General features: G+C 44.0%; 1 protein-coding gene and 1 non-coding gene across 2 annotated transcripts; one reads left to right on the top strand and one right to left on the bottom strand.

Annotated features, from left to right (window-relative positions):
• Positions 1-3,575: 3,575 nt before the first annotated feature.
• LOC123485755 (glycine receptor subunit alpha-3-like) lies at positions 3,576-79,266 on the bottom strand (the record flags this gene model as incomplete). The annotated part of the gene is made up of 5 exons (XM_045216884.1): positions 78,793-79,266; positions 20,824-20,954; positions 17,680-17,747; positions 7,062-7,285; positions 3,576-3,658 (listed from the first exon to the last, which is right to left on the bottom strand). Coding segments are annotated over exons 1-5 (577 nt in total), but the record flags the coding sequence as incomplete, so codon positions are not given.
• On the top strand, positions 59,875-59,927 carry LOC123485756. The gene has a single exon (XR_006659139.1). It is a non-coding gene; the product is annotated as a U7 small nuclear RNA (small nuclear RNA).
• Positions 79,267-123,988: the final 44,722 nt, after the last annotated feature.

The raw sequence follows: 123,988 nt of genomic DNA, 5'->3' as shown, positions 1-123,988 counted from the left end.
TCATATTCACCTTTTCTAAATCCCATAGAAATTCTTCTCAGCCTGGCGCTGAAAGTATTGATTGCCAACCCTATCCCATCCCTTCTCCAGGCATAGGGCTCATGAGGACATAGATTCCTCTTCTTGTCCCATGCTAATATTCCCTCATGTTTGTCAAAACTATCTTGTGATGTGGACAAGAGTATTGTGGCCAGACCCCAGCCCGGAGAAGAGTCAGCGTAGCTTGCTCTGTACTGCCCACCCCCTACCTTCTACTCCCCTCCCACACACAATAGTGTTCTTTACTGTATTCTAAAGTTCCTTTTGGTTTCATATGTTTATGTTTTTTTGTGTGCTACTTTACACAGTAATGTTTACCTAATAAATATTTTCTGTTTCTACATTGCATTTGTTTACAGTTATACTTGTTTACCCCTCTCAGCCAGATTACTTTCACTTAGAACATTTATTGAAATTAATATAAGCCTATAAAACCAAAGTTTAGATTTAGAACAACAGTGTTTACATGATATATCCAAAAATTACTATTATAAAAGAAGTGTTTGCCATTTATGCAAATGCTTCAAATTCTGACATTGTTTCTGACATTTTAATGCAGTGTTACATTTTGAAGGGATGTGGCATTTTGCATTTTGTGTGTGCAGTTTTGGGATTGTTTAGAGTTTTGAAAAAAGGAGAATAGTTTTGATTTAAGCAGTTGGAAAAATGTAATACAACTACTCATATTTTTATTTATATCATATTGCTCCCTCTTATTTCTTCAATATATATATCTTACTCCAGTTCTCCTGATTGTGTTCTACATTTTTTCTGTGGTTTCTTCATATCACATCCAAGCCATTCGCGGCTGGCTGAGCAGAGCAGGCTTTAGTTTAGTGGTACAGTTTGTCTACTTCTGCTAGCTCTGTGGGGTAAAAGTGTTATCTTACTGTTATCACAGTCATGTTTTGACTAGTGGAGAGCGGAGCGAGGGGGACAGAACAGAGATGTCCCAGCTAAAAGCCTCTGCAGCTGCACAGCAGCGGCAAGTGGCATAATTATTATCATCTTTTAGACACACTTGATGACAGTCTACGGTCAAAATATTTTTCTATAATCTATGAAAGAAGTTATATAATATTTCCATTTACATTTATCAGCGAATATGCAATATCACAATAATCTCTGCCTTATGTGTCTGTAGTATATGCAGTGTGTATCTAGTATTATTTTTTTATTTTTATGTATAATATCTATATATGCATAATATTATTTTTACTCAAGACAATCTGAAGATTACCCCATAAACATTTTCCAATAATTATGCTCCTTATGTGCAAATATTCAGCTGCACTTATATGCTTATACATGTCACTCCCTTATTGAATGCAGTCTTTTCAAATCTAAATATTTCTAACAACCCTCCCTAACCAGCTTTGGTAACCTTCATGCCAATAACTACTGGCCCTACTGCTGATGGTCCATTCTACAAGGCCATAGGGACAGTCCAGGCAGGAAGAGACCCTGGAGTATTAGGTCAGCAGTGTGTGTGGGTGTGTGTGTGTGTGTGTGTGTGTGTGTGTGTGTGTGTGTGTGTGTGTGTGTGTGTGTGTGTGTGTGTGTTTGTGTGTGTGTTGTGTGTGTGTGTGTGTGTGATTGTTGTGTGTGTGTGTGTGTGTGTGTGTTACAGGCCTACATTTGTCCATCTGTGTGGTCACAAGAGACATACACCCCCGTGCATGACTTTTTATCTCCCCATTCCCCGCTCTCTCTACCACAATCTTATCATCATTTTTTTACCAGTATCATTATTCTAATAAAGCCCTCCTGTCAGATGAAAGATACAAAAAATACACTTATTTTTCAATCTAACATTTTACATCATTTTATTCCAAATGTTCACAGATGGATATTGCAGTCACGGGGCTATAATGGGTGATAATATATGTACTGTTCTTACTCACAGATGATCTGCAGTCACAGGGCAATTTGATAATATACAGTGCATTGGAATATTCAACCCTTCACCTTTTCCAAATTTTTTTTACAGCCTTATTCTAAAATGGATTAAATCGATTTTCCCCCCTCATCAATCTACACACAATCTCCCATAATGACAAGCAAAAATGTTTTTAAATAAAAAAACTCTAAAATATCACATTTACAAAAGTATTTACCCTTTACTCAGTACTTTTTGAAGCACCTTTGGCAGCGATTACAGCCTCGAGTCTTCTTGGGTATGGCCTCCACAAGTTAGCACACCTGTATTTGGGGGTTTCTCACATTATCTCTCTGCAGATCCTCAAGCTCTGTCAGGTTGGATGAGGAGTGTCCTCAAAGCCATTTTCAGGTCTCTCCAGAGATGTTAGATGGGGTTTCAGTCCGGGCTCTGGCTGGGCCACTCAAGGACATTCAGAGATTTTCCACCTCTCCTTTATCTTGGCTGTGTGCTTGGTCTTTCCTGTTGAGTCTTCCCCCAGTCTGAGGTCCTACGCTCTGAGCGGTTTTCATCAAGGATGTACTTTGCTCCGTTCATCTTTCCCTCGATCCTGACTAGTCTCCCAGTCCCTACCCGCTGAAAAACATCCAACAGCATGATGCTGCCACCACCATCTTCACTGTAGGATGGTGCCAGGTTTCCTCCAGGCGTGCTTGGCATTCAGGCCAATTCAATCTTGGTTTCATCAACCAAGAATATTGTCTCTCATTGGCTGGAGTCCTTTAGTTGACTTTTGGCAAACTCCAAGCGGCTGTCATGTGCCTTTTACTGAGGAGTGACTTCCGTCTGCCACCCTACCATAAAGGGCCTGATTGGTGGAGTACTGCAGAGATGGTTGTCCTTCTGGAAGGTTCTCCCATCTCCACAAAGGAACTCTGGAGCTCTGTCAGAGTACCATCGGGATCTTGGTCACCTCCCTGACCAGGGCCCTTCCTCCCCGATTGCTCAGTTTGGCCAGACGGCCAGCTCTAGGAAGAGTCTTGGTGGTTCCAAACTTCTTCAATTTAAGAATGATGGAGGCCACTGTGTTCTTGGGGACCTTCAATGCTGCAGAAATTTTTTGGTACCCTTCCCCAGATCTGTGCCTCGACACAATCCTGTCTCGGAGCTCTACGGACAATTCTTTTGACCTCATGGCTTGGTTTATGCCTTTCTAAATCATGTTCAATCAATTTAATTTACCACAGGTGGACTCCAATCAAGTTGTAGAAACATCTCAAGGATGATCAATGGAAACAGGATGCACCTGAGCTCAATTTCGATTCTCATAGCAAAGAGTCTGAATACTTACGTAAATAAGGTATTTCTGTTTTTTATTTTGTATAAATTTGCAAACATAAAAAAAACAACTGTTTTTGCTTTGTCATTATGGGTATTGTGTGTAGATTGATGATGAAAATAAATGATTTCATCCATTTATGATAAGGCTGTAACGTAACAAAATGTGGAAAAAGTGAAGGGGTCTGAATACTTTGAATGAACTGTATGGTACTGTTCTGTACTCACAGATGGATACTGTAGTCACAGGGCTATAATGGGTGGATAATATACTAAATACTGCAGTATTACTACAGTAATACTATAGTGCTTCACTCACAGCTCTCTAGCTGCATGATACACGTCTGTACGTCCATGGGGAAGTTCTTCAGGTCCATCGGACAGGAAAGGGTTAATGTCAATCTGTAAAAACAGATAGACAATAGAAAATAAAAACATTTGAGTATATATCACAACTATAAGGCATAGGTATCGTTTGACTTGAAAGGGGCTAAACATTAGGCATTCATAACGCCTTTGCATATTCATCACCATTATCACGTGCCTTATGAATGTGTTAAGTATTGGTTATGAATGTGTTTTGAAGTCCTTTATGAAGATACCCATCACATTAAGTGTTAGCAGGATTTCTGCTAACCTACACTCTTAGAAAAAAAGGTGTTCTTCAGCTGTCCCCATTGGAGAACCCTTCGAAGAAACCTTTTTGGTTCCAGGTAGAACCGTTTTGGTTCCAAGTAGAACCCTTTTGAGTTACATGTAGAACCCTTTACACAGAGGGTTCAACATGGAACCCAAAAGAGTTCTACCTGGAACGAAAAAGGCTTTCTTATGGGGGCAGCCGAAGAACCGCTTTGGAAACCTTTTTTTCTAAGAGTGTACATTCAAATGTACAGTGGGGAAAAAAAAGTATTTAGTCAGCCACCAATTGTGCAAGTTCTCCCACTTAAAAAAGATGAAGAGGCCTGTAATTTTCATCAGGTACACGTCAACTATGACAGACAAAATGAGAAAAACAAATCCAGGGAAATCATATTGTAGGATTTTTAATGAATTTATTTGCAAATTATGGTGGAAAATAAGTATTTGGTCAATAACAAAAGTTTCTCAATACTTTGTTATATACCCTTTGTTGGCAATGACACAGGTCAAACGTTTTCTGTAAGTCTTCACAAGGTTTTCACACACTGTTGCTGGTATTTTGGCCCATTCCTCCATGCAGAATCTCCTCTAGAGCAGTGATGTTTTGGGGCTGTACTGGGCAACACGGACTTTCAACTCCCTCCAAAGATCTTCTATGGGGTTGAGATCTGGAGACAGGCTAGGGCCACTCCAGGACCTTGAAATGCTTCTTACAAAGCCACTCCTTCGTTGCCCGGGCGGTGTGTTTGGGATCATTGTCATGCTGAAAGACCCGCCACGTTTCATCTTCAATGCCCTTGCTGATGGAAGGAGGTTTTCACTCAAAATCTCACGATACATGGCCCCATTCATTCTTTCCTTTACACGGATCAGTCGTCCTGGTCCCTTTGCAGAAAAAACAGCCCCAAAGCATGATGTTTCCACCCCCATGCTTCACAGTAGGTATGGTGTTCTTTGGATGCAACTCAGCATTCTTTGTCCTCCAAACACGACGAGTTGAGTTTTTACCAAAAAAGTTCTATTTTGGTTTCATCTGACCATATGATATTCTCCCAATCCTCTTCTGGATCATCAAAATGCACTCTAGCAAACTTCAGATGGGCCTGGACATGTACTGGCTTAAGCAGGGGGACACGTCTCGCACTGCAGGATTTGAGTCCCTGGCGCGTAGTGTGTTACTGATGGTGCTTTGTTACTTTGGTCCCAGCTCTCTGCGGTCATTCACTAGGTCCCCCGTGTGGTTCTGGGATTTTTGCTCACCGTTCTTGTGATCATTTTGACCCCCACGGGGTGAGATCTTGCGTGGAGCCCCGATCGAGGGGATATTATCAGTGGTCTTGTATGTCTTCCATTTTCTAATAATTGCTCCCACAGTTGATTTCTTCAAACCAAGCTGCTTACCTATTGCAGATTCAGTCTTCCCAGCCTGGTGCAGGTCTACAATTTTGTTTCTGGTGTCCTTTGACAGCTCTTTGGTCTTGGCCATAGTGGAGTTTGGAGTGTGACTGTTTGAGGTTGTGGACAGGTGTCTTTTATACTGATAAAAGTTCAAACAGGTGCTATTAATACAGGTAACCAGTGGAGGACAGAGGAGCCTCTTAAAGAAGAAGTTACAGGTCTGTGAGAGCCAGAAATCTTGCTTGTTTGTAGGTGACCAAATACTTATTTTCCACCATAATTTGCAAATAAATTCATTAAAAATCCTACAATGTGATTTTCTGGATTTTTTTTCCTCAATTTGTCTGTCATAGTTGACGTGTACCTATGATGAAAATTACAGGCCTCTCTCATCTTTTTATGTGGGAGAACTTGCACAATTGGTGGCTGACTAAATACTTTTTTTCCCCACTGTATCATGCCTGGACAAATCCTGTCAAGTACCAAGTGAACTTGGCTCAGTGTTGAAACAGTAGTGCTGTAAACCAGCAGTGCTGTAAACCAGCTGGTGAAACACCAAAGAGGATAGAAACAACAAGACAGGCCAATGCCTTCCTCAGAGACTGTGGGCTCTGTGTTGGGATGAGCAGTTAGGAGACAGAGAAAGAGATAGAGAGAAGAGAGAGAGAGAGAGAGAGAGAGAGAGAGAGAGAGAGAGAGAGAGAGAGAGAGAGAGAGAGAGAGAGAGAGAGGCAGAGAGAATGAAGAATGAAAAAAATTTGAGCGAGAGAAGGATAGAGAGAGAGAGAGAGGGATGGAGAGAGAAGACATCCAGTCGGAGGAGAGAGAACAAAAGAATGAGCAAAAGGATAGAGACAAAATGAAGAAGGCTGACGGCTGCATATTGGACATGTTTTAATGACATCCTCCCACCCTGGAGGCTGCGGATGGACTCCATAGCCGGGGGATCCCTCCGTCCGTCATGTCATATCCTCTCAGCCTTCCATTGCAGATTTTCTATGGCCCGCCACTACACAATTCCATAACTCAACCCGACTGGTACCATCGACTCAAAGCTGCCAGCAATTCACCGCTCCGCCTTGAGATTTACACATCATTGTGACACCCCCCCCACTATGGCTTTATGTTTAACGACAGAAGATGAGAAGTGTCCCAGCTTGATTGATGGTGTGGCAGAGCATTTTTTGTCAGTACTCTCTTAGAAAAAAGAGGGTTCCAAAGGGTTCTTCGGCTGTCCCCATACGAGAACCTTTTTTAGTTCCAGGTTCCAGGTAGAACTCTTTTGGGTTCCATGTAGAACCCTCTGGGGCAAGGGTTCCACAAATAACCCAATAGGGTTCTACCTGGAACCAAAACGGTTTTACCTGGAACCAAAATGCTTTTTTCTAAGGGTTCTCCTATGTGGACAGCCGAAGAACCCTATCAGATTCTAGATAGTACCTTTTTTTCTAAAGAGTGTAGTGGATTGAATGTTTAGCGTTGGGCCATTAGAAGGGCCTATAGGCTGATTATGTGATAAAACATTTGAGTGGGTGGGAGCTTGTTTGATGTATCAATGTAAGATGGTCATTTGATGATGGTTAGGCCCACACCTCTTGAGGGTTTTTCACACTACTGATCCAAACCGAGCCGAGCCAAACCAAGCTGTACTGAGCTAGCCTGGTAATGAATCCACAACAGTTGATGGAAATATCAGCGCCAGGACAGTTTGGTTAAGTTAGTATAATGTGAAAAGGGTGTTAGTGTGCTCCATATTGTACACACTCACCGTATAGAATAGAGGACGTTGCCATTCTTGAATATTCTTAACAGCTTGTTGTCTGTGGTGACTTCGTGGAAATGGGCCCCTTTCTCATTGGCGAAGAACAAGTCAGGTTTCCAGATAGAGTCCAACATAGAGGGGTCCAGGTCCAGAGAACCGTCGGGGTACTCTGTGTACGCTAACCTGGGGTCGTTCCACTTTTGACGGAGGAAGATGTTCACTCTGTAGTCCTGGTAGATGGAGGGAGGGAGAGGGAGAGGGAGAGGGAGGGGGGGGGGGGGGAGGGAGAGGGAGGGGAGAGGGAGGGGAAGGAGAGGGAGAGGGAGAGGGAGAGGGAGAGGGAGAGGGAGAGGGAGGGAGGCGTAGGGAATTAGTGACAGGCTGTCATTTGCAGTTGACTGCAGGGTTTTAACATGGTACACTGAGCTACAGTACTGTGTCCTCCCGCTCTGCATTCATCACATTCCCCCAGAGGTCTGAGTTTAGGGTCCTGGTGGTCCCAGCTGATGCTCATGGAGCGGACACCAATGAACCAGGCAGAGGGGCACCTACAGGGGCGCGAAGTCCCCATATGGTGGTGACACTTTGGGGACCCGAAGTCAGTACTGTATCCCCCCCTCTAAGATCCTGGTGGTCCCTGCTGATGTTCAGAGACTGACACCAATGAACCAAGGCAGAGATGACCATGGAGTCCCAATAGGGTGGGGACCGGATCGTCGGGTGCCTCTGGTGCTTCGGGATCAACTCCCCTGTTCTATCAATTCGTTTCCCTGTTCGCTGTGCTCATGTCACTGTCACTTAGCCACACGCCACGGTGGCTTTCTAATAAGCTGATTCATATTTTATAGGGATTTGCATATTAATAATGTCCCTTATATCACCAATCGTGTACGGCCCATGCCCTGTCCAGTTGAATCCATGTATAGTAGTGCACAGACTTTATGTTCCATAGGGGAAAAAGCCCTGTCAAAATTCACTTGGCCTAAAGGCACTTCAGGAATAACTTTTTTAAATTAACGTTCCAACAATAAACATCTGTTTCAGCCTTTGTTTACCTTCAAGTAGATGATATATTTATATATACATATATAAATAAATCATACTTAATTTTAGGGGATACAACAATATAAATTGCCTTCTTACCAGTGTTGCTGAGCAAATACCCAGCTGTAATTACATATCTTGTCTACTTTAGCCGGGCGAAAACGTAATACATTTTTTATTTGTTTTTATTCGATTTTCCATTAACATTTAGAGTAGATGTTACATAAAGTGCAGTGGAGAGAAAAGGACTGGCATATCCCTTCTGAAGGCATCTGCTGTTTGGAGAGACAACGTCAGTACAGCAGCTCTCCTGCTATCAAACAGATGGTGTACTATTACCATTAGAACTCCTAACTTAAAATGGAATGACAATATCTAAAAGACAGGTGGTAATATTGGGATATGTTTGATTAGGCATGACAGTGTTTGTTTTGTTCATGGTTATGGTCCAGGGCCTGTGTAGTTGTTAGTATTCATAATGGTTAACGTTAGGACTCGGCTAGGGAGAGCTGATCCCAAATCAGCTGCTAATGGGAGTTCCAGAATGTGTTTTCGTTCAGCAGCTGATCATGAATAATGCTCTCTCCCGCTCTCTGACACACACTGAATAAGGCAACACACCTCACATTTCGGAGTTCACTTTTCATTAAACTGTCACTGGTGCTTGCGAAAAGCTGTGGGATTTCGTCGCTTATTCAAACATCCTTTTTTTCTCTAATCTGTGATGAGCGGACAGGGCCTCCCACCCATCTGGAAGATATCTAGCAGTGGTGATCGTCCCAAATGTTTTCTGCAATACTCAGTCCATCGCTAGTCCTTCTTATAGAAACACACAAACATACTGTAGTCTATAAGGGCCCATTTGAGGTCCTATGGTACACTTGTCTGACATGAGACTGACACAGTCTCTACTTTTGTTTAAGATGTTCTTCCAGAAATACCATGTAACTCTAGTCTACCATGTAACTCTAGTCTACCATGTGACCATGTAACTCTAGTCTACCATGTAACTCTAGCAGGGGCGGTGTGTTCAATAGGGCGATATGGGCGACGCACTGCCAAACGGGAAAAGGAAGGGATTTTTTTCCTAATCAATTATATCACGGCAACAGTAGTTATCAGTGTTGTAATCTAGACGCCTGATCTGCCACAGTGCCACTAAATGTCCAATCAGGGTAAAGTCGGTAGCTTCAAATGGCCCCCCACTTTTGGGGGCGATTTCAGTCAGGTTGAAAATCGCCCAGAAGTCTGTCATAGACTCCCATGTAAAATCTATTTTTTCAAATTTCAGAGCTTTCAATACAATCTCTATGGGTGTCTGAGGGCTTGCACTTACGCGCTTTTCGTCATACGTAACGTAACCATGAATGAACGTAACTAAGAAAAAACCGGGTAGCAGCCTCAATCAATTCACTACTATCAAAATGGCTAGGCTTCAGTCCAACTCGATTGTGTCTTTGAAAGAAGTTCCTTTTTGTCGGCGAACAAATGAAGATAAATTGCTAACGAAACAATTAGGACCTCCCAGACCAAATTTAATAATTCAACAGGTTTCTACTAAAGGGGGAAGTCCTACACCCGAGGATTTTCCAAAAAATGGTACGAACGAAAAATAACATTGCCACTCAACTGGATGAGGGATACAGGCTAGCTGTCCTCGCCGCCACAACGATGAGGTTAGTGTTGATAATCACAAGTTTACTGGAGAACTGAGACCAAGTAGAGACTTTGGACAGGGTGGATATGGTTATATTGCGATATTGTCAATACAGTATATCGTAAAGTATCACTATGTAACTCGATTTCTTTCACCCCAATCCCTCAAATTAACGGTAAATAACTGAATTGTTTGCCCCACATTTAGCTAAGATGATTAGCTAGCCAGCTAAAATGTTTTATTTAGTTAGCAGTCGCATCTACAATAGTTTACTGTCAATAACATGTCTCCAAAAATGACGTGGTGTCTCCAATTGTGTTGACATTTTACACATTGCGATGCGCATCCATGAGTATCCACTTTCTGTAGCTCAGCTGGTAGAGCACGGCTTGTAACGCCAAGGTAGTGGGTTCGATCCCGGGACCACCCATACACAAAAATGTATGCACGCATGACTGTAAGTCGCTTTGGATAAAAGCGTCTGCTAAATGGCATATTATTATTATTATTATTATTATTCCAGCCTTGTGTAGGTCTCCAATCTTGTCCCTGACATCCTTGGAGAGCTCTTTGGTCTTGGCCATGGTGGAGAGTTTGGAATCTGATTGTATGATTGCTTCTGTGGACAGGTGTCTTTTATACAGGTAACAAGCTGAGATTAGGAGCACTCCCTGAGATCAGTCAATAAATGATTCTGGTATTGACTTATATGCTGCCCCTGTCTTCATGTTGTTGCTGGACATATCTTTTTAAAAATGTGTGTAGGTCACCTAAATCATCAGAAAAATTGCCCCTCCTGAGAATTTTTTCAGGAGCCGCCACTGAACTCTAGTCTACCATGTAACTCTAGTCTACCATGTGACCATGTAACTCTAGTCTACCATGTAACTCTAGTCTACCATGTAACTCTAGTCTACCATGTAACTCTAGTCTACCATGTGACCATGTAACTCTAGTCTACCATGTAACTCTAGTCTACCATGTGACCATGTAACTCTAGTCTACCATGTAACTCTAGTCTACCATGTGACCATGTAACTCTAGTCTACCATGTAACTCTAGTCTACCATGTGACCATGTAACTCTAGTCTACCATGTAACTCTAGTCTACCATGTGACCATGTAACTCTAGTCTACCATGTAACTCTAGTCTACCATGTGACCATGTAACTCTAGTCTACCATGTAACTCTGATCTACCATGTCACTCTGATCTACCATGTCACCATGTAACTCTAGTCTACCATGTGACCATGTAACTCTAGTCTACCATGTAACTCTAGTCTACCATGTGACCATGTAACTCTAGTCTACCATGTAACTCTGATCTACCATGTCACTCTGATCTACCATGTCACCATGTAACTCTAGTCTACCATGTGACCATGTAACTCTAGTCTACCATGTGACCATGTAACTCTAGTCTACCATGTAACTCTAGTCTACCATGTAACTCTAGTCTACCATGTGACCATGTCACTCTAGTCTACCATGTAACCATGTCACTCTAGTCTACCATGTGACCATGTAACTCTAGTCTACCATGTCACTCTGATCTACCATGTCACCATGTAACTCTAGTCTACCATGTGACCATGTAACTCTAGTCTACCATGTAACTCTAGTCTACCATGTAACTCTAGTCTACCATGTGACCATGTCACTCTAGTCTACCATGTAACCATGTCACTCTAGTCTACCATGTGACCATGTAACTCTAGTCTACCATGTCACTCTGATCTACCATGTCACTCTGATCTACCATGTCACCATGTAACTCTAGTCTACCATGTGACCATGTAACTCTAGTCTACCATGTCACTCTAGTCTACCATGTGACCATGTAACTCTGATCTACCATGTCACTCTGATCTACCATGTCACCATGTAACTCTAGTCTACCATGTGACCATGTAACTCTAGTCTACCATGTAACTCTAGTCTACCATGTAACTCTAGTCTACCATGTGACCATGTAACTCTAGTCTACCATGTAACTCTAGTCTACCATGTCACTCTAGTCTACCATGTCACCATGTAACTCTAGTCTACCATGTAACTCTAGTCTACCATGTAACTCTAGTCTACCATGTCACTCTAGTCTACCATGTCACCATGTAACTCTAGTCTACCATGTGACCATGTAACTCTAGTCTACCATGTGACCATGTAACTCTAGTCTACCATGTCACCATGTAACTCTAGTCTACCATGTAACTCTAGTCTACCATGTCACTCTAGTCTACCATGTGACCATGTAACTCTAGTCTACCATGTAACTCTAGTCTACCATGTGACCATGTCACTCTAGTCTACCATGTCACTCTGATCTACCATGTCACTCTGATCTACCATGTCACCATGTAACTCTAGTCTACCATGTGACCATGTAACTCTAGTCTACCATGTCACTCTAGTCTACCATGTAACTCTAGTCTACCATGTGACCATGTAACTCTAGTCTACCATGTCACCATGTAACTCTAGTCTACCATGTCACTCTAGTCTACCATGTGACCATGTACCATATCACTCTCGCCTCTTTAATAAACAAGGGCAAAACTAGAAGAAAAAACCAAACCAACCACTCTAGATAATTAGTGTCATCCTCCTGTCAAGAATGTTGCTTACGTAACCCACAGCCCTAAATGTTATTTACAGGTCGGGCGGATCTCCGAGGGCACACACACTTCCATCTCAACATGATACCCAATACCCACTCAACCACAACTCCCGACATACATCTGCTGTCGTTGTGAGCACCTTTCCATGTGTGTGTCCCAGTGAGGAACACAACTCATGGCTGTGGGCACAGCGGCACAAACGTGTTTAGTTGAGCACAGGTAATCTGTGGTATAAGCAGGAAGAACCACCGGACACAGTGGAACCACCAGACATAGTGGAACACTCTCCTGAGAAGCCTCCTATGTTACTGCATCACTGACTGACTGGAAGGCACAGCACTCACAGATTGAACTGCTGACCCGCTGACCTGAACTAACAACACTTAACTTAAGGAAAGAAGTCAAAGAGCAAATACAGTCTAACTAGGGCCAGGAGTTTTTCCAGGTCAGGGAAAATGTGTGCCCTATCATAACAAACAAACAAGCCACCATACCTTCACGGTTGTAAGCTAGGGCACATGTTACTAGAAGTGGTAGATTCCAGAATTCAACCGATGATGCAAACCTCAACTTATGTAGCATGACATCATATACACTGAGTGTACAAATTAGGAACACCTTCATAATATTCCCTTTTGCCCTCAGAATAACCTCAAATTGTCGGGGCATGGACTCTACAAGTTGTTGAAAGCGTTCCACAGGGATGCTGGCCCATGTTGACTCCAATGCTTCCCACGGTTGTGTCAAGTTGGCTGGATGTCCTTTGGGTGGTGGACCATTCTTGATGCACACAGGAAACTGTTGTGCGTGAAAAACACAACAGCGTTGCAGTTCACGATACACTCAAACCAGTACGCCTGGCACCTACTACTTTCAATGCCACTTAAATCTTTTGTCTTGCCCATTCCACCTCTGAATGGCACACATACACAATCCATGTCTCAATTGTCTCAAGGCAAAAAAATCCTTCTTTAACCCGTCTCCTCCCCTTCATCTACACTGATTAAGTGATATCAATAAAGGATTTCACCTGGATTCACCTGGTCAGTCTACTTCATGGAAAGTGTAGGTGTCCTTAATGTCTGTACACTCAGTGTATGTGTTGTGTCCACGTGGTTGCTGCTTGGTATATGCTCTTAATAACCTCTAAAAGTCAAAGCCTTTTGGGGGGGGGGTTCTACTTTGTCCTTTAATACTATAGCCCATAGAAACACATTGAGAAACACATTCAGAAATGGAAAAACAGAAAGTCCAAAAATACATCATAAGGAATTGAAGTGTCTGTCCTACAGTGCATCTAGAAGAAAGCTCAGGAAATATTTCTGTTTTTTTGGACTGTGACAGAGCCTGGGGAGAGGCTCAGTGAGGCAGAGTAAACTTAGGTTTTATTTTATAATTGACGAACAGAAATGCTGACAAATAACAAAGGCTATCTTAAACTGAGAGTCTTTCAGCCCCAACCTGTCTGCTTCGGTCTCCAGTCCTCTCCCCCGAACGGGAGCAGCAGCAGCCTAATCAACTGTTGGGGCTGATTGTCCAGCCAATCACACACTTGATTGACTTATTACCCTCAGCTGGGCTCCATTAGCCTCCCAACAGGGAAGGTGCCGGAAAAGCGCGGCAAGAGGGCTTGCCTCCTCCAGCTCTACATGGACACATATTTAACCCCTTTTTTGTTGGCACAAAACTCCCTCCATACTTATTTAAAACTGGTACCGGGTTACCTTCAAAAACAGACGTTTTTGTGAGAGGACCGAGATTCGGGATGTCTCATGGTCTGACAAACACTGATGTAACTCGGTCACCTTCCACCGCAGATACGGAAGGCCGACATAATCGCATGCGGTTGATTGAGACTCAGTCCATGCAAAACTGATATCTCTAGCTTGAACTGACGGATTTTGAATGATGTTACTTAGATTGACGCACTGGTCCTAAGACTAACACAGTTGCCATCTTTAATGTGGTCGCTATAGCTTTAAATCCTTTGGTACTATAGGATTGACCACTGAGCTTTATTCTCAGATCTGACCTGTCATATCAACCCTCGATGGATGAGATGAGGGGGGAGGATGGACACACACACACACACACACACACACACACACACACACACACACACACACACACACACACACACACACACACACACACACACACACACACACACACACACACACACACACACACACACACACATACACGCTATAGTAAATAAGAATTGGTAGCCTCCCCCTTTGTACTCTATGACACAATGTTTCCATCCATCACTGGCAGTTCAATCCCCATGTCAAAGCAGCACTGTGCTAACAGAAGGAATGTGACAGTCAGAAAGGTATGCTGCTGCTGGGAAGGAATCAGAGCTACACAGGGTCAGAGTCCTTTTCAAGTCTAATCTAATCAAATCAGACCCAGAAAAAATCCCCACAGAAATACATCAAATCTTTCTATGTCTCCCTTGTAAACAGAATGCTCCAATCCACTCTCTCCCTGTAGTTCAAACAAGCTTAACCCACCTACTCTCGGTCTGTCTCTGAATTAAACCTTGTCCCTGTGATGGGCCATGAGCTACGCCTTGTGGGTCAGGCCTTAGTGCTCTTCAGTAATGTGTCTCTGTATCCCCCCCCCTCTCTCTCTCTGTCTTTCTCTCTGCTCCTGGCCAATGTTACATCATCTCCCTTTGTGTCCGGTTGTGGTTGTGGTTGTGGAGGAGGACAGATGGTGCTGGTGGGAGCAGGGCTGCTGCTACGGAGGAGGCCGGCAAAGAGAATGATCCCCCTCTCCTATCTTTTGCTCTCTCTATTTTTCTCCCTTATCTCTAGCATGGCTCCTCTGTCATTCACTGCACAAGACTCCTCTGTCATTCACTGCACATGACTCCTCTGTCATTCACTGCACATGACTCCTCTGTCATTCACTGCACATGACTCCTCTGTCATTCACTGCACATGACTCCTCTGTCATTCACTGCACAAGACTCCTCTGTCATTCACTGCACATGACTCCTCTGTCATTCACTGCACATGACTCCTCTGTCATTCACTGCACATGACTCCTCTGTCATTCACTGCACATGACTCCTCTGTCATTCACTGCACAAGACTCCTCTGTCATTCACTGCACATGACTCCTCTGTCATTCACTGCACATCCTCTCACACCCCTCTCCCCCACCCCCAGACACACTGAACTGTGAGATCCCTCCATTTTCTCACTCTTTCCATGCCATCCCTCTTCAAATATATTGGAGGCTACTCTCCCTCCATTTTGTCCTCTTTCACCATCAGACTTATCACATCACTCCATCAATCCCAAATGGATTCGTATTCACTTCTGTTTTCTCACTTAGCTTCAGATGACTTCATCATCATTTGTCACCTTTGTACATCCATAAAGGGGTAATCATAAAAACACCACATTATCAAAACTATATCACTCAAATGCATGTCACTTTTCAATATAGACTTGCAAAACTTCAACCAGAGTCAAAGCCAATGAGCCAATTCTAATCCTTTATGGGTCGTGGTAAAAGCATTTCCATCGACATCGACTCATAAGAAACTACCCAAAGCACAAGAACCACTTCAAGCCCACTTGTCTTTTAAATCATCCCCCATCTTTATGTCTAGCTTCACTGACCAGATTCCATTTGGGTGTATTGATTATTTAATCCAGAGGGAAAGATAGAGAGAGACCTGTACTTCTACAACCACCACTGGGTCTGTGGTTCCTAAAGTAGTTCTGTAATTGCTGAATGATCTGTGAGGTGCCTGCTGGTTGGGTATCTATAAAGCAGGAAGCCTCGCAGTGGTGTGTGTGTGTGTGTGTGTGTGAGTGTGAGTGTGTGTGTGTTCTCCTTGTCTCGTCAGTGGTAATGACTTGAGAGCCTGTGTGTCCGCTTCCTGAGCCAATGACTTATTCAGACCAGACCGGGGACGGGGAGGCAGGTGACAGGGCTTTGAGTGTGTGTGTGACAGACAGACAGAGAGAGAGAGAGAGAGAGAGAGAGAGAGAGAGAGAGAGAGAGAGAGAGAGAGAGAGAGAGAGAGAGAGAGAGAGAGAAGAGAGAAAGAAAGGGAGAGAGAGTGACAAGAGGACGCGTCACTGCAAAGTTAGCGCAAAGTCTTCACATCTGGTGGTTTGTGTGCGCGCATGTGTGCAAGTATGTGAGAGTGTGTGCATGCGTGCCTATGCCATTGTGTCTGTGCCTTTCAGTATTAATTCAAAGCCTTGCTCCAGGGGATCCATTGTCTAGTCCTTTAATTCCATTCCCCATCCAAACCCATCAACTTCATCTCTGATCCACATCACAGACGCACAACAAAATACAACCTTTATCTTTAAGAAACAACCTTTCCAGCAGGGACATTCATTATCATATTAAAATAGTAAACACCCTCTTATAAAATGATATCTTATTCAGGGGGATGTATATTGTACTGTTTCAGTAAAGTACCCTCACTAATAGCTTAATGGTGCTTAATTAATTCATCTGTTCGGTGGGAGAGGAGAGAGAAGGGAAATGGCTTCTTACGTAAGAGATTCTCCCCAGGAGAGAGTGGAGAGGAGGTCTGAGAGATGTTAGGCCCGAGAAACACTCTGCGTTATGATGTTTCCTTGTCGACATTATCAGTGTGTGTGTGTGTGTGTGTGCGTGTGTGTGTGTGAGAGAGTGAGTGAGTGTGCGTGTTAGTGTGTGAGACACAGAGACTGTGAGTGTGTACTCCGTCCTGTAGCCTGCTCACTGACACTACCCCGGGAGGCACATGCAGGCCCTAATCCTGGGCCTGGGGTGGTAGCAGGCCGGCAGGTTACACACACACTACCCCTGCGCTACACACACCACGTTACACACACTACCCCTGCGCTACACACACCACGTTACACACACTACCCCCATGCTACACACACCACATTACACACACTACCCCTGCGCTACACACACCACATTACACACACTACCCCCACGCTACACACACCACGTTACACACACTACCCCTGCACTACACACACCACATTACACACACTACCCCCATGCTACACACACCACACATGCGATGCATGGGAAATGAAGACAGGGGTATACGATGAATCATACAGTACCTTCCAGGCATGGCTTAGGCTACACTGCTGTATGTCCCTGACGCTCACTGACCCCATCGACAACTAAATATCCCGTTGTCACACTGTTTATCATCGTTTGGCAATGCTACCCTGTGGATTTAATTGACTTTCAAATACATTTGTTTGACATTGACTGGAATGAAGCCAGTAAATGTATATATGTGAATATATACGTACCATTGTAGTCTCAGCTATGGAGCCAAAGCTGTTGATGAATATGTTGCATGATACGTTCACAGGAGGACCTAGAGAGAGGAAAATAGCATTAGGAAATATGATATAGCTTCAAAGTAGGTTAAGGCAGGTAGGGATAGAAATAGATATACAGGCATTATTCAATGTCTTTGAGAAACATGGTTCTTCACTTAAACGCCTCAATGAATATTTAAAACCGTGGTTCCATCAATCCACGCCATGATGGCCTTATACATGATGTAATCGAATAGATCCTGCATAGCCTTGTAGCCCTGGAGGCATTCATATATCTTAATCTACTTCCCATTCTTGATAAATTATCAGTTTTTTCCCTCAAAACAAAATACATGCCAACCTACAGATGTGGGATCTTAATTTGATCACCTGTTGCAGGAGAACTTTCCCACAATGCAGGACATTTTAAACTTATACTGTATTTTAGGTTTAAAAGGGCTTTTGAAGTCTGTAATTTCCTCTTAGAAATGTCAGTAACACTTTACTTGACAGCGAGCATCATAATACGTTATGACACGGTCATAACCATGTCATAATATGTCATAACACTGTCATGACCCATATATTTATATCTGTTGTGACATATATTGCGTTATTTTATGGCTGGTTATGACACCTACATAAAAGTGTCAAGGCAAAACATTCCATTACACCATAGCCTGTTTGTCAACAGTATGTTTCTTAAGTCCTTTGTTGTTGTTGTAATACATTATTTACAGTAATGTTTTTTATAACTTGCAGAACTGAACTTGTGTCAATTTACCCTCAAAAAAGAGGGTGTCTTGTCCTGCTCCTGAAATCTGCTCCTGCATTCATCCCAGTCATAAGCAACAGAGCATTGGGGTAGGTGCATGTCCGACATCAATTTGTGCGCAATTACAATGATAATTCAATATGGAATACAATACAGTACAATACAGCTTTATTGTCCATGTTACAGCAAACAGAAACAGATGCGGCTGTGAGACTACACAAGGAAATAGTTCCAGTTTTGAGTGACAACATTCCAGAGACTATTTCAGCAGTTTGAACGATAAATAATCCCTACGAATTTCACCAACTACCAAACTTAGTTTAAAGTGTTTGTGAGGACGTTTCGGCTTGCAATGAAGCTTTGCTAACATTGGTGCCGCTGTTTACATTCATGAATTTTCACAACGCTAATAATGCTAGCTCCTGGCTGTGGCAGAAGTAAACAATTGTGGATTCTATTTTATAGGTAAGGGTAATTCCACCCAAATATAGATTTTGCCTGAACTATCCCTTTAACGGTTGTTTCCTTGATAAACATTATGTAATCTAGCCTGGGTGCCAGTCTGTTTCTGCTCTCTTGCCAATTAGAAACAAGGACCCAGGCTATATGTAATCAGTAGAACTGGAACTGACACAAAGTGTGAAGTAAGAGAATGTGGATGAATCCGTATAAATCCATACGTCACTCAGCCGATCCTTGCTGAGGTAAGCGGGTTGGGGGCTCTCAGGGCTCGGCTAGGGCACAGCTCTGGACACTCGGAATGGAATATAACATAATGTTATATAACATACTGTTTACAAACAGGCTATGGTGTAATGGAATATTTTGCCTTGTGTGGTAGGTTTTGTGGGTTTTGACACTCTTATGTAGGTGTCATAACCAGCCATAAAATAATGCAATATATGTCACAACAGGTCTAAATATATGTGTCATGACAGTGTTATGACCACATTATAATGTCCATGAATTATAATCCACATAACAATTCACATTTCCTGTTGCTGCAGGATTATTTTCCTGCTGTAGCAAACTGGCTCAAATTAAGATCCTACATCTGTATCATTGACAACTGACACCATAATGTGCTATTAAGACATTAGCTGTCATTTCGTTTCAACATTTCACATTTTTCCATTCAAGATGATTGGCATGTCTCAAGGACAAATTCTCAAGTCCTTTCACTGTTGTATTACTGTACATGACCAGCATAGAAACTGTAACCATGCTTTCTACACTGGTCATGTCCGACAACAGAAACAGCAATACACTTGGAGCAGCATGTCCAGTGATGTCAGTAAGTGGTTAGTACGTGTAAAATAAGATATGACAGGTATTTTTTTTCCTAGAGTCTAGCTGTCAAGCAGAGCCGGGTGATCCATGTTCCTGTGGCTTTCCGTTCTGTGACTCTGTCATTCACAATGATGACAAATGGAGAGATGAGGGAGAGTGTGGGCTTTTCACTTTGCTGTCTATTTTGTGTGTGTGTGTGTGTGTTTCTCTCTGCCGGTCCAACTGAACGCTCCACTGACCACTCCACCCCATTTCCCTTTCCTCCTCAAATGTGTGGATAGATGTGGCCACATGTGACAACTACAACTGATCTATCACATACCCTGTGGATGGTCCTATTCTTTCAGCTGAATCACACTTTGATTGGCTAACAAACCCTAGACCATAGCCTCATCAAACACATCCTATCATGAACACTTCCTTTACTCATTGTATTGAATATGGCCAACATAATGTCAATCAGGACAGCTCAGAACAGTGTGATGGCAAGCATTCGTGGTTGGCCTTCTACTCCTACTTCTGTTTGGGTAGTCACGGCAACTCAAATCTGACTCGTATTCCTGTGTTTGCCAAGATAAAAAGTGACAAACAGGAACAGAACGTGTCTTTTACCTCCAGACAGGCCCATTCTGTTACCTCCCAGCCCAGTGGCAGGCCTCTGCCAGGGCGGACAGGGCTGGAGGCAATCGGTCCCTGTATGGTAAACACTAGCACCGATGGGACCTCTTGGCTAAACGAGAGCGTAAACACCGTCTGTTCTGACTCCATTTTAGGAATTATTCACTTCGGCCTCAGTCAGTAGCCAACAGCCACCTGACATTGTGATGTTGGATGTTACTTGTAATACAGTACATAATTAAAGGATTTTGGGGGTGTTATGGGGACTTTCTTCTGGAAATGATTATTGTGGGTCTTTATGTAAATATGTCACATCAGTTGATGAACCAAGGATGAACTGACTTGCTCATTGGGTGAAGAGGAAGTTACATTTAATGTTTGGCCTGAATTTGACTTGTAACTGCCAGTTCTACTTTTGGCCAGAAACAAACTGTAGGCCTATACTGTACCTTTAAAGTTGGGCCTAATTCTGGCATCATAGCCTGAGGTTCTCCCCATGAGTTTGTCCAAGAAGTCGGAGGGTGACGGAGGATGAACTGCTCTCCCCCGAGGACTCTCTGGCTCTTTAGATGCCACCAGACTAAAAGGAGAGAGAGAGAGAGAGAGAGAGAGAGAGAGAGAGAGAGAGAGAGAGAGAGAGAGAGAGAGAGAGAGAGAGAGAGAGAGAGAGAGAGAGAGAGAGAGAGAGAGAAGAGACGCACAGAGACAAGACAGACTTTATTGAAATGTACAGCAGAGGTAACCCAGGCCATTAATGTAAACACTACCACTAATGTCTTCTGAAGTCATAATGCATATTCAGGACTTCTCTTTTGTGGCTTAAGAAATGTGTTTAGATTCACAGAGAGAAAAGAGAGGGGGTAGTGGGAGGAGGGAGGGAGGGAGGAGGGCGATAGTGAGATAGTGAGGGACAGATGGAGAGAGAAAGACAGAGTGGCTGACCAGACAGCTATAGGAACCATCTAATATTTAATGTGTTTGTTAATAGTAGTTCCTCTTGCTGGACTTCCACTGTATCAATACAATAAAAGGCTCCATATGTTGGGGTATCATTATAGCAAACCTTTAGATACAACAGCTGAATATAACAGGGGTCTTTCATGGCACCAATAACGCTCCATACTAAATATTTGAACATGGCTGAAATATAAATTGCTGTCAAATATGAATTTCCTAAAGGCAAAAAACGAAAGGGTTAAAAATCAATTTGATACGGCATCCTAGACATCCCATCCACTAAAAGCCTTATTCATTATCCAGAGGGAAGCTCAGGGGATGACACGCTTATTTACCATGCATTGGATTGGGACCCGTTGTCTAATGCTGTGCCCTCTATTGCTAAACCCCAGTCCCTGAGAGAATACCTGGGTACCTGATCAAATATGCTCAAGTCCTTTGTGCTCGTTGCCCGGAGCAAACCTCATACACAACCCTCATCTTGTCTCTTTAGACAGAGTTTTGGCATGGGGGTTTGAAAACAAACAAACAAAATAGAAATTATAATGAGACAAGATAGCTTTGCAACAAAAGAACTGTTGACAGCGAGAGGACAATCACCAAAACATAAACAGTGATTCAACTCCAAGATTCCCTCCCTCCCTAGCACATCACAATGCCAGCACAAAGATCCTCTCTCCAGTATTTATTCACAGCTGTCAACCCACGTTGGCAGTAAAAGCTAAAACCTGCTAGAGGGAGAGAGCGAGGGAGTGCGAGACTGCGAGTCATTATGGTATAGCCCCGTTAGCCCAATGACTAATTTAAACATCAAAGCCTTGGCTCTCTTGCTGTCTTTTCAGGAAAATTACAGGTAGTGGAAGAATATAAAGTATTGTCTGAAATGAGCTGGGTCATGTAGGAATGATTAAATAATGTGAGCCACAATATAGATAGTCTCTGTTTCTTATTTTGTCCCTTTTTTTGCTGTGTTGGATCGATAGTCCCCAGCAGTACCAGTAGCTACATGCATCCTGCTGTGACTCCATCCCCCTTTGCTTTAAGCAGAAACAGCTCAGTGCACGTGTGCATCTCGCTCCCCCCAGTGGATTACATGTTAGATGGTGCTCTCTTTAAGCCCTTACACCCAGGACAAGGCAAGCAGTTCTTTCCTGGAGAGTGGTAGAAATCAGTTGTGCTTTAAACCTGGTTCTTGGAGACCCACAGGGTGTACAGGTTTAGTTCCTGCCCTGCACTAGGGCTGTGTCTACACAGACAGCCTGATTTTGATATTTTTTTCACTAATTGGTCTTTTGACCAATCAGATCAGCTCTGAAAAAGCTCTGACGTGATTGGTCAAAAGACCAATTAGTGGAAAATGATCAGAATTGAGCTGCCTGTGTACACAGACCTTCTCATCTGATACAAATACAGATAATGAACGTTACAGTGATTAGTTTGAAAATATCAAACATTATTTTATTTATTTATTAAATGACCACATAACATAGCTTCCTTACTACTACGTAGGGTGTGAGTGGTGTGAAATCATACACAGTCCAACTTCACAGAGACATCTAGATTGACTAATTTCAGTGTCAGAAACCAGCAGTAGGCATAAGCCATGCCGTCTGCATGCCATGGCCAAAGCAAAAACAAGCTGTTTGAAAAAACAGAAGACAAGAGAAAACAATAATTACCAAAGGGGATTTAGGTCAAGAAGAACAACATTTGCCCCCGGCTGAATATGCAATATGAAAAGTGGGAACATTTGGAATAAACAAAACGTTGCCAGGCTTAATTAACTCAATAGAACCACATATACGGAACATTACGGAACGGAACATGATTGGTCAATTTCACAAAGCCTCAATTCTCAAATATAATTTGTGCTCAGTTACCAGATATAGCGTACATTAGCATTTATATGCCATGAAATAAAAAATAGTTTTTTATTTAATTGTCCAAATTAAATGTCTTCATGAGTTTCCCAGGTCCGGTCACGTGGTCAGGCAAAAAATTAGGGCACTAAGTAGGGATACACATTTACAGATCTAATAATAAGCCACTGAAAACATTCCCAAAACGCTATGGTTTTCATATTCCACATCCAATACTGATATAAATCAAATAAAAGTTGATTAATCACGTACACAGTTTACAGCAGGTGTAAACGGTACAGTGAAATGCTTACTTGCAAGCTCCCTCAACAGTGCAGTACAAATGTCAATAATGAAAATAATCAAAAGTCAAGTTAAGAAAATAACAATTAAGTAGAAGATACAGACATGCATACAGAGATATAGTTCCTATACATAGTGTTTACAGTAGCTTACAGTTATAACGAGACTCCCATGGACCAGCTGTGACATCACTGCTCAGCCTCTGCTAACAACGACAGGTCAAAGGTCACTGTAAGCGATTAGGATTAAGCCTTACACAGTATGAGACGAGCCCTGGTGTGTGTGTGTTTGTGTGTGTGGATACGTTTGTGTGTCTTTTTGCACGCATGTGTGTGTGTGTCTGTGTGTGAGACCTGGTTGTGTGTGTGTGTGAGACCTGGCTGTGTGTGTGGGGATGGGGGGGGGAAAGCAATGTTCCAGTATTATAGCATTACTCCATTCCGAATGTCCAGAGCTGTGCCCTAGCCGAGCCCCGAGAGCCCCCAACCCGCTTACCTCAGCAAGGATCGGCTGAGTGACGGATGGATTTATAGAACCTCATCCACATTCTCTTACTTCACACTTTCTGTCAGTTCCAGTTCTACTGATTACATATAGCCTGGGGTGGAATTACCCTTACCTATAGTGATAGAATCCACAATAATCCATTGTTTACTTCTGCCACAGCCAGGAGCTAGCATTATTAGCATTGTGAAAATTCATGAATGTAAACAGCGGTACCGATGTTAGCAAAGCTTCATTGCAAGCCGAAACTTCCTCAAAACACTTTAAACTAAGTTTGGTAGTTGGTGAAATCGCAGGGATTTTTTATCGTTCAAACTGCTGAAATAGTCTCTGGAATGTTGTCACTCAAAACTGGAACTATTTCCTTATGTAGTCTCACAGCCGCATCTGTTTCTGTTTGCTGTAACATGGACAATAAAGCTGTACTGTACTGTATTGTATTCCATTGGTCACTCAGATGCGGATTGATTACCAGCTGTGAACAAACTCACCTGTGGCTTGGTGGAGCATTGGAATATTCAGATATTACCGAGTGGCAGAAGTAAACAATAGATTATTGTGGATTCTCTCACTATGGGCCTTCAGACACTACTCAAGGTAAGGGTAATTTCCCCCAAATATAGATTTTGCCTGAACTATCCCTTTAACCTCCAGCTATGAGATTTCCCTATGTTTGATCCCATTCCAATATCTTTATTCCAGCCCTATCTCAAACCAGCCCCACAATGAGCCATTGAAAGTCCAACTTGTCACAACTTGATTTATTGCTTAGTTAGTGGCTGCAGGGGGAAAGCTGAAAGACTTTGGAAGACTCTTGTAGGAAGACAGCGACATGACATCTGCCAGAACCTATCCTTCTACACAGAAAGACTTAACAAGAGTACACAAGAAAAATAGTCCTGGAGGGTACAAACTAACATCAATGAAATTGAACATGTAAACATTGATGTGTCCGCAGACTGTACAACTCCACTTCAGCACTACATGGTGAATCTCCTTCAGGTTTGACAGATAAGATCTCTGCTCTCTGAATAACCTAGCGATAGGAGACTGTCTTTACGCTGAATACAGGAGAAATTCCTAAATACTTTCACATTACTCAGCACCAGTGTTACCTATGAGGATATGGGCAATTTGTATTTTTAACCCTTGTGGCAGAAGATACTGAGGGAAAATGTATACTAGAGAAAATGCTGAGAGAGCTACAATATGTCTGACATGGGGGTTTGGGCTGAATGCATCTGACCCCCCTGATGCTCTAGCTAGAGAGGCTACTGACAAGGCCTCCTGAGGCAGCAAGTAACCTCCTTGACTGGGGTCTCACTCGTGGAGCTCCATGACAGAGTGACAGACAGGGGTATTTTGAGGAGCTCTGTGTCAGGGACACAGGGTCCCTCACGGAGCTCCATGACAAGGCTCAAGCCTCTCCTCAGGGTCCCATAGTGTCTCACCCAAAGAAAAGCTCTGCTGTGATTCATAATCCTCCAGGGAGAGAATTGTCAGGCCAGTGTCCCTGTATCCTTCCATCCATCCCTCCATCTCTCCACAGAGTAGTCTAGAGCCAACGTTTCTGTCCGTCCGCCATCTCCCAAACAAACAAGGAGCAACCTGGGAAAAACCCCTTCCAACAGCAGGCAGACGAGGCGAGCCATGGAGATAAGAGAGACAGTCGTCATGGCAACCCTATCCTGGCCGCTGGAGCGTCCAGCTGCAACCGTGGTGGTCAGCGGAGCGGAGCGGTAGGTCGCCGGTGTCGGCTATGCTTTTGTGAACCAAACCAACCGATCGAACAGACCTAGTAAGAGAACTGTTAAAAACACAGCAATCCACATGAGATTCTCCTCAGTTTGGTAGAGAAAATGGCTCATAATATAGAACAGTCACAGATTGGATTTAAATGAACCCTTCTGGCTCAAAGGAGCTCCATAATTGGAAATAATATTCAGTTCAAAGTCCTGGTTTATCTGAAGCTTGCGGTCTACTAGACATCAGCGGAAGCGTGGTAAACAAGGCAAAATAATACACAGGCCAATATTCTCATGGATGTATTGGGATTTTCTTAGGCTACTTTAGAGACCTCAAATACTGACTGGACACACATTTTGGTTCATGGCATCTGCCGCCATCTCTCTCTCTCTCTCTCTCTCTCTCTCTCTCTCTCTCTCTCTCTCTCTCTCTCTCTCTCTCTCTCTCTCTCTCTCTCTCTCTCTCTCTCTCTCTCTGGCTGCGTAGGAGTGAAGCCGGTGAAGTGAATGTGACTGTTTGGTTCTGGGTTGCAAGCCTGGGACATTGACAAAGTGGAGTGCTCCTGGCTTCCCATTATGGGTCACCAGGCGGTCACACAGTCGCATGGCATTTCGGCAGAGAGGTGTCATTAAGGGAAAACGTCCCCGTTGGGACAGAGCCTTATTCTTTCAGTTTTTTCCCCATATTTTTTTTCAACCCATCAGACATTCTTGTGTTATAGTGCCTTAGTGATGAAATGTCATTTCAGCTGTTCTCTGCAAGGCATTTCTGACATGGCTCACATTTACAACTAGTGCCGTGCGGAGAGATGTAACGCTGTGTGTGTGTGTTAGGGCTGGGTGATATGTCCTAAAAATCATATCTACATTTGTTCAAACTTGTGGACGATTCCCGATATATACAGTGAGGAGAACAAGTATTTGATACACTGCCGATTTTGCAGGTTTTCCTACTTACAAAGCATGTATAGGTCTGTACCTTTTATCATAGGTACACTTCAACTGTGAGAGACGGAATCTAAAACAAAAATCCAGAAAATCACATTGTATGATTTTTAAGTAATTAATTTGCATTTTATTGCATGACATAAGTATTTGATCACCTACCAACCAGTAAGAATTCCGGCTCTCACAGACCTGTTCGTTTTTCTTTAAGAAGCCCTCATGTTCTCCACTCATTACCTGTATTAACTGCACCTGTTTGAACTCGTTACCTGTATAAAAGACACCTGTCCACACACTCAATCAAACAGACTCCAACCTCTCCACAATGGCCAAGACCAGAGAGCTGTGTAAGGACATCAGGGATAAAATTGTAGACCTGCACAAGGCTGGGATGGGCTACAGGACAATAGGCAAGCAGCTTGGTGAGAAGGCAACAACTGTTGGGCGCATTTATTAGAAAATGGAAGAAGTTCAAGATGACGGTCAATCACCCTCGGTCTGGGGCTCCATGCAAGATCTCACCTCGTGGGGCATCAATGATCATGAGGAAGGTGAGGGATCAGCCCAGAACTACACGACAGGACCTGGTCAATGACCTGAAGAGAGCTGGGACCACAGTCTCAAAGTAAACCATTAGTAACACACTACGCCGTCATGGATAAAAATCCTGCAGCGCACGCAAGGTCCCCCTGCTCAAGCCAGCGCATGTCCAGGCCCGTCTGAAGTTTGCCAATGACCATCTGGATGATCCAGAGGAGGAATGGGAGAAGGTCATGTGGTCTGATGAGACAAAAATATAGTTTTTTGGTCTAAACTCCACTCGCCGTGTTTGGAGGAAGAAGAAGGATGATACAACCCCAAGAACACCATCCCAACCGTGAAGCATGGAGGTGGAAACATAATTCTTTGGGGATGCCTTTCTGCAAAGGGGACAGGACGACTGCACCGTATTGAGGGGAGGATGGATGGGGCCATCTATCGTGAGATCTTGGCCAACAACCTCCTTCCCTCAGTAAGAGCATTGACGATGGGTCGTGGCTGGGTCTTCCAGCATGATAACGACCCGAAACACACAGCCAGGGCAACTAAGGAGTGGCTCCGTAAGAAGCATCTCAAGGTCCTGGAGTGGCCTAGCCAGTCTCCAGACCTGAACCCAATAGAAAATCTTTGGAGGGAGCTGAAAGTCAGTATTGCCCAGCGACAGCCCCGAAACCTGAAGGATCTGGAGAAGGTCTGTATGGAGGAGTGGGCCAAAATCCCTGCTGCAGTGTGTGCAAACCTGGTCAAGACCTACAGGAAACGTATGATCTCTGTAATAGCAAACAAAGGTTTCTGTACCAAATATTAAGTTCTGCTTTTCTGATGTATCAAATACTTATGTCATGCAATAAAATGCAAATTAATTACTTAAAAATCATACAATGTGATTTTCTGGATTTTTGTTTTAGATTCCATCTCTCACAGTTGAAGTGTACCTATGATAAAACTTACAGACCTCTACATGCTTTGTAAGTAGGAAAACCTGCAAAATCGGCAGTGTATCAAATACTTGTTCTCCCCACTGTATCTCGAATTGTTTAGTTCTGTAAATTCTATTCTCTGTGTATATCAATGATGTTGCTCTTGCTGCTGGTGAAGCTCGGATCCACCTCTATGCGGACGACACCATTTTGTATACATCTGGCCCTTCATTGGACACTGTGTTAACAAACCTCCAAACGAGCTTCAACGCCATACAACACTCCTTCCGTAGCCTCCAACTGCTCTTAAACACTAGTAAAACTAAATGCATGCTCTTCAACCGAACGCTGCTTGCACCCGCCCACCCGACTAGAATAACTACTCTCGGCGGGTCTGACCTAGAGTATGTGGACAACTACAAATACCTAGGTGTCTGGTTAGACTGTAAACTCTCCTTCCAGTCTCACATTAAGCATCTCCAATCCAAAGTTAGATCTAGAATCGGCTTCCTATTTCGCAACAAAGCCTCCTTCACTCATGCTGCCAAACATGCCCTCATAAAATTGACTATCCTACCGATCCTTGACTTCGGCGATGTAATTTACAAAATAGCCTCCAACACTCTACTCAGCAAATTGGATGTAGTCTATCACAGTGCCATCCGTTTTGTCACCAAAGCCCCATATACTACCCACCATTGTGACCTGTACGCTCTTGTTGGCTGGCCCTCACTACATATTCGTCGCCAAACCCACTGCTCCAGGTCATCTATAAATCACAACTAGGCAAATCCCCGTCTTACCTTAGCTCACTGGTCACCATAGCAACACCCACCGTAGTCTGCGCTCCAGCAGATATATCTCACTGGTCATCCCCAAAACCAACACCTCCTTTGGCCGCCAGTCCTTCCAGTTCTCTGCTGCCAATGACTGGAACGAACTGCAAGAATCTCTGAAGCTGGAGACTCTTATCTCCTCACTAACTTTAAGCATCAGTTGTCAGAGCAGCTTACCGATCACTGCACCTGTACACAGCCATTCTGAAATTAGCCCACCCAACTACCTAATCCCCATATTGTTATTTATTTTGCTAATTTGCACCCCAGTATCTCTATTTGCACATCATCTTTTGCACATCTATCATTCCAGTGTTAATACGAAATTGTAACTATTTTGCACTATGGCCTATTTATCGCCTTTTACCTCCATAACTTACTACATTCGCACACACGGTATATATACTGTATATATATTTTCTGTTTGTATTTTTGACTTTGTTTTGTTTACCCCATATGTAACTCTGTGTTGTTGTTTTTATCGCACTTCTTTGCTTTATCTTGGCCAGGTCGCAGTTGTAAATGAGAACTTGTACAATGAAAGGTCAAATACACTGTATTTCAAACAGTCAACAATAAGCTAATACATTCATGGCCTGCAAAATTATACCAAGGCTAAATATAAGCCTTCCACAACCATAACACCTAGTTAACAAGGCAAAACAGTTGAATTGTTATGAACACACCCTTCTCTCTCTCCATGTCGTTGTCTCCACCCCTCTCCCCCCCTCTCTCTCTCTACCCCCTGCTATGTCAGCTCCTCTCCCCGGGAGTCAAGGTTACATCCAGAGTGTCTCACACTGACAGAGAGAGAGGGAGGGAAAGAGAGGAGGCGCAGGATGGGGGATTGAGAATGCTTCCCTGCCTTTCTCACTCCCTATCTCTTTCCTCCCCTCTTTTCACATTATTTCGCTTCCTCCCTCCCTCTCTCTACCTCTCTCCCTCCCTCCCTCATCCCTCTTTCCACATCCCTCTTTCCTTCACTACCCCCTCCCTCCTTCCTCCCTCCCTCTCCTCTTTCTCTCCCTCTTCATCTCTTTGTTCTCCCCTTCCAGTTCCTCCCTCCCTCTCTCCTCCCCAGCTGCTTGGAGGCATGGCAGAGAGGCTGGCTGATGGGGATGTGAGTCAGACGAGCTGAAGCGTTCAGGAGTGGGGAGATGGGGGAGATGGGGGAGGGACGTGGAGGAATGGGCGAGCGGACAGCTAAGTGAGATTAACCGATAGCAACAGTGTGCAGCCCAACTATGAGAGAGAGAGAGAGAGAGAGAGAGAGAGAGAGAGAGAGAGAGAGAGAGAGAGAGAGAGAGAGAGAGAGAGAGAGAGAGAGAGAGAGAGAGAGAGAGAGAGAGAGAGAGAGAGAGAGAGAGAGAGAGAGAGAGAGAGAGAGAGAGAGAGAGAGAGAGAGAGAGAGAGAGAGAGAGAGAGAGAGAGAGAGAGAGAGAGAGAGAGAGAGAGAGAGAGAGAGAGAGAGAGAGAGAGAGGGAGAGAGAGGGAGAGGATGCGAGAGGGTGGGAGTGGGAAGAGAGGATGGGAGAGGGAAGAGAGGATGGGAGAGGATGGGAGAGGATGGGAAAGGGAAGAGAGGATGGGAGAGGATGGGAGAGGGAAGAGAGGATGGGAGAGCATGGGAGAGGATGGGAGAGGGAAGAGAGGATGGGAGAGGATGGGAGAGGATGGGAGAGGATGGGACAGCATGGGAGAGCATGGGAGAGGATGGGAGAGGGAAGAGATGATGGGAGAGGATGGGAGAGGGAAGGGAGGATGGGAGAGGATGGGAGAGGGAAGAGAGGATGGGAGAGGATGGGAGAGGATGGGAAAGGGAAGAGAGGATGGGAGAGAAAGAGAGGATGGGAGAGGGAAGAGAGGATGGGAGAGGGAAGAGAGGATGGGAGAGCATGGGAGAGGATGGGAGAGGGAAGAGTGGATGGGAGAGCATGGGAGAGGATGGGAGAGGATGTGAGAGGGAAGAGAGGATGGGAGAGGATGGGAGAGGGAAGAGAGGATGGGAGAGGGAAGAGAGGATGGGAGAGGGAAGAAAGTGAGAGGATGAGGGTTTAACTGACAGATAGCTATACACCCTGCATCCCCACAGAGACAAATAAGCAAGACAGATGCGCACTTACAATCAGATATTGAATAATGTAGCATCTTGCACCACAAACGCATGCACACACGCACAAACAAACACACACATAGAGACAGAGGCGACACAGACACACACCACACACACACACACACTTATGCCAAGTCACACGTGACACACATGGCAACAGTCACACAAACACCCTCACCCAATGACAGAGGCATGCACGATACATATTGCAATCCTATCATGTCCCCCCTCTCCCACACACACACATCAAGTAATGGCATGCATTTGAAAACGTTCAAATACAGAGTATTTATACAAATATTTAAATACTCCCATGCAGTTGAACCAGGTCTGTTTGGTATTTAAAATAATGTTTTTGGAAATAAGTATTTAGAAGTAGTTGATTCGGACCACATTATTTGAAAATACTCAAATACACAGAAAACACGTCTATCCATATAACATGTATTTGAACCAAGACCACACACACACACACACACACACACACACCTTATAAATCTACAAAAGGCTGATGTCTACCGCTTGAAATACAAATGCCACATTTGATGTTTCATTTCTGTTCAATTATTCATCATGACACTCCCCTTCAGCTTTGCCACGGCGATGGTAAACAATTGACATTGATTGCTGCTGTTGTTCTGAAGGTTGTAAACATTGATGAAACGTCTGACGAACGTTGTCGTCAATTTTCTCAGCTCTTGATAATTTTATCATCATTCATGTGTGTGTATGCGCTCTGAGTGTGTGTTTGCGTGTGTGTGTACATACAGTGGGGGAAAAAAGTATTTAGTCAGCCACCAATTGTGCAAGTTCTCCCACTTAAAAAAGATGAGAGAGGCCTGTAATTTTCATCAACTATGACAGACAAAATGAGAAGAAGAAAATCCAGAAAATCACATTGTAGGATTTTTTATAAATTTATTTGCAAATTATGGTGGAAAATAAGAATTTGGTCAATAATAAAGGTTTCTCAATACTTTGTTATATACCCTTTGTGTCACGCCCTGGCTCTGGGGACTCTGTTATGTTGAGCCAGTTTGTGTAGAGTCTATGTTTTGTGTTTCTTTGTTCAGTATCTAGTTCATGTGTTTCTATGTTGGCCGGGGTGGTTCTCAATCAGAGGCAACGTGAATCAGCTGTTGCTTGTTGTCTCTGATTGGGAACCATACTTAGGCAGCCGTTTGTCACTTGTGTTTTGTGGGATCTTGTTCCGTGTATGGTTTGTGTATGTACCCAAGGACTTCGCGTATCGTTTTGTTGTTTTTGTTCGTGTGGTGAATATTTAATAAAAGTATGTTCGCATTCCACGCTGCGCATTGGTCCACTCCTTTCAACGATCGTGACAGAAGATCCCACCTAAACTGGACCAAGCAGCGTTTGTCGGAGCAAACGCCGGGTAGGGAGCTGGAGAAGTTGGCGATGGCCCAGGTGGGCCAATGGTGGTCATGGGAGGACATGTTCGAGGGCAGAGGACCATGGGCAAGGGTTAAAGCCCTGGCGAGAGAGGAGGTACGGCGCCAACAGTGTCATCGTCGGACAGACGAGAGGCACCCCCAATACATTTTTAGGGGGGGCACATGGCATGGGCGACGGGGCTGCTGGAGGCAGAAAAAGGGCGAGTTAGTGGACAAGGAGAGAAGGCCACCGGGTTACGGGAGCCATTGGTGAGTAGAGGGAAGGAAAGTGTAGAGGCACGGTGAGAGGTACTGAGGTGTGTTGTCAGTCCGGTCCGGCCCGTTCCTGATCCCCGTGTAAGGCCAGTGGTGTGTGTTCCCAGTGCGGTCCGGCCTGTTCCTGTCCCTCGCACCAAGCCTGTGATGCGCGTCGCCAGCCCGGTCAGGCCTGTTCCTGCTCCCCGCACCAAGCCAATGGTGCGCGTCGCCAGCCCGGCCCGGCCTGTTCCTGCTCCCCGCACCAAGACAATGGTGCGCGTCGCCAGCCCGGCCCGGCCTTTTCCTGCTCCCCGCACCAAGCCTGGGGTGCGCGTCGCCAGCCCGGCCCGGCCCGTTCCTGCTCCCCGCACCAAGCCAGTGGTGCGCATCGTCAGCCCGGTCCGGCCCATTCCTGCTCCCCGCACCAAGCCTGTGGTGCGCATCGTCAGCCCGGTCCGGCCAGTTCCTGCTCTCCGCACCAAGCCAGTGGTGCACGTCGCCAGCCCGGTCCGGCCTGTCCCTGCTCCCCGCACCAAGCCAATGGTGCGCGTCGTCAGCCCGGTCCGGCCCATTCCTGCTCCCCGCACTAAGCCTGTGGTGCGTATCGTCAGCCCGGTCCGCCGTTCCTGCTCCCCGCACCGGGCCAGGGGTGCGCGTCGCCAGCCCGGTCCGGCCTGTCCCTGCTCCCGCACCAAGCCAATGGTGCGCGCGTCGCCAGCCCGGTCCGGCCACGTTCCTGCTCCCCGCACCCGGCCAGGGGTGTGCGTCGTCAGCCCGGTCCGGCCCATTCCTGCTCCCCCGCACCAAGCCTGTGTGCGCATCGCCAGCCCGGTCCGCCCGTTCCTGCTCCCGCGCACCAGCCAGGGGTGCGCGTCGTCTGCCCGGTCCGGCCCATTCCTGCTCCCCGCGCCAAGCCTGTGGTGCGCATCGTCAGCCTGGTCCGGCCCGTTCCTGTTCCCCGCACCAAGCCAGGGGTGCGCGTCGTCAGCCCGGTCCGGCCCATGCCTGCTCCCCGCACCAAGCCTGTGGTGCGCATCGTCAGCCCGTGCCCGGTTCACCGGTGCCTGGTCAGGTACCGGTCAGCTGCTCCACACCGGAGCCTAAGCAATCCGCTCCACCGATGTCCAGTCCAGCTCCAGCCAGCGGGGCCAGACCAGACCAGGGGCACTACGGGGGGGTTATTAGAGGGTGGTGGTCACGCCCGGAGCCGGATCCGCCTCCGAGGAGGAATGCCCACCCGGCCCTCCCCTGTTCGGTTTATGTTTGGCTGTCACGCCCTGGCTCTGGGGACTCTGTTATGTTGAGCCAGGGTGTGTAAAGTCTATGTTTTGTGTTTCTTTGTTCAGTATCTAGTTCATGTGTTTCTATGTTGGCTGGGGTGGTTCTCAATCAGAGGCAACGTGAATCAGCTGTTGCTTGTTGTCTCTGATTGGGAACCATACTTAGGCAGCCGTTTGGCACTTGTGTTTTGTGGGATCTTGTTCCGTGTATGGTTTGTGTATGTACCCAAGGACTTCGCGTATCGTTTTGTTGTTTTTGTTCGTGTGGTGAATATTTAATAAAAGTATGTTCGCATTCCACGCTGCGCATTGGTCCACTCCTTTCAACGATCGTGAAACTTTGTTGGCAATGACACAGGTCAAACGTTTTCTGTAAGTCTTCACAAGGTTTTCACACACTGTTGCTGGTATTTTGGCCCATTCCTCCATGCAGATCTCCTCTAGAGCAGTGATGTTTTGGGGCTGTCGCTGGGCAACACAGACTTTCAACTCCCTCCAAAGATTTTCTATGGGGTTCAGATCTGGAGACTGGCTAGGCCATTCCAGGACCTTGAAATGCTTCTTACGAAGCCACTCCTTCGTTGCCCGGGCGGTGTGTTTGGGATCATTGTCATGCTGAAAGACCTAGCCACGTTTCATCTTCAATGCCCTTGCTGATGGAAGGAGGTTTTCACTCAAAATCTCACGATACATGGGCCCCATTCATTCTTTCCTTTACACGGATCAGTCGTCCTGGTCCCTTTGCAGAAAAACAGCCCCAAAGCATGATGTTTCCACCCCCATGCTTCACAGTAGGTATGGTGTTCTTTGGATGCAACTCAGCATTCTTTGTCCTCCAAACACGACGAGTTGAGTTTTTACCAAAAAGTTCTGACCATATGACATTCTCCCAATCCTCTTCTGGATCATCCAAATGCACTCTAGCAAACTTCAGATGGTCCTGGACATGTACTGGCTAAAGCAGGGGGACACGTCTGGCACTGTAGGATTTGAGTCCCTGGCGGCGTAGTGTGTTACTGATGGTAGGCTTTGTTACTTTGGTCCCAGCTCTCTGCAGGTCATTCACTAGGTCCCCCCGTGTGGTTCTGGGATTTTTACTCACCGTTCTTGTGATCATTTTGACCCCACGGGGTGAGATCTTGCGTGGAGCCCCAGATCGAGGGAGATTATCAGTGGTCTTGTATGTCTTTTCCTAATAATTGCTCCCACAGTTGATTTCTTCAAACCAAGCTGCTTACCTATTACAGATTCAGTCTTCCCAGCCTGGTGCAGGTCTACAATTTTGTTTCTGGTGTCCTTTGACAGCTCTTTGTTCTTGGCCATAGTGGAGTTTGGAGTGTGACTGTTTGAGGTTGTGGACAGGTGTCTTTTATACTGATAACAAGTTCAAACAGGTGCCATTAATACAGGTAACGAGTGGAGGACAGAGGAGCCTCTTAAAGGAGAAGTTACAGGTCTGTGAGAGCCAGAAATCTTGCTTGTTTGTTATTGACCAAATACTTATTTTCCACCATAATTTGCTAATAAATTAAAAATCCTACAATGTGATTTTCTAGATTTTTTTTTCTCAATTTGTCTGTCATAGTTGATGTGTACCTATGATGAAAATTACAGGCCTCTCTCATCTTTTTAAGTGGGAGAACTTGCACAATTGGTGGCTGACTAAATACTTTTTTCCCCCACTGTATGTATGTACCAGTGGCGCCTCTTGTTGTCCCAGACATCAAAGCATCCCCTCTAAAACTTTAAAACCACAAACCCTTGTATTAATTTCAGTTGTGTTTACCCAGACAATACACCCATTGTCTGTTGTTTCTATCATTCAAACGCAACGTTCCTCCATCTCAAACAAACGCACAGCATCAAATTCAGTGGAGAATAAGCAGCACTTAAACTTTATGTGACCCTATGGACAATACTATATTCTAGGAAAACAGAAGTACCTCTCAGCAGGAGGCGCCAGTGTCATACTTGAGTACAATGAACCATCAAGCCACTATACAAAAGCCTAGAACACTATAGTAGTGAAATATCCCCATAAGCCAGTGGCATGACAATAGACAAGACAGAGAGAGCCGGGAACCCTTCCAGGCCGTAGTCTCATTGTGTTGTCATTGCCAAGGGAAGTAGCCTACGACCACCACCACCCACAGTCAATTGCTCTGTACAAACTCATTTCTGTCTCCCCCGTGGTGAGTATTGCTAGCATACAATCCGGGTTCCATTCTCTGTCTTGTTCATTGGGGCCTGTATGCGTATATATACTCTGGTGAGTGCCTCCTTCCACCCTCTCTGACAGCCTCCCAAGGGGACTACAGGGGCACTATAGCTGGTTCCACATCACCCATAGGCTGATATGATGTCCTGTTCCATTAAAGGGGATGATTACAAGCTATAGCTCACATACTGAAAACAGGATGTACCATTTCATGAATTATATGGGTTGTGCTTTACCATTAGAGACTTTAGGCCTAACATGTACAGTAACTGGCATTTATGGAACTACAGCTTCATAGTTGCTATATGTTTCCGTTGTGATCTGTGAGAGGGAAACTTGTTTGAAGGTGTAAATGCAAACACAGGGTGACAGTTGGTAACAGACTGGGTGTGTACGCGTGTGTCTTTTAAGCACAGCTGTGATGTATAAATTCCCACCTGTGAGAGGGGGTGTTAAAGAGTCACAGCTCACTCTGACCGAGAGATAGAGAGCGCGAGAGAGAGAGAGAGAGAGAGAGAGAGAGAGAGAGAGAGAGAGAGAGAGAGAGAGAGAGAGAGAGAGAGAGAACAAACCAGTTTGTTTGAACACTACACAATCCGATACATATCCATCCTGTCTGTGTCGTGACTCGTGAGGCTTCAGAAACACCAGCAGCATCTTTGCAATCAGTGACAGTTGCTTAGTAACCAAACCCTGTCCCCTTCACCTGTAGAGTGATACCACGGTAACCACCATCCATCCACTGATGTTTGCCAAGCCTTCTGAATGAAACGATAGGTGTGTTTTTAATGAATCAGCTCCAAAAACAAGATATGTCTTCAATTAAACAACAGCTGAGAAATGACTGGAGGACAGTGGAGAGAGGAAGTGTTTTTAAATCCTGAGCCACCCATGTCTCTCTACAATTTTTTTCTTATTTTTATGTAAATGTTCACGATGTGAACAAAGGATTGTTGTAGAAAAGAAGGGGTAAGACCTACCATATAGAACAATGTGCTCTAGATCGCCTATTCCAATACATGAAGCATGGAGCATGAAGGAAAAGGACACAGCTAGATGAGAAGCCAAGCTATTGAAAGCAAGGTAGATAATGTTGGCAAAATAACTTGTCAAAGCCGTGCTCTGGCGCCCTCCCTCTTTATTTTTACCCATTCTTTTTTTTGTCTTAGCCCAAAGCGAGAGACGATGCAGCCAGAATGCAATGTAGCATTTCTTTGTAACCTTTTTTTTGTTGAGACAAGCGTAAGAAAAAGACAATCCTTTTATTTTTTGCCTTTATATTCCATGCCCATGCGCTCAACTGAACTTGCATTCCATTCCTTTGTATGCGTGGCGAGAATGTCATTCCCGAAACATGCTGTCAGTGTCAGTACCATTATACTTACTGTACTCATAACGGAGATGGTGATGATGATGATGTTGATGGGTTGTGTGTTGAAAAAACATCATTTCACAAGTACATATTGGCCTATAAGCCATATCTTTCTTTTTACGACGTGTCTAAAGTACCATAAAATGGATTGCAATCACGGAACCCTGCACATACATACAGTATACTGTATACAGTATAATCAATCCATCCATATGTGTTTTGGAGTCACTGTATGGAACTGTCATATTGTCTGCTTGACTGAAAAGGTTGCGTCACCGCCATGTATGTGACAGTACTCCTAAGCAGTGTTAAAACACACACACACACACACGTGCACACTAGGGCTGGGCGATATATATAATTAATTTGATTAATTCAAATGTTATTTATTAATTTTTTGTTTTTATGAGCGTTTATGTCCGCTTGTTCTCATGTTGTCTTTTTGGTCTCGTTCGCTCCTTCTGTGCTGTGCACTTTCCCATTTACACCAGAGATCTGTATATAATGATGAGATGCTCATGTCACCGCCGTAACAATGGGAGTCATTGTCCCAAAGGTGGGAAGGCAGGTGACAAGCTTAGGTCCAAACTAAGCCCATAGAAACACATTGGGCTTATTTTTGGACAAATTTTGGCGAGAGTGAAACCTCTCGTTTCGCCTCTTCTTCTCTGTTTACACACACACTCACCAAGCCCCTCCGCCTGCCACTCACAACAACAAGGATGAGAGATCACTTCTTCCTCTCTGACAAGTGGTTTCAACTCATTATTTGCATTTGGTCCAACAGAATTGTTCATATGGACACCAAAACACATTGAGACATTATTTTACAACGAAACCCTTTTTATGTCTCAACTACTCAAATTGCATGCAGAGCAAATACTTCTAAAACAGGAATATCAATGAACATTGATTCTGGAAAATTAATGCTCAGTTTGTCGCGAGCATACCGCTAGCAGCATTTTAGCCAAAGACTGTTATACTAGCTGTCTAGTCTGTGTTTGATAAATGTGCAGTAAGCATAAAACACAATTATATAAGGAATTGGCAACTCATTTTTATTCTGAGAAATAAGGTAGGACACTTGATTTCAACACCTGAACAAAGTGGGCAGGCTAGCATGTTGTTCAAACAGTTGGAGACGGACAGAAGGGTGTGTTCATTGACCTTTTATTGTACATCAAAGCTTATTTACAGAACTAAACAAATTGAGATATATATCGGGAATCGTCCACAAGTTTGAACAAATTTAGATATCATTTTTAGGACATATTACCCAGCCCTAACACACACACACAGCGTTACATCTCTCCGCACGGCACTAGTTGTAAATGTGAGCCATGTCAGAAATGCCTTGCACAGAACAGCTGAAATTACATTTCATCACTAAGGCACTATAACACAAGAATGTCTGATGGGTTGAAAAAAAATAGGGGGAAAAAACTGAAAGAATGAGGCTTCAGGATGGGGTCTCTCTGTCCCAATGGGGACGTTTTCCCTTGAAGACACCTCTCTGCCAAAATGCCATGCGACTGTGTGACCGCCTGGTGACCCATAATGGGAAGCCAGGAGCACTCCACTTTGTCAATGTCCCAGGCTGGGAATCCAGAACCAAACAGTCACATTCAGTTCCCCGGCTTCACTCCTACGCAGCCAGAGAGAGAGAGAGAGAGAGAGAGAGAGAGAGAAAGAGAGAGAGAGAGAGAGAGAGAGAGAGAGAGAGAGAGAGAGAGAGAGAGAGAGAGAGAGAGAGAGAGGGTGTGTGTATCCTATCTTTACATTACAGGTCACTTGGTTGCAGTCAGACACATGTCCAGTCAGTTGTCATTAGCCAAGTCATTTAAAGGGCTAACTGCGCATGCATAGGGGAGAAAGGAGGGATGAAGGAGGGTAGAAACACAATCACCTTGAATCAGGAGCAAGGCATTCACCAGGCAGGTTGGTTAGATAAAACATGTGCCATATGCAAGCATAGGTGGAAGACAATAACAAGAGCTATCATTCTCCAAGCTTCTCTTTGCAGGACGTGACAATACTGGAAGTAACAGCGGCGGCCATTTTGGATTGAGGGAACGTGAAGTCCAGAGCAGTTTACATTACATCAAATTCACATTATTGACAACCTTATTCATATGTATGTTTGTTAAAGGATCAGTTTTAAATGTAGATATGGTTTGGGGAAACTATGCCCAGAGGAAATGTGCTCCATCAATTACCCTTACTCGCAGATTCTCATACAATATTACATTGTACGCTTGAGTGCTAAGCTTAGTAATGAAGATAGACCTGGAGCAGTAGCAGCAGTAGCAGTCTTGACTACATAATGAAGATAGACCTGGAGCAGTAGCAGCAGTCTTGACTACAAAATGAAGATAGGGCTGGAGCAGTAGCAGCAGTCTTGACTACATAATGAAGATAGGGCTGGAGCAGCAGCAGCAGTCTTGACTACATAATGAAGATAGGGCTGGAGCAGCAGCAGCAGTCTTGACTACATAATGAAGATAGGGCTGGAGCAGTAGCAGCAGTCTTGACCAGTGGCGGCTGGCCGATAGAGGGCGCTAGGGCGCCGCCCCCTTAAATAAAATTATTAAAAAAAAAAAAAAAAAAAATAATAATAATAATAATAATAATAAAAACATCAGTATGTCAATATTTGTGTGTTTGAAATATGGAATGCACACAGTAATATGTGTAAGATATGATAGAAAATCATATTCGCAACCTTTCCTCTGCCTGTCAAACGCCTCGTCAGCTCTGGGCGATACAGAAAGTGCCCCGAGGAGGCGGGGGTCTACGTAGCAGTTAAGCCAATTGCTAATTTAAGATATGAATGTATGACATAAAATGTAGCCAATCAGCGATCTTAAATCGAATCCAAGGAGGGCGATTATTTTATCGCCCCAAGCTCGCCCCCTGATAAAATAAGGACCGGGCTCCAGTGGCGCCATTTTTACTAGACGACAATGGCGGCGCAACGTTACTCCTCCAAGACCCAACCCTAACTCGGTGAAATCTCTCCTCCAAGATCCGTTTGAGAGGAGAACTTTGTCAGAGAAAGTTCGGGTGAAAGAGCTGAGCCCAGATCAACCTGACCTCTCAATCAGACAGCAGGCTAGCGAGAAAGGGAAGCAGTATTGCGCGGCTTCTCCCGTAGCTGGTACACCAGGAAGGCTTGGCTAGCTGGGTGCACTGATGCTAATGCTTTATTTTGCTTTCCGTGCTTGCTTTTTAAAACGACGGGGTCAGATTCAGCATGGACAGGTACCGGAGTGAGGGATATGAAGCACCTGTCAGAGAAGGTAAAGAAACATGAGAACACCAGGGCACACATGGACAACTCTGTAAAGCTAGCTGTATTAGGAAGGGTGAACATTGCTACGCAGCTGGATGACGGCCACAGGATTGCGGTGAGGAAACACAATGAGGAGGTGGATAAAAACAGGCACATTCTATCCAAAATTATCGATTGTGTGAAGTTCTGTGGGGCTTTTGAGTTGGCCTTGCGTGGGCACGAGGAGACTGACTCTCGGACAACCCCGGCATTTTCCGGGGCTTAGTGGATTTTGTTGCCTCCCGCCGACAGTGTGCTGGAGGAGCACCTGAAGACAGCTACCGTTTTTAAGGGCACGTCAAAGACGATACAACGAGCTGTTGACTGTATGCTGTCAGTGTAAGGATTGCATCCTGGAGGAAGTAAAGAGTGCTGATTTTATCGCCATTCAAGCTGACGAGACGACCGACGTTTCCACCCACTGCCAGTTGGTGCTTGTGATACGCTACACCGATGCTAAAAGTAACGTCCAAGAGCGTTTTTTCGAGTTCATTTTGATCGAGAACGCAAACCGCCCGACACCATCGCTACAGCGCTGCTGGGAGAGGCTCAGCACCATACTCTCACATGGACAAAAGGCCAAACTTATTGCCCAGGCTTACGACGGAGCAAGTGTGATGAGGGGGAGCCACCGGCGGAGTGCAGCGTAAAATAGTGGATGTGTACGAAAATGCGCACTACGTCCACTGCTATGCATCATCAGCTGAACCTCATCATGCAGCAGGCTACTTCACGCATCCCCAGGATCGGCACTTTCTTTTCCGACCTTGCAGGATTTTCTGCTTTCTTCTCCAGGTCTCCCAAGCGAACCACCGTGCTTGACCAAGTGGTTGCGCATAGACTCCCAGAGCCTCTACAACACGGTGGAACTTCCACAGTCGCGCTGTAAACACTGTGTACGAGTACAGGGATGACCTCCTAACGTGTTTCCAGACCATCAGAGACTCTGGGAACTTTGATGCCCCGACTGTCAGAGAGGCGGGGGGGCTTTGTGAGGATGCTCGAAGACGAGGCTTTCTGTTTTTTCCTGGCACTGTTCCACAAGATCATGCCAAATGTGGACATGCTTTTCAGCCAGCTGCAGAAGAGGAACATCGACCCTGTCTTCATTAAAGCACTTGTCCAGAGGATTCACAGACAGCATGCTAACAATCAGGTAAATAACTATATTTACTATTGGTTGATAAAGATGTTGTTAGAAAGATGAATAGTTCACTTACAACAGTTTAAAAGCCTAAATGTGTCTGGTCATCAAAGTGAGTGATTATCATAGAGCCGTCACAATTATATTTGTTTTAGTATTTTAAAAGGAAAGAGAAGACACAATCAGACGTTGATAATAATGCAGGAAAGTACTACACAGTTTGTAATAATTATTCAGGTGTCCACCAGGTCAATTTCTAGAAGAGGCCTAGTTGTTATTGAAGATTAACTTTATTGCTAAGTGCACAGCAGAACAAAATGATGTTGCATCCCTCTCACAAATGTAATAGAAAAAGGCTTTAAAACGTAATAACATCAGTTAATTATGTACATCAGCAGGTTAAAGCAGTTACTAGACATAGTTTGTGTGTATATACACACTATCTGTCTGTCTGTCTGTCTGTCTGTCTGTCTATATATATATATATATATATATATATATATATATATATATATATATATATATATATATATATAAAAGTCACTAGTTGTGTGTTGAGGGGAATTACAGTGAGTTAGAAGTCTGATTGCAAGTTATCAAATTAAACTTTATTTTTTGGACCCAGGGCCTCAATTCCCTCTTTGTGTGGGGACAGCGCATCTGACGAGCAGCAACAGCCCATCAAGCGACGGAGGATGCTGGGACCAGGAGAACAACAGAGGTTGGCTATAGAGGTGGTTGTGATGTAATTGTCAGTGTTTCCCCCTAGAACTTTTTTCAGGCCTGGTAGTATGTTAGCCAAAACCCTGAACAATCAGCACCTTGGTAATCGTATACTTGAGTTGGACATAGGCATGTGTCAGTCAGGATCACTTGCATCAAAATAGCTTAATTGCAAATTAAAGCTGATGATGTATCTTTTACAGGTATGTGATACCATCCTGAGTCATGCCAAAGAGAGGTTCTCCTTCACCCAGCACCTCATCAGCGCAACACTATTGCACGGAGAGTTGTTCCCACAACACAGTGTGAAGTTCCCGATACAGCGCTTGAAACAACCGTGGAGGCGTACCCCATGTTGAACAAGGCCAAGCTCAAAACCGAACTGTCCCTCATCTATGAGAACAGTGAGTTCAAGGCTTGTAGTGGTGCAGTGCCCTGTACCAGTTCTTCATGGAGAACAACCTTCAGAGCACTTTCACAGAGACTGCCAGCCTCCTCAAGATCCTCATCACCACACCCATGACAACTGCTGAGTCAGAAAGGTGCTTCTCTACACTGAAAAGGATCAAGACCTTCCTGAGAAACAGCATGACACAGGATCGCCTGAACGCTCTGGCCATGCTCTCCATGGAGAAGAAACTTGTCAGGGACATTCCTGACTTCAATCAAAGGGTCATTGAGAGGTTTGCCACTCAGAAGGACAGACGGGCAAAATTCCTGTACAAATAAGATGACAGACACACACACACAGAGCACGCTCTGGCCGCATGTTTCTTTGTATATAGTTGACCTTAGCATAAAAAATCCAGTTATATATGGTACTCTAGAAAGTCTTAATAGTGTCTTTGCTAATATTACTGTATATATGTTGTTTTGTATCAATTAATTGTTGCAGTTCTGGAGCACATTAACAATTAGTCACATTTAGTATGATCATAAAATACTGTATGCTATTCTTCCAGTCAAAGGTTTGAGTTCATCCACTTGATATCCATTTCTATATTATACATCCTTTTATACAGTGTAAGATTTCCTATAAACTTTATAATAATTTCATGTTATTGTCCACTTTCCACTCTGTTCTGACAGCATGCCTGTTGCGTTGCCTGTTTACTACCAATGGTGAAAAGTTCACTTTAAATGCAAATGAAAGGCTTGGGTTTGTGTAATATGTTTTTGTGTAAGAATGCCTCAACTTTTTAATATTGGCATTAAATAATTACTGAATGTTTCACTGAGCACTGCTGTCCTGCAGTTTGTGTTAAAATATATTGCGATGGTTACAGGAAAAAAAAAGTATGGCACAGCCCCACCGAGAATATTTTTCACCAGCCGCCACTGGTCTTGACTACATAATGAAGATAGGGCTGGAGCAGTAGCAGCAGTCTTGGCTACATAATGAAGATAGGGCTGTAGCAGTAGCAGCAGTCTTGGCTACATAATGAAGATAGGGCTGGAGCAGTAGCAGCAGTCTTGGCTACATAATGAAGATAGGGCTGGAGCAGTAGCAGCAGTCTTGGCTACATAATGAAGATAGGGCTGGAGCAGCAGCAGCAGTAGCAGTCTTGACTACATAATGAAGATAGGGCTGGAGCGGTAGCAGCAGTCTTGGCTACATAATGAAGATAGGGCTGGAGCAGTAGCAGCAGTCTTGACTACATAATGAAGATAGGGCTGGAGCAATAGCAGCAGTCTTGACTACATAATGAAGATAGGGCTGGAGCAGTAGCAGCAGTCTTGGCTACATAATGAAGATAGGGCTGGAGCAGTAGCAGCAGTCTTGACTACATGATGAAGATAGGGCTGGAGCAGCAGCAGCAGCAGTCTTGGCTACATAATGAAGATAGGGCTGGAGCAGCAGCAGCAGTCTTGGCTACATAATGAAGATAGGGCTGGAGCAGCAGCAGCAGTCTTGGCTACATAATGAAGATAGGGCTGGAGCAGCAGCAGCATAGCAGCAGTCTTGGCTACAGTATAGTGAACAGATAAATAAAGACAGAGCCAAGCTGGGAGATTAAAACACAAGGAATCCGACATCCAGCCATGGGTGTGTGTACAGTGTGTGTGTGTGTGTGTGCCCTCAGGGGTCCCTAGAGTAATTAGGAGCAGATGCAAAAGTCTGACTGAATATCCAACAGCCCAGCCTGCTTCTTCTGCAATTAACATGAACAACAGCTCCTTTTTGTTGCTCTGTTTTCATGAATCTACTGTTCATATTATTGCCCGTAAGATGTGGGAAAAACAGAAGTCGTAATGCACACACGGTTGTGTAACTTGATTTGTTTTCTTTGCTAGCACCGTGAGAATCAGGCAAAACGCATAGCAAACGTAAACACAGTGCATTCGAAAGTATTCAGACCCCTTGACCTTTTCCACATTTGTTATGTTACAGCCTTATTCTAAAATGGATTCAATAGTTTTCCCCCCCTCATCAATCTACCCACAATACCCTATAATGACAAAGCAAAAATAGGTTTTAGAATGTTTTGCTAATTTATAAAAAAAATACAAAACGGAAATATCACATTTACATAAGTATTCAGACCCTTTACTCAGTACTTTGTTGAAGCGCCTTTGGCAGCGATTACAGCCTCAAGTCTTCTTGGGTATAATGCTACAAGCATGGCACACCTGTGTTTGGGGAGTTTCTCCCATTCTTCTCTGCAGATCCTCTCAAGCTCTGTCAGGTTGGATGGGGAGCGTCACTGCACAGCTATTTTCAGGTCTCTCCAGAGATGTTCTTTCGGGTTCAAGTCCTGACTCTGGCTGGGCCACTCAAGGACATTCAGAGACTTTTCCCAAAGCCACTCCTGCGTTGTCTTGGCTGTGTGCTTAGGGTCATTGTCCTGTTGGAAGGTGAACCTTCGCACTAGTCTAAGGTCCTGAGCGCTCTGGAGCAGGTTTTCATCAAGGATCTCTCTGTACTTTGCTCCGTTCATCTTTCCCTCAATCCTGACTAGTCTCCCAGTCCCTGCCGCTGAAAAACATCCCCACAGCATGATGCTGCCACCACCATGCTTCACCGTAGGGATGGTGCCAGGCTTCCTCCAGATGTGACGCTTGGCATTCAGGCCAAAGAGTTCAGTCTCGGTTTCATCAGACCAGAGAATCTTGTTTCTCATGATCTCAGAGTCCTTTTGGTGCCTTTTGGCAAACTCCAAGCGGGCTGTCATGTGCCTTTTACTGAGGAGTGGCTTCCGTCTGGCCACTCTACCATAAAGGCCTGATTGGTGGAGTGCTGCAGAGATGGTTGTCCTTTTGGAAGGTTCTCCCATCTCCACAGAGCAACTCTGGAGCTCTGTCAGAGTGGCCATCGGGTTCTTGGTCACCTCCCTGACCAAGGCCCTTCTCCCCCGATTGCTCAGTTTGGCAGGGTGGCCAGCTCTAGGAAGAGTCTTGTTGGTTCCAAACTTCTTCCATATAAGAATTATGGAGGCCACTGTGTTCATGTGGACCTTCAATGCTGCATACATTTTTTGGTACCCTTCCCCAGATCTGTGCCTCGACACAATCCTGTCTCGGAGCTCTACGGACAATTATTTCGACCTCATGGCTTGGTTTTTGCTCTGACATGCACTGTCAACTGTGGAACCTTATATAGACAGGTGTGTGCCTTTCCAAATCATGTCCAATCAATTGAATTTACCATAGGTGGACTCCAATCAAGTTGTAAAAACATATCAAGGATGATCAATGGACCTGAGCTCAATTTCGAGTCTCATAGCAAAGGGTTTAATACTTATGTAAATAAGATATTTCTGTTTTTCAATTTGTAATACATTTGCAAAAACGTAGAAAAACCAGTTTTTCGCTTTGTCATTATGGGGTATTGTGTGTAGATTGATGATTACATTAAAAAAATTAAATCAATTTTAGATTAAGGCTGTAATGTGGAAAAACTCAAGGCGTTTGAATACCTTTCGTTTATTTAGTAAATATTTTCATAACTCTATTTTTCTTAAAACTGCATTGTTGGTTAAGGGTTTGTATGTAAGCATTTCACGTTGTATTCAAATACAATTTGATTTGATTTGATCACAACTTTCTCTTCTCTTCTCTCATATAGTATGCAGTATGATTCCCTATGACACTAGTAAATAGGAAGGAGCAGCACAGCTCAGCACTATATGGAATGTTTGAAGGCAAAACAATAGAGGACAGACATGAAAAATACATAACAATGAATAAATAATCACCTCCCATTGGATGAGCTCTGTTTTGGTTTACAGTAGGACTTTCGAAGCCCATGCTGTGTCGTTGATGTGAACTGTCAAATGAAGCTCAAACCAAACCGCTCTCTCCGTCTGAGCACCAAGCAGGGGGTCTGGGTCAGTTTGTCACAGGAGAATGCGTCAAAATCATAAATTTTCCAAATTTAGATGCTTGGTCTAGATTTACAGTGCCTTCAGAGAGTATGCATACCCCTTGACTTAATCCACATTTTGTTGTGTTACAGTCTGAATTCAAAAGGAATTAAATTGTGTTTTTTTTCTCACCCATCTACACAAAATACCCCATAATGACAAAGTGAAAACATGTTTTTAGATGTTTTTGCTAATTTATTGAAAATGAAATACAGAGATGTTTTTACACAAGTATTCACAACCCTGAGTAAATACTTTGTAGAAGCACCTTTGGCAGCAATTACAGTTGTGAGTCTTTCTTGGTGAGTCTCTAAGAGATTTCCACTCCTGGATTGTACAACATTTGCCCATTATTATTTTAAAAATTCTTCAAGATCTCTCAAATTGGTTGTTGATCATTGCTAGACAACCATTTCAGATCTTTTTCAAGCAGATTTAAGACAAAACTGTAACTAGGCCATTCAGGAACATTCACTGTCTTCTTGGTAAGCAACTCAAGCGTAGATTTGGCATTGTGTTTTAGGTTATTGTCCTGCTGAAAGTTGATTTCATTTCCCAGTGTCTGGTGGAAAGCAGACTGAACCAGGTTTTCCTCTAGGATTTTGCTTGTGCTTAGCTCCATTCCGTTTATAATTTATCCTGAAAAACTCCCCAGTCCTTAATGTTTACAAGCATACCCATAACATGATACAGCCACCACTATGCTTGACAATATGGAGAATGGTACTCAGTAATGTGTTGTATTGGATTTGCCCCAAACATAACACTTTGTATTCAGGACAACAAGTTCATTGCTTTGCCACATTTCTTGCAGTATTACTTTAGTGCCTTGTTGCAAACAAGATGCATGTTTTGGAATATTTTTTATTCTGTACAGGCTTCCTTATTTTCACTCTGTCAATTAGGTTAGTACTGTGGAGTAAATACAATGTTGTTGATCCATCTTCAGTTTTCTCCTATCACAACCATTAAACTCTGTAACTGTTTTAAAGTCACAATTGGCCTCATGGTGAAATCCCTGAGCGGTTTCCTTCCTCTCCGGCAAATTAGTTAGGAAGGACTGTATCTTTGTAGTGACTGGGTGTGTTGATACACCAAGTTATGAAGTACTCATTTTTACCCATCTACCAATATGTGCCCTTCTTTGCGAGGCATTGGAAAACTGCCCTGGTCTTTGTGGTTGAATCTGTGTTTGAAATTCACTACTCGACTGAGGGATCTTACAGATAATTGTATGTGTGGGGTACAGAGATGAGGTAGTCATTCAAAAAATTATGTTAAACACTACTATTGCACACAGAGTGAGTCAATGCAACTTATTATTTGACTTGTTAAGCAAATTTTGACTCCTGAACTTATTTAGGCTTGCCATAATGGGGTTGATTACTTATTGACTCAAGACATTTCAGCTTTTCATTCCTAATTAATTTGTAAAAAAATTAAAAGTATCATTTCACTTTGACATTATGGGGTATCGTGTGTAGGCCAGTGACAAAACATCTCAATTTAATCAATTTTAAATTCAGGCTGTAACACAACAAAATGTGGAACAAGTAAAGGGGTGTTGAATACTTTCTGAAGGCACTGTAGGTGGTGTGTAATGCCAAGTACATTGAGTATGTCCAAATACACCACCCATGTCTACTGTCCAGTGTCCATAAAGCAGCTTCCAGGTCAAAGGTGAGAGACAGTCCCCATTACGAGTAATTTCTCAGTCAACATCTGATCAGTCTGTCTAATGACATTGTTGGTCTTTGGCTGTGTACCTACCATTAGTGACTTAATATACAGTATCCACACACTGCAGGATGTCATTTAGAAAGACATATCACTCTCAAGTACACATGCTACAAGAAAAGTACAGGATGCCATGGCTATGAGTGAAACCATTGTGTAACCAAAAAACAATGGTAGAGAGTTTCAGAAATATGGACCTGCGAAAAGCAAAGCATCAACCCTCAGCAACAACTCTCTGTTCTCTCCTCAGCGTCTACTTCGACCACTGACATCATGTCTTCAGTGACAGATTTTATTTCACCTAGAGAACGGAGCAGAATTCACTAAGCTGACAGCTTGCTAATGGGGGACAATAAATTGCTCACAACAACAAAATACACGTAGTGATAGCCTGCTGGGCTAGCTAACTCTAGACCTTTTAAATCACCTGTCACTGTTGACGGTAAGTGGGCTGTCAGCGTCAGGCACACACACACACACACACACACACACACACACACACACACACACACACACACACACACACACACACACACACACACACACACACACACACACACACACACACACACACACACACACACACACACACACACACACACACACACACACACACACACACACACACACACACACACACACACACACACACACATTGTTAACACCAAATAGAAAAGCCATTCACTCTACACAAATAGGTTATAACTGTGAGGTTGTATAGCGTGCAAATGTAATGTGCTATATGGGCTTAATACAGCAAGACGTTCTCCCATTTCCTGTTCATTGTCTGGGTCTTTGTCTGTGTCTGATGGAATGTCAATAGCTGTATATTACATTCACACACGAGAGAAGCACTAACAATGTTCAATATCTTATATCGTCTGGAAGGCACTAAATAGGTTGTATTTCTCATACCAAGGGTATATTGGCAAGGGTTAATACCACAAATTCAATTCTAATTAAATTCCCTCTCCCTGTAAATTTCATTTAATTCAATTCATATTCCAGGCCAGTCTTTGAATTCAGATAATTAAATTCCTCTCAATTCCAATGTTAGCTAAATTCCAGGAATTAAATTCCCAATTTAATATATTTTCCCCAACAATTCCACAAATTCCAATTCCAATGAATTAATTCCACTAACTGGGAAATGTACAAATATTAAATTCCAATTCGATTAAATTCCAAAGATGTAACGTTAATGTTTTTGTCATGAACCCTGCATCCTGAGTCGGTTCCTGCCTGTGTTGCCATTTTTCTGCTCGGAATCTCCAGTTTCCTGAGGGTTCGTGAACGCTCCCGGCCTGGTTGCCGGGCGACGTTGCTAGGCGGGAGATCTCCCGATTAACCGCACCTGCATCTCATCAGCGGTCTGCACACCTGGTCCTGATCATCACCCTTCTTAAGCCCTGACCTGACATCCATTCCCTGCCGGATCGTTAGCCATGAACAGTATGTTTGTCAGTGTATCAGCCTTGGAGTTTCTAGCGTTAGTTTTGTTGTTTTGCACCTTGTTGGCTTGCCGTGTACTTACCTCCGTTTTGTTTCTATCTGCAGTCAATCTCCCGGAACCTTCACCCAACCCCTGCCTGGTTGTCGGCGGCTGCCGAGCCATTCTTGGATCTACCACTGCACCTCCACCAACTCATATCCGCCGTCCGCTCTGTCCCCTGGATTATTCTACATCGTTTTTTTGTATCTGTTAAATAAATACTCACCCTCGTTTCAACTCACCTTGTCCTGGTCTGCTTCTGGGTTCTGGCTTAGTAAACCGTGACAGTTTTTTCAATTCCAATTCAAACAGTCCAAACTGTGTAGTAACAATTCAATTCCAATATCATAATTTAAAGATAGTTTAAATTCAAATTGAATTCAACATAAATTCTCGACTTCATGAGTGAATTCATTAATTTAATTTGAATTTTAAATTAAATTTGAATTGACCTCTGATCCTGATATTGACATTGCCTATAGGTCAAATCCTGATGCAATCCATCCCCCTACTTCTCTTGGTTGCTTTCTTTCACACACAAGACTGCTCTTGCTTTTAAATCTCTCAGCTCAACGTCTTTAATTCAGTGTTGATTCCAAAACAAAGGGCTGTTAGTCACCTTAATTACAGGTTAAATATGATGATTAAACCCCCCACTACTGGACAATTGCATGTTCTGTCTGCGTGAATTACACACACACACACACACACACACACACACACACACACACACACACACACACACACACACACACACACACACACACACACACACACTTCCTGGCCAGATGTTTGATGTATTGCTGTAAAGCTGACATGCATATGGCGATGACTTGGGATTGATGGACCTAATGAGACCTTTGTGTAAACCCTTTTTTGATCCCCTTGAGGCTTGGTTACTTCTTGAATCCAAACTGCCCATGTCGTTTTGACCCATGTCGTTTTGACCCATGCCGTTTTGACCGCTGTCGTTTTGACCCATCTCATTTTTACCCCTGACAGCATTAGTCACTGATCAGGTTGCTTAGGGGAGTTATTGGATGGTAGTACTGTACATTGGGAGGGCAGGGCCAAGCTTAAATTGTTTTAAGGAAATCAATATTTTGTTTTTTTGTGAAGGGTCACACACGCACACACGTAATACACACACACCCTGACAGCCTCCAACTCAGCAATACATCTTCACACACCCTGAGAGCCTCCAACTCTGCAATACATCATCACACCCTGAGAGCCTCCAACTCTGCAATACATCTTCACACACCCTGAGAGCCTCCAACTCTGCAATACATCTTCACACACCCTGAGAGCCTCCAACTCTGCAATACATCATCACACCCTGAGAGCCTCCAACACTGCAATACATCATCACACCCGGAGAGTCTCCAACTCTGCAATGCATCTTCACACACCCTGAGAGCCTCCAACTCTGCAATACATCTTCACACACCCTGAGAGTCTCCAACTCTGCAATACATCTTCACACACCCTGAGAGCCTCCAACTCTGCAATACATCTTCACACACCCTGAGAGTCTCCAACTCTGCAATACATCTTCACACACCCTGAGATCCTCCAACTCTGCAATACATCTTCACACACCCTGAGAGTCTCCAACTCTGCAATACATCTTCACACACCCGAGAGTCTCCAACTCTGCAATACATCTTCACACACCCTGAGATCCTCCAACTCTGCAATACATCATCACACCCTGAGATCCTCCAACTCTGCAATACATCTTCACACACCCTGAGATCCTCCAACTCTGCAATACATCTTCACACACCCTGAGAGTCTCCAACTCTGCAATACATCTTCACACACCCTGAGATCCTCCAACTCTGCAATACATCTTCACACACCCTGAGAGTCTCCAACTCTGCAATACATCTTCACACACCCGAGAGTCTCCAACTCTGCAATACATCTTCACACACCCTGAGATCCTCCAACTCTGCAATACATCATCACACCCTGAGATCCTCCAACTCTGCAATACATCTTCACACACCCTGAGATCCTCCAACTCTGCAATACATCTTCACACACCCTGAGAGTCTCCAACTCTGCAATATTCCTTCAAAAATGCACACGTAACAGAAGTGATTCCCTTGAGTCATGCAGCCTTGCCTGAGACCTGAAGACGTGTGTTAGCTTCCCTATTGAATTCCCTGACTTTAGCTCAACAGGATCACACAGTGTGGCTCACAGACAACCCGGCTTCAAAACCAGTCGGGCACACACTCACACACAGCCACGCAAGCCCTCCCAACCTATCACAAACAATCACACACAGCCACGCAAGCCCTCTCAACCTATCACAAACAATCACACACAGCCACGCAAGCCCTCCCAACCTATCACAAATCACTCACACACAGCCACGCAAGCCCTCCCAACCTATCACAAACACTCACACACACTCCATTTCATCAATTTACTTAATGCTTCCATAGCTGTCTGAAATATATCTGTCTGCACAATAGACTGATTGTGTCTGTGTGTGTGTGTGTGTGTGTGTGTGTGTGTGTGTGTGTGAGAGTGTGTGTGTGTGTGTGTGTGTGTGTCTGACTGGGGCTCCACAACATCAATACCAACATCAGCCAGTCTAGCGATCAATCCACCAGCCAGGAGTGATGGGCTCCCTGGGACATCGATATACAGCATGACTCACTGCCATCATATCTATGACAATTTAATATCCTCTTCTACAGCATGTTAGCCTCACATCAACCATCTGAGGCAGAAAACACAGATCTAATCGTACCAGGGCTGAAGACAAATATAGACTAGAGTCCAATGCCTTGGTACTGTGACAAGTCTTCTGTTAGGCTGTTTGGTGGTGAGAGAGCGAGAGAGCGAGAGAGAGAGACAGAGAGGCTCTTTGAGTGAATTCGAATGAAATGTCCATGATGTCTGATGCCAGAAAGATCTTTCATAGTGAGAGAGAAAGAGTGAGGGGGACATTTGTTACATGATGTCTCTTCTGTAATACCTCTCTTAGTAGATGGGTTGTCTCTGATCTGTCCTCTTCAGAACACAGCAGGTAATAAAAGATGGCAGGTAATAAAAGGCAGAGTATGTCTAACCTCCAACATGAAAAAAATACTACAGTTTACTATAGAATACTACAGTACTACTAGTACACTGTAGAATACTATACTGCACACTGTAGTATCCCTCGATCATGTGTAGTACTTACTATAGAATATTCTAGTATTATCCACACAAAAAACACTGTAGTAAATACTACAGTTATGTCTGCAAAAACATGACAGTTTCTTTTTTAACTATTGTAACGATCCCGGCAGTCTGAGTCGGGTCCTGTCTGTGGACTAGTCTTTCTGCTCGGGATCTCCAGTTTCCCGAGGGTTCTGGAACGCTCCGGGGAGCTCTCTTGATTTCCGCACCTGCATCCCATCAGCAATCTGCACACCTGGTCCTGATCATCACCCTTCTTAGGCTCTGGCCTAACATCCATTCCCTGCCGGATCGTTAGCCATGAACAGTAGGTTTACCAGAGTATCAGTCTTAGGGCTTCTAGCGTTAGTTTTGTTGTTTTGCACCTTGTTGGTTTGTTGTTTACTTACCTCCGTTTTGTTCCATCTGCAGTCACTTTCGTCCGGAGCCTTCATCCAACCTCTGCCTGGTGGTCGGCGGCTGCCGAGCCATGATTGGATCAACCACTGCACCCCCAACAACTAATCAACGCCGCCCGCTCTGTTCCCTGGATTATTCAGCATCACTCTTGACTTTGTAAATAAACACTCACCTTCGTTTCAACTTACCTTGTCCTGGTCTGCTTCTGGGTTCTGGCTTTGTAACTCGTGACAGAACGATCCGGCCAGTAATGAACCCAGCGGACCTGGACTCTGTTCGCCATGCCATTACCCATCAGGAGAAGATGTTGGGCCATCATAGCACGGTACTACAGGAGATCGCGTTGTCAGTTCGGAACCTTTCTACCGGTCTGACGGAGGTCCAGAACCAACGCAAGTTTCCGGTGGAGGATCCACTACCGGTTTCACCCATCTCGCCTGCCGCTTCTGGAGCGGTGTCCTTCCGTGAGCCCAAGGTTCCCGACGCCGGATAAATATGAGGGGGAGCTGGGAAGATGCCGTTCCTTCCTTATGCAGTGTGGATTAGTGTTCGATCTACAGCCCTACTCTTATGCCACAGACAAGGCTAGGATAGCCTTTGTGATTGATTGCTGCGTGGTCGAGCGCTGGAGTGGGCTTCAGCCGTTTGGGAACGACAGGATCCTGCATGGCTTCATACCAGGGGTTCACGACCGAGATGAGGAAGCTCTTCGACCATTCCGTCCGAGGAGGGACGCAGCTAGGCGCCTGTTTCGCTTCGCCAAGGAACTCGCAAGCGTGGCCGACTTCGTGATCGAGTTCAAGACGTTGGCTGTGGAGAGTGGGTGGAATGAGGAGTCTCTGCAAGCGGCCTTTTACCAGGGTCTGTCGGGCAGCTCAAGGATGAGTTGATCTCCTATCCGGACCCTAGTGACCTGGACAGCTTGGTAGCCTTGTCTATTCGGGGTGGATAATCGAGTCCGAGAGCGAAGGAGGGAGAAGCAATGGGGTCCGTCCAATCGATCAGCTTCTCAGTTCCCAGTCGGGTCGGGTGGTGGACCAGAACACGTCGATCATTCTCCACCACAAAGGATTAGTGGAGAGGTCCTCTCTCCCGATTCTGAACCCATGCAAGTGGGGCGGCACGGGTTAACCAAGGAGGAGCGTCAACATAGACGTAAGACCAACTGCTGCCTCTACTGTGGTAGCTCGGGACATCACATCTCCACTTGTTCCCGGCGGTCGTCAAACTGCCCGGCTCGCTAAAGTTGGGAGGACTTTTAGCGAGCCAGTTTCAACCTCTCAGTACCTCTGTCAGACCCCGTTTCCCGGCTACCCTTGTGAACAGGAATCAGAGCTTAGCGATTAACGCTTTATCGATTCAGGTGCCGATGGAAGCTTTCTTGATGCCGAGTTGGTGGAACAGCTGGGGCTTTCCAGGAGCAATTGCGGAAGCCATTGAAGCGACCACTCTGAACGGCAGTAGTCTGGCGCGTATCACGATGAGGACTGAACCGGTTAAGATGCTGTTGTCGGGAATCATTCGGAGATGATTTCATTCTTCATTCTGCCGTCTTCCCATGTTCCTCTGGTCCTTGGATACCCCTGGCTGAAGGAACACAATCCCACGTTCGATTGGGTGACGGGCAAGGTAACGGGAGTTGGAGCCTTGATTGTCATGCTAACTGTCTCAAGACTGCCTGTCCCCATTCGGTTCCCAGTCAGGTGATTGAGGCTAAACCCCCAGATTTGTCCCTGGTTCCCGAGACATATCACGATTTGGGGGAAGTGTTCAGTAAGCAGAAGGCTCTGTCACTCCCTCCCCCACCGACCATATGATTGTGCCATCAACCTGTTCCCTGGAGCTGTCTACCCCAAGGGAAGGTTATACAGTATCTCCCGCCCTGAACGTGAGGCTTTGGAGACCTACATCAAGGAGTCCTAGCTGCTGGTCTCGTTCGTCCCTCGTCATCACCCCTGGGGGCAGGATTCTTCTTTGTGGGTAAGAAGGATGGCTCTCTTCGACCGTGTATTGATTATCGGGGGTTGAATGACATCACGGTCAAGAACAAGTATCCCCTGCCCTTGATGAGTTCTGCCTTGACTCCTTACAGGGTGCTACGGTGTTCACCAAGTTAGACCTACGCAATGCGTATCACATGGTCCGGATCAGAGAGGGAGACGAGTGGTTGACGGGTTTCAATACACCGATGGGTCACTTGAGTATCAGGTGATGCCCGTTTGGACTGACCAATGCTCCAGCGGTATTCCAGAGTATGGTGAACGACGTCCTGAGAGATATGATCGGTCTCTTTGTGTTTGTTTACCTGGATGACATTCTGATTCTTCTCGAAGGAACCTTCCGACCACGTCCAGCATGTCCGGCAGGTTCTGCAGCGATTGTTGGAGAATCGCCTGTTCGTGAAGGCCGAGAAGTGCGAGTTTCACGCCCACACGACATCCTTTCTCGGGTACATCATCTCCAAGGGAGAGATTAGGATGGACCAGGAGAAGGTTAGAGCGGTTCTGGAATGGTCCCAGCCCGTGCACGAGATTGCAGCTCCAGAGATTTTTTGGGGGTTTGCGAATTTCTACCGCAGATTCATCCGGGATTACAGCCGTGTGGCCGCTCCGTTAACTGCCTTGACTTCCAGTATCAGGAGCTTCAAGTGGAATCCGGAGGCGGATCGAGCGTTTCTGGATTTGAAGAGGCGATTCACCAACGCACCGATTCTCTCTCAACCGGACACGGCCCCGTCAGTTCGTCGTTGAAGTGGACGCGTCTGATGTGGGAGTTAGGCGCCATCCTGTCGCAGCGATGCTCCACGGACAGTAAACTCCATCCCTGCGCCTACTACTCTCGTCGCCTTCGCCTGCGGAGAGGAATTACGATGTGGGTAACCGGGAGCTTCTCGCGGTGAAACTTGCCTTGGAGGAGTGGCGCCACTGGTTGGAGGGGGCGGAGCAACCGTTTATTGTCTGGACTGACCACAAGAATCTTGCTTACGTGCAATCGGCTAGACGTCTCAACTCCCGTCCAGGCCAGGTGGTCGTTGTTTTTCGGACGATTAAATTTTTTCCCTGACGTTCGACCTGGATCTAAGAACGGCAAAGCGGACGCCTCTGTCTCGGATGTTCTCCAAGACGGAGGAGAGTGGGTCCAAGACCGAGACAATTCTCCCCGGAACTGCGTCGTGGGAGCTGTTAGGTGGAAGATTGAGGAGGAGGTGATGGCGGCTCTTCGGACGCAGCCCGGTCCCGGTAACGGTCCACCCGGTCGGTTGTTTGTGCCTGAGTCGGTTCGTCCCTGCGGTCCTCAAATGGTCCCACGCCAGCAAGATGGCTTGTCACCCTGGCGTGGCTCGGACGATGGCGTTTCTTCGCAGACGTTTTGGTGGCCTGCCATGGCCGAGGATACTCGGGGTTATGTTGCTGCCTGTCCAGTGTGTGCGCAGAATAAGGGTACCAATCGGCCCAGCTCTGGACTACTTCACCCCCTTCCTATTCCCCGGCGACCATGGTCGCATCTGGCCCCTGGACTTTGTCACTGGGTTGCCCGCTTCTGAGGGGAACACGGTCGTTCTGACTATCGTGGACAGATTCAGCAAGTTCGCCCACTTTGTGCCAATTGCCAAGCTTCCCTCTGCCTCGGAGACGTCCGAGATCCTGGTTAGGGAGGTTTTCAGGGTCCACGGGTTGCCCAGTGATATCGTTTCCGACCGTGGCCCTCAGTTTACCTCTGCTGTCTGGAAGTCCTTCTGTTTGGCCATTGGAGCTACAGTCAGTCTCACATCTGGTTTTCACCCCCAATCTAATGGTCAGGCGGAGAGAGCCAACCAGAAGATGGAATCCACGCTACGCTGCCTGGCCTCTTCCAACCCCACCTCCTGGGTCTCTCAGTTGCCTTGGGTTGAGTATGCCCACAATACTCTCCCTACATCTGCCACTGGGATGTCTCCCTTCCAGTGCCTGTATGGCTACCAACCTCCCTTGTTCCCTTCTCAGGAGAAGGAGCTCTCAGTGCCTTCTGTTTCCAGGCCCATATTCGTCGTTGCCACCGGACCTGGCATCGGGCCAGAAAGGCACTCCTTAGAGTTTCGGACCGGTATCAGCTCCAGGCGATCGTCGCCGGATCCCCGCTCCCACCTACACCATCGGAGATAGGGTCTGGTTGGCCACCGGGATCTTCCTTTACGGACTGAGTCTAGGAAGTTGTTACCGAAGTTCATTGGTCCGTTTGTGGTGGAGAAGGTGATCAATCCGGTGGCAGTTCGACTCAAACTCCCGAGGACGCTCAGAGTCCATCCCACCTTTCATGTCTCCTGCCTCAAGCCTGTTTTCCTCAGTCCTCTGTTGCCTCCTCCGCCTCCTCCTCCTCCTCCTCGGATGATCGGAGGTGGTCCTGCCTACACGGTGCGACGCATCATGGATTCCAGACGGCGGGGCCGGGGTTTCCAGTATCTCGTGGACTGGGAGGGGTATGGTCCTGAAGAGAGAGTTGGATTCGCGGCGACAGATCCTAGATGCTGACCTCATCCGTGACTTCTACCGCCTCCATCCTGGCGCTCCGGGAGTCCGCCCGGTGGCGTTCGTCGGAGGGGGGTACTGTAACGATCCCGGCAGTCTGAGTCGGGTCCTGTCTGTGGACTAGTCTTTCTGCTCGGGATCTCCAGTTTCCCGAGGGTTCTGGAACGCTCCGGGGAGCTCTCTTGATTTCCGCACCTGCATCCCATCAGCAATCTGCACACCTGGTCCTGATCATCACCCTTCTTAGGCTCTGGCCTAACATCCATTCCCTGCCGGATCGTTAGCCATGAACAGTAGGTTTACCAGAGTATCAGTCTTAGGGCTTCTAGCGTTAGTTTTGTTGTTTTGCACCTTGTTGGTTTGTTGTTTACTTACCTCCGTTTTGTTCCATCTGCAGTCACTCGTCCGGAGCCTTCATCCAACCTCTGCCTGGTGGTCGGCGGCTGCCGAGCCATGATTGGATCAACCACTGCACCCCCAACAACTAATCAACGCCGCCCGCTCTGTTCCCTGGATTATTCAGCATCACTCTTGACTTTGTAAATAAACACTCACCTTCGTTTCAACTTACCTTGTCCTGGTCTGCTTCTGGGTTCTGGCTTTGTAACTCGTGACAACTATAGTAAATACTACAGTATTAAACTTGCATATACCCTACCCATCCCCTCCCCCCATATCCCAATGTGTGCCACACATGAGTGAGAAACCTACATATATTGTGTTCCCTACAGGTTATAGAAAAGAGCAGAAGCTCTGAACTATCCATTCAGACCAGGCCCCCAGTGTCCGGTCTGGAGTGTGAAGTCACGAGCTCTGCTGGTCGGCTACTGCGTAGCAACCTAGCAGGGCCAAAAGCCCGGGTCTGTCCTAGAAAGCCTGTGTAAATTACGATCGGCAGAACGGCCAAACAATCTTTTTTAGACGGCTGTTTTGTGCTCTAAAATTTGCTTATTTTGATCAAGTTCGATTCTTTTGAAGTTTGCGAATTATTTTTAAGTTCGCTACAAATCGAGATATTTAATTAAATAGTGATCCATTCTAACTACTACATTTGTTGTCAAACAGGACCACGTGCTGACACAGACCAATCACGGGCGGCAGGCTACTCATACACGCTCTTTGCACGTGTCTCCAGGCAGGATGAAAACGACTACATCGACCATGATCCTTTGCTAGTTACAGCCACTTTGGTGCCATTCAGCCTCATTCAACAACATGGCACGCTTCAAATGTAAATACTTCATGAGCCATTGGGATATCTTCTTAGGAATACGTGGATGACGTCAGTGCTGTTACTATCTACTGGATTTAATGTCTATGGTTCAGACCCCAGTCCTACCTACCTACATATTATGGAAAATGTGCTCTTTTAGTATTTGTCCAGTAGGTTTCCTCAAGGAAAAAGCCCCCCCTTGTATGTCAAAGATAATAAAACAAAAAAACTATAGTAAATACTACAGTCAGCAAAAACACTACAGTAAATACTCCAGTATACTACAGTCAGCAAAAACACTACAGTAAATACTACAGTATACTACAGTCACCAAAAACACTACAGTAATTACTGTGGTATATACTACAGTTTCTTTCCCTACACTATTTAAACTACAGTAAACTGTAAATAATACAGTATACTACAGTAAAGTCTACAAAAACACTACCGTGAATACTACTGTAAAGTCGGCAAAACACTACAGTGAATACTATAGTATTTATACCATAGTATAGTATAGTATTTTTTCCATGTGGGCTGGTAGCGATTTAGGGTCTTTTATCTCTGTCTTTGTTCACACCATATAGGGGGGAATTTACTTCAGCTATGTGCTTTTGAGGGGATCTGAGTGTATTACAACAAGTGCTAGACTATTATTACTTATAATAGTGTAGTTACAATACATATATTAGGGCTAGCATTACTTTTTGTGTAGCCTATGCCAAATGAGCTGCAAAAATATTTATGAAAATATATGTATCACAAACCAGAAGAAGTTGTTATTTTTCATTCCTACCATTCTCTACAGTAACATTAAGTTCATAATGAAAGAAAAACATCACTTGCGTAGCCCGAGGACCCCAAAGCGCAACAACTGCAGAGGATATTACATTTATGTTGACAAAAACTCACACTAATGACTAGAGTCAACTTCATTTTGTGCATGGAAGACTTTCGTGTCAATAATTCTCTCTGTGAGTTTATTTATTTTCAGAGTCAACCCACATGATGAGTACCTTGTCTCAGAAATGACTCACAGCTATTGATTCATGCCTTTAATAAACTTAAAGCCACAATAATACAAACCACCCCCTAGTCTTATTGCCATAGCGATGCTCTAGTCTCTCTAGCCTAGTGATACACGGTCAAAAAAATATTCCTTGAGAAGTCTAATTGTTACCAGGTATATTTAAAGCCTCCCCTCGCGATCCTTGCTTTCTTCTCACCCGCCTGCATATGAAGCAGGCTCATGCTAAACTCCTCATGGGCTTTACCCGCCTTGTTTTCAGTGCCTGTCAAACGCACAGCGTGATTCACCATTACGATATAACGCCAGTTTGACTGCTGCCTCAACCACCGAAGAAGAAGCCCTTCAGATATGCTCCAGTGGGGAATAATACATATTATGGTGGGAAAAAGATCGGAATTATGTGATAATTGTTTCTATATATCTAAGACTTCTTATGTGCAGAAAAAAGCTGGTTGTTTATATCATTCAGCAAGCCAAAGAGATATCCAGTCTGAGATAAATAGTATTTGACGTCGTATTGTGGTCTTAAAATACTGCCTTCTCTTTCCCTTAGCTCAAGCCATGCCTCTCCCTTGTCTGATTACAATGACTAGTGACAAAACAGCCTTCTCTGGCATTTCTCATCTTCTGTGACATGTTCTCCTCTCCGGAGTGTCAGCTTGTTACTCTTGTTCCCACAAGGACATTACCATGAGGGTCGTGCCTGTCACACACAGACACTCATACAATAAGATACACATGCTGAGTCGACACTAGGCTGACACTGGGTCGACCCGCCAACCCCTCAAGCAGGCCTCAAATCAACGGAGGATAAGGGGATCGCCATAGCCTTTGATAACAAAAATGGGAGAAGGTATCCCCCTTGATAATCTTTGAACTTTAAAGTTAACACTTCCCAGAATCTCTCCCACATAACGGATGCCAATCTTGCCCACTGGTACTGCTAGCATCTTAGCATTTCGCTACACCCGTAAGTAATAACATCTGCTAAATGTGTGTATGTGACCAATAGAATTGTATTTGATTTGCAACAGCGGTCTCTTCATCTTGGTGTGCCAGCATGGCCAGCGATGCCTGATGACGTCTTGACCTTGCATCATTCTCCCTTGCCCCCTGTGTCAACTCAAGGGGGGTGACGGGGGTGACGGGGGTGACACCGGACTGGCCTGCCTCACAAGGGACCGTGACAGGCTGCAGCCCAGCTGTTTGGGATTCGCTCAAATGGCAGAGTCACGGGCACAGTCACGGGTAAAGAGATGGCTGTGGAGTGGCACGACATTATTGTTTTGGGCTAACCGTCTGGCCCTTTCGCTTGCTCGCTCATTCGCTCACTGACCCTACCTCCTCAGGTCATGAAGTTGTATGGAAGAAAGTGGAGAAGAAAAACTACCCAGGTTAGTTTCCATTGTTTTCTAGTATCTTTGTGGGATTCACATAACAAGGTGTCAGGATAACTGCTTAGGTGTATCTGTCCAGTTCATGCTATTTCTAAAGGCTAAAGGGTGAAATGAAAGTCTGCATGGGAATGTTTTGGCAGTGTGCCATATGACAAAGCCCAGTAAGTGTGTGTGTGTGTGTGTGTGTGTGTGTGTGTGTGTGTGTGTGTGTGTGTGTGTGTGTGTGTGTGTGTGTGTGTGTGTGTGTGTGTGTGTGTGTGTGTGCGTGCGTGCGGGCGTGCGTGCACGGGTGGGTGTGTGTGGGTGGGTGTGTGGGTGGGTGGTTGGGTGTGTGTGTGTGTGTGTGGGTGTGTATGTGTGTGTGTGTGTGTGGGTGTGTATGTGTTCAGTGCAGCCATGCCTGACCCTGACTCACCCTGGATGTGCTCACTCAGTCAACTCAATCAGTAGGCCACTGAACACTGGCTTAATACACTCTACCACTTGGTTCTCTACAGAACACAGAGGGTTTGAATCACTGTCAACACTTAAACATATCCTCTGTCAAAAGACAGGCTTTCATTGACTAAATATTAATATTGTTCCTGTATTTGTCTCCACATTCTACCAAGGCAGCAGTTACTCTTCCTGGGGTCCGGCAAAATTAAGGCAGTTATACAATGCTTTTAGTTTTTTAAATATTTAGGACTAACTTATTCCTTGCCACCCATTCTGAAACTAACTGCAGCTCTTTGTTAAGTGTTGCAGTCATTTCAGTCGCTTTACTCAAAGCCAGTGGCATATCGTTAGTAAAGATTGAAAAAAGTAAGGGACCTAGACAGCTGCACTGGGGAATTCCTGATTCTACCTGGATTATGTTGGAGAGGCTTCCATTAAAGAACACCCTCTGTGTTCTGTTAGACAGGTAACTTTTTATCCACAATATAGTAGGGAATGTAAAGCCATAACACATAAGTTACGGTCAATTGTTATATATATATATATATATGGGGCGAAGGTTCACTGGGGCGAAGGTTCACTGGGGCGAAGGTTGACTGGGGCGAAGGTTCACCTTCCAACAGGACAACGACCCTAAGCACACAGCCAAGACAACGCAGGAGTGGCTTCAGGACAAGTCTCTGAATGTCCTTGAGTGGCCCAGCCAGAGCCCAGACTTGAACCCAATCAAACATCTCTGGAGAGACCTGAAAATGATGTGCAGCAACGCTCCCCATTCAACCTGACAGAGCTTGAGAGGATCTGCAGAGAAGAATAGGAGAAACTCCCCAAATACAGGTGTGCCAAGCTTGTAGCGTCATACCCAAGAAAACTCAATGCTGTAATCGCTGCCAAAGGTGCTTCAACAAAGTACTGAGTAAAGGGTCTGAATACTTATGTAAATGTAATATTACCGTTTTTTATTTTTAATAAATTAGCAAAAATGTCTAAAAAGCTGTTTTTGCTTTGTCATTATGGGGTATTGTGTGTAGATTGATGAGATGTTTTAATGATTTTTTTATCCATTTTAGAATAAGGCTGTAACCTAACAAAATGTGGAAATGTGTCAAGGGGTCTGAATACTTTCCGAATGCACTGTATGTGCATAGCATTAGCAATAAGCTAGCGCTCTCATGCAGTGAAATCATGCCTGAATGTTTCTGCTCCAGATCCTCTATAACTCTGAGATAAATTTAAATAAACATGTTTTAAGCAGCTTACTAGGCCAGCTAGCTGCTTCTGCTTTGCCTTTGAATTCCGAAGGCAGCTCTGAAGATATTCACCCAGCGAAAAGACAGAGAGAGGTAGAGGGAGAGACAGGGAGAGAGAGGGAAGAGAGAAACTGTTAGAGAGAGAGAGAAGGAGAGAGAGAGGGACAGACTGCCCACACAGAGAGAGGGAGAGAAAGAGAGAAAAAAACTGGGGTAGAATAACTTCAAGAAAGAAAAAGAGTGTTGGGGCGACTAGCGACGCATCCAACAAACGTCATCAATAACTCAACACTTCCCCTCCTCAATCTATCTGTTACTGTACAAGCCAGTGACACAGGGCCAACGGAGGGGGGAAGAAAGGAGCGGATCAAGCTAAAGACCCCCAGATTCTCCTCTCTCTCTTCGCAGAGCGAGTTATTACTGAGAGCCAGCGGCGTCAAGCGTACGGCTTTTATGTGCTAATGTAGTCAATGGTAAAACATAATGGATATGTCCCTAAGCAGGAAAATCAGACACTGAAAAACATATAATGGAATTGTCCCAAAGCACACATTCAAGTAGAGTTAGAATGGCAGAGCTGCTGCTGGAGCAAAGAAACTATGAGTTAGCGGAGACATAAAAATGTGTTATGGAATTGTCCCAAAGCACACCTGGAGTTACAGTATAATGGAGCAGAGGAACTATGTCTGGGCCCTGGTCAAAAGAAGTGCACCATATAGGGAATAGCCCAAGACTATAAGTTAGCTGTTAGCAGTGCCCCGCGGGTAGGGTAGATGCCCACCTCATGCCCCTTGCCCTGCGCTCAGAACATTCCACTCCAGTGAGCGGCCAGTGAGTGGCCCTATCTGGAGAGAGGGCACAGATGTGGTTTCACATTTGCCCTGGCATTATGTAGGGGGGATGAGAAGATGTTTATATTGTCATATCCACTCATACATCAAGTACCATGCAAATGTATAGTTACTTAGCTATCTGTGTATCTATAATAATAATAATAATATGCCATTTAGCAGACGCTTTTATCCAAAGCGACTTACAGTCATGTGTGCATACATTTTTACGTATGGGTGGTCCCGGGGATCGAACCCACTACCCTGGTGTTACAAGCGGCATGCTCTACCAATTGAGCTACAGAGTTAAAGCTCAAGTAGGAGTCTTGAATGAGGATTCAAGAAGGAAATGTCCAGTTGACTCAGACTCAGACAGACACGCTCAAGGGAATGTACAGTAGCTAGCTGGTGTAGATCTGTAAGGCATAGTGCCTCTTGTAAATGATCACATGTTAATACAGGCCAAGTCAGTGAAATGAGCCATCAAGCAGACAGTTGCTCCTTTTTCTCTCATTTCCAAATCAAATCAAATCAAATCAAATTGTATTGGTCACATACACGTGTTTAGCAGATGTTATTGCGGGTGTAGCAAAATGCTTGTGTTTCTAGCTCCAACAGTGCAGTAATATCTAACAAGTAATATCTAACAATTTCACAACAATACACACAATACACACAAATCTAAAGTAAAGGAATGGAATTAAGAATATATAAATATTTGGACGAGCAATGTCGGAGCAGCATAGACTTAAATACAGTAGAATAGAATAGAATACAGTATATACATATGAGATGAGTATTGCAAAATATGTAAACGTTATTAAAGTGACTAGTGTTCCATTATTAAAGAACCATATAGTACATCACAGTCACATGTATCTTAAAGAAAACCATCCAGCTTCATACCAGTGCTTTAGATTACAACATTCACTGGGACACAAGCTAGACTGTGTTAAAAGTGTTGTTTGTGCTATGGCAGCAGGCATATATCTACCAGAGCTTAGATCACAGCCACATCTTCAAACCTCCTTAAAGCTTTATAACAGTGCTTTAGAAGAGCCACTATTAGGCTACTTTGTGAGTGTTGGTAGTTCTAGCAGGCAGATATCTATCTTCCAGAGCTTATCTCCTGGGACATGGTTGGTAGTTCTAGCAGGCAGATATCTATCTTCCAGAGCTTATCTCCTGGGACATGGTTGGTAGTTCTAGCAGGCAGATATCTATCTTCCAGAGCTTTTCTCCTGGGACATGGTTGGTAGTTCTAGCAGGCAGATATCTATCTTCCAGAACTTATCTCCTGGGACATGGTTGGTAGTTCTAGCAGGCAGATATCTATCTTCCAGAGCTTATCTCCTGGGACATGGTTGGTAGTTCTAGCAGGCAGATATCTATCTTCCAGAGCTTATCTCCTGGGACCTCCATGTCAGAGCACAGTGACCATGTGAGCTGCATGACACATTATAAAACAGGTTGTTTGGATCCTAGATGCTGATTGGTTGATAGCAGGTAGTTATAGCACCACAATCCCCACATTATCCGGGTAATGCCTGTTAACAGTTCCATTAGATTGATCAATGTGCATCCATTGTCCCACAGCCCCGCCAGTCAATTTATGAGCTTAATCTCCCCTGGAAAAAAAGCATGTAGACAATATTTCACCATGCTACTAGCTGTCATGACTCTCTTCTTGGTGAGGATCAAAGGTGCCAGACCAGCTTGGCAAATGGCTGACAGATAGCCAGAACCCCCCTTTCTCCCACAGGAGAGGAGAAGGGGGAGTTGGGCCGGTTTTATGACTTAACATAAATTGTTTGCAGAAAATAACTCATTTTGGTGTCTAGTATGGGAAGACTGAGATTTTCTTTGTTCCAGAGACTCTTTGCTGCCTAAAATCTCTTATGTCAATAAAAGTGGAAATTGGAACATTATTCCTGACCTCCAAATGTTTGGAATGGTCAGTAGGGACCTAAAGAATAATAATGTCATATTGTTTATTAGTTTGTGATGTCATTAAGGATGGTGTAACGGAATAACTGTAACTCTGAAAGTGTACATGTTCTATTTATCAAGTTTACATCTAAATGTTGTATAAAATATATGATGAAGTATGAGAGTACTTTTGTGAAGATAGCAATGTGATTTTAATCTTCTAATGAGACAATTGTTCTATATAAACTTTTGCCGCCCAGTCAGTAACCACGCCCCAGTGAGCACAGACATTGGGTCGGCGTGATGGAACGCCCCCTTTTTACCTGATAAAAGCCTTAGTAACGAAATGTACATTTAGACCAGATAACGTGAGAGTGGCGACTGCACGTTTAGAATGGTTTGAACTTTGAATGAGAAAGACCAAGAAATGTGGAGTTTTGGCTACATGGCTTAAAATGTTTAGACCAGAAAGACCAGCCGACATGAAGCGCGAACTCACATTACAAATGGTTGACACTTTAAGACCAGGAAACGTGAGACGTTAGTCCACACGTTTGTAATGGAGAGAAACTCTGAAACTCTCAATCTCTACACAAGAAGAAGAAACACACTAGACCGTACATTACCAGTCTGCAGCTGGCATGTAAAGTAGTCTAGAACTTTCACTAAAGACACGAGTTGGAAAGGACAATCCCATCTCAGACAACCATTGGTACATCTGAAGTATCTATTCTAACGAACACTCCACTCGAAGACAAGCCGAGTCTCACCAATGTGGAACCAGGACACTCAAACCCTTTTTGAGAAAGTGGTTCAACAGAGAGATGACAATCAAGGACAGCTACGCGTAAATATGCATTTCATTTCTTATCCGAAAGAGCGGTGGTTTCCAAATGTAACAACGATAAGTTGAATCTCTTTGTCTCTCTCTTTCACCCTCCTTCTATTGACCCCTCTCTTTTTGATAACCAAGCTGTCATGCTGTTGTTAGTCCACTAGGGACTTTTCTCATGTATTGAGTATGTATGTATTCTGTGTTATTATTTAGTTAGCTAGTAAATAAATAATTAAGCCAATTTGTGTATTGCTGACTCATAAGTAAGGTTAGGGTTCTTCCAGATATCAAGGAACATGCGACGTTCAAAATGAGACTGTTGAGGTAATGATTAATAAGTGACTGTTATTGATATATAACATATATATCTTCTAAGAGTTTAATTCAGGAGATGGTAACTCGTTAAACAACTTCTCCCGTGGTGCCCCAAATTCCTAATGAGTTAATTGTTACATGATTAAATTAATAGAGTGACAATTAAACATAGTTAGTTGATTCGATAAATAAGTCATGTCACAACATAGGCTAGCATTTGCTATGCAACCGTTGGGGTTTGTCTAAACCTTACTGTCTGCCTCTCTAACCTCTGGAACAATGTTGCCGTTTTTTGTGATCTCCACCGTGCCATGCATATGTACATGACGAGACTGACAGCTTATCTGATCCAGGCTAATTCATTTATCAGGATCATTAATGGATATATCCAAAGAAATGGCAATAGAAAAAAGGTCAAACAAACGAAAGTGCACAGTTTGCTGTCATTTCAGCTGCTCGATGTGATTGTGTGTTAGCTTTAGTTGACTAGCTGGCTAGCAAAGGAGAAGTAGCTAGCCTGCATAGACAAGTTGGATGTTTAGCAACAAAACTGACGCGTGCACAACTATGGGGCAAAACAGACAGGGTTGGCTTAGATTGTTGACAACATTTTATTTTATTTATTTATTTTTCACACTGTCTCTATGCACACTCACAGGACTCTACACACTCATGCACACTGACACTCCAACACACACATAACATGCACACACATTTATACTGACTCTACACACATGCACACACACTCACATACAATCATCATTTATGCTGCTGCTACTCTATTTATCACATATCCTGATGTCTAGTTACCTTACCCCTATACATATCTACCTCTATCACTCCAGTATCCCTGCACATTGTAAATATGGTATTGGAACTGACCCTGTATATAGCTTCTTACTTTCTCTTGTTCTTATTTCATATTTGTATTTATTGTGTTTTTGTCCTCATGTTATTTGTAGTGGTACATTGATATTGATTACTGCATTGTTGGGTTTGGAGCTTGCAAGAAAGGCATTTCACTATACTTGTGCACATGACATTAAAACTTGAAACATGTCAACTATATTTTGTCTCCGATGTTTATTGAAAACATAAATACTGTTACAGGAGGGGGTCGCAGTTCCGGAGCGACCCACTTGGTGTCATCCTCTGACAACCTTAGGCACCTCCTCCCTCACAGTCTAGACTAATCAGTATCCTATTGGTGTCACCTGTGTCTACCTGTTCACCTGTGTATTTATGCCCTCACTTCCCTGTGTTCCCTTGCTCAGTTTTCTCTGTTAGTTTCAGCAGGACTACTCAGTGTCTGATCGGAGACCTATGTACAGGTACTTGAGAAGTGTTCTTCCTGTTTCGTTATTTGTTTTAGTCGTAGGTAGTATTTCGTATTTTGTCTGTCAGCCAGTTTTTGGAGACTTATTTGCTCCGTCTTTCTTTTATTGTGATAAGTCCGTTATTTTGTATAGTGGCTTCGGGATCACCAGTAAAGATCCTTGTTTCACCATCTCTGCCTACTGCCTACTGTATATCCTGCACCACACCTGGGTCACACCTCACACCAACCCTTACAAAATACATTTGCACAATGAGAACTTGTTGTCTCTCAAATACATCATTACAGTTGTTGGTTAGCTAGCCAGCAATTTTTTGGCATATTAGCATAGATATAGTCAAAACACCTCAAAACAAGTCATGGTAACAAGAAAAATATAAAACTAGCTGAAACGAGCCACCTACGATTCCCCACATCGCAGCTTCTTGTCATTGTTGCTAGCTATCTGGCCAGAATCACAACAACACACGGCCTTCTGCCCTATTGAAGCACGCATCATTTTTGTGACGTTGTTAGCTAACCCATCTATAGCTGCATGCCAATGATTTGTTTAGCATAGCAACCACTGCAAATAGAATGGATAGAATGAACGACCAGCCCATTTGGCTAGCAACTTCAGAATCTCAGAACTTACGACTGGCTTTTGCCACGACTATTTTGCATGGTGGAAGGATTCAATAAAACGAATTTACTCAATATAATAAAAACATTTATGAAAACATGTCGTTCATCTTTTTTTCAATATGTTGGCAACCGTTTTATAAAAGCAATAAGGCCCTCGAACCCAGGAATTATCGTGTGATAACTCCCTTCTAAGGGCTGTAACTCCCTCCTTCGCCTCGGGAGTTATCACACGATAATCCCTGAGTTCTCATGCCTTATTGCTTACTGGAGACCCTGTCAGGCCTGTCCAGCCCCTCGTCACAGGCCACTCACTCAATCGCCCTGATACGGAGGGCTGAGTCAGTGTATGTGTGTATGTGTTTGTGTGTGTAAGACACAGCCAGGGTCATATGAGTCAGCAAGCCAGTGTGGCCACATTCAAGACAACCAATAAAGTGCAGGGGCCAGAGAGACCGCAGGCACCCACATGACCAACACAGACACACACAAATGCACATGAGCGCACACACACCATTGCCATTCAAAACCTATTTCAATCCCTAGTGCTCACCACTTTTCCCCAAAACACAGATTGCCTATCACAACATCCAGCTTTTGCTGTCACATCTTGTATTCTTCCACATTGGATTGATATACGCCTGTAAATACACTAGATCAGGGCTCTTCAATTCCGGTCGTGGAGGGCCGAAACACCTCTGTTTTTCATCCTCTCCTTCTAATCAGGGGCTAATTCAGACCTGGGACACCAGGTGAGTGCAATTAACTACCAGGTAGAAATAAAAAACAGAAGTGTTTCGGCCCTCCAGGACCGGAATTGAAGAACCCTGCACTAGAGGAAAAGTCTGCGTCCCAAATGGCACCCTATTTGCTATATAGTGCACAACTTTTGACCATAAGGCTCTAGTCAAAAGTAGTGCAATATGGTGAACAGGGTGCCATTTGGGATGTAGCCTACACTAAGGCTGCGTTTAGACAGGCAGCCCAATTCTGATATATATATTTTTTCCACTAATTGGTCTTTTGATCTTTTCACTTCAGATCTTTTACAGAGCAGATCGGATTGGTCAGAAATACAAAATTAAATCAAATCACATTTTCTTTGTCACATGCTTTGCAAACAACAGGTGTGGACTAACAGTGAAATGCTTACTAACAGGCCCATCCTAACAACGCAGAGAGAAACATTTAAAAATAAAAGAACAAATAAATCCACAATGAGTAACGATAACTTGGCTATATACACGAGGTATCAGTACCGAGTCAATGTGCAGGGGTACGAGGTAATTGAGGTATATATGTACATACAGCCTTCGGAAAGTATTCAGACCCCTTGACTTTTTCCACATTTTGTTAAATTACAGCCTTATTCTTAAATGGATTTTTTTTAAACCCAGCAATCTACACACAATACCCCTTAATGACAAAGTGAAAACAGTTTGTTTTTTGCAAATGTATTAAAACAAAAAAACGGAAATACCTTATTTACATAAGTATTCAGACCCTTTGCTATGAGACTCGAAATTGAGTTTAGGTGCATCCTGTTTCCATTGAAGGTCCCCAAGAACACAGTGGCCTCCATCATTCTGAAATGGAAGAAGTTTGGAACAACCAAGACTCATCCTAGCTGGCCGCCTGGCCAAACTCAGGGAGGTGACCAAGAACCTGATGGTCATTCTGACAGAGCTCTAGAGTTCCTCTGTGGAGATGGGAGAACCTTCCAGAAGGATAACTTCCTCTGCAGCACTCCACCAATCAGGCCTTTAGGGTAGAGTGGCCAGAAGGAAGCCACTCCTCAGTAAAAGGCACATGACAGCCTGCTTGGAGTTTGCCAAAAGGCACCTAAAGACTCTCAGACCATGAGAAACAAGATTCTCTGGTCTGATGAAACCAAGATTGAACCCTTTGGCATGAATGCCAAGGGTCACGTCTGGAGGAAACCTGGCACCATCCCTACGGTGAAGCATGGTGGTGGCAGCATCATGTTGTGTGGATGTTTTTCAGCGGCAGGGACTGGGAGACTAGTCAGGATCGAGGGAAAGATGAATGGAGCAAAGTACAGGGAGCTCCTTGATGGAAACCTGCTCCAGAGTGCTCAGGACCTCAGACTGGGGTGAAGGTTCACAACAGGACAACGACCCTAAGCACACAGCCAAGACAACGCAGGAGTGGCTTCGGGACAAGTCTCTGAATGTCCTTGAGTGGCCCAGCCAGAGCCCAGACTTGAACCCGATCGAACATCTCTGGAGAGACCTGAAAATAGCTGTGCAGCAATGCTCCCCATCTAACCTGACAGAGCTTGAGAGGATCTGCAGAGAAGAATGGGAGAAACTCCCCAAATACAGGTATGCCAATACAGGTATGTAGCGTCATACCCAAGAAGACTGAAGGTTGTAATCGCTGCCAAAGGTGCTTCAACAAATTATTGAGTAAAGGGTCTGAATACTTAATAAATTAGTTAGCATTTCTAAAAACCAGTTTTTGCTTTGTCATTATGGGGTATTGTGTGTAGATTAATGAGGGAAAAAAACAATTGAATACATTTTAGAATAAGGCTATAACGTAACAAAATGTGGAAAAAGTCAAGGGGTCTGAATACTTTCTGAAGGTACTGTATACTGTAGGTAGTGGTAAAGTGACTAGGCAACAGGATAGATAATAGCATCAGCGTAGCAGTAGCTGCAGCGTATGTGATGAGTCAAAAAAGTTTGTCCGGGTAGCTATTTGGTTAACAATTTAGCAGTCTTATGGCTCGGGGGTAGGAGCTGTTCAGGGTCTTGTTGGTTCCAGACTTGGTACATCACTACCGCTTGCCATGTGGTAGAAGAGAGAACAGTGTATGACTGGAGTCTTTGACAATTTTTAGAGCCTTCTGACACCGCCAGGTATAGAGCTCCTCGATGGCAGGGAGCTCGGCCCCAGTGATGTACTGGGTTGTATGCACTACCTTCTGTAGCGCCTTGCGGTCGGATGCCAAGCGGTTACCATACCAAGTGGTGATGCAGCCAGTCAAGATGCTCTTTAGAACTTTTTGAGGATCTGAGGGCCCACACCAAAATCTTTTCATCTTCCTGAGGGGGAAAAGGTGTTGTCGTGCCTTCTTCACGACTGTGTTGGTGTGTGTAGACCATGTTAATTCCTTAGTTATGTGGACACCGAGGAACTTGAAGCACTTAACCCGCTCCAATAAAGCCCTGTCGATGTGGATGGTGGCGTGCTCGGCCCTCCGTTTTCTGTAGTCCACGATCAGCTCCTTTGTCTTGCTGACATTGAGGGAGACGTTGTTGTCCCTATAGGCTGTCTCATCATTGTTGGTGATCAGGCCTACCACTGTCGTTTCGTCAGCAAACTTAATGAAGGTGTTGGAGTCGTGTGCGGCCACGCAATCGTGGGTGAACAGGGAGTACAGGAGGGGACTAAGCATGCACCCCTGAGGGGCCCCCGTGTTGAGGGTCAGCTTGGCGGATGTGTTGTTGAGGCCCGTCAGGAAGTCCAGGATCCAGTTGCAGAGGGAGGTGTTAGTGATTGAACGGTGAGCTGTAGTCAATGAACAGCATTCTCACATAGGGTCCTTTTGTCCAGATGGGCGAGGGCAGTGTGGAGTGCAATAGAGATTGCGTCATCTGTGGTTCTGTTGGGGCGGTATGCAAATTGGAGTGGGTCCAGGGTGTCTGGGATGATGGTGTTAATGTGAGCCATGACCAGCCGATTAAAGCATTTCATGGCTACAGATGTGAGTGCTATGGGGAGATTGTTATTTAGATAGGTTACCTTGGCGTTCTTGGGCACAATGACTATAGTATTTTGCTTGAAACATGTCGTTATTACAGACTGGGTCAGGGAGAGGTTGAAAAAAAGACCGGAATTGGGCTGCCTTTGTAAACGTAGCCAAAGAGATTCCAGATAATTGACTCCAATTCCAGAGTTCCCAAGGGTTGCTCTGACATTTACGCTCTTAGAATTTTACACCAAATAGGGGTTAAATGGTTAAAGGTATCCTCCAGCCAACAACACATTACTGTACAATAATACCATTGGTCAAAGCTTTGTTAGAAGAGATCCTCCAATACATGATGTTCTTATCAGCTAGAGCATGGTAAATGTACTCTCAAACAAACAATGATTATACTGTTTTTGTTGCTAGAATCAACAGTCCGTGTTTGTCTTGAGTCCTCAATCCATGAAGACGTCATATAAACAATAACCATCCTATAAAATAAATAACACCACAGTCAGTCAGTTCATCCGTCCAACCATCCATCCATCTACACGTTCAATAGCATCAACCTAGCAGATCTGATTAATTAAAAACTCTAAATTCATCGGAAGGAAGATCACTATAATGCCCTGAATGCTGAGATTCACTGAAGAGCGAGAGACAGCAAGAGAGCAAGAGAGAGAGAGAGGGGGGAGGGAGAGAGAGAGAGAGAGAGAGAGAGAGAGAGAGAGAGAGAGAGAGAGAGAGAGAGAGAGAGAGAGAGAGAGAGGGGGGTTGCGCACTACAGCACAATAGATACCTGACCTCTCAAAACACCCCCACCACTAACAACAGCACATCTCACTCCCAACACAGGGCCTTAACTGTCTGTGCTAACTAGTAAAAGGAGAGAAGATTAAGTTGAGTGACAGCAGTCAAGAAGGTGTTTCTTAATGACCTCAGTATATTTGGCTGAGCATGGTGTTCGTTTGCAAAACCAAAGTTGTGATTTGGTTTGATTTCCTGCATGGGACACTAAACATAATTACATGTTAAACTGCTAATCACATTTGCGTAAAAACGTCTGCTAAACGACCAGATTATATGATATTATGATATTATAGTTTTAACAGGCTCCCACCAGTGTGCTCTCCCTATGAGGTTTGATTCCTGCATTGGACACATGTATAAATATAACTACGTGTTGAACTATAAATCGCTTTGGATGAATAAGCATATTATCATTACCATATATTACAGTTTAAATAGGTTTCCTCCAGTGTGCTCTCTCTGCGTGCTGTAGCCCGCCTGCGTGTGCCACCCGCTGGTTGGCACGGTAATGCCCGGTGGGGCGTGGGAACGCTCGCTGTTTACCTCGAAGATCATTTAGTAATCCCCACAGGGCAGGCACGTACAGAACAGCAGTGCATGTAAAACAACGTATGTTAAACTAAACCCAGGAGGATATATACAAACGTGTGTGTGTGTGTGTGTGTGTGTGTGTGTGTGTGTGTGTGTGTGTGTGTGTGTGTGTGTGTGTGTGTGTGTGTGTGTGTGTGTCCCAGTGAGGGCGGATAGACACACAATAGATGCATACACCACATGGGTTCTGGTGACATTCATGTCAGATTGTCCAACACAGGATTTGGAGATTTGAACTCTTTGTTCTAAGTTAATGGCTCACTAGGCTGGGCTGAAGAAGCCTATGTTTGTGTTTATCAGTGTTTCCCAAACCTCTCCTCGGGTACACAGAGCCATGTAGCTATACGTATTTGATGTGTTTCAGTACTAGTAGCCTTTGATTAGTTGAATCAGGTTCCAGTTGTGGAATAAATTAAATAAGTGGAAGTGGCTGGGAGAAGGCTGACTCCAGGAGAGGTTTGGGAAACACTGGTGTACATGAATGATATTACTCCCCAAAATATAGTGACTGCACGCCTAAACGTCTACAGGGGGACACGAATGAGTCCAAGCATGAAATCTACAGTGAAATATTAAAAGCTCTACTTTCTAAAAATCCCCCTTACAATACTCCAGTCTGCTGTGTAACATCATCTCCCTCAGACTGCCATTTTGTAAGCAGTCCAGCAATGACATGGATAAAAAAAACAGATCCTAAAGAGCCCAAATGGAGGTCATTAAACTTTGAGAAGCAGGAAAAAATAGACAAGTCTTACTAGACATGGCGAACTTCCAGCAGAGCAGAGAGATATGTGAGACATGCTATTCAAACATCCCTTTCTTGTCAAGTCTTGTCGAGTTGTCAGGAAACCCGCAAAAGTACAAGAGTGTATATAGCCTTGTTGTTATTACCTTTATTTTTACATTTTGTACTTTAGTTTACTTAGTAAATATTTTACATTTTAGTCATTTAGCAGACGCTCTTATCCAGAGCAACTTACAGTTAGTGAGTGCATACATTATTCTTTTTGATATATCTCTATTTTTTTTTACTGGCCCCCCGTGGGAATTGAACCCACAACCCTGGCGTTGCAAATGCCATGCTCAACCAACTGAGCTACATTCCTGCTGGCCATTCCCTCCCCTATCCTGGATGACACTGGGCCAATTGTGCGCCACCCCATGGGTCTCCCGGTCGCGGCCGGCTACGACAGAGCCTGGATTCGAACCAGGATCCTTTGTGGCACAGCTAGCACTGCGATACAGTGCCTTAGACCACTGCGCCACTCGGGAGATATTTTCTTAAATCTATTTTCTTAAAACTGCATTGTTGGTTAAGGGCTTATAAGAAAGCATTTCACGGTAAGGTCTACACCTGTTGTATTCGGCGCGTGTGACAAATACAATTTGATTTGATTTGATTTGAGTGCTAAAAATGTAAACCACTACTTCTCCTGCCAGTGCTGCCCGCCAGGCCACCTCTCTCTCCTCTCCCAGCCCTGGTATGACAGACAGCTTTATAGTGGAATACTACCACTAAAGGGTGCCTACCAGGGCTTACCGCTGCCCTCTTCACCTTTCCCCTTGCCACCAACTCTACAACCCTGTTTGATGTCGCTTCAATGGTTTCTGACCGTTTGCTCATGTTGCTCCACAATGCCATAGTACAGGATAAGGGACTGCTCTAGAGTATGCTGTAGCTAGCACCCCTTGTGGACCACAATGCCCATCACAGTGCAAGCTTTGCAAAACAGTAGGCTAGGTACCCAAGTGAAATGTCTCCCTTGATGAAGATCTATCTGACCAGCGAAACATAGACAGACTTTCCCATAAATGTTTCATTTGCAGGTACATAGCTTGCCCTACACAGTGTGCACTTCACCATTCAAGTGAAGTGCCAAACCCACAAGGGAAAGTAAAGTGCTCCAACATGGACTGGCTGCCATGCTGCTGCCCATAGTAATAAGGATGAGGAAGAACAGTGATTAAAGCCAAGACCCCTCAACCAAGAATAAGCATCTGACCAATATACCCTCGGAATTCTAATTACACATATAAGCTGAGTCCCAAATGGCACCCTATTCCCTACATAGTGTGCTACTTTTGACCGGAGCACTATGGGCCTTGGTCAAAAGTAGTGCACAATATAGGGAATAGGGTGCCATTTGGGACTCAGACCATTGATAAACCCTATAAAACACTCTCCGGTCTCCTTGGACTCTGAACTGACACTAAACCAATGCACATTGCAGTGTGTGACAGCCAGGGACACGGCAACAGACATAGCCTGCGTCCCAAATGGTACCCGATAGCCTAAATAGTGCACCACTTTTGACCGATTAGGGAGCCATTCGGGACGCAGACATGATATCAATAATTCAGTACAGGGGGATGTCAGTGGACGACCATTACTACCACAGACACATCAGATATGAATAATGCATCTCGTCGTTTAAATAATGGAGGATGATCGATGGTGTATGTATGGGGCCTTTGAATGAGATAACTTGTGTTGGTGGCGGTGATGCACAGCTTGAGTGGGATTAGACTTTGCAGCAATTGCATTACCTCTGTGGAGTTGTATTGTGCTTAGCTGAGAGGGACTCAGGGAAGGAATGACAGCCGAAGAGAGTATTAAAGTGGGAAGAGAGTATTGAAGTTGGTGAGAGATAGCCTTAGAGAGAGACAGTAGCTATTGAAAGGGGAGTCCAGCCTGCTTACAATGAATAAGATATTGCAACATGCTGTGTGTTTTGTAGAGATGAGTGGGCCCGACTGTTTACTCTGTAGCATACCTGTTTGTCAAGCCTGACATAATGTCAATTGACATGGCCCTATGATGTGGGTAGACTGTCAAACTTGTTACACCTGAACCAAACTCACATGTGAACAGTGCACTTGGCTTGAGCAAACACATGTGGAGCAGACATGTGCAGGTGATCATGTGTAACCTGCTCTCTAGACAGTAAGTATACTTGGGTATGTGCTTGAGTTGTACCAACAGGAAAAAGGCTTTTGTTGTATCTATCAATGTTTCATATCATGTTTATTGGACAAGTGTGTATGTATCTGAGAGAGAGAGAGAGAGCCAGAGAGCGAGCGAGAGAGAGAGAGATTTAATATTAAAGCCTTACTATTTTACCAAATCCAACACACTGCCACTCCAGCATGTTATATTACATAACAGATGAGAATGGCTGGCTGGGACCATAATTGCACTTTACAGATTGCTTCTATGTGAGAAAGCTTACATTACAACTTGGTCTGCAAAAACGTTCACTTTCACATCCAATAGCCCATTATCGTTAATGACCATCAATCCTATAAGGTGATATATATGTATATTTCTGCTCATTCGGATTGCATGCAAATGTTCAATTTATTTGGGTATTTCAAACGGCTTTTTCTTTGATCTCAGCCCAGAATTCTATTCCATGAGATTTCTCGATAATGGCACCTGTTACTTGAAAGACTGAAAAGAGAAATCCTAGTCAGGATCAGATCAGCACAGAGAGCATGCAGATCGAATTCCAGGGATACGGGGATTTGAGAAATACGCAGGCAGCTAAATTTAATACAGACAGATCAGTTATCACGAATCTAAAGGGCGCGTGCATCATGATCATACCGTTTCTGACTGATTTGTTGGGCAACAGCCAAAAACCCTCGCGGAAGGATCAAATATATCACCACATATACATTTGTCGAGATAACACATCATGCATAGATGACTCTCTTAGAGGCTTTTGTACTTGATATGATGCTTATATCTTTGTGCCTGTAGCCTAATCCCCAAATTTGAGAGGCAAATCCAATCATTATTGAACGCTTACAGAGTTTTAGGGTCATATAGCCTATTTGCGAACCACTCAAATCCTTAGAGCCTTCAAAGCACTTTACATTAATCAAACAGTTCGGGAACTTCAATAATCAGTGTGAGTAAAGCAAGCCGCGTAATTTTGGCTGCTGCCCATCTTCCTTACCTTAGCAACACCGCTATTTCCCACACGAAGAATCCCCATACTGCTACAGAATGCAGCCTTTTCCGCGTCATCTCAAGACTTGAGTTGCATAGACATATACCCGGGAACGCCTCAGCTGCCTCTGTTGGGCGCTTAGGGAAAGAGTCTTGACTTTCAGCACCCTGGACAGTGCTCCAACTGATGTCGCCACAATCCAATACGCGGCAGGCTCGTGGCGCAAGGTAAATGCAAATGCATAACAGTTTCGGAATCCTACATAATACTAATCGACTTCGCTACTCATAACTGGACAGGTTTAACCGACCTAGCAACGACACCAACAAGAGAGCAATGTAAATTCTGAAATACGACTCTAAAGTAGGAATACCGGTAATTTGGGATAGCGGGCGGCAGCTGGAGAGATTCTTGATATATTCACAGACATCTCAGCGGTCTTGGAGAGCGCGGGCAGAGAGAGAGCCCGCCCCAGACGCGCGCGGACCGGTGACTGACAGCGCATTATTCCACTCGCTCCTATATATGTTCCAGCAGAGCGACTCTATAGCTTAAATTAGACAAGCACTGTGTGGAACATCATTTCTGCATGAGCATCTCCCCATCTCTCTCTCTCTCTCGCTCTGTTTCATTGACATATCTCGCTCTGATTGTTAGCATAATCCTGTAATATTTATGCAATTTGTTGTCGTTTATTAGATGTTACTTGTCGAGTTGCTATCCAGATCAGCCTCATTGGTAAGTTATAGCAGCCATAAAACAACGGACTATTTACTGTTTTACACAGAATATTACAAAACAACAACATTGAATGTTATTCATGATTGCTTTCAAGTAACTATGACCATGAGCCAAGCAGTCAGAAAAGCTTAATAAATAAATAAATAGCCTCCACGAATAAGTCCATTCATGGATCTTAGAACATGGACATTTAGTTTAGGATTACAGCTAGGGAATATGACGTTTCAACCAAAGCTTATCTTCATATGAGTAATATTTCCCTTCATGTATAAAATGTTGAGAAGATCAGTATGCATATGATATTATGTATAAGGTCAGGTTGCACACACACGGGATGAGGAGTCCCACTGTGGGTAAAAAGGGGGTGTATGATGCCAGGCTGATGGAGAATGGCAGTGTGGTGCCATGGGCAGTGTGTTCAGCACAGCTGGGTGGAGGTGGTTGCATCTGTGTGTACTGTGCTGTAGATACACACACACACACTCAAATCTAGTGTCATGTTTTTGTCAAACGGATCTGGAATCAGATGATAAGCATGCATGAGGCAGGAGGCATGCACTCCAAGTTTAGCCTGCCAAAAAGAGCGCTCATGCAGTCAGAATATTTGGCCCTGTCAGTTTGATATGCACTACTGATGCTATCAAAAATCCAGTCACTGCACATGTGAATATTACTGTTTTGTGTGTGTGAAAGAGAGAGAAAATGTATTTAAGGTTTAAATGTATAGTGCATGTTGGTTGAACCCTGATGTCCATAGAATGGTCTGTCATGATTTATTGACGTAACCAAGGTGATGGGGGTGACGGTGTTGAAGTGTAGTGTGGTCTGGTGCTGGTTCCTCAACAGCTGTGATGACTACACCACAGGTCAGGAGAAGTCTGTAATGCCTTTGGGCTACTAGTGATAGCTTGCTGAAGGTGTGAGGAGCACAGCCCTCTCCAGTGTCACTGTGGATGATGGTGTGAGAGGTGTGTGTGTGTGTCTTTAAGAGAGAAAGAGAAAGGAGGATTGTCCTGTTAAATCATACACTGTAATAAATATACTCAAAACACTATGATTGTGTAATGAAACCATGAAGGATAGTGCACCTAGACTGAGATACTGTGTTTGGAGGGGGTTTGAATGTAGATTTCTATGTAAGTGTTCTGATACATAGAAAGTGTTTTACAGTTTTTTCCGACTGCTTACACACAAAATATTTTCATGTCACACGATTTTTGAAACCTCTCACTCAAAGTGCAAAACTACACACCAAATCTCCAAAACCATAAGCTATTTCTCAGCCTTTGACTCAGTTGTCAATTGCATAAAACACTTTTTTCAAAACACTACAAACAATTCTCTACCTAAAACACAAAAATCTAACAGGAAGTGACTTGCTTTCCTTTTCCAAACACAACCATTCAAAATGCTACACTTATTCACCAGGTCACACACACACTCTTCACATGTGCAAACACTAATTGCTTAACTGATCACTAACCAATCACTGCTTTACTGTAGTATAGGCCTATAAATAGGTCAAAGGTCAGATTACCTGTTTTGAACAATGGATGCCAACAATGGACAGAGAGCAGGAGGAGTAGGAGGGAGACAGGCAGGGGACAACAACGAGGACAAATTCAAAGACAAAGTGTTGGAAGAGGAGGAGGTGGAGGAAGAGGAAAATGAAGAGGAAGAGGAAGAGGAAGAAGAGGACGAGGGCAAAGAAGAGAAGGAAGGAGATTTATTTATGTGGATGAGGTTGGCTTCAACCTCACCAAAACCAGGCGCCGCTGAAGAAATGTAAAAGGACAGAGGGCAATTACCAATGTCCCTGGACAGCGTGGGGGTAATATAACTATGTGTGCTGCCATCACTCAAAACGGGGTCCTCCATCACAATGCCACACTGGGTCCGTACAAGACCGGCCATAGGCTCACTTTTCTGGATGCAATTTACACAATGCTTGTCCCTGATCCAGATCAGGAGCCTGCTGGATTTGTGGTTATATGGGACAATGTTAGTTTTCACCGGGCTGTTCTGGTCCAAAACTGGTTTGCCACCCATCCACAATTTGTAGTTTTGTACCTACCCTCATATTCACCTTTTCTAAATCCCATAGAGGAATTATTCTCAGCCTGGTGCTGGAAAGTGTATGATTGCCAACCCTATGCCCGCATGCCGCTTCTCCAGGCAATGGAGGACGCATGTGGGGACATAGAGGTTGCCTCTGTCCAAGGTTTCTAGGAGATACTTCCCTCGATGTTTGGCAAGAGAAAACGTATCTTGTGATGTGGACAAAGTATTGTGGCCAGACCCAGCCCGGAGAAGAGATTAGCGTAGCTTAGCACTGGTGACTGCCCACCCCCTACCAATTCCTGGACTGCCCCCGGGACCCCACACACACAATTGTGTTCTTTACTGTATTCTAAAGAATATACTTTTGGTTTACATATGTTTATGGTTTTGTTGTGTGCTACTGTATACAACAGTAATGTTTGGCCTAATAAATATTTTCTGTTTCTACATTGCATTGGTGTTTACAGTGTATTTGTTACCCCTCTTAGCAGATTACTTTCACTGTAGAACATTGTATTGAAATGTAGATATAAGCCTATGAAAGACCAAAGAGCTTTAGATTTAGAACAACAGTGTTTACATGGTATATCCAAAAATGTACTATTATGAAAGATGTGTTTGCCATTTGATGCAAATGCTTCATTCTGACATGTGTTTACGGCATTTTGAATGCAGTGTTACATTTTGAAGGAGATGTGAGGCATTTTGCATGTTGTGTGTGCAGTTTTGGGAATTGTGTGTAGAGTTTTGAAAAAAGGAGACATAGTTTTGAAAACGTGTGTAAGCAGTTGGAAAAAACTGTAAAACAGAATAGAAGTACTCTGAAACACCCAAAGTGGTTCTTCAATCTGAATATTGGTGTTTTTAAGAGAGTGTTGTGAAAACACTTTTTAGGGTTTCAGTGCATGTAAAAGGCACCATCAAAATGCAACAAATATTTTTGCAGACTCATACAATCAAATGGTTAAGAAAAGCAAATGGTTTATTGCCTAAATATTGATTGATGATAAGGGCATATGGATTTTAAAAAATGGCAAATTCCACCTTCATTTTTTCAATGCTTTTTATTTTTTATTTATTTTTTATTTAACCTTTATTTAACCAGGAAGGGCTCATTGAGATTAAAATCTCTTTTTCAAGAGCGTCCTGGCCAAGATAGGCAGCACCAAGTCATTACAAAAAATTACAGACAGACAACATGAAAAACTACAAGTAATCTAGTAAAAACCATTCATGAATTCACAAGAGTATAACAATATCAAAAACAGCAAATTAAAGACATTGACAGGTCAGGGAATCAGCCTCAAAATCCTTCATCAGAGATTTAAAAACACCAATCGGGACAAGTTCTTCCAGTTTAAAATTATTTTGTAAGGTGTTCCAAGACGATGGCGCAGAGTACATAAAAGACCTTTTACCAAATTCAGTTCGGACATTTGGAACAGTTAGCAGGATAAAGTCCAGTGAACGAAGAGAGTACCCACCACATTTCTGAACAATAAAAATGCCCAAATAAAAAGGTAGTAAACCCAAAATGGCTTTGTAAATAAAAGTATACCAGTGACTGAGCCTACGAGTGACTAGAGAAGGCCAGCCAACCCTGGTATACAAAGTACAGTGGTGCGTAAGGGTTTTGCAGTTTAAAATAAATCTCAAAGTACCATGATAAAGAGTGTCAATTGATCTCAAACACTGAGCGGAAGCATTCATATATAAAATATCCCCATAGTCTAGTAAAGGCATAAATGTAGCTGATACTAGCCTCCTTCTGGCTTCAAAAGAAAAACAGGCCTTATTCCTAAAATAAAATCCCAATTTCAGCTTCAATTTTTTTGTAAGTTGTTGAATATGCAATTTAAAAGAGAGGCCGTCATCAATTAGAATTCCAAGATATTTATATGAGGTTACAACCTCAATCTCCTTGCCCTGACAGGTAGTAACAGGTGAAAGGTTCAGAGGTCTATTTCTTGCATTAGAAAACACCATTAGTTTAGTTTTGTCAGTATTGAGGATAAGCTTCAATTGACACAAGGTATGTTGAACAGTATAAAAAGCAGTTTGCAAGTTCTGGAAAGCTTTTGTAAGAGATGAGGCACAACAGTAAATAACAGTATCATCAGCATAAAAATGAAGTTGTGCATTTTGGACATTTTTGTCTAAATCATTAATATAAATAGTGAATAAGAGAGGACCAAGTACAGAGCCCTGGGGCACCCCATTCAGGACAGACAATTTAACAGACATAAGCCCATCAAATTGAGTGCACTGAGTTCTATCAGACAGATAGTTAGCAAACCATGCAACTGCATGCTCCGAAAGACCTACACTCAACAATCTCTGCCTTAGTATAGCATGATCAACTGTATCAAAAGCCTTAGAGAGATCAATAAAAAGTGAGACACAGTGCTGTTTTTTGTCAAGGGCTTCAGTGATATCATTTAAAACCTTCATGGCTGCTGTAATTGTGCTATGCTTCTTCCTGAAGCCCGATTGATACATTGATAAAATAGAGTTAGTAAATAAAAACTCTTTTAGCTGTTCACTTACAAGGGTTTCAAGTATTTTCACCAGGGGTGACAGCTTTGAGATTGGCCTATAATTATTTAAAAGAGTTGGATCTCCCCCCTTTTAAAAGTGGTAGGACAAATGCTGATTTCCAGATCTTTGGAATTTCATTACATTCCAGGGTTAGATTGAACAGATATGTAAGTGGTTCAGCTATGAAATCAGCTGCCAGATTTAAAAAGCAGGGATCCAAAAGATCAGGACCTGCAGGCTTTCTTTGATCTAAGGATTTCAGGGCTTTATGTACCACCTGCACTGAGAATGGCAGAAAACTAAAAGTTTGACCAGCTCTCACTGGTTCATCCACACAGGGTTGTACAGAGACAGAGGACACTGGTTCATCCACACAGGGTTGTACAGAGACAGAGGACACTGAATCAAACAGCCTACCAGATGATACAAAGTGCTCATTGAAACAATTCAGCATTTCAGTTTTGTCATATATAGCAACAGAGTCCTTCAAAACACATGACGGTAATTCATTAACATTACTGTTACCAGACATAGACTTAATAGCATTCCAAAACTTTCTAGGGTCATTCAGGTTATCAGTGGTAACAGACATAAAATATTCAGACTTGGCCTTCCTGAGAAGAAAATAACACTTGTTTCTTAACTGCCTAAAAATAAGCCAATCAGCATCAGAACAAGATTTCCTTGCTTTAGCCCAGGCTAGATTACGGTCGTGAATAATACAAGACAGCTCAGAAGAAAACCATGGATTATCCCGCCCTTTAACCCTGAACCTGCGGACTGGTGCATGTTTGTTTACTATTTGGAAAAAACCATCATGAAAGAATATCCAGGCAGTTTCCACATCAGGGATAAGCTCAATCTTGCTCCAGTCAAAATAAAACAAATCATGAAAGAAAGCCTGCTCATTAAAACACTTCAAATTTCTCTTACGAATAAAACGTGGATTTGTCTTTGGAACCTTAGTATTTCTAACAGCAACAACAGCACAATGGTCACTTAAATCATTACAAAAAACACCAACCGCAGAATATTTATGTGGAACATTTGTCAATATCAAATCAATCAGGGTAGATTTATCAGGGCATTTAAGATTTGGGCGAGTGGGTGAATTAATCAACTGGGTAAGATTCATAGAATTACAAAACATTTTTAAATCATCAGACACCGGCTTTAACCAACACCAGTTGAGATCACCAATCAAGATCATTTCACTGTAAAGAAGTTTAGACATAAGGTCGTCAAAGAAGAAAATGCATCACCAAGAGCAGAGGGGGGTCTATAACAGCCAATCACAGTTATAGAGAGGCCCTTTGAAACCTCAATATTCAAAGCAAGAAATTCCAACTGTTTACAAATAGTTTCAGACTTTGCCACACTTACATGGAATTTAGATTTTACATATATAGCCACACCCCCCACCTTTCTTAACCCGATCTGCACGATAAACATTGTAACCACTTATACAAATATCCTTATCAAAAATAGACTTGCTGAGCCAGGTTTCCGAAAACACAATTACATCAGCATCAGTTGATTTAGCCCAAATCCTAACCCCATCAATTTTTGACAACAGGCTGCGTACATTTAAATGAAAAATACCAAAACCAGATCTTGATTTAAAATCAGAGGGGGTTTGGAGACATTGCATATCAGGGCCAGGGTTAGGTTGCACATTACCTGATATCAACAACAGAAGAATAACTAGTGTTGATAAAACAAGTTTACTGGAGAACGGAGACCAAGTAGAGACTTTTGGACAAGGTGGATAATTGTATAATATAAGGCAGTTTATTCAGAGGTAAAGATATCTGGAATCGCGTGCACGGACCCGTTCGTCAATCTCGTAGGGAGATATCTGAGAGAGCCCCTAAACATTGTGTGCTGACATTTTATACAATAAAATGAAGTAGGTTGAATCTAGCAGTTCTGATCTTCTGATTGGTCCTGATGAGTTGGGCGAGGTCACCTCCAGGCTAGTGTCACTGTTGCATTGGCTCTGAGTCGGGTTCTCTGTCTTCAGATGTTCAGCCTAAGAGAAGGGGATTTTTGTGTGTGTGTGTGCGTGTGTGTGTTTAACAATGATGATGTGTGTGTGTGTGTGTGTGTGCGTGTGTGTATAACAGTGGTGTGTGTGTGTGTGTGTGTTTATCAGTGGTGTGTGTGTGTGTGTGTGTGTGTGTGTGTGTGTGTGTGTGTGTGTGTTTATCAGTGATGATGTGTGTGTGTGTGTGTGTGTGTGTGTGTGTGTGTGTGTGTGTCCTCAGAGCAAGAACTCGTGAGTTGGAAGAACTGAGAGACCTATGGCGTGGGTGTTGTCCATAGCCACCTGCTGATAAGGCTGACAAGATAGAAGTCTCTTGTGCATTGTATTAAATACAAAGGCCCAACACAAGATGGGTCATGCACAAGATTTTAGTCAGACCAAGCTATAACATTATATATTTACTACGACAAATCCCTCTCTTCACGTCTCCCCAGAGACGTGACCAAGTAACAGTAAAGAAGGAAAACTTAAGACGTGACACAAGCTAACAGTGTAATTGGCAAAATAGGGAAAACTTTATCAGAAGATAAAGTTTTGATTCCCCCTCTTCACGTCTCACAAGAGACGTGACATAAAGCTTAAATGCTGCAATTTGGCAAAATAGGGAAAACTTTATCAGAAGATAAAGTTTTAATTCCCCCTCTTCACGTCTCACAAGAGACGTGACACAAGCTTAATTGTGCAATTGGCAAAATAGGGAAAACTTTATCAGAAGATAAAGTTTTACATTCCCCCTCTTCACGTCTCACAAGAGACGTGACAAAAAGCTTAAATGCTGCAATTGGCAAAATAGGGAAAACTTTATCAGAAGATAAAGTTTTACATTCCCCCTCTTCACGTCTTACAAGAGACGTGACAAAAAGCTTAAATGCTACAATTGGCAAAATAGGGAAAACTTTATCAGAATATAAAGTTTTACATTCCCCCTCTTCACGTCTCACAAGAGACGTGACAAAAAGCTTAAATGCTATTCATCATCCAGATATCCTTGGTCAGCATCGTCAATAGCAAGCAAAGGAAACATCTGACCGTTATCTGCAGGATGCGGATCAATAGCGGTGGTTATAATCCTGGTTGTCAGCGTCCGTATGCATGGAATGCAACAGCATCCACAAAGCACTAGAATTGCAGCAAAAACAGAGATGGATACAAGTATAGAAGAAACTAGCGTTTTATATTTACCAAACGCATCCATCCAAGAGTCCCACATTGAAGTATCCACCCCTGAGTGGCTCTTCATTTTGCCATTAAGAGTTCGTAACCCTTCCAGGGCGACAGTCAAGCTGCCATCTGTGGCTGTATTGTTGGGAATAAAGGTACAACATTGTTCACCAAACATAGCACATACTCCTCCTTTTTCAGCCAGGAGCATGTCGACAGCAATACGATTTTGGAAAGCCATGAGAGAGGTCGCAGCCAACTGGCCATGTACCGCCTCAAAACCTTGTTGTGTCCAATTGCCTAATTTTTGAACATTAATGTATGTAGTTAATTCTATCGACGTTTTTATTAATGGTATAACAGTCAGCACCCAAAAGACACTAACTGTACTCCATGTACCCATGTTCAAGGACAGATTCACAGACAACAAAGAGAGAGTGTTCTTATCAGCCTGTTATGTGAAACAATGCATATCAGTACAGTGCTCCTCCTTAATGCATTCCTTCCAAGCTATTCATCACATACAGATCCAATTAAAAATAAAAGCCAACAATTTTATGGTGTCACTCTAAACAGAGTATAATCACCCTTAAGAATAACAGGATATGGAAATTAAATCACAACATTTAATGTTAATAAAAATAAAAATAATAATTTTAACACTCTATTCCTCCCCTACACCTAACATGTACTGAGTTGGCTACCAGCCACCCAGGAATCCTTTACCTTCACATCAGGAAGAATAAACAATCACAGTGGTTAGTAAAAACATAAGGTAATAAATGAGCAAGAACTGAAAATAAATGCGTGTATGTATTTTACTAGGCAAAACATGGATCATCCAGCTTGGTCTCAGAGTCAGTAGCAGAGTCACCTGCATCATCCTGGGCCGGTAACAACAGCATCATACCTGACGCCTGCACCACTCCTACCACTGACCTCCTGAGACAGGGGACGATGCAAGCAGCGGCAACACATTAACAGCAAAAACACAATTACTAGGGTCAGAAATCCAGTAACCACAATAGAAGAGTACTCACCAAACCAGTCACTCAGCCAGGAAATAAGGCAACATCCACAAAGAACAAGTATACCCATAGAGGCCATAAGTTCACCCAGAATAGTCACAACAATAGTTTTCCATTTACCAAATATGTTATCAAACCAACCGTCTATGGAGCTATCAATACCAGAGTTCTCAACCAGTTCGTTCTCCAGCGTGGTGATGGTCACTCAAGCGCTTTGGTCACGGGCCCGTCCGGTGCTATATTGTTGGAGATGAAAGTACAGCACATATATCCAAACAGAACACAAACCCCGTCCCGCTCAGCCAAAAGCATATCTAAAGCTATTCTATTCTGCCATGTCATTAAGCTAGTTGCCACTGTCTGCTCAGCTAATCCCTTTATTGCATCACGAGTGTGGTTTATAAATATTTTGCTGGTTATATTAAATATAATTTATCCAATCTACATTTTTATTAATTGTTGACCACCAGAAAATACTTGATTCAAACCCAGCTGCGATCTGATTGTGGATCCCATCAATATATATCCTTTCATCAAAGGATCCCGGGAGGAGGTCCTACTTTCTATGTGACAACTCACCAGTCTCTGACACGTTTGATTGTTTGCGTATGTAGGTGAGTTCACAATCAGTTATCACCACACATCCATCAGATGTCAGCACGGGTCTGGTTTTTTGGCTCCTAAAATCCTCTCGCTGCAACAAAGAGGAGAGATTAGTCATGGTCTCTTTAGGTGTGACATTCTCTGTGTGGGAGCAGGAGCTAAAAGGCCCTACCCTGTATCCTATCCTTACTAGTCCTAGAAAAACAATTAGAATCCCCTTTGACTTCAAACTGAGGCAACCCAGGTCGGGATGACTTTGTTATCGGGGGAAACAGATAGTGCAAGTTACCATAAGACTCTTTCACCACATTCCCAGGGTGGCTTGCATGGAGGATAAACTTGACAGAGAGTCAAAGCCTGTCAAAGGGAAGTGAGTAGTTGTTAACCTTGGTTTGGCTGTCCCACAGGCAAAACAGTTCTCTTTAGACATCGTTTTTGCCATATACTGAATCCATTCCAACCACAGGTTAAGATTTCTATACCCCGTTTCCACCTGTACTACTTCCTCCAGGTCTATAGTTTTGCACTATCTTTATCACAGCCCCGGTCTCACTACCTCCCTCAGAGAGGTTTACTCTAGAATTTCCCCTTTCCCTCACGTCTAGCTGTCTCCTATGCCTTTTCAACTTGTGTTAGGTTAACTACCACTTCTGGCTGAAACAGGAGGGTCCGTGTGTGTTAGGAATATGGCCCCCACAATCAGACAGCTACCTACCGTCGGGAGACCTGTGAATCCCCACCCTTGCCCTGAGAACATGTCAGATGCCAGAGGCCAACCCATTGCTTTACCTTCTATCGAACTCACACAGGGATGATCAGACAGGGTAAGGGAATCTTCGTTAAGGAGCCAACCCCCGAGCCCTAGTGGTAATCGGATCTTTCTCCTAACTCTGTGTTTGTTCGTCAGGTGTAGCTGGTTTTGCCTTTTTACAGTGTGTGACATGCACCTAGATGGATCTCTCAGCTATTCTGCTGGCAAAGGCAGTACTTGGTAGGGCCCTTCCCGCCAGGCCTGATTCAGTCTCCTGGTTAGATAGAGTGGGTCACCTTCTCCTTTAGTTCACCTGTGGGGCACAAAACCTCTGACATACAGGTGTGGTTAATAAACTATCATACATGTTTTTTGTGTGTTTTTTTAAAGTATTTTGTCCTCTCCTTCGTATATATTTAATATTTAATCCAACCATCCCCCTCTTTGACACATGATTTGGCCATGTGTCAATATTACCACCTACCTATTTTACCCTCAACTTAGTAAAATAAACTATCTTAAAGTCCTCCTCTCATGCCTTTAGAATTTACTAGTGTGGATGATTAAAATAACACCAGAATGTTAAAACAGAGTTCAGAGGCCATTGAAATCATTTAACGAACTGTTTAATCCCATAGTATACTAAACATTTACCATTATTCTAAATATTTCATAAATGTTAGTTATCCCAAGTGTTCATTAAGTCCTCATGACATTCATTCTCATAAGAAATCATATATACCCCAAACTCAGCCAAAACCTAAAAAAACTCCATAAAATTCACTGTGTGCTTCTCTAAGACCTATCACCCTTGACCTGCTGAAAACCCTCCAAAATTGAAACAACAAGGCTTTATAAACATCATACTAGGTGTGTTGTTTTCTATTTGAAAACCCCAATTAAAAAACAACAACCAAACAGCCAGGTCATGAGGACTCCTGATTTCTCTCTTCCCCTTCTGCCTACAGTTTCTTAACTGGTGCCCTTTCCTTGCACAGTAACTACACGGTTCCTCACATTCTCTAGCAAAATGTCCCATTTTGTCACAATTGTAACACTTCCACTCACTCCTGTCTCCACTATTACTATTTCCTTCTTGTCTGTCTTTGCTACCGTAACCTCTCTTCTCTCCTAGGTATTGACTAATAGTCTCACTGTCTCTAATTCAACACAAAACCCCATCATCCAATTAATTTTCATACCCATTACTGTCAATGCCAAATTAGGTTTCTCTGTTCCTGTTGAAGTGCTGAGTCAATAGTAGCCAATTCAAACACCTCACAATTTGGATCAAAGGGTTCCTTAGTCTTCCCCCCACTAGAATCTACTATTTATCCCTCAAGGACTAGTCACGCCTTATCTTCCTCTTTCTCACGCTCAAAGCTGGGGGATGGACTTCTCTCTCTTCTCTCCTGTCTGATGGATTGCATGTCTCTCTGAGGCTATTACACAATTCAGTTATTTTCCCAACATACTCTCCGTAATCGGCCCATGGCAAAAGTGTCCTATGGGCATCCCCTGAAACCCACTGCCCTCTAACAGCAGCCCAAACCTTACTATTCCTGTCATGGGGTGGGTCATTCTTTCTACCGCTCTGGCCACGTCCTCTGTGTTCATGGCCTGTCTGCTAAATGGCATATTATTATTATTACTGTATACATCTAAGGTTGCTGGGGCCCCTTTCATTCCCCGCCAATAGATTAGGTAAGGCTATCAGTGGGTACTGGCCCCCTCCTTTGGTTATATAATGGAGATTTCTTCTGTTCCTGGATTCCATTTTAATTACATCAAACATTTCTCGTCCCCAGTAAATTCTGGGACCTCTTGTGAGGATTTGCCCCCCCCCCCATGGTTGGTACTGTTAAAAATCCCTTAGCCACCTCTTCTATATTATAAGTCAATTTAACAAGTAATTCAAAATAGCTTCACACAACAACCCCTCATAAGGAGTGCCCAGCAGGAGTCCAATTCCTATCAGAAAACATACATACAAACATTCAGACACTCCCAATCTCTCCCAGGGGGAAAAAGTTCTTCTTCACCCTGGGTGAGATTGTTGTTCCCATAAGGGTTTCTTCATTGTGTTGTCAGGATTGGTTCTCGCTGCTCAAATCAGCTCTTACTTCAGACAATGGTCTGGAAGGAGTGGGGGCTGGAGTGCAGTGTGTTAGATGGTGCCAGGGTGCGCCTGATTTACCTCTGACCTGGACTGAGTGTGAAGTAACCTCCTTCACTTCGTACGGTCCAGTCCACCTGGGTTCCAGCCACTTTCTTTTGTGGACTTTCACCCCTCACCCAGTCTCCCACTTTTACCTTCAGTGGCGCCGGATCTCCCGTCAGCTCCCCCTCTTGGACCTTGTGAATCTGTTTGGAGAGAGCTGCAGAAAGTTCCGTCAGTTTTCTCACAATTTTACAGATTGGTATTCAGTTTCATAAGTTTCACTATAACTTCCCATCACCCATTAACGCGTTATAATACATAAAAACACACAACCCAAAAGCCAATTGGAATTACAATGCTTAATGTATTCAGGCTATCAAAGCGTCCTAGAACACATTCTCAGTTCGACTGCCACCCTTCACACAGCCTTATTTAGGCACCTTCATTATGTGAAGTCACAGAAGCAACTGGATCCCTTAGAGATTTTTTTCTCAGGTTAACTGCACCTTTCACACAACCATTTAAATGGAATGTTTTAAATGTGAAATTACAGAGATAGCTGGCATCTCCGAGAATTTAGTACCTCTGGTCAATTTCGGTGATTCTCCCCCACCTAATTTACATTTACATTTTAGTCATTTAGCAGACGCTCTTATCCAGAGCGACTTACAGTTAGTGAATACATATATATTTTTTATACTGGCCCCCGTGGGTAAAATCTTATCCACTCATACGTCAAAACACACCTACCACACAACCTATCTATTAATAGGACCTTTTAACTGTGGAAACTCACAACCTATCAGGGATAGTAGTGACGGCCATGGCTATTTCAGTATATATATATATGTATATAGAATTTCGGGTAAGGTCCGACTATCTTGGTGTACTTAGCCCGTCACTGGCCGAGGCCAGCAATGTATTCTTGGTGCCAACACCGACTTATCTCAGGTGCCCCACCCTCGTACACAAAGAATTTTCAATAATTTATTATTAGGAATTATTTTGCAAAAGGTATTATTGTTTTTCAGTTATTCGAATTATTATATATTTTCCCAAAAGGTATCAGAATCGCCCTTTTGGAACAATATATTAGCAAACCCGAGCGCTTCTAAAATAATTATCAATTTTATCCTAGGAATTATTTTGCAAAAGTTATTATTGTTTTTCAGTTATTCGAGTTATTATATATTTTCCCAAAAGGTATCAGAATCGCCCTTTTGGAACAATATATTAACAAACTCGAGCGCTCCTAAAATAATTATCAATTTAATTTTAGAAATTATTTGCAAAAGTTATTATTGTTTTTCAGGTATTCGAGTTATTATATATTTTCCCAAAAGGTATCAGAATCGCCCTTTTGGAAGAATATATTAACAAACTCAAGCGCTCCTAAAATAATTATCAATTTAATTTTAGAATTTAGGGAAATACCAACACCACAAGAGGGAAAAAGTACAAGTCAGCTTTTAGCGCAGCGGCTGCATAACAGGCAAAATAGGACTCGGTGGTCCTCTTAAAAGTTATCAACTAGTTAGTCTCATGAAACGGCCAATCTTACACAACATTCAGGTTAACACTTTCAACATTTACATTTTGCATTTACATATCAACATCAACACACGAATTCAGTTTGAGTTCCTCACAGTACATCTAGTTGAGTGCCAAGCCAACCATTGCCCGACTATCTGAACTTGTATTTTTATTTTATTTTATTGATTCTCCTCAAGGAGACTCCCAGTCGTTTAAACCATTCAACTGGCGTCTAGTCGGGAGAACCTTTTCTGGACTTGGATTCTCACGGAATTAACTCAACCCGACTATCTGAATCTTTTTATCAAGTCACCAGATCCTTCTCTTGTGGATCAAATAAAAGGGTCCATCTCTTGTGAACCAAAACCTCTGTAAATAGGCTCCTCACTAGAAAGCCACAATTCAACAGAAAATAAAAGTCGGTCCTTCTCTTGTGAACCACTGTAACTAGACTTCTTCTCTTAGAGTCACATTTCAACAGTAAAAACCTAAGATTTCAGATATCAACAGTAAAAATAAAAGGGTCCTTCTCTTGTGAACCAACACCTCTGTAACTAGACTCCTCACCTAGAGAGTCACATTTCAACAGTAAAAATAAAAGGGTCCTTCTCTTGTGAACCACTGTAACTAGACTCCTCACCTAGAGAGTCACATTTCAACAGTAAAAACCTAAAGAATTCAGATATCTTTACACATGTGCCTTTTGAGTCATAATAGATATGTTATAAATTTAACAGTAATCCATACTCACGCTCAGTACTACTGATCTTAATTTTGGTTTATCCTATAATACAATATGCAGATTTTGTTTTAACAGGTTCTGCTTACCTTTGTATTGACGGCCGTCTAGATCAGTTTCCTGAGGCGAGCTGGATTCCCGGCTGCTCCTGCGAACAGGTCACCCGTCCTTTCTGATCCGTCTCTTACTTGCCTCCTTTCTCTATCAACTTTCTATGGACCGAATTCAGAGAAGAAAACCATCCTCTGCTACCAATTTTGTTGATAAAACAAGTTTACTGGAGAACGGAGACCAAGTAGAGACTTTTGGACAAGGTGGATAATTGTATAATATAAGGCAGTTTATTCAGAGGTAAAGATATCTGGAATCGCGTGCACGGACCCGTTCGTCAATCTCGTAGGGGAGATATCTGAGAGAGCCCCTAAACATTGTGTGCTGACATTTTATACAATAAAATGAAGTAGGTTGAATCTAGCAGTTCTGATCTTCTGATTGGTCCTGATGAGTTGGGCGAGGTCACCTCCAGGCTAGTGTCACTGTTGCATTGGCTCTGAGTCGGGTTCTCTGTCTTCAGATGTTCAGCCTAAGAGAAGGGGATTTTTGTGTGTGTGTGCGTGTGTGTGTTTAACAATGATGATGTGTGTGTGTGTGTGTGTGCGTGTGTGTATAACAGTGGTGTGTGTGTGTGTGTGTTTATCAGTGGTGTGTGTGTGTGTGTGTGAGTGTGTGTGTGTGTGTGTGTGTGTGTGTTTATCAGTGATGTGTGTGTGTGTGTGTGTGTGTGTGTGTGTGTGTGTGTGTCCTCAGAGCAAGAACTCGTGAGTTGGAAGAACTGAGAGACCTATGGCGTGGGTGTTGTCCATAGCCACCTGCTGATAAGGCTGACAAGATAGAAGTCTCTTGTGCATTGTATTAAATACAAAGGCCCAACACAAGATGGGTCATGCACAAGATTTTAGTCAGACCAAGCTATAACATTATATATTTACTACGACACTAGGCACCTCTGTTTAATAACCTTGCACGGCTTCTCTTTTTTAAGAGACCTACTGCAAGCGAATTCTACAAGTGAGTTTCCAGACAATACAAAACAGTCATTTAAAACCATTAGACTTTGGTAGTGACACAAATTCGTACTGTTCACATCATGCCACAAATGCATCGGCACTTGGACGAGTGGACCTGTTATGTGGGCAGCTTGTCTCTCCCTTTTCTGTTTCCCTTCCTCCTTGTTTTGTCCCCTCTTTTTCTGTTGTATCTGTATGTGTGTTTGTCCCCTTTATGTGGGTGTGTCTGGAGTGGATCAGGGGCGTGCTCAGGATCTGCCTCTCCTGTGCAGCTGCGGGTTGTTTCCAGTGATTCCTGCCCACGCAGCTGCATCCTATTCTCTCATCAACCTGCACTACTTATTCCTGGGCATGGCTCTCCACCGGCGCCAGATCGTTGTTCTTACCAGAGCGTTTTGGACATATCTCCCAAACCTGCCTGCCTTCCTGCCTGTCGGTCTGCCTGCCTGCCTGCCTGCCTGCCTGCCTGCCTGCCTGCCTGCCTCAGCCTCTCCTTCCTCCGGAGCCGACTAGCCCACTCTGTTCCTTTACTTCAGTTGTTTTTGGACTAAGACAATTTTTACTTTGATTAAATATTTTTGTTTCTTCCACTCCCTTTGTCGTGTTGTTTCTCTGAGTGCTGGGTTGAACCATAGCCTAACAGAACGATCTGGCCATGGACCCAACAGAGAAACAGCACGGGGCAAACAAAGACAGCTTCCAACAAGCTATCCAGGCTCAAGGAACGTTGCTAGGACAGCATGACCAGTTGATTCGGACTCTTGTGGAAGATAATCATCAACTGCTGAACCAGGTGACTCAGTTAACTACACACGTCTCTAAATTGTCTGTTATCAGTTCTCCATCTCTCTCTGACCCCCAGTTTGATGCACCCCAAGTTGTTTCCTCGGACACTAGGCAGGCTTCGTTCGCGTCGGGAACCCCTGTCACGTCGCCTGAACCGTTCAATGGAGAATTGGACAAGTGCCGGGGATTTTTGCTTCAGTGTGACTTGATTTTTCGGCAGAGACCACTGTCGTTTTCTACTGATTCATCTAAGGTACATTATGTTCTGGGGCTGTTAAGAGGGAAAGCTCTGGTTTGGGCTGAGGCTGTGTGCTCAGATCAAACTTTGACTGGATTGACTTTTGCTGATTTCTCTGCTAAATTGAAGACTGTTTTTGACCATCCTGACCATGTGGGTAATTCCTCCAAGATACTTTTTAATTTGAGGCAGGGTTCTAACAGTGTGGCAGAGTACTCTATTGAGTTCTGGACGTTGGCAGCGGACTCCAAGTGGAACAATGTGGCACTTCAAGGAGCATTTCTAAACGGTTTGAATGAAGCCATTAAGGATGAACTGGCTGCTCGTGATGAGCCACATGATTTACATTCTCTCGTTTCCCTGTCCATCAAGCTAGACAATCGGTTGCGGGAGAGGCGTCGGGAGAGAGGCGATCGGCCACGTCTAGGAGGACGAGTTCCCAGCCTTCAACCACTCGAGTCTCGCCTCTCCCGGAGTCGGCAGCTTCTTGTTCCTGATTCCATCCCGAGCACAGAGGAGGAACCTATGCAAGTGGGTCGAGCTCGACTACCTCCAGCAGAGCGGCAACGGCGCTCCAGGCGGGTGAGTGCCTGTACTGTGGAGACGCCACACACATTCTGGCTACATGCCCTAAGCGGCCAAAAGACAAGGCTCGCTTCGTAACGGTGGGTCTACTTGCGAGCCCAGAGTTAGATCCTGAACCCATCATTCCCCGATTACAAGTACCTGTAACCTTACGTTTCCAGAGTCATTCCCTGCCACTCTCAGCTCTCATAGACTCAGGTGCAGAAGATAACTTTATTAGCCACCAGTTCGTTACACAAGCTCGTATCCCCATGGAGCCACTACCTACCCCCCATTCGGGTCACAGCCCTTGATGGGCGCCTCCTCGCGGAGATAACTCATCAAACCACCCCCGCTTTCCCTAGTGATTTCTGGCAATCATTGTGAAAGCATTCAGCTAAGAGTTATGTCTGGCTCAGCTACCTCCCTAATCCTTGGCTTCCCCTGGTTGGCTCTTCACAACCCACAAATTGATTGGACACGTCACACCATTCTCAGTTGGAGCACTAACTGCCATTCCGAGTGCCTGAGGTCAGCGGTTCCCCCACTAAGTGTAACCCAACTCCTCCCTCAGCTCCTCTTGATCTGTCATCTGTCCCCAAAGAATACCATGACTTAGCGGAGGTTTTCAGTAAGGACAAGGCTCTGTCTCTACCACCACATAGGCCTTATGATTGCCCTATTGAACTGCTTCCTGGTGCTCCCTTGCCCTCTAGTCGGTTATACAATCTGTCCCGACCGGAAAGAGAGGCAATGGAGCAGTACATTGGTGATTCTCTGGTCTCGGGCATAATCCGTCCCTCGTCGTCTCCTTTGGGTGCAGGTTTCTTTTTTCGTGGAAAAGAAGGACAAGTCGTTACGCCCCTGTATCGATTTCAGGGGTTTAAACAACATAACTGTTAAAAACAAGTATCCCCTTCCACTCATCAACTCAGCTTTTGAACCTCTGCATGGCGCCACAGTGTTTTCCAAGCTCGACCTCAGGAATGCTTATCACCTTGTCCGAATCCGAAAGGGAGATGAGTGGAAAACCGCTTTCAACACTCCACTGGGACATTTTGAGTATTTGGTCATGCCCTTTGGGCTTTCAAATGCCCCTGCGGTTTTCCAAGCCATGGTGAACGATGTTCTTAGGGATTTTTTGAACCGTTTTGTCTTTGTATACCTGGATGATATTCTTGTTTTTCCAAGTCACCCGAGGAGCATGAGTCACACGTCCGTCAAGTCCTTCAACGGCTCTTGGAGAACAAGCTGTACGTCAAAGCAGAGAAGTGTGAGTTCCACAAACAGTCTACATCGTTCCTTGGATTCATAATTGAGAGTGGGCAGGTGAAGGCGGACCCCGAGAAGATCCGGGCAGTGACGGAATGGCCCACACCCACCACCCGTAAGCAACTTCAACGATTTTTGGGCTTTGCTAACTTCTACCGTAGATTCATTAAGGGTTTTAGTAGAGTGGTGGCACCCCTTACAAGACTCACATCTCCTAAAGTCCCTTTTCGGTGGTCCCCTGAGGCGGAGCAGGCGGTAGGGGTTTTGAAGGAACTGTTTTCCACCTCCCCCGTGTTGATACACCCCAATACCTCTCTGCAGTTTGTTGTGGAGGTGGACGCGTCGGACTCAGGTGTGGGAGCAGTCCTCTCCCAGCGCTCCCCCCACTGACCAAAAGCTTCACCCCTGTGCTTTTTTCTCCAAGAAATTGTCACCCACAGAACGGAATTACGACGTTGGAAACCGGGAACTGCTGGCGGTCAAGCTTGCACTGGAAGAATGGCGGCACTGGCTGGATGGAGCTGAACTGCCGTTTGTGGTCTGGACTGACCACAAAAACTTGGCTTACATCCAAGCCACTAAGAGACTCAACTCACGCCAAGCCAGATGGGCCCTGTTTTTTAGTAGGTTTAACTTTATTCTTACATACAGACCGGGGTCAAGAAATGTTAAACCAGATGCTTTGTCCCGCCAGTTTGCTGACCCTTCGGAGACCAGCGAGCCTGAGGCAGTCCTGCCTTCCTCATGCGTCGTGGCGGCTGTTCAGTGGGAGATCGAGTCTCTTGTGAAGACTGCACTTGCCACGGACCCGGGACCGGGTGATGGACCTCCCAACCTACTCTTTGTTCCCGAGACGGTCCGGTCTCAGGTGTTGCAGTGGATTCACACCTCCCGTTTTGCTGGTCACCCTGGGATGAGACGCACGTTGACGCTGCTTAGGAGACATTTTTGGTGGCCTTCAATGGAAACTGACGTTCGGGCTTTTGTGGCAGCCTGTTCAACCTGTGCTCGGGGCAAAGCCTCCCATCAGTCCCCTTCGGGGCTGCTGCTACCCCTCCCAGTTCCCAGCCGTCCCTGGTCCCACATTGCCATGGATTTTGTCACCGGCCTACCCAAGTCTGAAGGTAATGATACTATACTTACCATTGTGGACAGATTCTCTAAATCTGTCCACTATATAGCATTACCAAAATTACCGTCTGCCAGTGAGACAGCGGACCTCCTAGTCCAACATGTATTCCGTCCCCATGGAATACCTGTGGACATCGTATCTGATAGAGGCCCACAGTTTACTTCCCGTGTTTGGAAGGTTTTCTGTTCTGCTTTGGGTGCTTCCGTTAGTCTGTCCTCAGGGTTTCATCCCCAGACCAACGGTCAAACAGAAAGAGCCAATCAAAACCTCGAAGCAACCCTTCGTTGTGTGGCTGCTCAACATCCATCATCCTGGGCCAAACATCTGCCCTGGATAGAGTACGCCCACAACTCCCTCACCGCCTCTGCCACCGGTCTTTCACCCTTCGAGGTTACCATGGGTTATCAACCCCCTCTGTTTCCTGCTCAGGAGAAGGAATTGGCTGTTCCTTCGGTTCAGGAGAACCTCCGCCGCTGCCAGAGAGTGTGGAGCGACGCTCGGGGAAGCATTGCTTCGGACCACCGACAGGAACAAGACAACAGCGGATAGGAGCAGGACTCCCGCACCTGTGTTTCATCCTGGTCAAGAGGTTTGGCTGTCATCTAAGAACGTACCTCTTCGTACCAAATCACGCAAGCTGTCTCCTCGGTACCTGGGTCCGTTTGTGGTGGAGTCCATCATTAACCCCGCTGCGGTTCGTTTGAAGTTGCCTTCAGCCATGAAGATACACCCTACTTTCCACGTCTCCCAACTGAAACCTGTGTCCTCCAGCCTTTTGTGTCCGCCGGCTGATCCACCTCCACCTGTTCGCCTCATTGACGACCATCCGGCCTACACCGTCAGTAGGCTCCTGGACTCTCGGAGGCGGGGTAGGGGTCTCAATACCTAGTCGATTGGGAAGGTTATGGACCAGAGGAGAGGTCTTGGGTCCCTAAGCGTTTTGTGTTGGATCCTCAGCTGATCACGGACTTCCATCACGACAACCCTGACAGGCCTGGTGGGTCGCCAGGTGGCGACCATTGAGGGGGGGTACTGTTATGTGGGCAGCTTGTCTCTCCCTTTTTCTGTTTCCCTTCCTCCTTGTTTTGTCCCCTCTTTTCTGTTGTATCTGTATGTGTGTTTGTCCCCTTTATGTGGGTGTGTCTGGAGTGGATCAGGGGCGTGCTCAGGATCTGCCTCTCCTGTGCAGCTGCGGGTTGTTTCCAGTGATTCCTGCCTACGCAGCTGCATCCTATTCTCTCATCAACCTGCACTACTTATTCCTGGGCATGGCTCTCCACCGGCGCCAGATCGTTGTTTTTACCAGAGCGTTTTGGACATATCTCCCAAACCTGCCTGCCTTCCTGCCTGTCGGTCTGCCTGCCTGCCTGCCTGCCTGCCTGCCTGCCTGCCTGCCTCAGCCTCTCCTTCCTCCGGAGCCGACTAGCCCACTCTGTTCCTTTACTTCAGTTGTTTTTGGACTAAGACAATTTTTACTTTGATTAAATATTTTTGTTTCTTCCACTCCCTTTGTCGTGTTGTTTCTCTGAGTGCTTTGTTGAACCATAGCCTAACAGGACCGAGTGAAAAAGAGCGAGTTCCTGCAGACAAAATGTCTAATGGACGCGAGAGTACATTGTCAGATGTACTCACCCTGCGACAATGTTCGTTTTCTCCAGAGTTCAATAAAGTCAGTGCACAAAGCAATACCACGTAAATTGTCATTTTCTCTGACCAAAAAACAAGAGGCCAACGAAGGTAAGTGGAGAGAGGGACAGCGTGTATGTGAGTCAATGTGAGTGTTTGCGCGTGTGAGTAGATTGAGTGTTGAGGGCGATAGAGAGAACGGGTTGAGCTGCCACTGACAGCCAGGCGAAGAGCAAGGAGCAGCTCGGACAAGACACTCCGCGGACTAACGAGGAACTCAGGCCAGCCAGAGATAGGGTTACTTTGGTAAACTTCAAGTAATGAAGTTCCGAGTTGAGGAGGACCCGTGATCTTTACACCAGCAAAAATAAAATAGTTTGCACTACGCAACAACGAAGTTACGCAACCATAAATAAATAGATTATTAGTAGGTTAAAATGTACTAGTCACAAACAAACGACTTGACATGCTGCCATCTTGGATTTTTTTGTTTCATGAGCTTTATTTACACAGATTAGAAACAGGAGTGAAAGTGGGACAGGCGGAAGCGGGAATTGAACCCCCGACTTCTGGGGCAGTAAGATGGTATATTTAATTGGAATTTAATTGGAATTGTACACACTCAACCACAAAGCCACGCTGTAAAAAAAAAAACTTTTTGGTGAATTGAAATGGATAAAAAAAAAACAAGAACATACACTTAATAACAAATGAATGCAAGTCGTTTCAATGACTTGTAAATTTAATTTTACCCACAAATGTAAAAATAAACTTAATATGTTGCTCAAAATGTAAGTATATTTTATGAGGATAACAAAAGATGGAAAAAATTGAGTGATTGAACTCATTGGAAGTCTGGTTTTAATCTCCTTGCACTTCTTATCTAGACACGTGGCTCTGTTTTCAGAGGACTGTGGGTAATTCAAACATTTTAGACTTAATTATTATTTTACACAATATTGTATGCATGTTTGAAGAAAGAAAAGTATAATCAATATTTTTGGTCCTCTGTAGCTCAGCTGGTAGAGCAAGTCGCTTGTAACGCCAGGGTAGTGGGTTCGATCCCCGGGACCACCCATACACAAACATTTTTTATGTATGCACGCATGACTGTAAGTCGCTTTGGATAAAAGCATCTGCTAAATGACTTATTATATTATATTATATTACTATTAGGCAGCTTGTTCTGCCATGAGGTGTAGCCTGATGCATCATGATGAACGGACATCAAAACGTCAGGCAAAATGACGTTCAATGATGAGATGACCCATTCCCACATTTCCAACTTTTAATAGCAGAGGAAAATACAGTATTGTGCAACGCTTACTGTAAAACCTCTAGTCACTGCAGGTGGTTTGAGCACTGTGCTCAACAATGCCTGCCAAAATGGGTTAAACTGGCAAATGATCAGATACAGTTGAAGTCTGAAGTTTACATACACTTAGGTTGGAGTCATTAAAACTAGTTTTTCAACCACTCCACACATTTCTTGTTAACAAACTATAGTTTTGGCAAGTCAGTTAGGACATCTACTTTCTGCATGACACAAGTAATTCTTCCAACAATTGTTTACAGACAGATAATTTCATATATAATTCACTGTATCACAAGTTTACATACACTAAGTTGACTGTGCCTTTAAACAGCTTGGAAAATTCCAGAAAATGATGTCATTGCTTTAGAAGGTTCTGATAGGCTAATTGACATCATTTGAGTCTATTGGAGGTGTACCTGTGGATGTATTTCAAGGCCTACCTTTAAACTCAGTGCCTCTTTGCTTGACATCATGGGAAAATGAAAAGAAATCAGCCAAGACCTCAGAAAAAAATTGTAGACCTCCACAAGTCTGGTTCATCCTTGGGAGTAATTTCCAAACGCCTGAAGGTACCACGTTCATCTGTACAAACAATAGTACGCAAGTATAAACATAATGGGACCACACAGCCATCATACCACTCAGGAAGGAGATGCGTTCTGTCTCCTAGAGATGAACGTACTTTGGTGCGAAAAGTGCAAATCAATCCCAGAACAACAGCAAAGGACCTTGTGAAGATGCTGGAGGAAACCGGTACAAAAGTATCTATAGCCATAGTAAAACGAGTCCTATATCGACATGACCTGAAAGGCCGCTCAGCAAGGAAGAAGCCACTTCTCCAAAACACCATAAAAAAGCCAGACTACGGTTTGCAACTGCACATGGGGATAAAGATAGTACTTTTTGGAGAAATGTCCAAAAATAGAACTGTTTGGCCATAATGACCATCGTTATATTTGGAGGAAAAAGGGGGTTGCTTGTAAGCCGAAGAACACCATCCCAACCGTGAAGAACGGGGGTGGCAGCATCATGCTGTGGGGGTGCTTTGCTGCTGGAGGGACTGGTGCACTTCACAAAATATATGGTATCATGAGGAAGGAAAATGATGTGGATATATTGAAGCAACATCTCAAGACATCAGTCAGGAAGTTAAAGCTTGGTCGCAAATGGGTCTTCCAAATTAAATGAACAATGACCCCAAGCATACTTCCAAAGTTGTAGCAAAATGGCTTAAGGACAACAAAGTTAAGGTATTGGAGTGGCCATCACAAAGCCCTGACCTCAATCCTATAGAAAATGTGTGGGCAGAACTGAAAAAATGTGTGTTCGAGCAAGGAGGCCTACAAACCTGACTCAGTTACACCAGCTCTGTCAGGCGGAATGGGCCAAAATTCATCCAACTTATTGTGGGAAGCTTGTGGAAGGCTACCTGAAACATTTGACCCAAGTTAAACAATTTGAAGGCAATACTACCAAATACTAATTGAGTGTATGTAAACTTCTGACCCACTGGGAATGTGATGAAAGAAATAAAAGCTGAAATAAATAATTCTCTCTACTATTATTCTGACATTTCACATTCTTAAAATAAAGTGGTGATCCTAACTGACCTAAGACAGGGAATTTTTACTAGGATTAAATGTCAGGAATTGTGAAAAACAGAGTTTACATGTATTGGCTAAGGTTTATGTAAACTTCCGACTTCAACTGTACATAAACCAATGTTAACATTAAAATACTCCAGAAGGTATCTAATTCTGCAATAGACAGGTTTCAAAACACCATAATAGTGTTTAGAAGCTATAGAGAGGAAATGGCAGAGAAGGTACTAAGGTTCTGCACTACATTTACATTTACATTTTAGTCATTTAGCAGACGCTCTTATCCAGAGCGACTTACAGGAGCAATTAGGGTTAAGTGCCTTGCTCAAGGGCACATTTACGTCATTTACCAGACGCTCTTAAACAGAGCGACTCACAAATTGGTGCATTCACCCTATAGGCAGTGGGATAACCACTTTACAATTTTTTTTTGGGGGGGGTAGAAGGATTACTTTATCCTATCCCAGGTATTCCTTAAAGAGGTGGGGTTTCAAATGTCTCCGGAAGGTGGTGAGTGACTCCGCTGTCCTGGCGTCGTGAGGGGAGCTTGTTCCACCATTGGGGTGCCAGAGCAGCGAACAGTTTTGACTGGGCTGAGCGGGAACTATGCTTCCGCAGAGGAAGGGAGCCAGCAGGCCAGAGGTGGATGAACGCAATGCCCTCGTTTGGGTGTAGGGACTGATCAAAGCCCGAAGGTACAGAGGTGCCGTTCCCCTCACTGCTCCATAGGCAAGCACCATGGTCTTGTAGCGGATGCGAGCTTCAACTGGAAGCCAGTGGAGTGTGTGGAGGAGGGGGTGACGTGAGAAAACTTGGGAAGGTTGAACACCAGACGGGCTGCGGCATTCTGGATGAGTTGTAGGGGTTTAATGGCACAGGCAGGGAGGCCAGCCAACAGCGAGTTGCAGTAGTCCAGACGGGAGATGACAAGTGCCTGGATTAGGACCTGTGCCGCTTCCTGTGTAAGGCAGGGTCGTACTCTCCGAATGTTGTAGAGCATGAACCTGCAGGAGCGGGTCACTGCCTTGATGTTAGCGGAGAACGACAGGGTGTTGTCCAGGGTCACGCCAAGGCTCTTCGCACTCTGGGAGGAGGACACAACGGAGTTGTCAACCGTGATGGCGAGATCATGGAACAGGCAGTCCTTCCCCGGGAGGAAGAGCAGCTCCGTCTTGCCAGGGTTCAGCTTTAGGTGGTGATCCGTCATCCATACTGATATGTCTGCCAGACATGCAGAGATGCGATTCGCCACCTGGTTATCAGAAGGGGGAAAAGGAGAAGATTAGTTGTGTATCGTCAGCGTAGCAATGATAGGAGAGGCCATGTGAGGATATGACAGAGCCAAGTGACTTGGTGTATAGGGAGAAAAGGAGAGGGCCTAGAACTGAGCCCTGGGGGACACCAGTGGTGAGAGCACGTGGTGCGGAGACAGCTTCACGCCACGCCACTTGGTAGGAGCGACCGGTCAGGTAGGACGCAATCCAGGAGTGAGCCGCGCTGGAGATGCCCAGCTCGGAGAGGGTGGAGAGGAGGATCTGATGGTTCACAGTATCAAAGGCAGCAGACAGGTCTAGAAGGACAAGAGCAGAGGAGAGAGAGTTAGCTTTAGCAGTGCGGAGAGCCTCCGTGACACAGAGAAGAGCAGTCTCAGTTGAATGACCAGTCCTGAAACCTGACTGGTTTGGATCAAGAAGGTCATTCTGAGAGAGATAGCAAGAGAGTTGGCTAAAGACGGCACGCTCAATAGTTTTGGAAAGAAAAGAAAGAAGGGATACTGGTCTGTAGTTGTTGACATCAGTGGGATCGAGTGTTTGGTTTTTTGAGAAGGGGAGCAACTCTCGCTCTCTTGAAGACGGAAGGGACATGGCCAGCGGTCAAGGATGAGTTGATCAGCGAGGTGAGGTAGGGGAGAAGGTCACCGGAGATGGTCTGGAGAAGAGAGGAGGGGATGGGGTCAAGCGGGCAGGTTGTTGGGCGGCCTGCAGTCACAAGTCGCAGGATTTTATCTGGAGAGAGAAGGGGAGAAAGAAGTCAAAGCATAGGGTAGGGCAGTGTGAGTAGGACCAGCAGTGTCATTAGACTTAACAAACGAGGATCGGATGTCGTCAACCTTCTTTTCAAAGTGGTTGACGAAGTCATCCACAGAGAGAGAGGGGGGGGGGGGGATTCAGCAGTGAGGAAAATGTGGCAAATAGCTTCCTAGGGTTAGAGGCAGATGCTTGGAATTTAGAGTGGTAGAAAGTGGCCTTAGCAGCAGAAACAGATGAAGAAAATGTAGAGAGGAGGGAGTGAAAAGATGCCAGGTCGGCAGGGAGTTTAGTTTTCTTCCATTTCCGCTCCGCTGCCCGGAGCTCTGTTCTGTGAGCTCGCAATGAGTCATCAAGCCACGGAGCTGGAGGGGAGGACCGAGCCGGCCGGGAGGATAGGGGACACAGAGAGTCAACGGATGCAGAAAGGGAGGAGAGGAGGGTTGAGGAGGCAGAATCAGGAGATTGGAGGGAGAAGGATTGAGCAGAGGGAAGAGATGATAGGATGGAAGAGGAGAGAGTAGTGGGAGAGAGAGAGCGAAGGTTGCGGCGGCGCATTACCATCTGTGTAGGGGCAGAGTGAGTAGTGTGGGAGGAGAGCGAGAGAGAAAAGGAAACAAAGTAGTGGTCGGAGACATGGAGGGGAGTTGCAGTGAGATTAGTAGAAGAGCAGCATCTAGTAAAGATGAGGTCAAGCGTATTGCCTGCCTTGTGAGTAGGGGGACGGTGAGAGGGTGAGGTCAAAAGAGGAGAGGAGTGGAAAGAAGGAGGCAGAGAGAAATGAGTCAAATGTGGACATAGGGAGGTTGAAATCCCCCAAAACTGTGAGGGGTGAGCCATCCTCAGGAAAGGAACTTATCAAGGCGTCAAGCTCATTGATGAACTCTCCAAGGGAACCTGGAGGGCGATAGATGACAAGGATATTAAGCTTAAATGGGCTAGTGACTGTGACAGCATGGAATTCAAATGAGGAGATAGACAGATGGGTTAGGGGGAAAAATTGAGAATGTCCACTTGGGAGAGATGAGGATTCCTGTGCCACCACCCCTCTGACCAGATGCTCTCGGGGTATGCGAGAACACATGGTCAGACGAGGAGAGAGCAGTAGGAGTAGCAGTGTTTTCAGTGGTAATCCATGTTTCCGTCAGCGCCAGGAAGTCGAGGGACTGGAGATTAGCATAGGCTGGGATGAAGTCAGCTTTGTTGGCAGCAGAACGGCAGTTCCAGAGGCTGCCTGAGACCTGGAACTCCAGGTGTGGGGTGCGTGCAGGGACCACCAGGTTAGAGAGGCAGCAACCACGCGGTGTGGGGCGTTTGTGTAGCCTGTGCAGAGAGGAGAGAACAGGGATAGGCAGAGGCATAGTTGACAGGCTGTAGCAAATGGCTACAATAATGCAGAGGAGATCGGAATGAAATGAACTAAACATCTGGGAGAGTAGAGAGCAGGGCCTCCCTCACCAAAAACTTCTACCTCAGAAACTATAATTGTTTCACTGAACCACCCGAACAAAAACTCTACCAACTTCCACCTTTAGAAATCAGAATTGTTGTGAACCACAGCGGTTCAATGTTTAAAGGAATAGACTCAACCCACTTTATTCAGCTAGCTAACTATGACACCATAGCTAACTAGCATGCTAGCATCCAATAACACACAGTTTAGCACCAACACTTGGTCACAACAAACCACCAAGTGTGTTAACACACTAAGCAGATAATTCGGCTATGTAGCACAACTATATTGTATTTAGCTACTACAGTACAGTTAGCTGGTCATATTGGCTAGCTAGCAATGGCCACTGTGTTGACCTTGTTTGAAGAACGGCTAGCTAGCTAACTAGCTTCGTGCAACCCCCGGCACCACCGAAAAACAATGCCAACCTACAGTAACTACCCACAACAGCCCACAATGCCTAGCTATGACGCCATAGCTAACTAGCATGCTAGCATCCAATAACACACAGTTTAGCACCAATACTTGGTTACAACAAACTACCAAGAGTGTGTTAACACACTAAACAGATAATTCATGTCCGTGTCTAGTTCCTTTCATAACGCAGCAAAAATTAAACGTTGGCTAGCTAGCACATTAACACTGGAAACAACTCTCCACCGTTGCACTAAACAGATAATTACCAATAAACGTTACCAGTAGCTACCCGCTAGCTAGCTAGCATACCAAGAGTGTGTTAACACACTAAACAGATAATTCATGTCCGTGTCTAGTTCCTTTCATAACGCAGCAAAGATTAAACGTTGGCTAGCTAGCACATTAACACTGGAAACAACTCTCCACCGTTGCACTAAACAGATAATTACCAATAAACGTTACCAGTAGCTACCCGCTAGCTAGCTAGCTAGCTAGCTAGCCTCGTGCTTCGCCGGGCTCCGCCGTAAACAATACAATACTTACCTACAATAATTGCCTACGGAAACCTACAATAAACCTACAATAAACCTACAATAACTACCTAAATAACTACGTAAATAAACTACCTACCTACGATCTAAATACATGGTTTAAGCTTTACTCAACACCATATGAGAAGCCAAGCTTACCTCCTGCTAGAGAAAAACACAACCTCTCCCGACGAAGCACGTCTTGTGTTGGGTGTTATCAACCTGATTAACATCAAAGAGAGACTGGGAGAGACAGGGGTAGGACATGGTTTTACAGCAGGAAGACAGACCAACAGGAAGACCAGGAAACCCACTCTCTCACTCACTCTCTCCTACAAACACCATAATAGTGTTTTCGACCTTTTCCGGTAGTGCTCTCAGTCCCTGGTAAGATGTTGCACAATACTTGATTAAGTGGTGTTACAACACACCATGTCATGTTTCAAAACATCTCAGGATGATGTTTCAATACTCCAGCAAAGTTAAGGTTTCATCTCCTTCACGTTGGTGGCAGCTCAGTTGCCACTAGTTTTGGTGTTACAAAGCACTTCATTTTAACAGTGTAGTAAAATAACAAAGGCATACTTGAAAAAAGGATGTCGACTGTCAGGCAGCTCATTTCTTATAAACATGTATAAAAAAGTGACACATGACATGCAACTTCTCCTAGCTGGCTCCCGAATTGATTTCTGTATGCCAGCTAGCGCTAAAACACTGGCATTGCTCTCCTGACAGTTCTTTCTATCCTGTGAAGGATCCATTCTCAAACTTTTGTACAATTTCAGCCAGTAGTTTTGAAAGTGGTGCTCACGAGCCAAAACGGGTCCCCTTTATTTGTGTACTACGTCATCCGTTTCGTGTGATATGTTCCGAATTTTACAATTCGTATGATATCGTCAGAATTATGCAATTCGTGTGATATGTTACAAATCCAATTCTCGCAATCTGTTACGGATTTGTTATTCTTAAGATCCCGAGTGCATCTTTAAGAGAAAACGATAAGCTCCTCTGTGGAGAGGGCTGATTAGTTTTTCCCCAATAAACTCAGTTTCACAGTTTGCGACGTTCCCTTTAACCACTTGTCTCCCTAGAGTGCCTGGTGACTCAAACTGGCATATGTCACACAGTTTCAGAACTCAAAACGCCCCCTGGTTGGAAGTTTACAGTCTAATTACAAAATACCCTATTGAGTGCATAGTCGGCGCCGGTGTCTGCAAATGTTCTTCTGACGCACAGAGAGAAAGAGAAAGAGCGAGCTCTTATGGATGCCAAGTTCATCGCCACGCCATGTCTGCCACTGTCAACGTTCTCAGTCAGGCTCAGAACTTGGGGTGAGAGAGAGAGAGAGGGTGAGGGGGTGAGAAGTTTGAAAGTTTGCGTGGGTGGATGGGTGGGAGGGCATGACAGACGAAGAAGGTGAGAGAGAGGGGGTGAGATGGATGGGATGTTGTGGATACTGTGGATAGGTTGAGAGGATGAGAGACAGGGAGGGGGTGGTCTGGTATCTAATGGCTTGTATTGTCCATACTCATTTACAGCCGCTTGTCAATTTGCCGTCTGATAATTTCCCCATCCTTCCCTGGTTAGAGAGACTAATGTTCAGCAAGGCCAGTGATCCATGACTGATCAGTCCCTGTCCCTGTCCCTGTCCCTGTCCCTGTCTCTGTCTCTGTCTCTGTCTCTGTCTCTGTCTCTGTCTCTGTCTCTGTCTCTGTCTCTGTCTCTGTCCCTGTCCCTGTCTCTGTCTCTGTCTCTCTGTCCCTGTCTCTGTCTCTGTCTCTGTCTCTGTCTCTGTCTCTGTCTCTGTCTCTGTCTCTGTCTCTGTCTCTGTCTCTGTCCCTGTCCCTGTCTCTGTCTCTGTCTCTGTCTCTGTCTCTGTCTCTGTCCCTGTAAAATATTGATAACAGGGACTATGTTCCCATATTCACACTATAATAATAATAATAATAATAATAATATGCCATTTAGCAGACGCTTTTATCCAAAGCGACTTACAGTCATGCGTGCATACATTTTTTTGTGTATGGGTGGTCCCGGGGATTGAACCCACTACCATGGCGTTACAAGCGCCGTGCTCTACCAGCTGAGCTACAGAGGACTACATATTGCATGACATAAAGAGTGCATCATTTTAATTTGGTGTGGATTTAGGAATAGAGCCTGGGACTCATAAATCTTTATACAAAGTGTCGTATCAGTTTGGACAAATGTTATTGCCTTGCTGGTAAAATGTTATTTAGGAGAGCCAGGATATGGAGGACCTATCAGACCTAAGTGGCCAGTACATCAGGGACACTAGAGGGACTAGAGAGGTGAGAGTGATAGTCTGTAAGCCCTGGATGATGATTGAAGAGTGTGGTCAGAGTGGAGTGTGGACTCGAACCATCACAGCACAGCTTTCATTGCTGGAGCCCCACAAGACTGGAAATAGGGAAATCACAGTAGTGATGGTAATAACAAGAGCTTCGAAGTCTTCTAGCTTATAGAAGTCTTTAAATCTACATTTTTAAGTGCAGATGAACACATCATTTTGAATAGAATGTTACTGTGAAACTATCCGGTCAAGTTTATCAACAGAAATCCTTTTTATGGAGCAGCGTCCATATCTTTGATCGTGCATATTAACCTACTGTCATCTCTCAGGCATCCATTTGTTTAACCAATAGGATTAATCCAGTGGATTATACCTCATTATGTTGAGTCCGGCCACGTTGCTAAGACGATATGCATGTGCATGGATAAACAGACACTCCCATCAACATGACTAGAGGTTGTTACGCAGGTGATGAACGATATTCTACACACAGGCAGCCAAACAACTTCCCCCATTCACATCCATCATTAAACAGAATACACTGTATATCTCAGCCTCAGAGTTAACAGGCAAGCAGCTGATCGTATTATTATACATATTTCTTAATCTACAGGATGAAAACCAAGCATGACATACTGGAGTGGCTCCATATGACAGAGATTATGGCTGCTGCATTTTAGCGGTGGAAAATATAAATGGTTCAATTATGGTTTTGTGGCGAGCCGTTATAAATCTCCTCTAAGTGTGCTGTGGCAGAGTATTACGGAGGGGTTTATATTGGAGGTGTCGGTGGTGCATGCTTGTAGTTCAGCGGGTCTGGAATCCAAAGCATGTGGAGTGACTAATAAATGATGAATTATTATTATTATTAGCGTTGTCTTTATTCCTATAGAGCCATTCAAGTCAATGCTACAATGTCTTCTGTGTTTATTGACATGATAGACAATGGAATATGAATAACATGATGATGTCATTGTACATACAGATATATGATCTTAATTTGATCACTCTTTTGTTGCTGAGAATTTTACAGCACAGCAGGAAATACAAACTTGTAATGTATTTCAAAAGGCTTTGAAAGTTAGTAATTTCCACTTTAAAATATCAGCCTTGATTTGCCCTATTGAAAAATGTATCAACCCCTACAAAAAATGTCAATTAATTATAATCCACATAATAATTCACATTTCCTGTTGCTGCAGGATTATTTTCCTGCTGTAGCTAACTGACTTAAATTAAGATCCTACATTTGCATATGTTGTCTATAGCACAGATATGCACTACATGGGCAAAAGTATGTGGACACCTGCTCATTGAACATCTCATTCAAAATTGATGGGCATTAATATGGAGTTGTTACCCCTTTGCTTCTATAAAAAAGCCTCCACTCTTCTGGGAAGCCTTTCCTCTAGATGTTGGAACACTGCTGCGGGGACTTGCTTCCATTCAGCCACAAGCATTAGTGAGGTCGGGCACTGATGTTGGGTGATTAGGCCTGGCTCACAGTCGGCGTTCCAATTCATCCCAAAGGGGTTCGATGGAGTTGAGGTCAGGGCTCTGTGCAGGCCAGTCAAGTTCTTCCACAGCGATCTGGACAAACCATTTCTGTATGGACCTCGTTTTGTGCACGGGGACATTGCCATGCTGAAACAGGAAAGGGCCTTCCCCAAACTGTTGCCACAAAGTTGGAAGTGCAGAATCGTCTAGAATGTCATTGTATGCTGTAGTGTTAAGATTTCCCTTCACTGGAACTAAGGGGCCTAGCCCAAACCATGAAAAACAGCCCCAGACCATTATTCCTCCTCCCCCAAACTTTACATTTGGCACCATGAATTCGGGCAGGTAGCGTTCTCCTGGCATCCGCCAAACCCAGATTAGTCCATCGGACTGCCAGATGGTGAAGCGTGATTCATCACTCCAGAGAACACGTTTCCACTGCTCCAGAGTCCAATGGCGGTGAGCTTTACACCACTCCAGCTGATGCTTGGCATTGCGCATGGTGGTCTTAGGCTTGTGTGCGGCTGCTCGGCCATGGAAACCCATTTCATGAAGTTCCCGACGAACAGTTCTTGTGCGGACGTTGCTTCAGCACTCGGCGGTCCCGTTCTGTAAGCTTGTGTGGCCTACCACTTCGCGTCTGAGCCGTTGTTGCTCCTAGACGTTTCCGGGGCAGCTCTAACAGGGCAGAAATTTGACGAACTGACTTGTTGTAAAGGTGGCATCCTATGACGATGCCATGTTGAAAGTCACTGAGCTCTTCAGTATGGGCCATTGTACTGACAATGTTTGTCTATGGAGATTGCATGGCTGTGTGCTCGATTTTATACACCTGTCAGCAACGGGTGTGGCTGAAAAAGCTGAATCCACTAATTTGAAGGGGTGTCCACATACCTTTGTCCATCAGTGTACATTGTATTGTATTTGACATAAGGCAATACAATAATATTTTGTATATGCATTCAAAATACTGTCATCAAGAGAATGGTATAATTACAAAATAAACAAATGTGTAGATAAAGCCATAACATAACAGATCTCTCTGTCCGGCACAGCCGTGATCACAACATGGCTCCTGCTTCACGCTCTAACAGAACTCACTGTAATTATCATGTAGCGTACCCTGCAACAAGGACAAAAGACTGTGGTTGTGGGTAACACACACACACACACACACACACACACACACACACACACACACACACACACACACACACACACACACACACACACACACCCTCACACATCCCTTTCATGCACAGTTTTATGACATCTTTAGCACTCTTGGGGTATGCTAATTCCAGGAACTTTGCAGTCATTAATGATTTACTCACAAGCTGCCAAAGGGAGGCTCGTACTGTAGTAGCACAAACCAAATGGGTCACACCAGCGCCGAATAACCCTCTAGCCAGCGCCCATGCGGACTTCCCATAGGAGGACTGTAGGCAGACACAGTTAGCCCCATGGATGGATCCAAACAGAACAGGCAATTTGGAGGGGAGAGAGGGAGCGCTATCCCTCCATCGAGTCATCAATGCTGAGCCTAGCCATCTTGACTGGAATGGTCTGGCTGGATGTTAGGGAGGGGAGCATGGTGTGAGTGTGTGTATGTGTGTGTGTGTGCAGAGGAGGAAAGACCAGGAAAATATTTTCCTCCACACTAAAAACCCAATATTCAGCCCTGTGCCGAGTTGTTGTCTGTCTGGAAGGTGGTTTGATTGTCTGCTATTAAGAGCCACAGGGTGGCTAGTTTGGGAGAGATATTGGAGAGAGAGTCTGGTTGGAAGAATGGAGTGTATTGCGAGTCAGAGTAAGTACATTAAGGTAAACAACTGACTTATACGAAGTGGTAGGAGTTTTGATTCCACCATGCTTTTTGGCTGTGGTGGCCAGTCATGATAATGATAAAAAAAGATATATGTATCTACGCGTACCAGGAAATAAACATTTTCAATAATGACATCTACAGATATAGACAACCTTTGACATTCTGTTCTGTGCTGTTCTGTGCAGTGCATTGGATATGACGACGTGACTTGACCCAGACTGGAACATTAAACACTCTGGTTTACAATTGACAAACTTTTTCCCTCATGATTCACTCATCAGAACATACCACAGAACATACCATAGGACTGGAAGGTCCAGCATTATTCCAGAAAAACATACATCAAGAACTAAGGACATGACTCATCTTTAGCCAAGTACTTCTTCAGAGAACATGTTAAGTGTGTGTGTGTGTGTGCGTGCGTGCGTGTGTGTGTGGCGAGAGGGGGGGATTCAAATATAATGCGTTGTGAGATGTCGCATTAGACGACATATTTTATTCAGCCATCTGTAGCAATCTCCTCTTTGATGTTAATTGTATTCTTCTTAATTCGCCCACATACACTCAGGACCTAAGCCCTCTATAGTCAGTGTACTAGCCTACTCAAACAATCTTGAAAGGACTATCAAATATTTACTTGATTTTTATCTAATCTTTGTTTAACCAGGCGAGTCAGTGAAGAAAAATATCTTATTTTCAAGTGGCTGCCTGTATTCAAAATGACCACAGCTGACTTACTGTTCTCATACAGATGTAGGATCTTAATTTGAGCCAGTTTGCTAAAGCAGAGAAATAATACTGCAGCAACACGAAATGTGAATTATTATGTGGATTATAATTAATGGACATTTTTGTAGGGGTTGATACATTTTTTGTTTGGGAAAATAAAGTCTGACATTTCAAAGTGGAAATTACAAACTTCAGAAGCCTTTTTAAACCTCAAATATACTACACGTTTTACATTTCCTGCATGGCAAGAAAGTTATCCTGCAACAGGGTGATCAAATTAATATCCTACATCTGTAGCTGCACAAAGACTAACCCTTCTGAAATCTGCAGATGTACCTAAATGCACGAAATGAGTATTCAGTCAAACATGAAACATGATGTAACACAAATATTATGCCAGAAAATAAGGAAAGAATGAATGATGGAAGAAGAGATGTCAACCAAAACATATCAACTCAAAAACTTTATCCAAGGCTATATTGTGTTTGTCGTTATCAAGAAAACAGGGTCACCATTTGGCCCCAACTGTGATCACACCATTCTACAGAAACAAGAAATTGAACCGTTACTAATGTAAACCTCCCATGGGTTCGATCATTCAATCAATTGTTGCTATGCATAATTCACCTTAATGTTGTCTGCCTACAGGGAAGAAATTACCCAGCGAGCGATGCAGTGTCAAGAGTTCACTAGTAGCCCATAGGGTCATCACCACGCCAACCCAGCCAACCGCAAGATGGCAACACGCATATCCCTGTGTTACACCAACGACACTGCCACTGCCCACTCTTTTAGCTACATATGTAGGATCTTAATTTGAGCCAGTTTGCTATAGCAGGAATATAATCCTGCAACAACAGGAAATGTGAAATATTATGTGGATTATAAACAATCAAACTTTTTTGTAGGAGTTGATACATTTTTTGTCAGGGCAAATCAAGTCTGACATTTTTTTGTGGAAATTACAAACGTTAGAAGCCTTTTTAAACCTTGGATACACTACAAGTTTGCATTTCCTGCTGTGCAGTGCAGGATAATTCCCTGTAACAAAAGTATGATCAAATTAAGATCCTACATCTGTATAGTACCCCCAGAGGAAATATTAATGATACAATCAAAATATAGACAGATAATGACTTACATGAGGATAAAACACACATAATATCCAAAAGGACAATGCTTATATCCCAGTGTTACACTAACTGCACAGCCACTGCCCTTTAAATCCAGGCTCTGTCGCCGCCGGCCGCGACCGGGAGACTCATGGGCGGCGCACAATTGGCCCAGCGTCGTCCAGGGTAGGGGAGGGAATGGCCGGCAGGGATGTAGCTCAGTTGATAGAGCATGGCGTTTGCAACGCCAGGGTTGTGGGTTCGATTCCCACGGGGGGCCAGTATAAAAAATATATATATATGTATTCACTAACTGTAAGTCGCTCTGGATAAGAGCGTCTGCTAAATGACAAAAAATGTAAATGTAAATACACCACTCCCAGACAGGATAAGGTAGATTACTTTCTAAATGTAATAGTTACCTGTCCAAAATTGTAATCAGTCACGTAACTATTGGATTACCCAAACTCAGTAATGTAATCTGATTACTTTCAGATACTTTTGGATTACTTTCCCCTTAAGAGGCATTAGAAGACAAAAACGCCCTGCTGAATTAAATGTCATTGAGAAAACAGAAAGGTGTCATAATGTATTTTTTCACAAACATGCTTTCTGAATTTAAAAATTCATCTAAGAAGTAATTATCTAGTTATTCAAAAGTATCTATAATCTAATTGCAATATTTTTGCTGGTAACATAACTGATTACAGTTTTTTTGTAATCAGATTACTGTAATCAGTCACTCCCCACAGATCATATAGATGGCCAATTTCACCAAAAAAAAAGTATAATAATTTTCAGTTGGTGTCTCAACTTACTGTTGAGAGTTAGAATAACATAATACACAAGGTGCAATTTTGAAATTTGGTTGTGCATTAGCAGTCACTCAGTTTGCCCATGTCAGCATAGATTGGTAAATTAGTCTAGCGGCCAGCTATTTAAACTTGTAGTAAGCATGGTCGAACAACCGACCGGGGTGGGGCCTTTGATCATCAGTTATTACATTAAAAACTGCAAACATTTGCTTCCACTCTATGGGAAAATATGTAGAATTGCAGGAAATTAGCTGTGAAACTGCTAATTTTTCTCTCTGTCCCATGGAAAAATGAATTGCATGAAATGAGTTATACAAATGTTCAGAATGACAACGAGACCAGAATAGGTTGTCAGAAATGCCCGCGGGGCGGACTTGACATGTAAACACAACATGCTTCATTCCCCACATAGCGTGCGATCTGGGAGTATGACACAAACAACCAACCTATTATTTCATGTTGTTCAATGTGGAGGACATGCTAACGTATCAGGTAACAGGGATGTTAATGGGTATGGGGTTTAGAATGTAGCTGTATGTGATGGAGTGACCATCTATACATAGTGTATATGAATAGAAGAAGTCTAAAATTTCCTTAAAATAAATATCTTCATTCAGTATTGAGATTAATAATCTGTCGCTAGGGGATGATTAATTTATTATTTTCCTACGCAGTTTTCTTAAAGAGACTCTAAAGCTAACAGACCAAGACCATCACACTGTCAAATGGTTGTTAGACAGAGAGAGAGAGAGAGATGGGGGAAGAGAGAGAGAGAGATTGTGGAAGAGTGAGAGAGAGACATGGGGGTAGAGAAAGAGAGAGATTGTTTGTGGGAGAGAGACCGAGAGAGGGTGAGAGATTGAGAGAGAGAGAACCTAACTTCCTGCCAAATGTATGACAATATTAGAGACACATATTTCCCTCAGGTTACAGAGATCCACAAAGAATTTGAAAACAAACCCAATTTTGATTAACTTCCTTATCGACTGGGTGAAAAACCACAGTGTGCCATCACAGCAGCAAGATTTGTGACCTGTTGCCACAAGAAAAGGGCAACCAGTGAAGAACAAACACCATTGTAAATACAACCCATATTTATGTTTATTTATTTGTACTCTAACTATTTGCACATTGTTACAACCAGTGGCGGCTCCTGAAAAAATTCTCAGGGGGGGCAATTTTTCTGATGATTTAGGTGACCTACACACATTTTAAAAAAGATATGTCCAGCAACAACATGAAGACAGGGGCAGCATATAAGTCAATACTGATATACACATTACTTGCTTCAAAAAGGCCTCATGGTTGAATTGGAAATATGTGCACCTGAGCAAGCAGGAACTTTTGATAGAGGCTACTGAAAACATTGATGCAAGTTATTGGTAATAAGAAATTTTTATAGACTTCCATATTCTGCCCTCTTGTATAGATTTGTGAAAATGAACAGTGATAGACATTTTTCCTGAAAACAGAATTTGAAAATAATTTCTAGAAAAGGTAAACACAGCTATCTGTATGGCTTTGTAAATATGAACAACCATATTCTGGCCAATTGTATAGATTTGTAAAAAAAATTGTTTACTTTTTTAAAATGAAAAATAACTATTTTAAACAACATCAACTGTGAACTGATTTGGGCGTGTGTGTGTTAAAGAGACAGACAGGGAGGGACAAAGAGAGAGAGAGGCTACATTACTTGTACTGAAACTGTTCTCTTCTCTCTTTCAATGCAGCAAAGCGGTCAATGACTTTCTCATTGAAATCAGGCATGCTGAGGACTAGTTTACTAGTTACTTTTTAGCTTGCTGCATGATCAAATTCAGCTGATGCGCATAGCAATGCACGTAATGGCCTTTCTTGAAATGCTCACGCACCTTTTGCCTTCTCTCGCCTCATCACACTGGCTCCATCGTAGCTTGCGCAATGAGTTTGACTTTCACGTCGTCGGCAAAAGACCGTTCAGTCTCTCCAAAAGCACACTGGCGATTGAGACTGAGGTTGATTCCGAGATGGGAAGGAACTTAAAAAAGCGCTCCTGCACTTTGTGGTTGTCTCTTTGATGTGAACTTCTTTCAAAGAGACAATCGAGGTTGCACTGAACGCTATAGCCATCTTGATAGTAGTACGTGAATTGATTGATGCTGCTACCCGCTCTTTTCTTAGTTACGTTCATGGTTACGTTACGTATGACGAAAGCGCGTAAGTGCAAGCCCTCAGAAACTCATAGAGATTGTATTGAAAGCTCTGAAATTTGAAAAAATTTCAGTCAGGTTGAAAAAAATAGATTTTACATGGGAGTCTATGACAGACTTCTGGGCGATTTTCAACCTGACTGAAATCGCCCCAAAAAGGGGGGGGCATTTGAAGCACGACTTTAGCCTGATTGGACATTTAGTGGCAGTGTGGCACTGTGGCAGATCAGACGTCTAGATTACAACACTGATAACTACTGTTGCCGTGATATAATTGATTAGAAAAAAAATCCCTTCCTTTTCCCGTTTGGCAGTGCGTCGCCCATATCGCCTTATTGAACACACCGCCCCTGGTTACAACACTGTATATATACATAACATGACGTTTGAAATGTCTTTATTCTTTTGTAACTTTTGTGAGTGTAATGTTTACTGTTAATATTTATTGTTTATTTCACTTTTGTTTACTATCTACTTCACTTGCTTTGGCAATTTTAACATACGTTTCCCATGCCAATAAAACTCTTAAATTGAATTGAAAAATTGAGAGAGAGAGCGAGAGAGAGGGTGATATAGCGAGAGAGAGAGAGAGAGAGAGAGGGGGGAGCGAGAGAGAGAGAGAGAGAGAGAGAGAGAGAGAGGGGGGAGCGAGAGAGAGAGAGAGAGAGAGAGAGACAGAGAGAGAGAGAGAGAGAGAGAGAGAGAGAGAGAGAGAGAGAGAGAGAGAGAGAGATAGAGAGAGAGAGAGGGAGCGAGAGAGAGAGAGTGAGAGTGAGGGGGGGACAAAAGGGACAGAATGGTTATTAAATGTTCTGATTACAACCACAAAAAATAAGTAAATATTCATACAGTCCCATAATGAATACATATCAACTATTCACTAATTTATGTTTTGATATTTGGATTCTACAAACTGATTGTAGTGTCAATGTACTAGTATGGACGAAAAACTAAATAGACCTCCCTGTCTTCTCAGCATTGGTGGTGGAGGTGGATGGTAGTCTATCTACAGCACAGTGGGGTTTAGGGATGAACCCATGCACATCTTCCATCAGCCTAAATCCTACTGACATCTCACTAGAACAATCAAAGGAGTGACATTTATTGAACAGGCTTCAGTGAAGTGCCATCATATAGGATGTGAAACAAACCCACATTCCAGGGCTATATAGCTATATAGGTCTAGTTCACCTGAATAGCTTGCTTGACTTGCTCATATCTGGTATACTCCTGGTGCTGCAGCTGGTCATTTGAGATTAATATACTTAATTTCTTTTCACCCACAAAAATTACAGGTTTTACTTTAAAATTATGTGACAAAATGTACCCCTGTACAAATGTCCAATTACCTAGTAATATCAGACTTTGTGCTAATTGTAGCTGTAGGTTTGAATAATTCCACACAGCTTTATGCCTCACAGTGTGTAATTATATTGCTATTATACTGCTGTTAGCCATTATGATAAGTCACATGACACTGATGATATTAAGCTTTGTGGTGATAATAATGTAGTTAACGGATGTGTGTAGAGAGAGGATGAGGATAGTTAAAACTGACCTGGGGCCAGATCTGACTATAGGACGAAAGGGCAGAGGCAGAGGGGGATGAACAGGTACCTGACCAGTGGATAGTTACAGCTGATCTTGGGCCCGTGGGTAAAGGTGACTATAGGGCTTGAAGCAGAGGATGATGGTGTACCTAGAAAAGCCAGATGGCCAGATGGCCAGATGGTCAGTTGGATCTGACCTCAGGCCAGTGTCTAAATGTGAGGAACACAGTGGGAGGGACACAGTGTACCTGGAAGGCAGATGAGCAGCAGTAGCTGAAGCCAGAGGTCAGTGGCTAGGTGACTAGGGCAGAGGTAGATAACATAATGCACTAGGTAAGGTCAGAGGTCAGTGGCTAGGTGACTAGGGCAGAGGTAGATAACATAATGCACTAGGTAAGGTCAGAGGTCAGTGGCTAGGTGACTAGGGCAGAGGTAGATAATATAATGCAATAGGTAAGGTCAGAGGTCAGTGGCTAGGTGACTAGGGCAGAGGTAGATAATATCATGCACTAGGTAAGGTCAGAGGTCAGTGGATTGGTGACTAGGGCAGAGGTAGATAATATCATGCACTAGGTAAGGTCAGAGGTCAGTGGATTGGTGACTAGGGCAGAGGTAGATAATATCATGCACTAGGTAAGGTCAGAGGTCAGTGGATTGGTGACTAGGGCAGAGGTAGATAATATCATGCACTAGGTAAGGTCAGAGGTCAGTGGATTGGTGACTAGGGCAGAGGTAGATAATATCATGCACTAGGTAAGGTCAGAGGTCAGTGGATTGGTGACTAGGGCAGAGGTAGACAATATAATGCACTAGGTAAGGTCAGAGGTCAGTGGATTGGTGACTAGGGCAGAGGTAGATAATATAACGTATGAGGTCTGTGGATTGGTGTGGGTGATACAGTACAGCAGCCTGGTGCTTGGGGCTGAAGACATACAAAACACTATAGCTCAATTAAATCTCTATTTATCCCCACAGTTCTCTGACACCAGGAAGTAAAGGGATGAGAGGTGGAGGGTGGGGGCATCGTGGTTAAAAGCTGGAGCCAGAGGGGGATCAGTGCACCCTGGTGTGTCAGGATTACCACCGCTGGGGCATGGAGGGAAAAGGAGGGGAGCTGGGAGAGTCAGAACATCCCATCAGTTCAAACCGGATGACCTGGAGCAACGACTAAAGCCGTGGTCTAAGCAAAATGGTTCCCCCTACCCCCTTCTCAAAAGTCTCTTTACTTAAAGTTTTCCTGAGGAAGCCAAGCATACTTGGCTTGTCTTAAGCTGCACTCACTACTCAAGCCAGCCCAAACTTTACTATACTGACAAAGTTATATGCAAATGTTACCAGTTTAGCCAAGGCTGGGAGTTACAAAATGTTTCACTTATTTTTTTTGCAAAACAATATTCCTCTTGTGTAACAAACTAGTGACGGCCTGTTACATAATTCGTAGCTGTGTCCTGAAGTATAATTTAAAGGTCTTGATATTCATCATTCATGTTGTTCCACATCCACATCTCTAATGAATCACGCATGTATAAGTAATGACTCGCTATAACAAGGTCAAATATGCAACACCCCTCCCATGTAGATGCCGCTCCCGCATAGAATGCACTCGCTTTTTAAAAAGTGTGTTAGTTATGTTTTTCCTGTGTTTTGTATCATCTTGTACAACAGCTGATGAAACTAACACTGTCAAAGTTCGAATAAATTGGATCAGTGTTATTTCCTGATAGTTGCTGGTTGAAAACATCATCTACACAGGACCTTATAATCAGTTTTGATGGGCGGGAGTTTCGGCTTGCCTGGTGACATCACCAGTCAGCAAATTAGTTAATAGACCAATAACAAAGAGAGTTCCAAACCTCTCTGCCAATAATAGCTAGTTTTAAGTTTTCCACTTCCCACTCAGACCACTCCCAGACAGTCCTAGCAAGACTTTTGCTTGATAAATAGTTTTTGGCGAAATAGCTATTTTTGACAATTTTATTGGAAAAATATTACAGTAAGGTACGTCATGATTTGATATTGATATGAAGATGGCTGCATTGGGCCTTTAAGGGTGATTGCATTATGCACAGCATTAAACACACACACACACACACACACACACACACACACACACACACACACATTATGAAATCTGGAAAGGGAATTTGCTCATCTGTATTCAGTTAATTAAAACTAAGCCACAGACTATCAAATGGTAAAACAGTATCTGAGATGAACAGCTACTTCATGTGTTTCTCGCCCCCTGTATGGGCGTAACTTCCACTAAAGATGGGGGACATTTACTCCCCCCACACACATTTTGAAATGAGGGCTCACAGATCCCCCACGAGAAGTTGTGACCCCCACATCTCAAATCAAAGTTCCGTCCCTTGTCCTCCTGCTTCCTAATCAATCTTCCAAATGCTATCTATACATGGTCAAAGAAAATGTATTATTTTATCAAACAAAGTTCCTTACTTTAATGAGTCATAAAGACATGTGGCAAGAACTTCACTCCAGAAATGTCTCTGCTAAATTAATTATTAATCGTTTGTAACTAGTAAAGAAGAACACAAAGGTGATTCAGCTTTGTCTAGATAAATATTACATGGATCCATTTTATTGTTGCATCTGTGTCCCTTCATCGCTTTTATGAGATTGCTTATTGGATTTACAGGAAGATGAATCCCTATAAATTATTGACGTGTTGAGGCGTTTGATTTTGTTGCAGTTTAATTTGTTTGGTCAAGTCGAATAACTTTCAAATACATTATTCAGGAGCAATTAATAAAAAAACGAAATGTGGAAATAAATCTGATGTTCCACCGTAACTTCTTCATGGGCCAATGGTTTAGGGGGGGCTGCAGTTTATCGTAGTTTACAACAGGGAGATGTTGTCAAGCAGTGTGAAGTAAACTGTGCATATCTACATTGGCTCTCTTTGCAGTAGTTTGTTAGTAAATGGGGATAAAATAGTCTCAGGTTAGTCTTAGGCATATTGTTGTTTAGTCAGACAATTGGTGTGGTTGGTATGTTCATTGCTTTTTCCGTGGGTGACAACTGTTCACCATGGTGACCGTCAATAATGTATTGAAAGTCAGGTGTGGCCGGGTTGTTATTTAGCTACAGGTATGAAAGATATATAATTATGAATATCCTATGAATGCACACAGCATGCAGTTCTTGCCAAGTGCTCACTAATCAACAGCCAACATGAACATGTTGTTGTAATAAAAGAAATGGCTGCTGGCTGTTTTAACCCATACTGTGCCTGTTTGTAAGGGAATTAATACAGTACAACCCTTTGCTGCTCATCATGAGGTGTTTTCTATATGCATTACGTGCATTGATTTTAGACATGCTTTCATCTTCAAGTGGGTACATGATAGTTGGTTAACATATTCCTCTCCCCCAACACATCAAACACATACCTGCCTGCTGCATCAAGCGGATGATGTTATTTCAATCCATCGAACAAAGTGGTGTGTGTGTGTGTGTGTGTGTGTGTGTGTGCACGACCACTCAACCAGTCACTATGACATAACATATTGCTAGACTTTTGATAATACATTTATAACAAGGATCAAAAAGGATTTCTAGGCCAAACGAATGGCTGGTTTTACTGCTGTTTGCTCTGCCTGGATCATTCATCCCAATCAAAGGTCAAAAAGAAAATAATTTGCTAAATTCATTTATTCCAACTGTATCCAAGTCTATAAAAACCTCTGTTAGCACCTTCTTCAGGGGTATATAAATACCTAAGTGGGTTTCTTTCAACAGTTTATTTGATTACGA

The sequence above is a fragment of the Coregonus clupeaformis genome, unplaced genomic scaffold (assembly GCF_020615455.1).
Source record: "Coregonus clupeaformis isolate EN_2021a unplaced genomic scaffold, ASM2061545v1 scaf0840, whole genome shotgun sequence".
Lineage (NCBI taxonomy): Eukaryota > Metazoa > Chordata > Actinopteri > Salmoniformes > Salmonidae > Coregonus > Coregonus clupeaformis.
Note: the sequence above shows the minus strand (reverse complement) of the source record. Positions and strands in the feature narration are given on the sequence as shown.